The following is a 120,536-nucleotide window of genomic DNA, read 5'->3' on the forward strand; positions in this document are numbered from 1 at the left end:
GGCTGAACGAGCAGACGGGCCGTTAAGGCTAAATCATGGACACCTGCAACGCCTGGAGGCAAGTGCCTTTAATCATGTGTTACACTTGAAGGCTCGAATCAAATACACAGCTGGTTGTGCGAAGCGTACTGTCGTGATAAGCCAGGCGAATTTCGCATTTTATGGGACAAAATTAAAAAGAGGACCGCACTGTCACCGATGCCTGCGACACCAAGTTGCAAGTGCTTTGCCAGAGTTTTAAGTACTTCTTCTTAGAGGTAGGTTCTTCTCTTGAAGGCCACCAAGTCTTAATGTGTAAAGTGGTAGTGCGCGGCAAGGTACATCTTAACCAAGTTAAAGAAATATTATCGTAAACTTTTGTCGCAATCCTTACAAAACTGCTGTTACAATACTACAAACACAATGTCTATCTCTATAGTATATTGTAACTGTTAAAATCTAATTGGTTTAAAGCGAATTTTACAATTTTTGACTTTGACTTTACTTTATTCTGAGCGGAACAGCTGAAAGTTACTGAAATCTTAGAGTTATGAATATGTTTAACATTTATACATTAAACTATATATATATTTATGTAACGAGACCTGAAAATGAATACAAATTTAGTGAATCATTTGTTTTTCTAATACGCAAGTAACAACTGACACACGCCGTCGACTTTTTTGGTTCAAATGCATGCTGGTTTCCTCACTGTGTTCTTTCACCATACGCAATTAATAATAATATAGTGATAATTATAATTATTTAAGAGAGAATATTGACCTAAATATTATGTGGACATAGACAGGAAGTCCATCGGTCCAAAGCCGGGATTCGACATAGGGACCACTAGACCTATCTTTATATATACATTCAAGTTACTTTTGATTGCTACAATGAAAATCTAGAATGCGGATATTTAACGTTACCTATTGTTGAATATATTAAGTGAAAGATAGGAAATAACCAGTAAACCGACAACGACAATTATTTTATTTAATTATAAAAGTTAATAAATAATATACTTTTGCCGGTTTAAAATATCGTAATATCAATATGTACACTAAAAACTAATTATAGAAAATTTTTTGTATCAATTTTACGTTAATGTATATGGGTTATGAAGATCGTATCAGTTTAATTTGTTCGAGGTCGGTACTGTATAGTAAAGTGTTCATCGATTTCGTTAGAATGTTACTCTTTTGAATGTTTTAGATTTTTGAATGTATAGTCGAGTATAGTCGTAAATTTACTTTTGTGTAAGGTTACTGGGATGCTTAAAATAATAGAGGATAATATTTTCTACCTACCCGCTTCCCGCGTAGAACAAAGAATAAATAAATGCTGAATAAAATGTGCAAAGTGCCCGCGTTTGGTTGTACTCTCGGGGCGTAACTCCACCACTTTTATAAAACTAAGGAAGCCTTAGTGAGCAAAATGTACAACCTTGGTTCCTACTTTTTTTTGAACTCAGTTAAAAATATCAAATTTCTTTGTGAGATTCCGCTTGGTTTAATTTAGGTCAATCAAAAGATAAAAAAATATTTTGGATGGTGACTTTGTTAAGTATTAATTAGTTGAATAGCTATATGTACCTAATAGATAAATGTACCTATACTTTTACTTTGGAATTTTTTAGATGTGTCTTTACTAAAACATCATGGAACATTACGATCTAGCCTTACTTAAGACTAATAAGTAATTTAAGTCTAACTTATTTGCTAAAAAGCATTTCTAACTTAAGGAAGTGTCCAATAACATTACGTACAGTTTCTATTAAAGTGAAAACACTCTGTTCTAGTGTTCTATTTTTTTCATTCACTGTTTAGCACTTAATACTAACGTACACTGTCACTAGTTCAAATGGTTTTGTCATATAGTTCCTTAGATACTAACGAATTTTAAATTATAAAACCACAGATGTAAAAAAATTGTTAAATAATTTGAGATTTGGAGTTAACAAGTTCCATAAAAATTAGTTTCCATAGTTACTTGCTATGAGCAATATATATCTTCGTTCGTTCCCATACTCCTCCGAAACGGCTCGACCGATGCTAATGAATATTTTTGTGCATATTTAGTAAGTCTGAGAATCGGCTACAATCTATCTTTCAAACTCCTAATGATAAAGGGTGTCCACCCCAAAAACTTTTCTTTTTGACACATTTTTTTGGTTTTTATTTTTTTATGATACTGCATACAAAAAACCCTTAAATATCACCCTTTACGATCAACCCCTATTTTATTATAGTAGATAGGTTATTTTTATTGAACTAAAAAAATGTTTCCTGGAAATAATATACCTGGCAAAACGAGCCGTCGGGTCAGCTAAAAAAAATAGAAAATCTAAAAATATAAATATCGTGTGTTAAATTCAATTTTTACTTGCCTTGCCTTCATACAGAAACGGCATTTTAGGTATAGACGACATAAATAATGAACGGGCTTTACATTTGTTTACGCAATTGAACCTAACGAATCGAATTGGTAGCCAAATGTTGATGAAGCCTATTCATATGAATACGACAACGTCGGGCGATGACCTCTATTGAAAATTGCCAAGCGGCACTTTTGATAAGCGAAATTAACAAGCGTTCGATTCATGGCGAGCGCAATACATTAACATAGATAAAGATACAAAATGGCGCTCGCGATCAGCTGTTGTTTTTTGTGAGTGTATCATATCATAAACTTATAGTATTTTAAGATTATTCAATTTAGTATATTTTTTATGCAAGAGTCAATCATTTTAATTACTAAATAAAACATAGTGAAACATATTTTAACTCAGTGCAATTTCATAAACGTCACATTTTTTTAGAACCCTCTATTCTGTTCCCCTAGCGCGGGCTGGAGGAGGCTCACCTAATGTTCAGTAATGCCGCCCACGGACACTCAATGCTATAGGGGTCGCGAGTGCGTAGCCGGCCTTTCTCTTTTCTTGAAGGACGCCGACATCGAAACCTGTAATCACTTAAGTTTCTGATTACAGAGTTGCCCTTATGTAGTAGTATTTTACTGACCACTTGACAGACTGAGTTGGCGTTTTATCTGTTTAAAGCTTTATTTAAAAGTCCCGTAAATTTTGACAAAATTTGCATCCAGCTCAAATACTATAAATGTTTGTACCAAAGCTTGTTTTTCATCTAATTCCTTAAAAAATTAAGACAACGTTAGTCAGAGTTCCCCATGACAGCTGCGATAATGGAAGCTGCTTTAAAATTGGAGAGCTACTGTTTGTTACCTGACCTTCAACAATGGAGAACATGGCTGCATAGAGTAATGAATGTAAATTAAAACACTAAATAAATTATTTAATTGAATAAATCTTAAGATATTCAAAAACAGGAAATAACGCAAAAAATTTAATTAAAATATCTAAAAATTCGGTAATGAATGATTTTTAAGGATATTTTTGAGTGTTTTAGATTCCTTGAAATACGTATGACATTTTTAATGGGTTGGGACTCTTCACGTTTATACGTTAACAAATTATAACATACTTTATAAAAAAAAATATTTTATTCTTCAGGTGCCAATACATTACTAACCGGCCGTTAACAACTTGAATTCTTGAAAATCTCCTTGTATGGGATGCCCGACCCGTATGTTACTCACGTACATTCCGTTACAGCGACTTATTCCTCCACCCAGCCCAACTCCAGCCTTGGATTTTGCCAACTATTATAAGCTGCAACAAGTCGTATCAATAATGACAAAACGTTTCCGAGATATGCTACTTTCCGTATTTTAACGGTCTGCAAAGTCTCTTTATGGTTCGTTCAAAGACTTTCATTCGTCACTCATTAGATCCAACTGCTGCATGCGACGGTAACACCACATCTCAAAAAGTTCGAGGCATCATTATTATGATGTCTTACAGTCGTGTAGTGTTACTGTTCAGATGTTGTTACATACATCAGTCTGGTGAGTATGAATGGAACCCTCAATTTTATATTAGTGTAGCCACAACATAGTACTTTTTTCCGTTTATTAAAAAGATGTTAAAAAATTACATGATTCCAAATTGACATTTATAAAAAAAAACAGTGGCACTACGACATTTTTAGGTCTGGAGAGGTGCTGGACAGAAACCAGTGGAAACAGATAGTCCACTCTAGACGCTTCCTTGCTGACCACGACGCTTAGACATGAGCTGCCAATTACAGAGAGAGAAAATAAGCACAAAAATATGAATAAAATGGTCGAAATGAAGTAGATGTAGAGAGGCCCAATCTAAACATAAACAAACAAAACAGGGAATAGGAAGTAGAATATCAATAATGTTATCAGGATTATACGCCTTAGGGCTTACGTAGTTTGAATAAATTACTATGTCCGAATGTATGAATATAATATGCATTTATATTAATTTAAATAATGATATGGATCATAGAATCGACGCAAGTGCATATCCTGATTAATATTAATTATAGTATAATAAACTCCTTCGTGGTTCAACGATTTGTGTTGAACCTGAAGTTTTCATTATTAAATTGTAAGTTTTATTGCTTAACTATATGTGTATTGTTACGCCATTTTAATCAGAGTTTAGAGTATTTTCTTCCATTCTTTACAGCGCAGTGTCATCTCTCAGGTCATGTCTATGCACTTATTAACTTGATTTCTACGTGCACATTTAACATTCGCTCGATGAAGAGAAATATCGTGACGAAACCGGCATGCCTTTGATCCAAAAAGTCGGCGGCGTGCGTCCGGCACAGGACGCTGAGTGCCTAAGTGCCTATTACATTGAGATCATGAAACATATTCAGACATCTGAGGCCCAACCTAAAAAGTTTGTAGCACCACGGATATATATTTTTTTTTATCTTTACATAGAACTTCTTTCTACAACAATAAATAATAATAATATATCAGAATCGTGTACTTCGTCATCGTTTAAAGCAACATACCGGTTGTAATGACTAAGATAGAAGGTCCCGGCTGAATTCTATGTTTTTTTTTTTTTTTATAAAATAGGGGGCAAACGGGCAGGAGGCTCACCTGATGTTAAGTGATACCTTATAGGCGATAGTCGTAACAACGTAACCGGCTGTTACGACAATCGGTTTTTACGACCAAATATGAGTAGTCCTTTCGATGTTGTTATAACAAATTTTAACCGTAATAATAAAGCCCGTTTATTTCCAATCTTTAAATGTTGATCAGTTTAGATTTGTTTTTTTTTTTTTATAAAATAGGGGGCAAACGGGCAGGAGGCTCACCTGATGTTAAGTGATACCTTATAGGCGATAGTCGTAACAACGTAATCGGCTGTTACGACAATCGGTTTTTACGACCAAATATGAGTAGTCCTTTCGATGTTGTTATAACAGATTTTAACCGTAATAATAAAGCCCGTTTATTTCCAATCTTTAAATGTTGATCAGTTTAGATTTGTTATATATTTTTTTCTTGTTACTTGTACCTTCAGTACCACTGATCGGAACCCCTTCACGAGTAAAAGCCTACTCCAGCTTTCTCCAAATGTATATATACATGGCTTTCTTTCTCCATTCGCTGCCTGCTAACACTTTTATATTTTCTATCCACCTGTTTAGGGCGCCGTCTTGTTCTTTTTTCCCTTGGTCCTTTACGACACATAACAATAATAAAAAGAATGTAACCAATGTAATTTAAATGTTTAGTTATTCGTTTGAATTCTCTAGATTCTAGAACGTTATTAACGTTAATACTCAGTTAATGTGTAGTTGACGATACGCAAAGCGATGTTAGCAGTCATGGTTTGACGATTCTTTATAAGCCCTCTAGATAATATAGATAGCCCTCTAGAAGATATCTACTTAAGTAGGCATATATGAACTAAAGTATAAAAAAAATTGCGCCCCGATCGCGAATCGAATCTTTCGTTGTCTCTAAGCACCTAAGGAAACGCTGACATCAACGAAGAGAATAATTTTCTGATTCTATGTAGAAGACTGAAAATATATGAGCTTCGAAATAACTTTCGTTGTGTAATGTCTGAATTACAGGAGAGTTTTCTTTAATTTAAATATATAACTATGGGTATATTTAAATATGATTTTTTGGATTAAAATGGCGTTTTGTGACCTCTAGCTCGTAAGTTACTCCTCTCATTATGTGTTCAAGGTATGCATGAATCACCAACAATATAACGATCATTATCTAACTGTTACATCAAATAATTTACGCAATTTTTTATAATAAACCAACTATTATTATACAGTTTGTTTAAACAGTACAGTACAGTGTGAAATGTATGTAACAAAATGTATTGCGGTTCGTTCGTCTCGCTAAAACTCGAGAATGGCTGGCCCGAGTAGAATAATTTTGATACTGAAAGATTTGTGGAAGTTCAGGGAAGGTTTAAAAGGAAACATGCATATTAAGTAAAGAAAAATACAATTGAATTTGATTTTATTTAATAAAGTCTCTTTTAAATTTTTATATGTTTTGACCTAAATATATGTACTGACTCGAAGTTTACTGTTCTGATAATATTATATTTTCAGTAAAAAAACATGCCAATTTTGTTTTGTGTCAAGTGAACTGTGCACTTGACACAAAACTCGCAATAAGGATATAATTAAAAAATCTTTACTTTTACCGGTTTGAATTTTATTCACAAAATAATATATAGATTCTTTTGACAGAATACCTTTTATGCATACAGGTTTTCTTTGCTAATTACCTCCGTTTCCGTACCACTTAGTAATGTGTAGGTTGTTATGTCTGACTCCCGTAGGCCAAAAAAAAAGTGTGCGAGTACTAGTGTACACACGTTAGAAGTGAAGTGAACTTCTTTGTGACCTTATTTAACGAAAAAAATTATAGAAATTGGTTAAATAAAGTTAAATAAGATAAAGTTTAACAAAAGACTTTTAATATCATAGACATGAATACAAATAATACAATTATTTAATTTTACCTTATTAGTGCCAAGATTATTACAGAATTTCATTAATTGTAATAGAATTAGAACCGTCATTAATACCTATTATTATATATTTTTGTTATTAATGGCTTCGAATCTCTTCGAATCAAAAACATGGCATGTAACGAAAAAATGTGACGCGTAACCGAAAAACGTCACGGTAATTTTTTTTACAACACCGCTAAAGAAGTTTCACTTCAAAAACGTCATAGTTCTTAGTCTTTGTGCTAAGTCTTACTTCTGAATCTTGGGGAAAAATTAAATTAAGCTGATGCTTTGTTAAGTCTGGAGTAAGGACCCAACTGCCGCTGAGGTAAAACTTAAATATAAAACTAAATATAAATAATCAAAATTCAAAATATCTTTCATTACTATAAGTTAGTAGACTATACGGTCTACTTGTGCATTATTAAAGTGTTGTTACGATCAAGTTCAATCGGTAGCTCCCGCACGCCCGCGGTCAAGGCGAGCCACGAAGCTGGTTACTGCAATTTTTCTTATTTTAATATCTAAATGTTTCTTTATACTGTGACCATAACATGACCAGGGGCGATACAGCCTTTAGATCTTGACATCAGAGTTATATGTCCTTGTGTCTAGTCTTGGAAGGTCTATGTACATTATGTGTTATATAATGTTTTAAGCAAATCAATATTTGTAGTTGTAGTTTATAAGAATAAAATAATTAGTTATTATCCAACTACTGATTTATATTAATTAAAGTACCTATAGCTATAACTTATAAATTATCTTAATTTTCACAGACTAGTCGATTATTTAAACCTGAAAGGTAAGGTTTATTGAGAAGGAAGATGTTATCAACGCGCTAAAAGGCTTTATAACGTTTATAACATTATACATGTCAGATTATAAAGAACTTCTTCTTGACATTGTTACTGTCAAACTGTAATGATAGACTGTCAACATTGAAAAGGCGAATGCTTTGAGCCCAAAAATCGACGAGCGATATCACCTCCTTATTAAAAAAACACAAACAGTTATCTATGGCCAAGAACCATCGCTGATTTTTCTGGTCTGTGTAAAAAAGGAATTATTATCTAGATGGATTCTAGATACATTTATATTTACGCTAAATGTTACTAGGTTCTTCGAGCCACCTTTGAAAGGTTTTCCATCATCATGTCTACTTTAACTTCGCCGCGCTTCCAAACATTGATGTAGTGCAAACCAATTCGAAGCCGAAGACTTCTTTAACCTAGATACCAGCAGACCTGCCATTTTGTCGTGATTAGTTGAAGAAACCTATTTTTGGTGTCAATTAAGATGTTTACCAAATATACAAATTTCTTTTTAACTATTATAAGCACTTAATAGTTCTTCTGCATTCTGTCCAGCACGGCTGTATTTCGTCTGTAAAACCAGAGCTCCAACGCTATATGAATATAATCTCTGTCAAAAAGAACTAAAAAATAATTTAATATTATTGCCAAATTTATTATTACCAAATCCCCACCATAGGTCTGTATGGGTTTGTTATAACAAGAAAAACTTTATGCGCACTAGTAATCTGCATTGTATGAATATTGAAATAAATCAATTATAGTATATATTTAAATCATTTGAATTTATTGATTTTTAATGAGCATAGAATATATTACAATTAATTGCATATTTGCAAATTGATCGGGAAACGGAACATTATCTTATTATCTACCGGTTCACTACATTATTCCTATGTACATATTGCTCAAATTAACATCGTGTTCTGGCTGGCGGTAGAATTCCAGTGAAAACAACAATAAAAAGCTTTAAAGTTACTGATTAAACAATCCGGGAATTGGACTAAGTAATTTTACCTAATGGCATCATAGATTCATTGTCATTGTCGCTTAGATGAACTCGTACATGAAAACGTATCTAGTTCCAAATATCGTTAGTTTTACCAAAAACAATAGAAGCATAAGAGAAAATTACAACGTTTATGTCTACAAAAATAAGAATAAAAACACAACATTTTACAGATAATAAATATAATATTTAGATAATGGTGAGAGCATGTAAATTCCTAGCGTAAAATTCAGTAATGTGACATTGCGCTACAATTGACGTGCGTCAAAAATGATTTTATCACACGGGAGTCAGTCCAAGTTTCATTTCTGAATTTTGGTAGCCTGGTTCCATTGCACCTCAGCAGCTTGTCCAATAACTTAGCGATTAAAAAGAGTGGGACAAATCTTACGCCGAAGATATACGAGGACTCTCTCACCCTGTAAGAAAATATACTATGTTAACTTAAGGAAACTAGATGACAGGTAGAAGGTTATCTAAAATGTCAAATATAACATCAAAGGCCCAGTCAAGGTTTCTCGCGAATGGTGGTGAAAGTCAGGGCCACAAATGTACAACGTGTGTGTAGTTACATAATAGTGTAGGAACTAAGATACTATCTAATTGCGTTACTGAGCTCTGTATTACTTCACTATATATAGCTAGAATTAAAATTTGGCCTAGCCCTAGGCCTAGTAATTTGGTGAATTTATCAACTAAAACAATGTTTTAAATTAATTTTTTCATATAATTGTCAAATATGTCAGATGAATAGCACAAGTGGTAACGTGACTCAGACATAAATATTATGAGGATATTTCCGGAGTAGTTGTCACTCGGCCCAGGTGGGAGACGCCAAGCCCACCAGACCTATTAAGCTTGAGCAAATAAAGTCCCTATTTAGGAAAGGGGAAATTTTAGACCTGTAGCCTAGCTTCTCGGCCACAGATCTGCCTGATCGCGTGTCTGATAGGCTATGTAGGGTCCTTTGTTTTTTTTTTGTTTCGGATAATTCATTTATCAAAAGTTGTCGTATATAAAAATAATTCGTCGAGTTGTATGCAACCTTGAAATAATTAAGAGATAAATTAACTATAAAAATAATAGCATAGCTATACATATTTACTATTTGAAAAACTTTGATTAATAAAGAGGTTATTCACTCGTGAATTCATTAAAATTCAAAGACAACAAAATCATAGTGTACAAATTATAGCGAAATTAATTTCATTCTAGCTTAAAACGAGTAAAATTATTTGCAATCCTTATTTAGTAATAAAGTTCTATTTTTAAAATATGGAATTCCTCTATAAGCCCGAGGGAAATGCATTTTCCGACGTAGGGAAATTCATATGGCTTATTCTTAATGCGACTTTTAATATTCTTAGATGTCGGAACTCCACTTGGGCTATCGTAGAATAGAGTTTAAAATTAAACACTTAACGCCATCTAGTAGGTTTTGGCGTAAATATAAATGTATTTAGTAATTTAGAAATTTACAGTAATCAACTCAATATACACACACTATCAACACGAAAACAAGTTTTACTAGCGCTCCCTCTCTATCTTAAGTATTTAAAGTTTAAACTTTTGGCAGTGAAATTGGTTTAAAAGCGTTTCTAGTAGAAAAAACTACCAGTGTCTGGTATTTAAAATGTCATATTTTCTCAAAAGAATCTTTTGCCAGTATTCAGTCATTTCGATTTTCCCATGTTATTCATTTCTAAATTATCAGTTAAGAAATGACCAGTGCCTCTCTTATAGGCTACAAGTCCTAAGTCACCTTTTAATATACACGACATATGTCTAGCTGCTAACTTCATCTCCCGAGATAAAATCTTTTGCTTTCGGACAGGATTTCTTCGAATTCTTTCCCTTACTGCTTTGACCACCCTTTCGTACAAACAGTACGTGGACGGCCAGATCTCTTTCTGTCACAGAGGAGATCTCGTTGTACCTATTAATTGCCCGGTACACAAATATTATTCTAATACCAAGCGTATGGAGATTTTAAAAAAGGCATTTGGCTCCATACCTACTTTATGTAATGCAATCACAGCGATTCGGTTCTCTTTATCACCCCACTCCAATTTTAATATCGCAAAATATTGGACAATGTATTGGCGCCAAAATCATAAATCTAAATTAACAACCATATAAAAATGAGAGATTCCAAATTGAAAAGTATTATTTTTTAATTGTAAAAGTATTTCTGCCCAGACTATGTATATGAAACTCAAAATTCTGCTTTGTCTCAATTAATATTTCTATGAATGAATTAATAATTTTCATTAAAGCAATATCATTAATATTTAATTACTTATAGGAAAAGCATCAATGAATATTCTATCAACAAGGTGAAGTGCAATTTCTATTGTAAATATTTTTCTTTGGCATTTTCCTTGAAAGAATGAGAACATTTTTTTTTAGTTTCATGTTTATTCACACATATGCCCAAATCCACATTTTATTTTAGTACCAATAAAGATTTTATACAAAAATGTCTGCTACTAGATATTTTCTATCCGGGGGGCTGGTGACCCGTTACCACGGCTTTTCTTGACCTCGTCTAATCAAATATACAGAATCGTAGGAACGCGCAACAGAAATTCACACGAATAATTTAAGTGATTTTATTGAATATGACTGAGTTTATAGGTTTTACGCTGTATATAGATTACTAAGATCTGTATTACTTGGTACCTTTTATTTCAAATACTTTACATTGAAATACATTTACATATTTACCACCTGCTTCTTTCGTAGAAGCCCTGCTTTGGCCTCCTCCAAATCCCGTCATTTCTGTGTGAACTTAGCCACTCCCCGCCATGTAACTGCTGTTTCCTTAATGTGGTGCTTCTAAATTGTCTCCCTCTTTTGCATTTATCGTACCTTGGGCACCAGTTTAACACTTTGTGGCACTGCTTTTCTGTTCCTCTTGCACATACCTGGGTACATGACCCCAAGTTGTCCATCATAGGATATTAAATAAATAACTCTATTTATAATACTCTCTCTTTAATTGGCATGTCTGAGAGTCATGGTCAGCAACAAAGCATTTAGAGCAGACTATCTGTTTCCACCCATTTCTGTCCAGTGCTACTCTTATGACAGTGTACAGTTTTGAGGATGATGTCTTTCACTTGATCGGTACATCTGGTTGGTTGTTGAACGGCTACTTTTGCCTTCTGTGTTACCAACTACGATCATTTTCTTCAAGTTCTCATTGAATCTGCGCATTGCCGAAATAAGATACAATTCGCTATACGCATATGGTAGACAGGCAAGTTGTGTGAAGCCGCCAGCACCACATCACAAAGATATCGAACCTTTACCTTTCTGGAGCCAATATACAGGTTTCTACTCCATACAGGAAGATCGGAACATCTATGAATGAACATCATACTCTAATTATAAGAGAAATTTAATATCATTATTTTGTACTTTGATTAAAATATGTATATGTTATCTGTGTGTTTTAAAACAAATATAGTCTGTTAGGACACGAAAGTAATGCATGTCAGAATCTTACCACATACTATCAATAGCGATTTTCGTACCATGTAATTAAATATTAGGTTTTGATGTTAGATTAGATTCGTTCTTCGACTTGCCCATACCATCCAGCTATTAACTTATTATCGGGCCAATAATCACTGTCGTTATTGGTATTGCAGTGAATCGATGCTGATAGAGTGGTAGGAATCGAATCTGAATGTAAGAAGTATTGGAATTGTTACAAATATTAAATAATATTATCGCAAACAAAATAATGTAATATAATCATAATGTTGTGTTAAATAATTAATCTTACACCTCTAAGGTCATCGAAGAATCTAAAACTAGGGCTACCACCGCATCAAATAATTGAAATAGTCAAAATAGGCTTTATTTCGGAAAAAGTTTTTTGTTTCTTACATACAATAAAATTAGATATTTTTATTTTCCGATCTCGACAAAGGCCTCCAGACTTGCCCTGCCCTTTTGCTCCCCACCATTATCCAAGCCTCGCCTGCATGCAGTTTTACATCATATTCTTCTCAATTCCTAGACCATACTTAAATCGGAATTTGGGTTTTATTTGTATGGCATTCAAATGGCATGAACCACTAATTTTGTGTCCACTAATGTCAAGTCTGAATATTTGACATTTGACATATCTCATCATTCCATTTGCATTGACGTTTTGTGATAGAAATGAGTTAAAAGTGTTTAATATAAAGATATTTTGACAAAGCGACTTCTAAGCCTCAACGGAACTAATCTCAAAACAATTACGGGCCATTGTCTTCTTAATAAACATCTTTTTGTTCTAGGCGCGACAGGCAGCCCCATGTGCAGAGGCTGTTTCAGTGCAGAGGAATCAGTCATGTAGCCTTTGAATGTGTGGCTGTGGCTAATCAACACACAGAAATCCTCAGAGAAGTGAGGTCGCTCCGTGAAGCCTGCGAAGTGCCCAGAAAACTTCTGTGCTTCTGGAAGGAGCCAGGCTGGCTTAGTTAGCTAGGACTTTACGCTCAACGGACCTAGGGAGAGTCTACTAACATTTAACCTTGTAAAATATTAAAAATTAAATACTACTTAAATATAAAAGTATTTTTTTGCTCTGGGCTGTTCAAGAAGTTTGTTGGTCCTTTTTTCGCTCAATGAACATGCATCCTAATGCAGCGGCGAAATGCTGCCAGCATCAAAGGATGTCTGCAACCAATATTTTAGATTTATTTTAGTATTTTAATTATTATCATTATGCTCTAGCTTAGTTTAGGATAAAGGAATCAATTATACCTGCTTGTCCCTCAACGGCCCACGAAGATGGGCTTCAATGGGCTTCAAGGATATAGACTCGTTTGCACCCCAATGCTAAGACAAAAATAGATGTATATAGAATCAAGGAGGAACTAGGCCCTAGAGTGAAACTGAGGTGTATCCTCCTATTATTTCGAAATGGTACCTCGACGTGCGACAAACTTAAATTGCCAACCCTAATTTGATAACAATAAAATCACTGCCAAGAACGTTGTCAGTTGCGTGACGTTGCTTCTAGAGGACACCTCCTTACTGGGGCAAGGAAAACTTAAATGTCTATTAAGAACTAAATAAATTTTGAAACCCATATTTTTAATATGCCTTTATTCACTGATAAATAATATCTTGATTAGTGCTGTTTGAATCAAATAAAATCGCTTTGCCTTACCCTTCGCCTCTAACTGCCCTCCATGAAATCTTTCCAAAGTGTTTCCAAATTGATCATTCGTAACAAATACAACTGTTATACGAACCTGGAATAAATAAACTGCTTATTTCGATCGTGGACGATACACTTATATGATATTAACTATTTGTGGTTTAAAAATAGGCCGTGATAAAAATATCATAAATCAGGAACCCAAAACGGTTATACCCAATTTTGCTTAAATTGATGGTAACCGATTTAAACAGTATTTTTTCAAATGAATACTTATCATTTGAGTGCTTATAAACACACTCAACTTAATGAATTTGTGATGTACCAATACTAAATCCTTTCTAGGCAAGTAAATTTGGATCTGTACCTTAAAGTCAAATCCAAAATGACTGATGACTGTTTCCATAGAATACGCTCCCCGATTCCGTACGATTAGCTTTGTAACGACTTTTAAAAGACTTCTACATAAAAAAACCCCTAAACCATATTCTTTCCATCTATTCAGTTGTGACTTTAGTATTTATATGTTTTTATATAGGTGATAAGGGCGCCCGTTGCCTCCTTAATAATTTATGTTACATTATTGTATATTTAGTAAAAAAGTACATTTTTTTCAGAAGCTCAAAATTGTATCTCATGAATATTTTAGAAATTTCCTTATTTTTAAGTCAACGAGAATGGACCACTGTCAAAGGAGACATGGGAAGAAATTGGCTATGACAAAAATTAATCTGGAATTGTATAGGAAAAGCGGCCTTTGTATGGTAATCAAGGTTTAAAATAATTTACCAAAAACATTCAAAGATTTTCCTACTAGAATCTATTTAAAAATCGACTTAATGTACTGGAACTACTTTAGTAAAAAAATATTATTCCATTAATGATTTTTTTGCGTGAAACCTTATAATTAATATTAATTTGATAACGCAATAATATATTTTAATAATTTATTAATGTAGTGGTATAATAAAATTCGAATTGACTACAATGATATGTTCTCTATAACTTCTATGTAAAATTCCTTTTAAGACAAATTTGTACGCAATTATGTGTTGCAGAATATGCGAACTTAAGATTGTACCACCATAACATTTTTGTACCATATAAATTATTATTATTAAAATATTTTTTTTATAAAATAATAGGTTTTTCTCATTGAGATTTGATTTGTTCATCTGTGCCACTTCACTGGCCCCAGAAGACTCGAATGTTTCGAAATGTTCTTTTCAAATCTAACAACTACTGTCTAAACTTAGAGACAAAGCGTATATAACTTCCTTAAGTCAAAAGCTAAAACCTTTTTACCCAGTACGTTCATCCATAATTAGGTACGCAACCCATTTCTGAATAAAAAACGTGATATTTCAGTCAATGTCAATCCATTGTTTTCCAGTCGTTGATTAGGACACTTTTTTATCAACTGTCTACGTGATCTTAAGCAGGAACAACGTAAATGTTGAAGGTTAACCGTTGGTGCAGTCTCACGCAATAAATAAAGACAATTTCGATAGATAAGGAACTTAACTAATGACCTTTGGTAAGTCAAGGACGTAAAAGCTTTATCAGAATATTCTGGTATCCTGGTGACACTAACGTATACAGCATTTAACGTCTCTTAAACATGTCCCGAACTACATATCCTTAGGGAAACAAATATCGTTTAATCATAACCGTATGGATGTAACAATCAGAAGAGCAAACCAAGTATTACAAATTTTAGGCTTTTAAGGTCTGAAATCCGACCTTAACTTGAATATAAAAAGAACATTTGCAAACTTCGTCTATCATATGAATGTCAATATGTATTTTTTTATTCGCTTATAAAGAACATTTGTGTATGTCAAAGGGCTATGGGCCATAGTTAAAAACTGTGTAATACGAAGAATTAAAGTGGAGATGGATCGGTCACATGGGTCAAAAGAAGCCTTACATGAAATAGCAGAGCGTGTTAATATTATTGTGTCATGAACTTAATGAATGTGATGAATGTTATCCTGATTATGTAGTAATATGCTATACAGTACTGTACTATTTTGTATTATTTTACATCCTCCAACAGCAGGATTGTGGTGTCAAGCGTGTTTTTGTGAGGTCTGGTCTTAATCCAAATAATTACAAACAGGCTTATAAGAGACGTGACGTTATACGAAATATAATTATTAGGACATATTGAATCAGGTAATATAAATGCAACAAGCCAACCTAGAAAGGAAAATGAAAAACTAAAAGAAAGTGCAAGAAGTACATAACTAAGTAACTACAGCGTTGGACTGAGTACACATTGAGCGCTCGGCGTTGCGTTTTACGCACGTTGGTAGCATATATACACCGCGCATAGCAGACGCTCCATAGCTCGTTAGTAGGACGAGTATACTGTCCACATCTTAAATAGGTGGTCGCTTTTGGATTTCATTGATTATGAAATGCGTATCAATATTATTCATTTTTGTCAACGTACGAAAACGAGCGTTCAAATCTACAACAAAATGGCTGCTCATGCATCTACGCGCGCTTGGCTCGTAGTTCTTACAAGGTTCGTTACCAAAGCACGCGCTTCAACATGCCTAATGTATACTTACTCTAAAATTACAAAAATAACATAGTATGAACAACAAAAATCACGTATAAACTGATATGGAGACGTTAACTTTAGTATTATTAATATAACGATATAATTCATGTACAAATTGAGAGACATTAGTCGAAAATTAATAGGGATTTTGAAGTATCCAAAGTCCTTAATTAGCACACTAATTGAAGGACTTTGAGTACGGTACATTCTGAATTGTGTTCTTTATTGATAGCGCGTTGGACGTGATGAATCTGTCACAGAACCTGACATGGCACTTAGCGATAATCCATTAAAGCCTCTTCTTAAAATGGGGAAAATACAGAAAACTGTTGCAACAGCATATGTTTATATACTTAGTTCTACTTGGCTATCTCGACTTTTATTTACTCTTTGTAACGACTTTTAAAAGACTTCTACATAAACCCCTTAACCATATTATTTAAATCTATTCAATTGATAATATATTAATATACATAGAATAGTTAATATAGAATATTTTGAAAACACTCAGGAATAGAGACGACCATTGTTTTGTATTTATTCGTAACAAATATCAAATTCCTCTTCAAAAAATATTAATCATATAATTTATTTTTGTTCTTTAAACCCCAGTCTTACTGCACCATTGTTATTGAAGTACTTTTTTATCTCTTTCTGTCAAATTGTGCTTTCGGTGTGCTGAAAAGAGACAGTACTTAATTGAAACGGTGCTAGAACACTCATTGATATTGTATGAACAATTATGGGGTGAATTTTTTTTGTATTGTTTTGATTCTAAAATAAAAATACGTAATATATACGTATAATAAATAAAATATTTTTTTTCTATTATTAAATAGTAAATTGCGAAAAATTTTAATATTTTATAAATTTCTTATTTAATGAGAGAATTGGAGCGAGACTGTATAATCAGTCAGTTGAGGTAATTTTGTTCTAGATAGGACTGGAACCTGCTTTGTTTTTATTAAGATATTGATACTGTTAATACAACAATAACTCTATACTTAAGAATTCCCAAGGAGCCATCAAGATTTTGGGTACGACAAGTGTCGCTTAACTTTTGGCCGGTCAATTACAAACTTACTATAGAAAAAAAAAAGATTTATCCTCTTATAAGGAGGGATGTAATTAATGAATTAAACTTAAATTGTTTTATAAGTTTTGACGGATGTGTTATTGAATTGCCTACAGTTTAGATAATTTCGTAACACAGAGATCCTACTTTAGTTTCAAACAGTTTCTTTATTAGAAAACAAGCTGACACTAATACTAAAGAAATCTAATTTGTTTCTCTGTGTAGGCTGTGAAATCAAGAACAACAACAAAAATCTTCTTAATTTTGTTTGAAATTCTTGTTGCGTATTGATCTTGAGCCATGACAGACATCTGGCGAGAGAATGCATAATTAAAACATTGTAAACGTATATTTATCCTTTTTAGTACAGTAATTAAATAAGAGATGTCGCTAATACAAGTCTCAATTATGACCAACTAATTTCAGAAAATATAATTTTCGTAGTTATAAAGACACACGCTAGATAGCGCTTATTTAATAAGTTATATCAAGTACTTTTTTACAATTTTAATATTAAATTGTTTCATATCGTATAAATATTTTATGATAAAATATTTTTTACTTAACTGATAATATTATTTTTATGATCCGTGACCAGTAGTGCAAAACTAATACACAAGATGGCGCTAATGAGTTTCAGCCATTCAGTATTTGGTAGCAGGCTAACATTTCATATTATCCAATATAAAAAAAAAACATATGTCTTAGCAAAAAACCAGTAAAATTCAACCCAAACGGAAAATATCGCACTTAAAACTTCAAGGTGTGTCCGTGAGATATCTCCTCTTATCATCAGAAACACTATATGTTGAGTAACCCTGACTTCAGAGATACCATACAGTCATCTGAGTAACAGCTAACATTTTCCACCGTTCCCAGTCCCGCCATGTGTTGAGTTGCTCTTCCTCCGCTCTGTCGAACTGTCGGTACCTGGGCTCCCTACTGACCTCCAGCCACAAATTAACTATAATAACAAAACCTTTCTAAATCATACAACCATGATGAGGATAGTTCCTGTGTAGTTGTAGCCCGGGTCGGTTTGGCCCGGTTGACGGGAGACGCCAAGCGCATCAGACCTAGCTTAAGCAAGTAAAGTGAGGAAACGTGAGACTTGACACTCCCCTGACGCCCATAGATTTGCCTGATCGCATGCCTGATAGAATAGGGGCTCTATGTAAACAAAAAATAAAATGCAGAAACTCCGGGGCTTATTATAAAACTCAGCTTTATAAATCTGTCTAATACACATCGTGAGGTCACCGAGACGGCCTAATGGCTGATTCTGAAGAAAAATCTTTAAGAATTCGGAAGTATTATGAAACTAAAGTACTTTTGATCAAGGGCGAGCCAGGTCATAATTATAATGCCTGGACGAGCAGATGTTAATCATGTAAGTATTATAATATACACTTTATTCATAAAACATACGGTGGTGACAAAATATAGCTAGTGCCTACACTAGGTAGCCCGTGTTGTGGATGACCAAACTCCAGTTCTTCCATGGTAATTGGTGCATGTTTAAAACAAAAGAAAAGAGGGATTTTTTAAAGAAAAGGTAGACCTTGTTTTAAATCTATTGCAACAAAATATCGTGTAAGACCTTTGTATTTGAGCGTGGCTAAGAAGTGTTATCAGTGTGCTCTGTGTTTAACACCAGGCTCATTCCAAAACATGTAGTAACGCTTCTGTAGAATCGAAATCCAAATCGGCTAGCATAATTTGAATGTAGTTGTTATGTCTAACTCTACACTAGTTTGACTTGCAGCGTAGATCAGGAGATTTTTGAAGATAAACTTCTTTATCGGCGTTGAAAAAAATTGTACCACGGTTGATTCGAAGAGATTTGAAGCTATTAATAAGAAAAACACTTTTTGAACGAATTAAAGCTATGTATTATTATTAAAACTTAATGTTATTTATATAATTCTAAATTATATTCATAATTCCGACGTTTCGCGTACTTTTCAGCGTGCGTGGTCACGGTGACTCAAGACGAAAGTTGTTAAATGCCAAAAGTATCACAGCTGCAGAGAAAGTTTTTTTTATCTGTATTTATTGCCCCGAAGTTTGTATCGACTATAAAAGATGAAAGGGTTTTGCAAAAATGACTCACGATGTCCTCTGTTTTCGCGGATTGTTGTCTTCGGGTTTTAATTGGGATATTATTGGATACCAGGTGTTGATAATTTTAGGCAGTCTTTTGAAATTGGGCTATGGCTATTATTTCAATGGCTTCGCGTAGCAATCTTGGGAAGAAATTTTTTTTCTTTCGCAAGTACTTTCGGTTGGTCAAAGCGTATGTAATGATTAGTCCTAGTGTGTGTTCACAGACTGCTGATTTTGTGTGTCGTCTATGTCTTAAGTCTGCTGGACATATTGCGTTTAGTTTGTAAGACAGGCCACAGTCGCAATCCAGTTTGTATATACCTGCATCTTGCAAGCTGTAGTTCCTCCTCAAGGTGGACAGCATCACAAAGACGTTGGGCTCTCTGGAACTATTACAATTAATGAAATTCTGTTAATAATCTTAGTGTAATAAGGTAAAATAAAACAATTGTTTTATTTGTATTCATGTCTAAATGTAAATGTCTGTAATAAAAGCCTTTTGTTAAACTTTATCTAATTTAACTTTATTTAACCAATTTCGGTAAAGTTGCATATAAGAGATCATTTTTCGAAAAATAAGGTCATAAAGAAGTTTCACTTCTTACGTGTGTACACTAGTACACACACACCTTTTTTTTATAGAACAGGGCGCAAACTTGCAAGCGGCTCACCTGATGTTAAGTAATTCACTCAATGTTGTGTCCATTGCCAGAGGGCTCGCGACTGCGTTTAAGAATTGGTACGCTCTAAATGTATTATAAAGCAAGGGTACAATATTTAACTTAAGTTCTACAAACTCATGATAAGTGAATTAAACAGTTGAACCATATTACTGCAGTATCTAAATCGCATATTTCCTATTCAGTCTAATAGTCAACAGGATTGCGATCGTGCGCGTATTACGCCTACCACAATTTTTATAGTTTTTATCTCTCTATTGAAGTATTTTACAATTAACAATAGATTATGTCAAATCAAAGATATGCGTAGAAATCATCAGATAGTAAGTGTACTGTTGCTGGGTCACCAGGGTGATCAACAGGGGATCAACAGGGGATCTTTATATAATAGATTTTACTTTTACTATATTTTAATCACTCGCGTACAAGATCGCTTTACATAGATAAGCGAAATAATGAAATGTTAATTGCTATGTAACGAATGAATGCAATGTAACAGTCGAAGAGAGTGCCTACGCCTTACCTATACTTTCGGGGCTTAAGTCCGACGATTTAGAAAACAGCCTAATAAATCTAAGAAAGCCTGAGTGAACAAAATCTACAGCTTTAGCTCGTACAGTAAGCAAACATGCAACTTAGTAATTGAAAGTCAATATGCCGTAGTTTATCGAAACCCTAATACCATAGCCATTCAATACTATTGATTCCGGTACTGGTGTTGCCTTTCAAGAGAACGAGTGTAATGTTTTAGGGCTTTACAGGCAAACATTGTAAAATGAGGCTTCTGAAATTTTATTGGTATTTGATTAAATTATTATATTACTTAGAACTAGTCTAAACCCCTATTTATATCTTGGACCCCAAATCTCTAGACGGCAGCAATGTCCTCGACATAAAAAGGACACAAAATCGGAATGTCTTAATATCATCATCATGTTAATTATCTGATGTTAAGTAATGGATGGATGGATGGTCCATGGACAAGGTTAAAAGTGCGTTGCCGGTCTTTTAGGAATTGGTACGTTCTTTTCTTGAAGGACCCTAAGGCAAATCGGTTCGGAAATACTTTAGTGGCAGCTGGTTCCGCATAGTGGTGATGCGCGGCAAAAACTGTCCTAAGAAATGCTCAGCGGTAATGTGGAGGTGATATGGATGGTATGTTATCAAAACCAAAATCAGATTAATACACGCTCTATTTACTTTATATGGAGGTGAAACGTCGACTATCCTGGCTCCAGAAAGCCAAAGAAAGCCTTTGAGATGTGGTGCTTGAGGCGAAGGTTCAGAATACCGTGGACCGCAGAGTCTCAATATCTACCATATGACAAAAGGAATCACATATGTCAACCATACAATGCGAAGAGATGATGAGAACTTGGAAAAGCTGAAGCCACAGAAGGCAAAAGATCACCTCGCCGTTCCCCAATCAGATGGACCGATCAAGAAAAAGACAAGTAATAAGAGAGACGCTAAGTTTTGACTGGTGAAAACTTTTTATCCGCTCCAGATGCTTCCTTGCTAACCAGGACGCTCAGACATCAGGTATCGAGAAGAGCTTTAAATAAAAATGGATAGACTATGTTCTAAGTGTTTTCGGAGCATCGTAAACTCTTATGTCATTGCTTCATAGTAAATTTATGTGAGGAATATCGATTAATATTGAATGATCTAAATGACAAGGTAAGATATTTCATACATACTCTACACTTTGCTTTGTAATTGTATAATCGTCTAATCTCAGACAATAGAGTCTAAAGACAATTTTCCTAACAACAGATGTGTGTAAATACCTATTTCCTAGTGACATTAAACATCTTTATTAGATAATGTTTCATTTTTAATCTAAATCAAAGATAAAAAGGGTAAATTATTAAAATACAAACATTTTATTTCCGTAGTTTTTATTCAGTAGTTTGTAGTTCCTACTGAACCGAAACGACGGTTGTCTCAATGTAACAGGTCCCCGATTTGGTAAATACAGCCCTGGTCTTTGTTATAATTCTAGAAATACAGATTACAAGAACATTCAAGTATTATTTTTCGTAAACAATATAATGATTAGTCACGCGACTTAATAAACGCCAGACTCTTTTGAGACTGGACTGTTTACAGGAGAAGTGCACAAGTATGTGCGCAGAGACACAAATGCACACTTTATTTCATAACTGTTAAGCTGGCGCTGGACCTACAGCTCTAAGGATTCGATATCTCTATATAGCTTGTGAATAATCTCAACTCTGAATTTCCAGTCCATTTTTAAATACAGGAGTCATAATTAGCGCTCAGTTTCAACATTGTAATTACTCGTCATAATGCCTACACATTGGTTGGATATATATTCCCTATACTCGTAGAAAAATATTCAGTATTTTATCCCACTTGAGACACCGTTATCTGCAGTCCATGCAAACAACGAAACCAACAAGCTTTTGGCATTCTAAGTAGTCCATGTCTAGTCTGAGCCTAAACCCCAATCCAGCACAGAGCACATTTTGCGTCTCCTTATAATATTATTAAATCTAGACTAAGTATTACGTATTACATTGGGTGATTATTGATTTAGTGATTTTATTTCAAGTTGTTTCCTTTTTTCATGGCAACGAACCTACGGGACGCCCAAAAGGGGTCGCAGCTCATTTTGTAGATGATTCATTCATTCCTTGAAAAACCTTTTTATTTGGTACCTTTGAAAAAAGGTTTTTATTAAGACAAAAAAAAAATGTTTTATTTAAGTAATTAAGTTTTATTCCGAAAAAGCGAACAATCTCTATGGTGTAGCATAGGAAAATGTACCATATGTTGGTGTGTAGCTAATAACCACGGTAAGTAAAAAGCGTGTAATAAATAGACTTTATTCATTTTAATTGCTAAATAAAATTAGATTGAGTCAAAGTGTTGACGAAAGTTCTACCACAGGCTTCAACAACTATGCCGCGATCCGAAGCGCGGTTAAGGATCGTAATTTCGATTCTACAAAAAAAAACCAACGGCACTACAATCAGACACGTATTTCTGGAGGACTCTTGCGCCTCACACGCGACGTTTTAGATTAAAGGCACGCCGGTTTCCTCAACATATTTTTCTTCTTCGTCCGACACAACCTTACGACCTCAGATGAGAGCCGCACGTTTAAGCAACATTACCGATTAAATTAAAAAATAAAATAAATATAATAATAGGCAAGGAGTTGATCAGTCTCCTGCGACACACGCCGTCGACTTCTTAAATCTAAAGCGAACCGGTTTCCTTACGATGCTTTCCACCACCGTTCGGGAATGTTAAATGTGCTCTATGAAAGCCCATTAGTGCACAGCCGAGGATCGAACGTACGACCTGAGGGATGACATTTCCTATTGAATTAACTGATTTAATATTTTTTAATGGAATTCGAATTTATATGGTATTTCGTGTTATTAAATGCACCTAGTCATTTCTGCAAATGCAATATTTATAATACAAGCGTACGATATAAGATGATTGATACATACTATAAAGGACTTGTTTATAAATTAATGCGGATTAGCGACCGGAGAGTCTAGCTGCTAACATCAGTGCGCGCACGTTGCGACCGCTGATGCACGCTTGCAACGCATTCTAAAATGGCGGATTGGTCGCATTTTGACCGCGAAATCGGGTGTTTTGAATTCCCATACGTAAACCAAATTGCAACTACATCACAGGAGTATCCATCGCGAAATTTCACCGTGCTCCTCACGCCGCCAGGGAAACCTTCAGACTGTTATGGAAGGGGGTAAGTTTTTCCATTCGAATTTCAAAATTCAATTTTGAATTGTGCTAATTTGTGTTATGACATTTAAAATTTAGTCTCTATGTAATATTTATACTGTTTACAACTTGTAATACGTTTCTAGTCAATCTCTATTTATGTATTGTATATGACAAGTGTATGCAGTTTTGTTTGTGCAATGCAACCAATTTAAAGACGTGTCGCGCTATAAACATCTGTTCATATTTCTTGCACATAAGAGATATAGATTATCAATAAATTAAGAATCTAATTACCTTAGCAATAGAATGATATGTGATGCTTGTGCTGACTCGCTGTTATCACATTAAATGTAAGGTTACTTTGAAATGTCAACTTGGCGCATTTATCGCGATAACAAAAATGAGAACCATTAGCTCGAGCAATTAATATGAAAATTGTTTTGATGATTATTATTACCCAAGTCAATAGGAAGTGTTGATACAAATTTCCATTTATTTGTATTAAGAAAATTCTTAAGTAACCTTATATAGTTTCTGCAACAAAGTTATCTTATACGGTAAATTATTTTTTATTTCCTTCTCATATTTAATGAAATATAAATTTTGGGATATAGATTAACTTCAAAATATGTCCAACTTAAACCGCATTAACATTATTAGACATTTAGTTTCCGGGAGCCATAAGTCACTTCCTATTCCTACGATACAGAAATCACATACTACTTTGCATTATTTTTTATAAAAGCATTGTCTGGAACAAATTTACATATTATGTATACTTTTTAAGAATATAAACTTGAAAATATAAAGGTAATAATTGGTATCTTCGTGTCGGATCTGTCTACGTATACCTCCTAAAAGACCGGGCACTACCTTTTGGTCTATCGCGATTATAATAAGATACTTATAGAGTTGGAAGCGCTCGGGTCCCGGAGTTGTTTATCATCTATAACAAGTACGTACGTACATAACGAATCCACGTGCAACAGATCGTAGTATTTATGCTGCAATTATAAAGTATTTTTATTAAACACTCACTTTGTTGCTTGACTAATTGAAAAATCAACTGGCGCCCTTATCGATAACAAGCGATCTCATCCTGGCATTTGTCAAGTAAAAATTGATAATTGACTGTACCATATTTTTAAACGGATAAAAACAATATTTCAATCGTAATTGATTGACTTTTTAAGAGCGAAACGTTAACAAAAATAGACAACAACAAATGTCTGTTGAAATCCGGTTGTCGCCATCTATAATTTTTTATATTCGTTAAAGTACTATATTCCCAAGTGTGAAGTTGCGCGCAAAATTAAACAATTGCGTGCGAAAGAGGTCATTCTCATTAAAAGGGCAGGTTTTAATAAAAACATCGAGAGGAAAACGACACGAACACAAGCGAAAACACCGTCAATAATGGTGGTATGGTAATGGTCAGGCACAGATGACTGACCTACTTACCTACAAGAAAAAAACAAATGATCAGGAAACAGTTAAAGAAATCTGAGAGAACTAAAAGTTTATATGTGGCCATGGGTTTATATTATTCGTAATTGTTGCTATCCGTGAATTGTTTAATGTGATTATAATTTTAAACCCAAGGAAATTTTGGGTTAATTTATGTCTTGGGTCAGTTTTCCAAAATCTGAACTTCGGTCCGTGTTTCGTTCAATGTAAGCGTTTTGTTAGGCACTGCGGCTTTGTTTACAATAATATTATGCAAATAAATTGCGCGTGAGTGGAATTCAAATTATTGTTTACGTATTAAAAATATATAGTTTTCAACGTATCTGATGCATACCGTTGGATTTAGATGTATTTATGCATTTCTATATACTTTTATATAGTATTTCTGTTGCATGTGTTACTGTCCTGTGTTACTCAGTGATAATACTTGTTAATAGTGGAACACATTTTTTAAAGATACAGTATTTGTAAATTAATTTTTAAGATACTTTTCTCTTTAATAGAGTTGAGTTTAATTTTTATTATGGCTTTTCATTATAAAATTATAAAAATCGTAAAATAAGAGTACAAAAACCTCAAACACTAAGGGCTTTAACAATGGTGCCTGAAAGGCCACACCACAAAACCAATTTTACTCATAGCAATATACAATCAATACAAAAACAGAGAAACTGACGACACCACAGTAGTACACAGACAATATAAAAATAAATTTTTATACCATCTAAAATTTATGGAGCAAATCACACGCCAGGTTGTCCAAAAAATACCTTTCAAGTATGCTTCCAATTTTATAATGTATGTAAACTATATAATGATGGCTTAAAGGACAAATAGAGAAATGATATACATATAAATGTATATACACGATTGATAAATAGTTAAAATATGCACTTGACTCAATATCATTAGTTCGTTCGTGTGGAATAGATCGATACACGCACTGAAGACTGTGACTGGGTAAGACCTGGGATCTGGGATTATAATAAGCAAATTTAAAATAACTCTGCAACTTGGCGATAATACATGTCAGATACATTTTAAGAGTTTGAATGAATTGATTAATAAAATGATTTGGGAATGCTACAAAAACAAGCCAAAAATAAATTTCGAACCTCGTTTAACTTAAGTATCTTAAAAATGTTGGCCGAGTGGCTAAACACTCACTTCTGAGGGTGGATATTCCACAGCTGTGCACTAACTTTTTGTCTACGTGCGTACACTCGTACGAGTAGTAAAAGTCGTGAGAAAAACCGACATTTATAAAAGAAAATTAAATTAATTTTCAACCTTTACACATTATAGATATATCACTAAAAATGCTGCAAAGGTGACAAATTGTGTGCAATTTATTTGTCTGAACTGATCACTACTTGCCTATTAGAAAAATCAAATGTCAAACAGACACAGCAATCTGAAGCTAAGACTAACTGACATTATATAAAACAGTATTACACCTCATCATTAGGTATTAGTTGACGGTATAAAGACAGTTAAATGTATCTGCATTCAGTTAAATGAAGGGGTACGAAGGGGAACGCTTAAAGTACAGCACACATATATACAAAATATACTGGGTGAGCAGGTTGACACCTGAGAATTCACACAATAGCCCTGCGCTTAAACACCAATCACAGCTTAGAAATAACATACAAATTAATATTACGCGACGCGAAGTTAACTACGATCCAGAAACACAGGAAATATACACGAGTGTTTTATCTAATAGGAATGTCATAGGTACCCGTGGCGCATTGATAGCAAACAGTCTCGAACAAACATGACATAGAAACAAATATGGTTGAAGTAAGCAATCACATACGAGTTATCAGTTACTCAGTGTTTAGCTCCTTTAGAAGACTATGTACGATAAGGTTCTATGTTTTTTTTTATAATTTCGATTTCCGTAATATTCAAATGTCTTGCACGGTTAATTGCGATTGACCCTGAATTTTATTTATAATAAAACAAAATAAATAGTTGATATAATCTCGCTTGTTTCCCTGTTTAAAATGTCATACAAATATGTTTATAATACACTCAGAAAGTAACGTCAAATTTAAATTTTAGAAGACTACACTGAGCAAATTAAAAATTCAGTGGTCAGCTACAACTGTATTATTTCTTAATAATTTGATTTTTAATAGGCGAAACCTTCCCATAAAAGACAATTGCAAAAGAAGTGCATAGGTGCGAAATCATTATTCGAACGTACGAAGATTTGGCGCCGAGTAGAACGCACACAGTCCTCAACTCTGGTCAACGAATGTCTGTCAATGAACGGTCAATGAATGGCAAAAACTTCTTTCGTATGTATAAAGAAACATACATAAAATTAGTAAAGCATCTATATTGAAAATATAAACATACGTATTAGCGCAAATATTAAAATATACAACTTTGAAGAATGACTCAAACCTGTATGACGCCTGTTTCGTAGCGCTATCGTAATAATCAGTTCGTAACGGCTTGTTTCAGAATTGTTGTCGCCACATAAAATCAATTAATTTGATTTCGTTGGCTCTTCTGACTTGCGGAATACTTTAATAATATTTCATTATAGGCAAGTACATCGAAACAAATTGCATCCATTTTTTTTATAGAACTGGGGGCAATCGGGCAGGAGTTGATGTTAAGTGATGTCCGCCGCCCATGGACACTCTTAATAACAGAGTGCGTTGCATTGCCGGCCTTTTAATAATCTTGAAGGACCCTAAGTCAAATTGGTTTGTTTGAAAATTCATCGTACAGGAATGCCATTATTGCCACCTCTATGAATTGTCTTCTATATGTCGGTCAGCTGTTTTAATTTGTTTTCTATATACATGTATTATTAAATTTGCTGTTGCATGCTTTTCGTTTTAAGATACTGATTGAAATGCTCTCGATATTTTCCTTATTCTCTCGGATGAAAATCTCATAGGAGAAAGATTTAAGGATGCATAGACTTAAATTCAGAGACAAGTCAAAGAGTAACATACAGTGTTAGATGTCAAAATTCAATACGTTGTTTGTCTCTAAAGCTCTCTGATATGTCAACGTCAAATGTCAAAGTGTATGAACTTGTCAAAAAGGACTGAATTTCCGAATTCATTTGGGGAAATCCGACCATTAGACCGATGTGTGATTGTTATTGTCCCTAAATACTTACATTGAAACTAAATCAAGTTAATTATTTGTTGAACGTGTCTAGAATTAGCAGGGTATGATTTCGATATGATCACGTACTGTTTGCTGGTGCCGGTGTGGAACAATACTGGATCGGGAAACATTAAACAAGGATTAATGTTAAATTGATTAAATAAAACAATGAAATTCTAGACTAGAGTTTCATAGTAGATGAAAAACTAGAATTAAATTAGTAGGTTAGAAAGCAAAACCAGATATCGCGTAAAGTTCATCTTAAGAGCACGGCAACATACTCCGTGACGTAAAATAAGAGAATGGACGGAATGACCATGATTTGACACTCTTGGCATTATCAAATGAATGGAAAAAATTAAAAGTACCTTAATTCGTTAATAATATTACAGGTGTGACTACAATAACACATGTACATACATTCTCCAGAAATATATAAATATTAAATAAATAAACTATTAAATAGTTTAACTTAATTAATGTCATTGGTTGGAATCTCCAATCACAAGAATTTTGCTTAAATGCCCATTTAAATGGAGAGAGTTTCTCGCAGGTTTTGGTACGCGACTATCACCAGCAATCATCGCCATAGCATTATCGTATCAAAACGTTTACATACAGGCAAGAATTAAATTCTCACCTACGATTATATCATACGAGAATCGCTAGGCGATAATTTCCTGCGTCTGTTTACACATTGACAGTTTAGTAAGAAGATCCTTACTTACGAGAATCTCGACTAGTATAAACACGATCTCGTATGACATTTTTTTTATGTTCATACGAGTATCGTACAAATCTGTTTGAACCATTTTGAGTGCGAGATGTTGCTTTCGAGTTTACTGTTTAGTGAGTACTAGTGATCTCAAAAATGACACAAAATCCTTTAAATTTGGCGCTGCGATAATATTAAGTTCATTTAACTTAATAGTAAGAAAAGCGTGCCAGGTCACGGTGACCATGCACGCTGTAAAGCATGCGAAACGTCGAGAAAATTTAAATTTAAAATTATATAAAATCATAAAAACCGTGATGCGGGAAATGCAGCTCTTAATGTTTTTACGAGAGAACTTTTACTTTTGTGTGTTGATGCATTTGGTCCCAAAGAAATTAGTGCAAAAATTAAAAATATGTATGCCAAGCCAGTAGTTCGACAAGAAAGAAAGGAAGTAAAACCATCTTTGGGGACTGGAGACTGGACTGGACTTTTTTCCGTTTCCGCTTAATTCTTCTCTTATAAGAGCAGATATAATTAAAACACTCTCACGCACTGCACTCATGGTAGCAACTGGCACAAAATCTCGAAATACGATTATTCCTTTTGAAATTCTGTTTACACGTACACAATAAATTTTCCATTGCAATTGTCGCCAAAGTGGTTGAGCGAGAGGTATGAATGTTTAAAAGAAGAAACTTTTTTATATTCTTTCGATAATGGTGCCTTCGAGACGAGAAATTCTCCATCGAAATGGGCCTTGAGAGATGTCTCATCAACTGGGTACATTAAGTAATATTGGTATACTTAGAAAAATTAAAATAAGAAAATATTGGAGACTGAGAAACAAATGAAAAATATTTGATAATTATACACTTAATTAAAATAACATTAGTAATTCAAAGTAAATCTTCATTTGCTTTTTTTCAAAGTCCTATTCAGTCGTTATAAGGTTATAAGGGATCTAAAAATCAACTATTTTCTAGGTCATAGGTTTCATAATTTTCCTATACCCTATACATTAATTTATTTGTATCTTCGGTCTGACATCATGTTATACAATGTAAGGAGATTACCGCTTCGCATATTCAATATCATAGCATTACATATCAAGATAAATTCCTCTCAATAATATAATAAATACATTGAGACAAATTTAATTTACAGCAAATACCTTAGGCTACCTTAACAACGCTAAATATGTACTAAATATAATGGCGTAAAAAATGAAAGCGGAAACGGAAATGAAGATTTGAAAACTGCTAAATTAGAAAAAAATCGGGCTAGGTACACTTTCAACAGTAAAATAAAATCAAAATTAAGTCAGTTTACTGATCCCGACCCTTCACTTTTAGACTTTTATTCTCACTCTTCACCAGGCCTTTTGAACTGGTAAGACATACTTAAATGTGATTCATATGATAACAATAACATAATTCCATATTTATTAATTAAACAACTTATTTTACTATAACTGTAATAAACGCAACCTCCTAAAGGTTGCGTTTATTGGAAATTGGTGAACCGTCACAAATTATTACACACACTTTACAGACAGAATACATAATGAAAATAAAATTTGCATATATTAATATTAAAATACTTCTCAACCTGTTTATATCGTGAAAGCATCGAATTGACAGATCTTCAGACGCCATTATATTTAGTATCGTGACCCATTTCGGCAAACAATCGCAAATATTTTAAAAATGTCCCAGACAGCGCGTGCGCATCTATCGTCTAGAATCTAGACGTTCCATATTATTACAAAAGATTAAACGGTAAAGAACGGTAAGAAACGGCATTTAATAATCTAAATCTTTAGGTACACTTTTAAGAAATATAGTATAATATGTACTCTTGCAGTTCACAATGATTTTATCACATGTCCATTATTCAACAAAGCTATATACGCTTATACTACGTTACTAGTAAGTAGCAATTTATTAACAACTTTGGACCATCAGCGTGTGATCACTCAGTGGTAAATATTGAGGGTAGTTGGTGAACACCAGCACGGCATAGTGTTCTAGTAAAAAGGAATAACCATTGAACAGTCTTGGCCGTAAGGTGCGACTCTCAGCCTTTGGATCATGCGTTTGAATCCTGCGCGTGTACGCATGGATATTTAGTTCTATCCAATTAGCACTTGCTTGTACGATGAGCCACCTAGGACGACTACATAAGATGAGTACTGTTGTCAAGCACTGGCTGACACCTACATGTCTATAAAAAAATATTGCTTAATCCTTGCTATACAAGTATCCTGTAAAAACAAGGCAATAAAACTGTTGGCGGAAAGTGTTTCCACTTTTTCAAGTTCTACGCCCTGAAAATGGCAATTTCGTAATATTTTTGCTGTTCATATATGTTATATAAGATAAAATATTTAAAAAACGTATATGCGTGTGTGAATTAATTATTCAGCAGTTTAATATGCACAATTTTCAGCACGAATGCCCACGGCTATCTCGTTGGATTATAAATAACAATCCATTTCAGAATAGATACTAAAAGGATTTTCCAGGAGCCGTGTTGACCTAGTTGCTTCAGCGTCTCTGTGCACCAATAATTGACTTTCTGTCAATGTGCGCGTGAAATACTCTACGGTGAAGGAAAATATCGCGACAATGCTGTTACGTCTTACACTTAAAAAGTGGGCGTGTCAGACACAGAAGGTTTTGCCTTTTAGTAAAAACAAATGATGAGTAAATGGGATTTAAAAGACCTTCTAACCTATGTTCTCGTTCGTGCTGTGAACAAAATCAAAATTATATTTATCACGATGATAACAAAAGTATATTTATAACTAAGACAATATACATTTTGATATTACGTAAAAGAGCTGTACTAGTAATCTTATATATTAAAAAGTTTTGATTACACACAATTTGATTACCACTTTTATGAAGTACGTGAATCCACAGGGGAATTGACAACATCTCATTGGTAAGAGTGTTGTAACAACAATCAAGTGAGTGAGGTAAAAATGATGGAAAAATACAAGGAATAATCGAGGGCGGAAAAGTGAAGTGTATGTGTCTATAAACAATACTTGAATGGAACCTTTTTTTGCAATTGTTGTGCAAGACTGACGTGGATGCCATACCACCTGAAATTAAAAATTTTCACGAAACAGATACGGAAATCGGACCAAGATCTCTTGACCAACATCTAAGGTTGTAACGAATGGATAATCTTTGTATTGTAATATGTATACAATTCGCCCTACAATTCAACAAATTGCAGACGTGTCGTAAGCGAATCCATGACTACAAATGGCATACCTTTGACAGTTCATATATGCATACCGCATGACTTTTGAATCACATGGTAGCACATAAACTCTCAGTAAAAAAAAGTAAAAGATGGCGCACCAGCTACATTCGTTATTGTCAACTTTATTTTTCTCCTGTTTTGTGTTTGTAATGTAAATAAATTGGTATTGTTACAGACAGAATTGCCGCCTCCCGTTACTTGGTAACGTATACAGTCACAGAATTAAATAGCGCGAAAAAATATGATATCGAAAAAAACTTTATTCATTTATAGCCCCCAGTCATAATAACATCTTGCCAAGGTACGAACTGATGCCAATAAAACAGATACAGAAACATGCCTGCAACCCATAAACATTTTTTTCGTCAAATATTGAAGGGTTTATACGTAGTTACAAACTACTGTTGTGGCTTAATTTGAAACATATTTTTATGTCCAGCTAAAACCCATGTAGAACACAGATAATTATCGAACCAAAGATTTTCCAAATTCAAATTCTTTGTGAAGGTTAAATTAAAAATATAGTACAGTAGTCACATGGCAAAGACATAACACACAATATAATCTATTGCTGATTGAATTTTCTAGAATAAATCTTTCTGCAACATAAATTATATAGACGATTTTTACGTCACGCATATTTATGTTGTTTACACGAGAGTGAATTAACTATTTCATAAGCTATAAATTATTTAAATTGGCGTTTCATTATGACCCTTAATATATATACGCATTTGTCAATATTTCGTATACACATAAATGTGATCTACAAACTTTTGATGCGTAGATGGCATATCGCTTTGACATTGGGCCTTTTTGAAGGACACGATCGTAAAAAATGTTAGAACAGATGATTCAAAATACAGATAAATTAAGAAAACTGCGGCCATCCAATATGTGTTACCTTATACCATACCTTATGTACACTGGAATCAGATAGAAACAAAAGAATACAGTGATTTATAAAGGGAACATAATTGATTTTATTATTTAATTAATTATTCACACTTTATTGCACATTAAAATTTTCAAACAACTTAAATAAAAGAAGAGAAAATTGAAATAATTTTAAAAATGTGCAAGACTGTCTTAATCAAAACTATTACTATATAATATTCAATTTGATGTTCTGTGTAGTCGGAAATAATTTTTTCTTTTATAAATGTTAAGATCTCGACATATATGTAATAGATATTACATAAAATGCTGTAAAGACTTGTTTCACTTAATAATACAAAAATGGACGCTTTTTTAAAGTCTTATGCAGCCTACACCAGTGCAGTGTATTTTAATCTGTTCGTTCGAATTATATATTATAAAATATACGGAAGTAAATATTCTTTTTCACTAAGAAAAAATAAATTGTTTTCATATTTAATCTTGCACCCACGCGGAGACAGCAAAAGCTAGAAAATTGAATATCTGAATTGGATATCTGATTGGCTCAGATACCTTGCAGGCTTTTACCCATAGGAGGTGCTTACGATTATTTTAACCTTGATTTATTATCGTCAAGTATTTTCAAAAATTATATTAATAAAATATTAGAATCAATAATTTGAATAATAAGAAAAGCACCATTCAAATTTGTCGTTTCGATAAACACAGGTACCTACGTGTAGGTTCTGTCATGAATCAAGCGATCATTGCAACCAGCCGAACAACTTCACGTAAAATCTTAAAAAATAACAAGTACTAGTTTTAATTAAACCCGATTGATAATGCGACTATTTAACAGAATATAGTAACTTGTTATTGAATGAATCACGCGAAATATATGTCTCGTTAATATGTATAAGCATTGAGACTTATGTATAATTGTTATGTAGGAGAAAATGTACACAATAACAGTAGAAATTTGCTATTATTACAAGCTAAAGTTAATACGGGGTAATGTTTTTGAATTTCCTAATTCAATAGCCTTATTATCTATGTACATGGGGAGTCCGCCTATCTAAGATTTTTTCGTTGATAGCTTTTAGACTTTAAAAAAGGAGGAGTATATATTTTGGGTGTTCGCGGTTAACATTATCGTTTATGAACCGATTTTGATGATTTTTTTGTTGGAACGGATATATAACCGATATCTCGGATCTGATGGCGCCTAGTGTGTTCGTTCATCTTTTTCATTAAGTATTTTAAAACACTACTAATCAATAGAGATATGGAGTCGATTTGTTGATGGAGCATATGGATGGTCAAAAGTATCACAGCTGACATTTAACACCTTTCGTCTTCAGTCACCGTGACCACGCACACAGAAAAGTCCGCGAAACGTCGGAAAAAAAAATTAAAAATTTAGAATTATGTAAATAACTATAAGTTTTAAAAACAATACATAGCTTTAATCAAAGTGTTTTTCTTAATGTGTAAAAGCTATTTTAAGAAAAGACAATACGATTTATAGATATTATCCGAGGTTAGAGCTTTATTTTTATTGATTGACCTATACACCTAGATGGCTTAAGACTCATTAGTTTTTTTTGTCGTTTTCTATTTAATGTCGGACACAAATATACGAGTTCTGAGATTAAAATGTACCACAATATTATTTAGATTAATATAATGAACTTGCACTTTTATTTTGCGTCAGAATGTGAATAAATTATGATGTACTGCCTCTCATTATAATAATAAAGACGACGTTTTTGGCGATAAAAATTCGGTACACAATGCAATGTCCTCGAACCATCGGCACATGTTTCACTTTAAAGGGTGTTTGTAGTGTTTGACCATTTCCTTTAAAAGTCTGTTACTTGACAGTATCTAGGTCTAGATACATCTGGGAACACATCTAAGTTAGAAAGGTGTAAAATTCCTTTTATTTCCGGTAAAATGTATAATATTGGTAGAATATAATATATACCACCAAATATATATATATGTACCTGTCTCATTTATATACTTCTATCTCTCTTTACAACTGGAACCAGTAGCCCACTGAAGTATTTCCGAACCAATATGACTTAGGGTCCTTCAAGAAAAGAACGAAGAATTAGTACAATTCTTAAAATGCCTCTAGCATTGAGAGTATCCTTGGACGGCAGTATCACTTAACATCAGGTGAGCCTCCTGCCCGTTTGCCCACTGTTTTATATAAAAAACAGAACGGAATTAGACTTGGTAGCTATTCATATATTTCTCCGCGAACTTTGATTCGTCATATGTTTTTTTTACTTAGCCTACCGTTATACTATAACATAACAATATATGAACATTTTGCTGTGCTATGCCTTAGAGACTGTTCGCTTTACCGAATTAAAAACTTTTTTTTAAAATATTGCCAATTTTCTTTTGATTTTGAGCTTAGTAACATATCTTGCATTTTAATTATATAGATACATATAACTAACTTTTACTATGAATGTATTGTCTATATTTATAACCACATACCGTAATCGTTGTGATGCCTATTGGAAAGGTCTTGGAGTGAGATTCAGATGAGACATACCGCGAATGTAATATGACTTTTTATCGGTTGACAGATGGAACTCAAACTCAAAATAATTTATTCATATAGGTAACCCAGTACACCTATAAACTTCAACAGGAGAGATGTTAAATTGATTCTAAATTTATATTTACTACCAATTCGCAAGTCAAGGGCGTAGAGCGGGCAAGAAGAACTGGCAAGAAACTCTCCGTCACTATTTTTAATCGCCCAGTTTTGAGTCATACAAATTGTTTGAACTGAAACAAATCAATCCCAAGGATTAGGATCATTTAAATAATCATCAAATTGTAAAAAGCTTTATTGATTAATTTGTATTATAAAATGTATTCTAATTCACCTATATAAACAATATCACTCAAAGAAAAAACATACTAGACTATTAAATGACGTTTGAAAATACGTTAATTTTATGTTTATAAAATACAAGGCTACAAGTTTTTATAATATTCTTAACCAACATAAAATAATTAAAAATTGACAAATTTTAAAAAAAGTTAGTCAGCCTTTAGTCGCTGTATTAGAATTGATTTATAAGATAAACATTAAATAGATAAGCGTAATTGTTCATGACTAGAAGTGATAATAAAGAAATTTGAAATGTGATTAATAATAATTTATATTGGAACTCTAAATAATTAATATTTCTGTAAAATTATTAGCATTAGTAATGTTACCTAATGGTTAAGCGCGCGTGAACTTTTCAGTCGTACATTCAATCTTTGGCCGCGCTTGTTTATGTATCCTTATACGGTATGAACGAACGAAATTATTATATTTTTTAAAATTATAATTGCTTAATATATGTATAAACTAAATGTACTGAAAACACCACAAATCCACTAAAAGGACCTTGGTGCATACAAAATATAATTAATACAAAAAACGAATCCGTTAAACATTACGGTATGGTTAGTTATAAACAGAAAATGTCGTCCCCAAGCAAACAATATTTGTTCACTAATATTTGTAAAATATTAAAATTGTGTTTTAGCGTTTTCAGTTAAAGTACAAATTAATTAATATATTTTCAAAAGAAAAATGGAGTCATTATTGATTTACCACATTTTTAACTGGTATCACAATAGTAATTAATGGTAACAGCGGTGTTTTACATACAAGAAAATGCTGTACCACGAATCATGGCACTATCCAAAAATCACAATATCTTTTAATTAAAAATTTATTATTGTTTTGTTTAGTGTTAATAAGTAAGCGGATTTATTATTTCAAAAAACTATATCTACCAATTTAATACATTTATTGAATGATCCATGATTATTCAAGATTATGTTCCACGATCGTTGTAATAAAAGTCGCACGTTTTTGTTACCATGTAAATTAGACAAATACTAAGAGAATGCGCTACAGTTCGTTAACAACAGTTGGGTCTTAATGTGTACTGTTGCTTCGACTCTTCACGAGGCAGGTGGGAAATCGGGTACGCAAATCTGTCATCTATTAGATACAGTGTGTGTGTCGTTGATTCTGTGTTAAACAACGAACTGAGAAAAAAAGCATTTTTATTACATCTATATTCAATTTAAAATAAAAGTCTGTACAAAGAACTAATATAAGATCCGCGTTTATAAATTTTATTTGGTTAGGAAATCTAATTTTAAACCAGAAAAATAGTTGTATGCTTTCTTGAAGTCGTCATATTAATAGTTACACAGAGAAAGTAAAATGACACACCTCATTTTCTAAAACGACTTGGCGATCACTCGCTGTAATAGATTTTAATGGAGAATGAAATGCTATGTTTAGAATTGGCATCGCGTCCACTCTACCGATGTACTAAGTAATATAAAATGATTTTATTGTACTAATTATGTTGTGAAAAAATCATAATTCACCCACGTGTAAGATCTGTTGACGTTGATTTTTTTTTACAAAAGTGAAACACTAAAATATAACTAAATATTATCGTGTTAGGATTTCAACTGCAAATTTAATTATTAATTATGAACTTGGCATCTGCCTTTGAGCACGTAAATCTATCTGCCTTCACTCTGATGATACTCGGTCCGTGTCAAGCATAAACTCTATTCTATAACTAAACACTAAATTTTATTAAAATTTAAGGTAATAATTTATAGTATACGTATAATAGTATAAAGTTTATTAGATTAAGTAATAATAAATACACAGGCATACACACACACTTACACATACCCCATGTGGCTTCCTTATATATGTTTATATATATTTTTTGTTAATGTTGCAACCTATTAAAATAATAATCGTTTATTCAACATGAATTTTCATTACTTTTTAAGATCCGGAGATCCGAAGTGGTAGAGGCTTGAGACCTGTAACACAGGTACTAACAGGCATCAGTCTCACACAAACAAGTATTTCCCTTAATAGAAGAAAAAAATATATTTATAAAAATAACTGTTACTTGTTTATTTTGTGATGCAGTATAAAGTTTTTGAGAGTAAGTGAGTTAAGAGTGAGTGCCCTTGTGTGATACATTTCTGAACTACTCCAGTAAACAGCCAGTCTATTGAAAAATGTTATTCTGTATATGTTCTGGTATATTTGTTCCAGAGATAGTCCTCGTGAACTCCGGAATAAGGCAGAAAAGCAAAGAAGAGATAAGATGAACAAATCAATTTCACATTTGGCAAGTTTGGTACCACCAGTGGCGATCCCTGCTCGAAAAATTGACAAGACTAGCGTATTGCGACTTACTGCACATTACTTACGCTCACATCAATATGGTAAGTTAGTAGGTAGTAGTTGTAAAATGCTCAAATACATCACCAATAGGCACACTTAATATTCGGTAAGATCACAGTTCTCAAGTTACGTCCACAAGCTTTGGTGGTGTACACTACATCACTTCCTTATTAAAATAAATAAAAGCTTATCAAATGATTCGAAAATAAATTTAATGTTGCATTTACCATTAAAACTCATTAGGAATACCTAGTGTCAGTCAAGTAATTAATCTTCATTCTTTATATCATTTACCTCAGCATCAGCCTGGTGCGTGGTGGTTAAGGATTTGCCACTAACCATTTTCAATCCTCTTAAGGTGGACAACACTTCTCCGATATTCTTTTACCGTTTAATTATTTCTTACCCTAATGTCTCTACCGTTTACATGCGTGAGACTCTGGGCTGAAATTAAGAGCCAATTTATTTTCTCTAATCATATTTTTTACGTATATCCAATTGCCAAATGACTATCCGCCGCTTTTCTCCTGTCAGCATATTCCTTTCTTTTTTTTGTTCTCCCTATCTCTATCTATAAAATTTGAATCTATAATTTTATGATAAATGGCTATAGCAATGAGAATTTTATCTTGAAACTGTCTACGAAAGAAGAGTTTAGCCGGTGTTTTTCCTGTTACTGTATGAGGGGTGCTTTTTAACATACTTCCTATTAAGAGCTTCTAGAAGGTCCTCTTTCTTCTTCTTCTTTTGATCTTCTTACCTGAATGACTAACTTTAAGTACGTCCATATTCTGCCTTTCTACTTGCCTTTCATCTGTGGCCATTAGGTTGTGTTTGGAGTAAACTGCAAGACATGCAAGCAACGGACCTGTCCGAAAGCTTTTTACAGAAACAACTAATCCTTACTAAATTAGATGGACATGAAATACATGGACATCTAAAAAATTAATGGCTTTAGTTAACAAACTGGCAGACATGGATATAATTATCAACGAAGACCTTTAGATAATATTAATGCTATACAGCCTCTCGCAAGAATACGAGAACTTCAGAGTCGTAATGAAAACACGAAATGTTCTTCATAAGCCTGAAGAGCTGACCAAACCTGAATCCTCTATTCAAGAAGAACCTATGTGCATCGTGTAAATTTTAAAAGAAGGGATAATATCTTTAAACTCAGACATGCTAAGAAAATTGATTCTTGTCATAATAAGAATAATTACAAAATGCAGTGCCTATTAAGAAATAATCAGAAAAATAAAAACAACATATCAGTTTTAGATAGAGGTTGCACGTCTCATTTAATTTTTAAAACAATTGATAGTACATCCAGAAAACTTAACTTTATGACGAAAGAGTACACTGCTGAGATAAAAGGTAAAGAAATAGTAAAACTAAAAATGCCAACAGCAAGCCAATAACAGGCTTACAAGACACCTTTTTCGTACCGAACCTTTACACCAACTTACTGTCTGTAAGTCCGATGACTGATGCTGGTTGCTCTGTACTATTTACTAACAATAAAGCAACTGTAAAAATTCCTAAAAATTGAATAACCTTAACGGCATATAAACAAATGCACGGTCGTTACTATTTGAACCAGATCAACGTGAAAGAAACTATTTAGTCACTTATGATAAGGTCACAAGTTCTCCTCCGAAGAAATCAATGACTTTATCAAGTATTAATGACTGGCATAGAAATCTGGGTCACATGAACGTAAAATATCTGAAATATGCATGTAGACATGAAAACTTAATTGACTTAAAATTGGAATGCAAGCCCAACCAACGTGTAATAAAGAAGCTCGCTTTTTAATGATTTAATTAATATTAGCGGTTAAAAGTATATTTCTATTTTTCCCGACGGACTCGTACTGAGACTGAGTCGCCTTCGCACTCGAAATGATCTAGGCCTGGAAGCGGTAATGTTATCTGAGTAATATCGGAGCGATCTGTAACAATCGCAACCAGACTGTAAAATTATGTCCAGAAGTAAAACCAATGAACAGGTTTATGCCAGTATAAATATATATTCTTTGTTTACGATAAATACAAAACGTATATTTCGCACATTAATCTCAATGATTATTGTCTCTTGTCACTATACTAAATACGGTCTCAAATTGACCTTACTAATAAAAGTAATCTATCACATTGAATTTGAATACATTTACTCAGCATTAGTCTATCTTATTGACTTTCAGAATGTTTTGGCCTCTCATTTTGATCTCAACACCATTATCGAGGCATTTCATATTTGCCGTGATAATTAATTTTTTTTCTCTAATATGGGAACTACTAATGGGAAAGACATGTCTTATTGGCCGTTACAGGAAAACATGGGTCTCTCAAATTGACATTCGCACATTCGGAAATTCAGTATACTACAGTAGTAAAGTTTTAATTTAAAAAAAAAACAATTAAAAGTGTAACTGCTACTTATAACTACACTTCAAATTCAGCCTGTATTTACAGTCATTTTACGATCAGCTTACCTACAGTGTTTGTAAAATAATTATGTCAAATTAGCAAATCTAGCAGCTCTCTGCGTCATACTTGATCATTTTCTAGCAGTAGCTGTCGGTATTCATAATAAAGTGTTATTATTATGTTATTATATTATTTTTATCAGAAATATTGATAATACGTGACACAAAGATTAGCCAATCGACGTTAGCATAGAATGCTTATAAATAATATGTTAACTAATCGTAAAACTGTCTTGGAATGCTCGATTTGTACAATTTAAGGATGAATGTAGGTAGACGCGTAAAAAATTTGACGTTTGGTAACGTTTTTACAGGCCCGGTACGTCATAGGGACTGATGCGACGCCATTTTGCCGGAAGCGTTTTGGCGGGTTTTTTCAAATTATAAACATTAAAGTTAATTTATTTTAATTTATGTATTTGTAAACTATAGTGATTTATAAATGATGTATTTTTTTAATTCTTGTCTAATGCCTATTATTGGCTTTTGTTCTCACTTTATTTCAGTTCTATGTTTTACTATCTTAATTTTTTTGTTTTGTTTCAGTCTTTGGAGACAGTTTAGACAGGGCGAGAAACCGTAAGGAATTCAGCTGTGATTTCACAAAAACTCTACTAAAAACGTTAAAAGGATTTCTCATAACGGTCACCTATAAAGGGCTCTTTGTGGTCATATCTCCAAATGTAGAGGAATACTTGGGTTACTCCGAGGTAAGTGTTTTATATAATTTCCATGAGTGAAAAGAAATGGAGAACGAGGCGGTGACACTGGTGAAGATTCGACCAAATGCACTTCTAACATGATAACTTTTTAACAGTTATTTTATATTTATTAGTATTTGTATTTAACCATACTAAGGAGTTTATTGATATTTGTAGATTAAGAATTATATACATGAATGAAAACCGACGCTCGAATAATTAGCGATTTTTTAGCGAGCTTTCTGTTTTCGAATTTTAAACATAAGTTATCTTTAACTTTTAGTACGGCTGTTTATTATTGTATGCATTGCGAAGATGTAACCAGCTATGCGAAATGTGCAATTGCAAATGTTTTCGTTTCTCCTCTGTTTTTTATAACATCCCGTATTTTTTTTAATTTTCGTGGAGTTGTGGTTAATCTGTTAATCGAATTAAACACATTGTTATAGAAATTAAATTAATAAATGCATTGAAGTGTTTAATTACTTCGCATTTTTAGACAAATGATAAGTCCCATTTTGTTATGCTAATGATCAATGGTTCTGAGTTTAATTGCTTAATAGCTTTTCTCACACGTAATATATAGTTTATAATGCCTAATAATTGCGAATGATTTCTGTATATTTTTGATAGAGGCTGGTTAGTATAAAGTGTATTCTTTAATTTTTAACAGTTAGACTTGCTTGGTCACAGCATATATAATTACGTACACGAAAGTGACCAGGCTGTATTGAGGGAGCAATTGACACCACCAATTTATATGTTGGGTTCAAATGGCCAATTACTGATACCCGACGATCCAGATGGAAAGAAGAAGATCACTGACGAACTCGTCAATGAAAAACGGAGTTTTATTGTTCGGTAATATTCTATTGGCGACTATCATGAACATTCCCGTTATAATCAAGAGCGGATCTAGTATTCACTCAACTCATAGTCAAAGTTGTTTTTTATAGGACCGTATACTCACATTTGTTTGTTTTTAACAGAATCTGTCCACCAGATAAAGAAGTTTTGTAACAGATATCAATATTTTTTTTGATAAAGCCTGGCCTAACCAAGTGGTGAATTTCATGGTAAACTCTGGATCCGCCCTTGTAGGTAATACACCTCATGAGCTGTCTATAACCGTGGATTAATAGGGGTTAAATTTCCGGAGTAAAAATTATTGTCGGTTTAAAAGTACAGAAGGCTGATGATGTATTCAAAAACAATTAAGTTCTTATAGCGATAGTTACATATGTTTCAATATCCTTAGTACTGGTAGTTGCAACTTATTGATCGCGCGGTAAATCTTATTAATATTAAAATTGGATCGCTATTGCAATCATAAATTACAGAATACCGTCGTTGAAACTCAATCAGCCAATTTGTCAAAGCGTTTTATCATCAATTCGTTAGATTTTGAAAGCATATGTAAAAACAATTTTACGTAAGGCTATAAATACGGCATTAGAATCCACGAAGTAATAATGTAAAAAAAAAATAGTTTTCGCTGTACCTTATTTACTGAACTACATAAAAATGGTTTTATTTTTGACGTTAATTTGACCGTCGTATCGTCATATCGTAATTTTATCAAATTGTATTTATTTATATTTTTTAGGTTTAAGAGACTTAATCAGCAAAAATCAGGACAAATACATTTCTTGTCGTGCCATATAGAAGGAACCTTCAGAAAAGCAGATAGGGCCTGCCCGAATTACAATAAACACTGTCACATTGTTCGCCGAGCAAGATATAGAGGTGAAAAGCCAACTTCGAGTGGAAATGACATTGTAAGTATCATTTCAGATGGCTCGTGGTGGTGAGAATGTAAAACGAAAGACGATCGTCCTGCCATTGCCATAACAGAACGACATATCATATGTACTATAGTACTTTCGACATTAGTATTTACACAGAAAAATAATGAATCAATTAAATATATTTCGTATTACAATAATATATATTCCTGCACCTGAAGAATCATGGTTGTTTAATGTTGTGTACACTTATGACAGTTTTATTATGTATACTATGATGGTTAAAACTCGTAGCAAACACACTACCCTAAAAATATTTAACCTTGTAGCTACATCCACAAATTGTTTTCAAAATTCTTTAATTAAAACTTAGAATAGAGGCGCCGAACATAATATTCATAACCCAAGCCCACGTTCGACACGCAAGTATAATTATTTTAATCTGCTTGTCACTATACATTTTCATTGTTATTTGGTCTTGTGCAACGAATTCGTTAAATTTTAAGCAATTCCCTCTAGTCCGCGCAAAGCTCTCGCCTGCGTCAGGTTCGATAGTGTATGGTCCATGATAGATTATGTATTATTTAAAATGACGGAAGAATACTTTTCTAACTAGTATTGTCTTTTGTTAATATAACTTTTACACATTAAGAAAACACTTTTTAAACGGATTGAAGCTAGTTTACAGCATGCGTGGTCACAGTGACCACGTCAAACGTCGGAAGAAATTAAATTATAATATTGTTATCAGGTTTTTATTGGGATCGCCCGACCGGCAACAGAGACATTTATGACTGAGAGATTCCTGGAGTCTTTTAAAATGGAATATCGCACCCGTCACTCAATAGATGGACAAATCATTCAATGTGAGCAACGCATAGCCTTAGTAACGGGGTACATGACACACGAAGTTAGTGGAGTGAATGCGATGAACTTTATGCACCGAGACGACGTGCGATGGGTCATAATCGCCCTACGTGAAAGTAAGTATTTTCTACCTTGTCTGACTCTAAGAGATTTAGAGTCGAGATTTAGCTTAAAGTATGACACCCGTACGCCAGATCATTAAATGGGTTATGCTCTATTCCTGCCATGTTAAACGATATTACGAATACTAGGAGAGACACGTGATGAATAAAACCAAGGCAAATCAAATGAGCTCCCTCTCTATCTTAGGCCATTGACGGCATCGGGGCTAAGCCAAGAAAAAATGTGGAACACTGTAACTAGCCTGGCCATAAATACTGTTACATAAAAACTTTTCCTTTTTTTTCAACTTTTTAATTATTTTGAAATTGGAATACGTATATTATTTTAAAAACTTCTTTCGATTTTGCGCCATTTCACATATTTTTTCGTGTTTATTATCATATTACAATATGAAATGGGGTGTTAAAGAAAATAGGATTGCAGTGATCGCCTTGCAGAATGTGGATATGGAGGCGTCGGTCGCATTCCAGACACATTTAAAAAGATTGGTAGCCGTATGTTCGTATATCGTACTATCAGCAGATACAACAACACTCCTTGAGTCGAAGACCAGAAAAGATCGGGGCGCCTGCGTGCTTCTAGAACTACAACTACAAAGGCTGTTAATGCTGTTGAAGCCAGAATTCATTGGAACCCCATTAGGAGTTCTAAAGAAGCTGTTCAAGTGGTCGAAAAGGTACAACGTCGTCATCCTACGTCAGTGATTGTTTGGTGGGGCGTGTTATCAAGGAGCCATTAGATTTTTGTGAAAAAGGAGTGAAAACTTCAGCCAAAGTGTATTAAGATATAGTCTTGGATCATGTTGTGAAACCTCTCAGCAATACACTTTTCAAAAATAATCCGTGGACTTTCCTGTAGGATTCTGCACCTGGTCAAGGACAAGGCACCAACTAGCCAAGCCTGGCTTGTTCTGGACTTTATAAGAGTCGAGGACTGGCCCTCATCCAGCCCAGACCTCAGCCCTTTCGACACGGCGACATTGAGTCTCATTCAAAATCTTTGGAGCAAGCGCTGGCGATATTTCCCATGGAAGCAGTGTGTAAATCCATAGATTCATGGCCAAACATTAAAGGCTTGTATAAACAAAGGTGGCCATTTCGAATAGAACATTTTTTTATTCTTTGCTGAGACTTTAATATATATGTAGGTATAAATTTAATCATATTACATTATTTCATTTTAAAAAATGCATTATTTATTTGTAACAGAACTTATGGCTGGAATAGTTATATAAAGTATGAGTCGTTTTGGGTCTTAGGCATGCCGATTTCCTATTATATCCTCCCGTACAAGCCAGTGTTAGCACATAGAAAGTAAAGACCATTGGTTCACAGCCGTATTCAACCGCGCTGACGTTTAAATTATTTTATTTCCAGTGTACGATGAAAATCGGCTCTATGGGGAGTCTTGTTACCGACTGATGACCAAAAACGGACAATTTATTTATATGCGAACCCGGGGACATTTGGACGTTGACAAAAATACGAATGCCGTCACCAGCTTCGTCTGTACTAATACGGTAGTTAACGAACGGGAAGGCAAAGAATTAATCCGTTTGATGAAGAAGAAGTTTATGCTACTCGTGAACAATGGGGACACTAAGGAATTAGATGACATCAATGTTTCAGAGGTAAGAGCTTTGTAAGATACTTTGTAAGTGAGCGAAGTTTGAAAACTATCGGTCTTCACTTCACGACACAATATATTCAGTTTTGATATAAGTAACGCCATCTTGTGTCAAAGTGAAGAAATATCTTTAACGTTTGTAACTATATATTTGATAATTCATTAGTTTTAACGTTTAATCCATTCCAATTATCCATTATAAATTCCAAAGCACAAATTAAAACATATTTCGCGTTCATGAAAAATAAATTATATCAATTTACAGGAAAATTGTTCAAGCCTACCCGTCGAAGATCCCGAACAACTGCAAGAAGTAATTCTTCATTTAGTTACCAATTTGCCCTCCAAAGATAATACGGACAATGTACTAGATACACCCAATGATATCAACTATACTCGCTTATCAATAATACCACCACAGAGGGATAGGATCCTTAACGCTATTCTAAGGAGCAGTTTTGTTATAGGTAATACTTTAGTAATATACTAATAATACTTTAATTATTATGGGCACACCTTGCCGTGCGGGATTAATATTTGACGGGCTTTGATTCTAAAGTCCCACATTGAGTCCGTTACTCGTGCATCTAGTACTTAGAACGCGCCAGGATTGGTGGAACATTGAGTAACAAATGTCAAGATGCTGTACCATCACCGAGGGTCATTCTCCTGAATGGAGTAAACTTATACTTTATAAATACGAATGGGTTATTGCATAAAGACGGTTGTGATAATCTTTTTTAGGCTATAATACTTGGGATATATATGCGTGATAACTTCATATAGGCCTAAATGTTGAGACAAATGAACTTTAGCATACTGTATATATCGCAGGACAGTATAGAGGTTTAGAAAATAAAATATCGTAACTTGTAAATACGTCCTTATAATTATAATAATACTTTTAGGAAACGTCAACCATGTGTCCGATGCCATATCTGAAGCTGGCTGCAGTGGTAATTCCCAAATAACATATAACAACCACGATGAATACACCGAACCTAGTAATTATGATGACATATCTGATGAAAGCCTTATGGAAGTCTTGAAATTGGATCCCAATGATCAACTAAAAATTACGGAGATTGGTGAGTCTGTTCAAAGAATGTATTAATAAAAGTGTTAATTGTAATATTGCGCAATGCTAAGCGAACAATTTTTGCAGGATTTGGGAGGCTCAGGTGCTAAGAGAAATCGCCGTCCATGTACATGCACAGTGCCAGAAGGCGAAAGCGTTACATCACGTTTAAGAATTCGTACTTAAAAAAAGAAATACTTCAAGGAGGCTGCATAAAAATCATATGCCTTGTTTGTGTGGACGGGCTGTTATCGAGCGGGAAAAGCTATTTACCTTAAAAATAACTGCCTATTTTTATATACAATAGCCGTATAAAACTTACAATATATATTCAAGTATGCATTTACAGCTATATATTGGTATAATGAGCCAGCTTGCCATATCCTAAATGCTAAGTTATATTATGTATTTATTAGCTAATGTCGCTTGCTTGTGCTATCGCTCTGCGAGTTAAATATGCGCTAAAATGTTTTTCTATTGGCTTTGCTCTTCTAACATCTTCGGCAATTTAAACAGCCTTCGTCAAGATTCTAAATAATAGTCCATTCTTTCATTTGGTCAATATATTAACTCCACTTCAATACTATGGACAACACCTTTCTTAGTACACTCCCCGAAAGATGTCGCTCCACACCATACTAAGTAGGGCTATAACAATAACAAGAAACACTTTTACACTTACACTTAAAGCCATTGATATCATTATTTAAGTACTAATTTTTTTTTCAGACACACACGACATTAACTACAAGGACGTTCTGGAGGAAGCCTATCACAATAAAAAAATGTATTTCAACAATATTAACAATTAGTGTTATGTGATAATGATATATACTCAATAGATTTTATTAAATTCGCTTTAAATAAATATATCGTTTATTTGCAAAAGTACAAGGTACATTTAGATCGGTAAATTATAAAAATCCGCACAATTTCGACCTGTGATGTACTGTGTCACTTTGTATATTATTGTATAGTTGTGATGTTTATGATTTAAGACTGGCATAAAATAAATTATGAATACCTTCGTGTTTCTATTCGGTTTTACTGCAAATTAATTAATACATAAGTATTAGATAAAAAGTTATGTAATTATAGTTATATGTATGCAAGCTTTAAAAGCTGCCTTTTAATTAATTGTTAATTATTTTCATAATGTTCAAGGCTATCGTAAATTGTCAAAACCTAGTCAAAATATATCACATGTAAATTTATTATTTTTGTCAAGCCATCTTCTTGTTTAATATATAATTAAGACTCTCTAAGTACGTTTATTAAACACACTCTACTCATAACGCGAACACCCGAGAAAACAATTACGCTGCAAAAAAAGCGAAGAGGGAAAAATGTTCACCAGGCAACAATGTTATGTATTCGTCAGCGGTAATAATTGTCCGGAACGTATAGTCTCAAATCACTTCTAGAAATTATATTGTAATTAAAAAAAATAACAACACGGTCATACATGAAATGTCTTGTGTCCCAGCCGTTTGGCCGGAACAATCGCTTTGCAATCAAAAATACTGCAATATGTCTCGCTTTACGGCCTAATTGCGTCCCTTTTTAATGGGACGTGATAGGAGGTAAGTATAGTTTTTCTCATGTTAGTATCTTTTCTTTGTATCAGTGGTCTAATCTTTGGAATAATTTGTTCATTTGAGTCTTATTTCCAGGCTTAAAATATCTAATGTATCACGCCTATTGATATTAGGTCAAATCCACATTTTTCTTCCTTTTCTACTCAACGCGTATGAGTTTGTCCGCCATTGCAGCCATAGGTACTGGCCATGCCATGTATGCAGACCGAGATATACAATTACTTTCTTAGCCATGTGCTGCCTTAAAATGTTTTTATTGTTGTATTTTCGGGATATAGTCGGCAATGACGTAGCCACATATTTCATTAAAAGTGTAGCCCGTGTAGGCCTCGTTACAACGTTGCATAACATTGAGGACGTGTATTTGACTTGTTGAGTCCATCACGTAGGCAAACGTCCACGCGATCTTTAGTCTACGGTGTTGCCAATCACGCGCGATCTCGGCGTTGTTGATGAACGGCTTTTAGAAAACCGATGCATGGCCTCCATCAGAGGCTACTTCTCCATACAAGAAGATAGAAAATACAAGATGATCCAATTTGCTTATGGAAAATAGGTACGTATGTCAAATATAATATAAAATAAGGCAACATTTTTGTAAATCCTGAAATTACCAAACTGAAATTAAGTTTGTGTTAACGACATTCCAGTATTGTCATAATTTCCTTTACGGTATAAAGCAAGTGAAAGCGCACAAAGAAAAAAGCTACTATAAGATTCGCACGTTGAACCACAAGGACTACAAAGCTACACGCCGGGTATATATTATTCGATCTTGACCTTTATATTGGGTAAATCATATCGCCTGACCTAAGACCGCGTGACGTTCGTCATAAAATTCGGTATATGAAGAAAAACAATTAATTGCGTATCGTGTGAGTTTCTGCGATATATAAACAAAATTCGAGTGATGTAGCCATGATATGTACCTATCAGTCCAGGAAATATTTTTGTTATTTATACTTTCGGACCTTGAGTTGTTATTGAGGCCGGATATGGGAGAGACGTTTATATGACGCATTTTAGATAGTATTTTAAATATAGTATATTCTTTATTAAAACAAAAACAGTTTTACAACTCTTCATCTCTTTCGAACAGGGCTTCTGGTCAAACGGTTTTTTTTAAACATTTAAACAAATATTTTTATTTAAGCAAACGTGCTCGTGACACGGGGGGCTCGTGAGTGCGTTGCCTGCTTTTCAAGAATTCCTTATATTTCCTTGAAGTGACCTAAGTTTAATTGGTTTGGAAATACTGCCTTTTACCTGATGAAGTAAACTATTTGGTATTTGAAAAATAAAGTATTAATAATATTAATCCATATAAAACGTAGTAAAATAACTTGTACATAATCATTTATACGTCACGTGACCAAAAAAAGTCATTGCTGGCTAGCATTTAAGTATATGATTTGCTCGTATTTCGTATTGATAGGTATTAAATGTTCGGATTAATATGACAAAAATGTCGTACGTTGCTGCAGCTAAGTAAGCTACAGGGGTTTAAATGTGTAAAAGAAAATTGATACTGAATCATTTAGCTCGTGTCTCTGGAGTTAGTGGTCAATGTTATTTACAGACAGACAGACATTCAAGTCACTGCGGTATCACAGGAGGTAGATGCAGTAAAAGAAAAACTCAACTACATCATTTTCTAGTAGCTGTTTTTTGACCTGCGACTTTGATATGAATTTCAATCCGAAAAAAAATTAAAACGTCAATAAAACGACAAATTCAAATGGAATATCAGTTGCCTGGGTGTCTGCCTCATGAATATTGTTTTATAAGCAATATAAACAAATGCATAGAGGTATACACGGGAAAACAATATAGCACATTTTTTTTGTTGACAATGCGGTCTTGCGAATGAACGTTCTTTAAAGGAACACTGCATTTCTGCCAAGCGTGCACGTCATATTTTTTTTTATATAATACAAAAAACAATAACTTGATAAGTCAGTGTCCTTGTTGTCCAAATGTCTGCCTTTTTGATTGTATTTCATTTAGCCAGGTTTCTAAATATAAACTTTAAACGCAGACATGAGCAAATGATAGTATACCTGGTTTTGTTACATTTTTAAGGAGCTGTCAATTGACAACGCAGTGCAACCATCATGGCGAACGTGGTCCCTAATATTCCTCATAGTATAATTATCGCTAATAAATAGCCTGCCGCATGAAAAAAATCACAGATTAGCCGAACAGCCGACGATGATGTAGAATCGTAAATAATATATCTTCGCCTGGCTAACTCTATCGGCATATAGTATATGTGTATTTGTGTAATTTAAGAATGACAATTGACACGACCTCTTGGCGAGATACATGATCTGTCATAGGGACAGGTGAGACGCCATCTTGCCATCGCCCACTGGTGTAATAACCTGAGACAGAGGTTATTTCACCAGCACCATCAGTCAATTCCCTTCGACCTTTGATTTCGGGCTTCAGGCAAATCGACAAACGCGACCGGGACAGTACCACTGTCTCACAGAAAACCGGCGAGAAGTGATACAATAGTTCATCTTATTGAACTCGCATTTCGTGCAGAGAGAAAGACACCTGGAGCCCAACCCTAAATTACCCCTAAGGGAGTACCACACGCACCCGCTGTGGAGAATTCCCCTCTGGGCGTTCTCAACCGGATCATTCAGCATAGCCTTCGTATTCTGAGAGGGGCAACTCTGAACTCAAAAACTTAAAAAAATGAGAGTACCAATACTTAAAAGGCCGACAACGCGTGAACTCTCTGGCGTAGAGAGTATCCATTTGTGGCGGTATCTTTTAACATCAGGTTGGCCTTATGCTCGTTTACCCCTGTTCTATAAATAGAAGAATTTTGGTGGGATATTCATTGGTAATGTTTAATTCGAATTAAAGCGAACATTAAACAGAATTAAAAATAACAATTTGTGTAGGTTCTATATTCAGTAATAATCTGAAATGGGGGTTTAAAATCTTATCAAATAGTCAATTGAAGTGGTTTAGGTTTTATGAATAAGGGTAGGTGAATAAAATGGTCTTAACCATGACATATGATATCTCATTGTAGTTTGACCTTATGCTCGTCGTAAAATTTTGAAAAACAATACATTTCCTATCTCGTACTATATGTGATAAGGACGCAGCTAGTTTTAACCGACTTTAAGACTCGAACGAAGTTCATATTTATCTGTTAACAGAAAATAATTATTACGAGAGACAAATAAATTTAGTCTAAACATATTTGCGTGACAAAATTATTCTTTACGTATAAGTTGTTTTGGTAATAGCCGGATAAAGTGATTCCCGTCGGCAAAATAAACATTTTTTTAATTCATTAAAATATTCTTTAAATATAAAACGTTAATTGAATGCACAGTTACAACATACATATATAAAAACCAGCGGCACTACAACCTTTTTGGTCTTGTCCTCAGATTTCAATTATCTATTTCGTGAACGCTTGCTTTTTTAATAAGCAAGGTGCCTGACAATCGTCGTCACCATTTTTAAATATAATATATATCGAGTTCCTCACGATGTTTTCCTTCGCTGTCTGTAAAATAGGCACATAGATAGTCCATTGTCCTGTGTTGATAGTCCTGTGCACTACAGGCGGGGATCAGTAAATTAGCTATACGTTATTCCTATAAGCCATAGACAAAAGACAAAACTTCTATACAAATCTATTTTTATATTCAATAAATAGTTGACATTCGAGCTTCATACTTAGCGCTAAATTTACCCTTTAATATACACTTTCAATATCTGTTAACTAAATGTTGATTGAACATACATAACATCCACATTATACCTACGCAATAGTTAATGAAGAGAGTAAAATTCTTCTACAATTTGAATGGTTTCTCTACATAGTAAAATGAAAATATTTTAAGTCTATCTTAATGAAACGATTTATATAAAATATAACACATATACAATTCGTACGTACATATATCTACATAATACAATAACAAAACTCGATTTCTCGTGCTATTATATAAAAGCGTTGTTTATCAACGTATAAATAGTCTGAAACGGTCGTCTTCAGCTCAGATGTTACTTGTATTTGACCCAGTGAACCAGTGATACAAATCATGCTTAAGTTAGTGATAATCTTCACATTTTTTATGAGCCTGGGAGCCAATCCAGCGATGAAAAGAGCGTCATCCCCAGTACAGTGTAAGTAGAAGAGTTACACGCCTTGCGAATTAGGTACATTATGAGCGAACGTTTTACTCTTAAATATTCAACGAAATTACTAATAACAATTTGTATAGTCACACATTGATTATAAAACAGATACAGATCTGAGGCCCAGATCTAAAAAGGTTGTAGCGCCATTGGTGTATTTTGTAGTCACACAATAATGTGAAATGGATTTTAAAATCTTATCAAATCGTCTATTTGTGACAATAGAACGTTGTTATATTCTAAAACTAAAAATATTACAATATTTTATTATATTAACCAGTACGCCTTTAGTTTTTAAAAAAGTTAAATATTAAGCAGTAAATTTGCCTAAGCGGTTTGTTGCATCCTTGGTGTTGGAGTAATAATAATTTTCCGTTAATAGGCAACTAAACCTCATCGCTTTAAATGAAAAATTGAAAATAATTCAAGTTGAAACATATATTTTAAATTTTGAAAAACGACACTGCTCTAGAGCATACAGATACTTGTATCTATCACATCTTTTATATATGATTTATTTATGTTTAATTTTTTTACATTTTTCTGCCAAAACACAGAACATATTATGTCAATTGCTAGAGTGGAAGTAGCATAAGTACGTTTTATTTTTAAATGATGTAGCTTCCTTTGTCAATATTCGATTTTTGTAAATAGAAAATGCCTAGTATATTTTTTATATTTCTTGCTCTGTAGATGTTTAGTCGGTGATCACAATGTTTTTTTAAATGGGGAATAGTTGTAAAAATTCATAGGAGGACCATTAAGATCCGTGACATGACATGTGCCACAAATGATTGCGCTAACACGGCATTAGTTGACGATTATTAGAAAGATATTTTTTTAATTTGTTTTTTACCAACTATAAGTAATAAGTAAGCTTCTTTTTAGAGCTTTCTGTCAAGAGGTAAACGTTACATTTCAAGATTGACTTCATGAAATATGGGTCTACGAGCACGCTGTACATTTGTTTCATAGAAATTAACCTTTAATTATTTCGCGTATATTCTACTGTTGTACGTGAGTGGTTTGTATAGTGTTACACTAGAATCTTCTATAATTAAAAGCACCCCAATGACCCAGGGATGCTAATTCAATTATACTGAGTCAATCTATTGAGGAAAACTATATCAATTTGAATTAAACTGTTAATAAATATTAATTATCTACTTATAAACATTATAGTATTCTAATGTCATTGCGATATTGCTTATCTAGCATGACCTAAATGCGAAAGCCTTGATTAAACGTAAATACGAACTTTTTGCTACTTACAATAGTACTTTAAAAGACAGACTTCCTTTGCTATTTTCTTCTATTAGAAATATTCAGTGAAATTCTTGGTATTTTTCGTATCTGTGGCGTTGAATGAGTGTCACCTCATTTCAATTTCAAAACATTATCTATATATTTCTTTCGTTGTACCCTCAACACATACGTTTTTCTCCCTTAACGTAAAATTTTTCATTCAATGCTTCTTATGACAAAAAACTTTTGCTTTAATAAATAATAGAACTAAAACTTTTGAGTTAATAAGCCTAGTGTAGTGAATATGCAAGTGCGGTATCTCGGACACACGAAAATAGTGTCAAAACATTTTAATACACTAATAATGTTAATGAACGTTACCTCAGTTTAAGCTATTCACTAGTATTGAAGAAAATTCAATTTAACGTCAACATATTATTACTTATTAGCCATAATTATTGTATAGGCTACTTTGTAATTCATGTAAACTCACACTTTCCTTTAAGCACTTTATTGTAGGAAAACAAAATCGCAATTTGTGAATCAAGTTTTATATTACTCAAGACTAGTATGTATGTAGCCTAAGTTAATTGTAAAATTTTATCTCAATGCCCTTGAAAAACAATTCATATAATCAGTTCATATGTCAAGGCCAATTTCGGTACATCGAAGCAGTAAACAATTTATCAGATTTATTTAATAAGAATATTAATTAAATGAATTGTTATGTTTCCAATAGTGATTGAATTAGAGGAGGCGTGCGTACGGCAAGGTGGCGTCTGTTTACCAATTCAGGACTGTGACCCAAGGGATTTAAGTCAATTCCGAGGCGTACTTTGTCCAGCCCAGAAACATTTGGGCGTTGAATGTTGTTATACGGTGAGTTTATACTATTCCGTTGCTATGTGAGCACCCAGCTTGAAGCTTTAGAGTATATTGTTGCCTATTTTTACTGAGCAGGATATATTCATTTGATTTACGCAAATAAACAAATTACTTTACATAACCCAATGCCAGAGAAAGACAATTTAATATAAGTGACTATAGAATGTTACTGAGATTTTGCATCTGTGTCATTGGTTGCCTGTAGTTTCTGTCTATTTTTTATCAAACGATTTATATAAATGTTTGATTAAATATACACCGGTTACTGGACTATATAGTCCAGTACTTGAACTTAAATGTTTTTAACTTAGTCAAAACCAATTATCTTTTGTTACAGTAGCAGTAGGTGCCGTTGCTGAGTTTTATTAAGACATAACTTAGTTTAATTTATTATAATACTAGTTTTAAGTTTAACCATAAATCCCTATTTAATAAATATTTAAGTACTTAATGTATTTTTATTTGAAATCTTGATTTAGATGAAATAATGTTTCTTAATCCCAGCGACGCATAGTGACAGAAATATTTTGAAAATACCAGCCGTCTGAAAGACCTTAGCACTGAAATGCACTGTTGCTTTAATAAATATGGCTGGAATAACTGAATCGAATTTAAAGAACGTACATACATTACATGGATAAATTAAGAAGCCGGTGTTTCATTTTGACTAAGATTGTAAACTAAAAAAATAGAATAATGTCTATTTTGATTCAATAAAAAATAATATTATTAAAAATAATTTATTCTATTGATTGAAATATACTTTTTTTATAAAAAAATATAAACTTACAAGAGAAAAGTCACTCACACTCTATGGATATAATACATATTTGCGCAAATCCTATTAGTTTGTCTTCGTCCATTTTATTAGTGGGAGTGGAGATCTGTAAATACAAATTTTAATATATATTAATTTATTACACATGTAAATTATATATTTATGTCTGAAAGTTTATTTTATTAACTTACGGAAAATGGGTATTTTTAACAATATCTGATTGTATCAATCAATAGATATCAATATCTCATATATGTCTGTAATCTATAAAAATATGACAAGATGTGGTCTTAGGAAGGTCTTTGTTTACTTTACAATTATATTAATAATTGATTTGCAAGAATATGGTAAAAAAGCAATCTAAACTACTCGCATTCTGCATCATATAATGGGGTGAAAATTTGTATAATTAAAACGTTGTTACATTCCATTCTGATATTACTCATCTACATAATGACATTATTACAATACATCATATCACACATCATACATTATCAAATTAATATTAATTCCAAAGTTAAAAAATATTTTTTTTTCCAAAATTATTATCTTAAGTAAATTTTAAAAACTTTAGTGGGAAGATCTTTAAAACGTCTAATCAATGTATTCTTCGGCAGTCCATTCCCATTTTTTATGGTTTTGTGATTGAATGCATTTTTGTAATAAATGTACAGGGAAGAGATAATTTTGCATTTATAATAAACTTATGTAAATATATGTGTATTCTGGGTAGAATTGGACGTATGAAGCTAACAGTTTCGTTTGGAAAGTTCCAGAGGAGTTTTCCTAACAAAACTAACAAGCATTTGATATCTATGTTTCTGAATAGTATAGAATTAACGTGCCTTTGTTATTATGTGTATATAGCATTTTAACGCCACATATTTTAGAAAACCAATCTTTTGGATAGGATTCGCGTCAGCGATATCTGATATATATTAATCATTATCTGCTTTGATTCACCTTGTACAACACCTTGTTCAACACGTAGTTGTCCGCACAGAAACGTGCTATCTTGCTGATAGAGACGTTCGGTTTTCTTATTTATTAATTAATGTTTTAATTCATTACAAGTACACAGCTACTACAACTGCTTTATCATGTGATGAGAAGCATGATGTAATGGTGGCAGGTGCATACATTTCGTAGAAAAACAGTTTAAGAATGACGGAATATTTGTTCCAGTTCTTATCGTTTACGACCTTGATTTATGAACTGACAGTAAATGTAAATTTGGAACCATTTTTTTTTACTAATGTTCATAACTTACCAATATAAATAAATCATATTTTAATTTGACCGAGCCATAGTTTTTATACGAAATCTGTAAATCTACTAAAATCTGTAAAAAGAACTTACCAAATTGAATGTGATTGAATCGGACTCCGGCAGAAGAAGCAATTGTGCCAAGTTCTTTGCTATAGGAGCCCAATCTATTGGACTCAGTAGACCAGCTTCCACCAACTCAGTCGCTATACTACGACTCGTGTCCTTTCCAGTTATAAATGCAAATTTTATTTCATTAAGTTCCAGTCTATCATTTCTGAAATGTTATGGAAAGATATATATGAATCTTGATTGCTGGAGTCGCCCTAACCCGATGGCTTATGCGTCCTGTTTCTTAAATCAGGATTTTCAGGTTCCATTATATTTTAAATATGATCCATGATATTTTCAGGTTTCATAACGATTTTCATTGTTCAAAAAAGTATATTGCGTAAGTATAAAGGAAAATTTGAATATTATGCTTAATCGTCTGTTTTCCAGCGTTAACAATAATTAATCACGAATGAGAGACTCAAACCCAATAATTTACATGTGTCGGACACTGAAGGCTGATTACATATATAAAATAAAATGTATTAATGAAACTGATGCAGTCTGAGGCCAATATCTATTTAGGGTTGTGGCGCCACTGGATTATTATTTATATAAATATTAAAGCAGCATTTTTATTAGTCCGTTGTAATAGTCAAAATGAATACCTCAGTCTTAATACGAGGTTATATATCTTTGGAGAATTTGAAGTCGCATTTTGTTCTTCGCCTGGCTCCTGAAAATATTTATAAACATGACACTTATAAAGAACAAATTCAAAACTTAAAATGTTCTAGCAATTACTGTTGGCGCTTTAGACTTACATACAATTTTATTTATTCTCCTACATTTATACATTAGTTGGATATTCAACTTTTTAACACAACGGGCTAAGTTTAGGTTAGCTTTTAAAAGGACAAAACTATTCGAATAAATCAAATACGTGAGTTCACGTTAGTTTTACGTGCTAAACTGTGGTAAATGTTTTCCCTTAATAGAGACTGTAAGTAGTGTTATTGGTCACTTTCTATTTTATATTACGTTAGTTTTAATTACTTATAAGTGTTAAGTTAGGTTATATTGTGTTCGTTTGTTTTTTTTCATGAATTGTCTCTGCACAAGACAATTTAGAAAAACAAACTATAACTGTAAAATCAAAGGAGAAGTAAAAAAATTCGAGTTAAAGAGTTGTCGACTTAGGCGGATTTTGATTCGATCCGCAAAGATTTAATCTTACTAATTTTGAGTTACAATATCCTTAAAGTCCTTAACTTATAATTCTTTGAACTAAAGACGTAATAATTAATTTCGATTAATAGAATTTTGAGACTTGGGGAGACTTGGCGTTGGTGCTTGCAAGTAAGGGCCACACACACATTATTTTTGGCCACAACCCCACCGGCCTATTGGAGGGCACCCCTGCCCAGGAGATGACTATTTAACAGCCGCTTTGGAGTTTTTTGACTTATCGAGGTTCTACAACTTTTTATATATTGACGTATTACTTACATCCTCATCGCTACTGCTAGACTCGTTTTGTATTTCATTCATAGGTTTATTATTATCATCATCAGAATCATCATCGTCGTCATCATTCCACACCCATTGACCAGTCGCTGTACGGTGCAAACCGCCCGAAGCACCTGAATGTCGTTTAGCCTGATTCCATAAAACAATAGATCTTATTGTAAAGAAATTTAGAATTTCAGCATTTATTATTATCTCTTAATGGCAAATCAGTAATATTTATTTTTTATAAAACAGGGGGCAAACGGGCAGGAGGCTCACCTGATGTTAAGTGATACCGCCGCCCATGGACACCTTCTTGGCCAGAGGGCTCGCGAGTGCGTGCCGGCCTTTTAAGAATTGGTACGCTCTTTTCTTAAAGGACCCTAAGTGGAGTTGGTTCGGACATACTTCAGTGGGCAGCTGGTTCCACATAGCAGTGGTGCGCGGCTATAATTGCCTTGAAAAGCTCAGTCGCGGAACGTCGGACGTCGAGGTGATACGGGTGGAATTTTGTATTCTGCCTCGGCGTCCGATGCTGAAACTCAGCTGCAGGTATTAATCCGAACAACTGCTCTGAACACTCTTCATGGTAAATGCGGTAGAGGATGCAGAGTGACCCCACATCTCTACGCAATGCCAAAGGATCGCAGAGGGATTGGCCATCGACGATTTCGTCCGAGAACCGCTCTTCGTTGGATACGGTCAAGTGGAAGGACCTGGTACTGGGGAGAACAGTATTCATGTGGGGCCGTATTTACGCTTTATAGAGTTGCAAGCGGTGGAACGTAGTGAAGTACCGTCTCGCCTTACTGAATACACCAAGATTTTTGGAGGCAAATCAAATCAAATTTCGAAAATAAATTTATTATATTTATACTTAATTAAACTTCGTTTCATTACAAAAACGCAAATAAAATTATGGTTACGGATGCAACAGGCGGCCTTTTCGCTAAACACACAACCCTAGTAAGGAATAAACTAAAAAAAGAATTACCTAAGGGTAAAGTGCAAGAAAAAATATCTATTACGGACCTAAAGTACAAACTTAAGTTATTCTAAAAGACATTCTTTGGAAGTCATAAAATAATTTTAAGTAGTAATACTTTTTGCCTGAGTGCGCATTTAACATTCCTTCGAACGGAAACCGGCTTGGTTTAGACCAAAAAAGTCGACAGTGTGTGTCAGGTAGAGAAGGCATAACACCTCCTTGCATATTAGATTAATAAAATTATCATGAAACAGATATGAAATCTGAGGGCCATACCTGAAAAGGTTGTAGCGCCACTGATTTATTATTTCGATTTCAGAAGGAAGCGCTTTGATCATTTTTATACCTTCAATTCCACACTGAGCCCAATATCGACAAATTTTTGACTTAGATATTTTTTGTCTTGGGCTTTCTTGAAGAATGGATGTTTTAATAGTTCCGTAGCAGTTGGCCGTTTCGTTGGATTCTTTTGCAAACAATCGTTTATCATCTTTCTAAATGTTTTACCGTATATCTTGTATTGGGTTTTGTCATCAGCACCTGTAAAAGAAAATAATTTTACAGACGATATACAAACAATTATACAACGCCATCTCTGATATAAATAACAAAACAGCTTCTGGAGCACTGGCTTCTATGCACTTAGGTAACTTCATAATAAATAGGTTTTGTTATTCAATTGAAATACGAATTAAGATTTATGTTGTACACAACAATTGTGTTTTTTTTAACATGTGTTGTAACTTTACAATTTCTTACGGTTCTTACGGTCTGTAAAGTAAAAAAATATATATGAATATTTTAAAATTCTTGCCACTCTAAAGTTAGTCGTAGAATGCGGTGCGGTATGGTAATGTAGACTGTCAACGTTGACAATTGACAATACCTAGTCTGTGTGATCTACCAAATGTCAGTGGCGCGACTGTTTCGTGGCAGTAAGTGAATTCTTTAGTCACTTGAGTTTCGAACGTCGCCTGCGCCGGACGTGCGCACTGACTGTGTTATAATGTCGGACGACGGTAGTAACACCAATTTTGCAATTATTAATCGCGTTGAATCTGCGACATTAGAAGTGGGATCGCTCCCAAACTCATCCTCCGTGACTGCAGCAACGGCCAGTACGTTGAGTAATGGATGTTTCACGCCTAATGCAACTCCGGACCAAGTGGCTAACGATCCGTCCACGTCAAGCCGCGATGAACGTGGCACGCTATCATCAGCCATCTACATCTGCCGCAGCTGCTAGGAAACTGCGATCGAGTGAAATATTTCTGCCTATTATCTTTTGATCCGGATGAGTGGCAATTCACTGCGTCACAATGGTGTGAAGAGATTGAACATCACATGAAAATAATTCCTGGAGCGACTACGCAACAAGAAAGGTGCGTCCACGCACCTACAAGGCCGCTCTAAATGGTGGGCTACGCGTTCATATCCACTGTGCAAAACTTGGACTGAACTGAATGATCGGCTGACTAGCCAGTTTGTTACGACGAGAAGATTTCACGATTTGTTTCGTGATATGGTGGAGTACACGAGTGACCAGGCCGTGACGTACGTCAAGTATTCTACAAACAAATTGGCGCTTATAGACCGACTAGATACTGGATGGGGTGAGTCCAACAAAATTGAAGTTGTGATCTATGGCATTACTGATGTCCAGGTAGAGAAATATTTAAGACGCCAGGTTTGATTTTTGCTCTTGGTAGTCAAGGTGCTGGAATTACTCGCGTAAAATAATAGCTGATTTAGAACGTGAAGGTATAATTCGTGAGAGTTCCTCACCTTTTTCTGGTCCGGCTTTGCTTGTCAAGAAGAAGGATGGGTCTGACCGTCTTTGCGTGGACTTTAGGGAACTCAATTCTAACACTGTGCGCGATAGTTACCCATTACCACTAATATCCGAACAGATGGACACCCAAACATACCAAAGCTCATTCTACTGTAATAGGTTACCTCACTTCTGCACCTTTTTTAACCATATTTAATCCCAGTAAACCAATTGAATTGCACACAGATGCAAGTTCAATCGGATATGGTGCAATTTTGTTTCAAAAATTTGATAATCAACTAAAGGTTATTGGATACTTTAGTCATAGAACAACTGATGTAGAAAGTAGGTATCATAGTTACGAGCTCGAAACTGCGGAAGGGTTTCTATAGAGTACGTTATCGTTATTGCTGACGGTTTTACGAAATTCTGTTACTTGACCATTGTTAAAGATTTGACGTCGCTGTCTGCATGCTCGGCCCTTAGCGAATTTGTCCATATATTCGGAATGCCTAAGCGTATCATCTCTGATCAGTGCACTTCGTTCACCGGAAGTAATTTCCGGAACTTGTGTAATGAATGGTCTATTGAGTTTCATGAGGTGGCGAGTGGTGTTAGTCGAGGCAATGGGCGGGTAGAGCGAGTAGTGTCGGTTCTCACAGACTGCTAGTATAGTATCCATAGTGCATAGTATCCATAAATTTTTAATTTTCTATCATTGTAAAACTGATTTCAATAGGTAATTTGTTTTGTAAATTTGGGGGTGCTGATTAATAATTTGAACTGAATTATTGTATTAAGCCGTGATCAACTTTGTTGATCTCGATCGTGAAAGTGTTTTAATCAATATACAATTTATGATAATTATTCATTGTAAAGAGGGTTTATTTGTTCTCTAAATGATGAGTGACAATGTTAGATTGAAAGCCTCCTCGCTTTGTCCTAAGGATCTGCCTATGTGGTCCTAATGCTGAAAGTTTAGACGCTTTGCAGTAATTTGTCCTTGTATTGATGCTGAAAGCTTAGATGCTTTGCAATCATTTGTCCTTGTATTGATGCTGAAAGCTTAGACGCTTTGCGGTAATATGGCCTAGTATCGATGCTGAAAGGTGGACGCTTTGCAATGTGTTCGATGTGCTGCTTGTAAGAAGTGTTGAAAGCTTCTGAATACTTTGAAAGCTACTAGGCTTTAAGATATAATCGGGCTGAATAATATGTCGCTTTGTCTGAATACTTTGAAAGCTTCTACGCTTTAAGTCGCTGGAGGATTGAAAGCTAAGTCGCTTTGTCCGAGCTCTTTGAAACCTACCATGCTTCGACATGATTGGACTGAAAGCTGTATCGCTTTGTCTGAATACTTTGAAAGCTACTACGCTTTAAGGGGCTGGAGGATTGAAAGCTCAGTCACTTTGTCCCGGAAAAAGACAACACCAATCAGTTCGTTGAAAGCTGCTACGCTTTACGCTGATCAAATGTTGTAGACTATCGAATGGCACCGATAGCTGTGACACTGAGATATTGTAGTATCGACATACCGACTGTCCGAGTGACAAAGATACAACGCGAGAGCACGTTGGCTGTCAGAATGGCCGTGTCGGAGAATGAATATTTTAAAATTCCCGCCACTCTGAAGTTAGTCGTAGAATTCGGTGTGGTATGGTAAGGTAGACTGTCAACGTTGACAATTGACAATACCTAGTCTGTGTGATCTACCAAATGTCAGTGGCGCGACTGTTTCGTGGCAGTAAGTGAATTCTTTAGTCACTTGAGTTTCGAACGTCGCCTGCGCCGGACGTGCGCACTGACTGTGTTATAATGTCGGACGACGGTAGTAACACCAATTTTGCAATTGCACAACGGCATGGGGAAGACAAATACAACAATAAAGAAAACCAGTCACGCTACAACCTTTTAGGCGTAGGCTCAGATTATGTCTATGTTTCATGATCATTGGTGACCAGCCTCCTGTACCTGACACACACTATCGACTTTTTGAGTCGAATGTCAATCTTTTATGTTTATAACAATTATTGTTCCGCAGACTATTTAGGCATATACAGAAGGAATATATGCCAATAAACGTTTTTATACCCAATTTAGGGCTCTTACACGTTTAATCCACTAGGACGACACTTTTATGACACAAAACACGCCGCAAATACGTGTGTAACACTGAAAATGTTTAGAACTGGAGTGGACGTAACAATCTCTATGATTATCCGCGTGAGGGACGTCCTTTAACTACTAAAGCTCAGTGCTTTGCGACACATGATAGCGGAAGATAAGAGTGACCTATCAGCAGATACGGGTAAGCCTAGGCATTCGTAAAATTCCAAAAATATTACACGAACATTAAGGCGTCAGAAAGCTTTGTACCAGATGGATTCCCCATACTTTAACCAACGACCAGAAACACCTTCGCATTTTCGGACTGGTGTCGCCAAATGTTAGAGAAGTTCAACGGCGGCGACTCATATGCTGTATTTGACATCGTCACAGGTGATGAAAGCTGGATATATTGCTTCGAACCCGAAACCAAAAGACAATCAGCTCAGTGGGTATTTCCTTTCGAGGATAGGCCAACTTAGGTAAAGAAAGGAAGAAGTCAAGCAAAAAAGATGATTGGCTCATTCTTTGGTTGGAATGATTTCGCGAAAGTTCAGCTAGAAGATAGAAAGACAGTTACTGCAGACTGGTATGTCAATCGCTGTTTGACTGTTATCTTGGAAAGGACCCTCCTTTACCACGACAATGTTCCAGCGCACTCCGCAAAACAGACTGTTGAATATTTGACTATGTTAGGTGCTGAGATTACGATGCGCCATACAGTCCTGACCTGGCGCTCTGCGACTTTCATTTATTCCCAAGAACTAAAGATAAAATTCGAGGTATTCGCTACTACACGTATATATATATATATATATATATATTCGGTAATACGAGCCTTGAAGATGCGATGAAAGCGTACGTAAATGCCATAAAAGAGAGAAGAATGAGTCCACTGCTTTTCTTAGTGGTTCCATCGAATGCGACGATGGGTAGAGTGCAACGGAGATAACTTAGAAAAACCATAAAAGCATTAGCAATTTTTTACATTAAGCCGTTTTTCATTTTCTAAACATTTTCAATGTTACCTAGGTTAAGGTCACATGGAAAACATCTAACTGAATGATGTTTGGATTATCAGGTACAGTCATCCCAATAATATTTATTAATTCCCTATAGCTAGGCAGAAGCTTCATCATGTCGACGTTGGCTGTTCCAAAACTGAGCGTTGTTTCCACACCACCACTATATGGGACCAGCTACCTACTGAATTATTTCCTAACCAATTCGATGGGTCCTTCGAGAAAATAGCGTACCAATTCTTAAAACGCCGGCAACGCACTCGCGAGCCCCCTGGCATTAAGAGTGTCCTGTTCTATAAAACAAAAGTACATGTACTTACATGTATCCAAATCTGGGGCATCATTTTGTAATGTAAGCATAAGAACTTTCATCGGAGGGTATTTACAGTAAGGTGCAGTGCCAGTTGCCAATTCAATCGCCGTTATTCCAAACGACCATATATCCGCTTTGAAGTCATAACCCTGGTCCTGAAAGATTAAATTACAAGTGTGGTAAATAGAAAAATCTAATATGTAACTTTCATTTATTCAAGGAACTAAGAAGGTATCCAATAGCCACATCTTCCTTGCGTCTTTATACTTATTAGCTCATCCAAAACGTGAACGCCACTTTGCATCACAGAAAAAAATCTTCATTATAAGTTGCATTACTAGCTGACTCAGCAAATCCCTTGTAAAAATGACTGTACTAATATCGCTATTAAATAGAAATGGTTGCCGGTTTAAGGGTTATATGAATTTTTAATGCGAGATCGTATAAGGCAAAAAGTCGTTTGTCAAAATTTTCAAAGCTGGTTGGAGTTTGGCTACCAACACTGGGACACGAGATTTTTGTATATGTATATATACAGAACAAATTTGAATCTATTATTTGAATTGAATTGGAGGAGATTAAATAAATTAGTTTATCTGTATGAAAATTATTATTAAATATTGATAAAGTTAGTCATTTGCGCGCGTATATATAATATATACGGGTATAAAGAAGATAATAAAGATGCGTTTATAGTTATGGGTTCAGTGTCTCGCCTGCCATATAAACTTGTATTAAAACAATCTAAGCAATAATAATAATAATTTATTTTTCTCCCAAAAACTTATATACATGGTGTACAAAATAAAGCAGAAGTTGTTTATAATAGAAGGATTTAAATAGTTTCGATTTTTAAATAGTTTACCTACAAACTTACATTAGTCGACTTAAAGTCTATATATTACTCATTAATTGCATTTACTTGATAAAATATACTAAATAATATAGTATAAATCAATTGTGTGTTACTAATAAAATAAGAACAATAGCTAGAAATAGATTTGTACACTATATTCGGAGACGTGACGTTATTGTTAAAAAAATTACGATGCGCAAACAGTATCTTATCGCCTGTAACGCGACCAATATTTTGCAGAATAAGTAGATGTGCATACAAAAGAAATATAGTTGCTATAAACTTGTGTGCAAAGTTACAAGATTATTTAGGTCACGCTTGTAATATGAGAACGTGTACTATATATATGTATGTATGTTGATGTTGTACATTATATAAAATGTATAATATAATAGCTTTATTTTTATTACAATGTTTTCGAAATGAACGCCTGGTAATCTTCATCGTTCTGTTCTGCTGATCACTGAACGTATATCAAGATATAATGTAATTCGAACACCCAGGTTTTTTTTAATTTATAAAACAGGGGGCAAACGGACGTTCTGTAATACCGCCTTTGATGTTAAGGAATACCACCGCCCATGGACATGGCTCGCGAGTTTGATGCTGGCCTATTAAGATGTGGTACGCTCTTATATTGAAGGACCGTCGAAGTCAAAGTGGTTTGAAATTACTTCAGTGGGCAGCAGTTCGAGGTAGAGGTGGTGAGCGGCTGATACTGCCATAAAGAACGCGCACTTGTGGAATGGCGGACGTTGAAAAAAATATTTTTTTAACGGATTAAATATTTAGGTTACGAAATGTGTGAAGATTATACCTGTTCCATAACTTCTGGAGCCATCCAACATGGCGTGCCCACAAATGTATGTCTTAGCTTCTGCCTTGATAGGTCCTTGTCTGACCCGAGCCAGGCTGACACACCAAAATCCGCAATTTGGACTGTTCCATCTTTGCCCAATAGGATATTTCCAGCTTTTATGTCTCTGAAAGCGATATAAATGTTTCTTAATAATAAACTTTGATATGTATTATTAAAAAAAACTTTAAGAATTAAGCGGATAATAACATTTGAAATAATCGCTTTATTTAACCATTAGAATTAATTTGTTAAAAATTGTTAGACGATTTTATCTGCGCGACATTTCCACTAGAAGACGATTTTTCTGTAGTTGGTACTCGCTTATATCGCTTGCCTATATATATATGATACTATATATATATAATATAAAGGAATATAAGTTTTTTAGTGTTGTAATCTATCTAGAGATTTTAATTAATAACTGTTCATCATACACGTCTCGTGCACATCATAAAGGGTGTCTCAGCGCCGATTTTAATCTTTAAACATAACAACACACATAACATCATCATTGAACATACATCGGTAGCCCGCGGAGTTAGCAAGAAGGAAGTGGTACGTTAGATAGGTGTAGAGTGCGATTTTTTAAACTCTAAGTACGCAGTGGAGGCGTACTTTTGCAATGAGTTTTCGATTTGCCGAAACTGACCGACTCATTGAGTACATCCAAATGGATACAGATTCCCTGCTCGAAAAGGTCCCATCCTCCGAAATCGTGATACTTGGCGATTTTAACGACCACCATGCTGACTGGCTCGGCTCTGATACCATCTAACAAGCGGGTAGGTCTTTTCATGACTTTGCCTTAGCATATGAGCTCACACAATTGGTTCCTGCAATTACGAATACCAGATGAGGATGGTCACAAATCATCTTTGTTGGATCTCCTGTTTACCTCGCATCTAGAGAACTACCAAAACTCCGTCCACCCTCCTCTGGGTTCGTCGAATCACTGTGTGGTCAGGGAGGTTGACTCGCTGACCCACACCGCATAAGAGAAGGCCGACTTTTTGGGCTGGCATCCAAACTGGGGATCCTGGGGGGGGGCAATTATGCTGCGTAATGATCCATCCAACTATCACCCAATAGCTATAACCTCCTTGTTCTCCATACAAATGGAATCCATTATTAATGGCCAGCTCCTGAGGTATCTAGAGAGCCACCAGCTGATTAACGATTATCAGTACGGCTTTCGTCGTGGTCGTTCAGCTGGAGACCTTGCTGAGACTCTTGTATACCTTACACATTGATGGACAATTAGTTTGAGTATAGCGAAAGCCTTCGATCGGGTCTATCGGATAAAGCGCTTCTTTCGAAGCCTATGAGGCTTCCAAAGAAATGGATTTCCAGCTTTCTGACCGATCGGAGCATCTAGGTCTGACTTTTGTGATGGGGTTATTAAAGTTTAAAGCAAGAGCTTATGATACCCCTCTTATGAATTTTGAGAAGTTGAAGACTAAAACAACGACAGAATTGAGAGCCATATCAGTTGATGTCCTGCGGCATTCAACATGATGGAAGACATCTCGACGGTGTAATAATCCGTACATAAAATCCGCACTAATACATTATAATTTACTGGAATTATACAAATACAATTTGTTTTTTTAATAAATATTCAAAGCTTAAAATCGACGCTGAGACACCCTATATATGCGCGAATACCTCATTTAGAGTAATTTAAATGAGTAAAGTTAACAATATCTACATATATTGAAATTATATAATGTAATTTATTCAAAAATTAATTGTTCTGAATGTTAAGATGGACAAGGACATGATGTTTAAAATAAAACCATCGCAAATAAAGCATTACTTTAGAAATGTTTCCCATTAACTTTTGTATATAATCTTTTAATTATATTCTCGTATAGTCTTACACAACCATACAGTTTAAAATATATAACTTTATACTAGTATTTTTTTTAAATACAATGCATATAAAAAAATCATTTGGCATATATAGCATAACTTATTTCGCAGTGTTAAAATATAATTTACAATTAAAATAATATTTGCAAAAAAGTTGCCACGGCCGCAGAGCAGGCGGAAAATAATAAAAGGCAAAATATAAGTCTTCCGTCCAACTTCGATTTTGTTCCCTTTGAAGAATTTAGAGACTATTTGACCGTGGGGTTCAAGTGCAAAGGCCCTAATTAAAGATGGCGCCTGGTAGATAGTACCGATGGCCCCAGAGCTTCTTTCTTCGCTCAACGAATGAGTATCGCAATACAACGAGGAAATGCTGCCAGCGTTAAAGGTACACTGCCACAGGGACTTATTCCACATGGTTATTTAAGAATAAATTACAAATTATTGTATCTTAGTTAATATGTACAATCTATATTATTTCTTTTTTAATAAACGTGAAATGTTATTGAACAAATTCTCGTTATTTTTTTATTAAGAATGAGTGTGTCAACATTGTGATCATACGTTCGAACATCGGCTGTGCATTGCTTTGCCTTCCATAACCGGGTAAGTTTCTGTGCGTTATTAACAATTGCCAATACCATAAAGATCTCAAGCCACGGAGAGCTTTTAAGATAAAAACCCGATAATGAAGAATAATATTCATGCAAAGGTTCGCAAAGCAGCGTACAATTTTTGATATAGATTGATGTTGGCCTAGTGGCTAAAGCGTCAGCTCTTGAGGCCATGCGTTGGAATCACGGTGTTTTATTAGAAGTTTCATTATATGTACGCTAATACGGTGGTAATAAATCTCGCTCGTAAGGTGAAGGAAAACGTCGTGAGGAAACCGGAATGTCTTCCAAATCTACGACATGTGTTTGACAGAAGGCTGATCACGTACTTCTCTATGAAATAAAAACTATAATGAAACGTGAAATTAAATGTTGCAATCTGAGGTCAATATATAGTCAATGACTTCCAGGTTTCGCCATTTGCATTTACCTTAATCGCTTAGCCTGAATTAAAATTCGTTCGCTACTAATAGTACGCAAAAGCAAAAATTTTAACCTAGTCGCAAGCTGCCGTGGCTTATAATATTTCGCATATTGCATGTATTTTGTTACACGGGAATAATACTTTTTTTTAATGAACTAGTCTCAAACGCAAAAGCACACACAAAACATAAAATATATTATAATCGCAATGGATATAGCTCCAATATTAAAACGATAAATCGTCCATTAAAGTGTTCCTGAAGATGTTATAAGATAGTATATGTTAAATCAAGAAATCGAAATGTTATATCTTGCAGTTCAGTCATTTTATAATCCCTACATTATACTCCCTTTTCTACAGTCCATGTGTTAAAGTGAATAACTACCGATACAGATACCAAAAGTAAATCTTCTATTTTATATGATTTAAAGGGAACTAATTCATTTAACTGTTATTTAAAAATACGAAAAGCATTTTTTTTTATTGTTGGTTGGTACATTTGTGCGACAGTAAAACATAGACAATAATAAAAAAACACAATTTGCCAGTTATTTCGACTTACAATGTCAAGGTTAGGTTAGGTTTTGGATGGCCCAACAGGGGCTGTTGGGTTTTAGTGGTTAGATGTCCATTGGACCATACAGACTGACCCCACACTCCCCGCATCACTTTTAATACGTTGCCCCGGCGTCAGGAAATTTATTTCCCAACAATAAAAAAAGAAAAAAAAAGATTTTGGATGGATCTTAAGCTTTATTTAGCTCATTTTGGTTTACTTTACTACTAAGTTTTAACGGCCAAACTAAATATGTATTTTGTAAATTTCAACATACCAAAACATACACATACAACTGCCGTTAAATAACTTAGGACTCACCTATGTATTTTTCCATTGTTATGGAAGTATTCTAACCCCTTCAGAACTTCTTTAAGTACAGTTGCTATTGTCACTTCATCGAATACACCATGCCTGCAGTTTGATACTTTCATTTTATGTTTGATTACGTCTCGTAAACTTCCACCTGTAATTTCGTACCATGTTGAGCAAGCAGAGCCTATGTGGCTAGTTCTCAGTCAAATCGAGAGATCACCATCTTATATGCTCTGTTAAGGCTTGCTTGTTTAGTGAAGGTGAACGTCGTGAGGAAAATATCAAGACTTAACACTAAGTATAACTTCAGTATGTCATTAATTGCATTTGGCATACGTAAATCATACTTAGCGCTATGTCACGAATGTGAATATTACTCTAAGACTAATCTACAGTTAATAAATTGTTCAAACATTGAAATTAATAAGGAAATATAAGTCTTTATTTAATTGCCAATAACTATTAAATTCAATAAAAACATGAAATTGTTCATATCGAAAGCTTAATTTAAAAAAAAGTTAAAGCTTTTAAACTGACTATTTAACATAAGCTTCATATATCTAAGTAATAAGTAGATCGACACAAGGCATTTGCTTAAGAGCCACATTCAAAGATTTGTAATCTAACGAGTTGCATGAACGGAGTAAATGAAATTATGTCTATAACTCACGATATACAAAATCAAATTAAAATAAAATTTATTAACAAAATGTATACCCAAAATGTATGCTTCTAAATTTACTGTCAGTTCTCAAATCTTTGTAATACCATTGCACTATGCTAGTTCAAGTTAGTTATGATAATGAAAACAATAATAAAAGCAAATGTTGACCTCTCAGCAATAGGCATTTGAAATAGGAGAAAGCTTGGAATACAGTAATTTAATAATAAAAAAAATGATGCGCTTGCAAAGTAATTAAATATATACCTAGATATTAGATAAATATATAACATTATTGTTTAATTTCTTAAACAATGTAGTACTTCACATAGTATAAAATATACCGCTTCTAATGAAACATCATAAAAAAATTTAACTCTAAGGACTGAAGGTTCGTCAGGACTTAACTCCGAGGACTTTGGTAATAAAAACCAAGCCTGCTTGAATCTTGGTTCGTACAAATATAGTTCCTACCTTCCAGAAGTCTTATAACCAGCCATAACTCTTCCTTTACGACGAAACTTGTATAGTACGTGACCACATTTTCATGATTACAGCTCGAGATGACCTAAAAAAGCCTTGTTATAATTGATAATTAGCAGGAATATGTTCTTAACCTTGACACGACTTAGTTTTCAATTATCTTAAGTAGGATGTAGAAGGCATGGATTTGAAGGCAAGTCGGAAGATAATATGAATAAGTGATTTCTTATTTACAATAAATATATACAATAATGTCAAAACCTAATTTAATCACAATTTCTAAGGCATGTTCCTATGCCACATTGGTGTGCGTCGAATGAGAACGTAAAGCGTCATGGGATAGAGAGACCTGCACGCACACATTTTACATAACCTGTGTACAAGTCAATAAATAAGCAACTGCAGCCTACTGACGAAAAACTTATGAAAAGAATTCGCGGTCGGCAGCACTGAGAAACTTCGCTACATAAAATTCGCTACTTGTAGAGTAATAAAGAAAAATCGAGCGCTAGCAACTATAGGACAGAGACGAATATTAAAACGGCTTCATAACGCATTGCTTTTATGAGCATTATGTTATAGCTGTATAGCTTGCTAAAGAAAATCTCGTTTATAATTCAAACCAGATTTTTTTTTTATAAATAGCAAACACTACGGTTTTGTTGGTATCAGTTACACGTATAATGAATATATGTACGACCTTCCGGAATAGTCAGATGTAAATTTGATAAATACCTGTATCTCTTTGAGTAATTCGTCCAGAGAGGATTTCCATTTATCGAGGCTTATTCTTTTTATAGCACATTTCTGGTTACGCGGCTTACACAGCGCAGAATGTACGACCGCTGTGGCGCCGACTCCTTGAATCATTTTCGAATATTTTTTGGTTTATTGTACACATTTTAAAAATTACATTTTTGGGTATACCTCCTAATTATAATATTTTTATAATTAACATTTAAATACTTTAAAAACAAGGGAACAAATGTATCAGACCATTAATATGAATTTGATTTATTGTTTGGTCTATACTAATAATATAAAGAGAAATGATTTGTATAATTGTTTGTAATGTATACTATAAAATTTAAGGACCAATTTCAAAATTAGTTTCGACATTGGAATGCTATATTTTACCTAAGTAATATATATTTCTTTAAAAAATGTTTAAAAAATAAATAACACAACATACATTTTACCAAACGATATAAAACTTTGTTATCTTGAACAAGTAACAATATTTCAAATAGCAAGTTCCAATTTCATAATATACTCCGAAAGGTATGTGGTTATAGTTTCGCTCTCCTGCAGCCAAACGTTGTCCGTCTCTCTCGCTCACATAGAGTGTATGTTCTCGTCGTATTACAACATAATAGAACCAATATTCGTTCGTGTTTACATTGTTTAACACGTCTAAGAGCAATAATAAATATATATAGGTTAATTACAATAATACTTACCAATAAGATCTCCAATTTCGTAATCATCTTCATTATTCGGCCAAGGTACGCCCTGCGTCACTGTATCACTGTTACTAGTTGACAAGGCCGCCATTCTGACTTTGCGTTTCAGTAATATGCTTGACACTGACAATGACATCTGACAGTTTGTCAATTTCGTTATATTGTGAGTTGCCTGTTTAGTAGGCGCGTGGTGAACGCTTGCGTTCATCAAAGTAAATGATCACAAAACGTATTAAAATCGTATGTAAGCGTTTTCTGACGTGTCAGCGAATTTTTGCCGACAAAACGACAATTCTGTTTTATTAATATTAGTATCACATTACATTATAATAATTATTTCCCTACACTACTGGCTCGCCCGGCTTACTTACTTACATTACTAAAGTAATGTTAATATTTATTCATAACACATATTAAGAATAAATAATTCAGAAAAATGTGTTTTGATTTTCATTATTAATTTCGTTTATATTATTCATAGGGTTTTAGAGGCCACATACACGTGTGAGTATGTATTAAGGATGTTTACATTACAAAACACTTACGAACATGGGCTTGACTCAGTGTCCTATTGGTGCCCTTAATGGGGCAGAGGGCGTCCGCAGAGTTCTTCTATCGCGCTCGGCTCTCACTCCAAGATCTTCCGGATCTCTTTGCCTTATCTGTAACTGAACGTCACCAGCTTTTATTTCGTACAGCCACATTCGTGCTTTCCTTGAGGATCCCAGTCAAGCGTCTTTTTCGGAATATGGTTAGAATCTCTTCGAGTGTGTGGCCTATAAAGTTCCACTTGTGACGCTTGGTTTCAAAGAAACCAGTAATCAAACCCATATTTGACGTTAGATCTTAAGACTGACGCCACGTGGCCGAAGTTGCTCGAGGGTTACCCCGGAAATGCAAGAGAAGTGAAGTGACGTGAAGTCCTCTTTAATAACTATAGTTTCAGACCCGAGGTACGTGGTCATCATGAGCAACTTTATCCGAATAAATCCTATAAATGCCCTCTATTACGTTCACCATCTTCGACAGTATACCAATGTCAGAAAGTCGCGACCATATACTGTATCCTTCATCTCAATGTATCAAAAGCTCTGTGGCTCGTAAAGGAAGTATATAAGCATCGGGTCTATTTCAATAGGTCTAAATTATATTTAAATTTGTACTCTACCTCAGGTTGTGAAGACTGAGCAGAATATTAAAATATTGTTAGTTAAATACAAGAAATGCACTTTTTTCTCGAGTGACATTTATAAATGTACAAGAAAGGGTTTTAATTTGTTTCTTTAATTTTTTTTTAACATATTGTTTAGAATCGTTATTTTATTAATGTTAAAATAAAATTATATATAATAAAAAAAAACAAATCATTTTTATTAGTTCCTTGAGTAACGCAATGATGCGCAGTCTTTGTTTAACACTATATAATGAATGTTTGTTTAGCTATGTCAGTGTTTAGCCTCTTAGCACATAAGAACCTTTTCTCTTACTACTTTGTTACCCGCTGTCAGTGACGGCAACCACGTCTGATCTGGCAATAAGGTTTGTTTATTCAAAATACCACATTTAATAATCAATTATTAAAATATATTCAAACTAACCCCGCATAAAATGAAAATCGCAGGGCTTGATATTTATTGTATGTAACAGTTATAATCATAGAAATTATTAAAAACTAGCTGACGCGGCAATCGTCGTATTGCCATATATATTATTAATAGGATTTTTTTTAGTTCAATAAATATAACAATCTACTATATTAAAAAATAGGGGTTGAACGTAGAGTGGTGACAACTAAGTTTTGTATGTATTTTTCTAAGTTGTATCATAAAAAATAAAATCAATAAATTTTGTCTAAAAAAATAAAATTTGGCGTGGACACCCCTTATCAGTTAGGGGTTTGAATTATAGATGGTAGCCGATTCTCAGACTTACTGAAAATGCATTAAAAATTTCATAAGAATCAGTCGAGCCGTTTCGGAGGAGTATGGGAACGAACATTAAACACACATTTTATATATATAGATATAAAATAAAAACCAATTTAAAAAGTTTATAACCTGTGGCAGTGTACCTTTAACGTTGGCAGCATTTCCTTGCTGTATTGCGATACTTATTCGTTGAGCCAGGAAAGCACCAGCCTTGAGGTCACCGGTACTATCTACCAGGAGCCAACATAAATCTTTAATAAGCACCTGAGTTCTTGAACCTGAGAAAAAGACTACATTAAAATGTTTAACATAACTTTTCTACTTACTATATTTATTATCAATAAAGGCCAAAACAAGAAGACCAGATATTCGAAAAGGAACAAAGATCACTAATGCACTCTCCCTTCAAAGAAAGGCATGGACACAAATACTGGACCATGGAATTCGAACCACTAAATGCTTCTGAATTGATTGAATTGATGGGGGGGGCATATAATTCCACGAGACGCCCCAGTGCCCCAGACATGGACATTTGACCCCTGGCACCCACTTTCGTGTGTGCGTTGCCGACCCTTAAAGGAGGAGTATACTCTTTCTTTAAACAATTGGAAGTGGTTTCGCCATTTTGGGAAAACCCCCACACGCAAGGCGATCAGTAATACGTTTTCTCTTAACTCTAAGTAATATCGAAAACGTATTGATTGTCATTCGGGTGACACACTTCATGATTTGGACTTTGAACCTAACCACAATTGAGTTTTATATAAGACTAGATATCGTCTCTTGGTCTTACCGTAAACAGCTTGATATTACAACGTGATTTTTTGCATTTAAAACGTGTCCTTATGTTAAAAATACTTTACCGAGCTTACTAAGCAATATTTGATTATATCAAATAATCATTCGAAGAAAATTAATATAATATGATATGACATTTGATTACTAAAATAGCTGACAAAGATGTGTATATTACGTGCAAGTCGGTCAGGTTATTGTATTTTTGTTTCTTAAAATAGTATAATTCTCTATGTTAATTGTTATTACGTAATTTTAATACAATAAAACTTGTTTCACAAGGCGCAATCGGGCTCATCTGATGTAAAGTCATGGTACCCATGGACACTCTCTATGTCAGAGGATTTGTCTGTGCCTTGCCGGCCTTTAATAATTGGTACGCTCTTATCTTGAAGGACCCTCTTAAAACACAACCTTGAAAAATTATTAAATTAAAATAACTCAATCGAAATATCGAATTTAAAGTAATTAGATTGTTCTTAAAAGAATATTTAATTATTAATATTATTTAAAATCCTAATGACTTCAAAATAAAACACAAAAAACAAAACAAAAACACATGTTTAAGGTATAGATCTGCCGTCCGAGGACTTCTATGGACTGAGGTGTCAAATGATGTGACTTCAAACCCTTTTTAACGATTAATTACTGCTCAATGTACAGTCAAACCTGGATAAGTGAAAACTAAGGAACCGCTATCTCATTTTCTCTTATAGAGGTTTCTCACTAAGCGGAGTGACTGGTTTTGATGATGTCCTGCCGCATGGCCGTTAACATATTGCACATCACCTCTCCCGGGAAGTTATCCGGATCGCCAGGTTTACTTTTATTAGACCTTTCAATTTGACTGTCTTGAGACAGAAATTTTTGAAGTTGTTTATACTTCAAGGCCGCTGCTGCATGTTATTGTTTTCCATAGTTCAATCGACCTTTATAAAACTAATGAAAACAATAACAGACGCACATTTGGTTTGAATGAAATAAGACTCGAAATGTAAGAATGAGTAAGAATATAAACAGCAAAAGTTAAATGCGTTTAACTGTCGAATATAGAGGTATAAGCAAGTATCAAATACTCTCATTAATAGAGCTGTAATGCTTACCCAGTTGTCACTTACTCAGGTTTCATGTTTCTCACTTAGAGGTTTTAGCAGGACAAAATGACGGGACCCGGTGAAAAAGCTCATTAATAGAGTTTTCTCTCTTACACCGTTGTCACTTACTCAGGTTTCATGTTTCTCACTTAGAGGTTTTAGCAGGACAAAATGACGGGACCCGGTGAAAAAGCTCATTAATAGAGTTTTCTCTCTTACCCCGTTGTCACTTACGCAGCTTTCATGTATCTCACTTAGAGGTTTTAGGAAGGCAAAATGGCGGGACCCGGATAATACTCTCATTAATAGAGGTTTAATACTTACCCAATTGTCATTTACTCAGGTTTGACTGTATTGTTATTTAAAAGTTTATTAGTGCAGCTAAAAAAAATTAAATATATTAAGATCGGGATCGCTAGATCTGGAATCGATTAAGATAACGTGACCCTTAAAGTGTTTCTTGTTAGGACAGAAGACAAACAAGTAGATAGCCGCGCAATAGCACCTGCAATACTTGGAGGCTTGCAAGATCGTTGTTTTAAGACTGTTCTTCTCTTGAAGGCCCTAAGTCGCAACTGTCCGGAAATAACTTGAACAGCTGCTAGTTTCATTAAGGGGTGGTCCGAGAAGTGTCTTGAGGTCCGATGATGAAATTTTATGTCCGAAAAGTTCTTCAGAATCAGATCTAGTGGATCGCAAAGAACAATATCGACGAATCGAATATGCAATAATTATTTATGTGTTTACTCATATTTTTCATTAACAGGTAGCCATTTTTAATTATATATCTACGTCATTATGTCATTAAAATCTTGCAAAGGCAGTCAAATATAGACTTATAAAGCGGACATCGACCTAGCTGACGGTGATGTGAATTGACACAAATTTGGGTGCATGTCCAGAAGCTTAATTCTAAGAAATACACTCACATTGCCAGTGCTTGCAAGTGCGTTGCCGACCTTTTAGCGAATTGGTACGCTTAATTATAGCTTAAGCAGTCTGAGTTATACACTATCATATAATATTTCAGTTATTTTTCATACATGCCAAAAAAAATCTACAATATCTTCAAAAAAATTCTCCGGTATTCAAACCTACGGGATTAAAATGGCTTGGGTTGGAGCGCGCTAAAGATTATCCTCTCTAAATATAGCAAGGCTTTAATTAAACAAATTGTTCCTTTCTGTGACGTCGGTCTTTTTTAATTTTGGTAACAAATCAAATGCTGACTGATATAACTTATCTTTGTTATAATCTCTTGACTAATATAACAAATTAGCAGGATGTTTTGATTCATGTGGACATTTCATTTTCACTTTTTAACTGTGTCTAAAAACTCAGAGTTGTTAATAGACCTCTTTAAATCAGTCATTAGCTAACTGATGATTACGTGTGTACAAAAAATGAGTTGCAAGGTTCTGTACATATAATTCAATTAGTTAAACTACCATTAGATATGATTAAATGGACGTTTGAGGAGTGTGGCATTGTCGGTGATTGTCAAAGGCGACTAAGAGGCTGGGTGGTTCCTCCTAGAGTTTCGGGTTATTAATTTCTGGATAATTAAGTAAATTCACATGTCCAGCCTTCCCTTGAAAATAACCCTAGTTACGACAAGGCTCTGCGTGCAATTGAAAGAAAGAAATTTATTTAACAAAATCAGCTACCATTACAGATTACTCCAATGTGGTAGGTATATACACATACCTACATTAACGTCCCATATAAATACATACACATAAAAAAACAACACAATATCAAAGTGATATATAAAAAAAGACAAACTTTTTCTAACAGTATAGGAACTGACATGAAGCAATGTCCATCAACGTATTAAAAAGTGTGTTAATCTCTGCATTTAATTAATTAATTTCATATATTGTCTCATATGTGCCTTTTTCGAGAGATTAGTTTCCGCCAGCTAATGCAATCTGAGATCCCAGACACTGGAAAATATATTTGATTAAAGCTACTAACACATAAACAATCTCAACCACTGGTTTTCAGTGGCCCATACTGGAGTGAGTTTCACCCATACACGCTAAACATGTAAACAATTAAAGCGATAATAAAATTTTAATAAAAAAACAAAACTAAACCCAGTTTTTAATGTAAAAATAGAGTATACAAATAGTTTGTATGTACAAACAGAGAAAATCCTTGACATTATAAAAGGTAGGTAATATGGCTTGTTTATATATCAGAACTAATCAAAATTGCTTTACCTACAAAGCCACTTCACGTATGAAATTTGCTCAAAATACCTTGCGCTATGCTCAACTCAGAACTTACCCCATAATATTACTAGAAAATTAAAAATATTGGAAATATCACACTACAGAGCTTATGTTTAAAAGCATAAAAAGGAGGTTGTTTTTAATTCCAGGTGTCTCTACCGTATACACCCGAATCCAGGCTAATTTGGCTGGCAGACTGGTAAAGAGAGACACTGGATACCATAGAGCTCTAGACTTTTTGCAGACACAGTAGCACCGAGCAAGAACGTGTTGTTCTCAATGTAACGTAAAAGCGTGTTCCCATTTCTATATGTCTATTGCTGATAGAAGCTAAACGATATTATATATTTCATGTCACGTGCAGGTTGCAGCTCGTGTATACTGTAAAACTTAGTTAATAGTTTGGAAACCTACTTTCTTATAGGCCGTTGAAAACCTTAATTTGAGATTTGGCCCTCACAATAATCTTAATCCGAACCCAAGGCTGCAAGGGATATTCCATCCATATTGGAAGTTTCAAATGATGGGCGTTGTTAAATTTAAATTTAGTGTCTACATAAATTTTGATACGAAATATTTAATCTGGGATGGGAAGGAAGTCCAGCAAAAGACCATTAGCTGGAAATCGAACCTACCACCTCAGGGATGACAATGACTAGGCCAACACTGTTATTATTCCTGAGCAAAAATTATGGAGGTTTTGTGCCAATTATAACCCGATCTTCATTCCAACATACTATGAGGGCATGAGGGCTTCTTCTTCAACTTCTTTCGATGCCTCTCCATTACGGAAGTTCGCTATCAGTCTCGTGAAGCGTATCTTGATCTGCGTCAGACGCAGCAACTCTTCAATACGAACATGACTTTCTTCTTCTACCAACATCCAGTTTACCTTGGATTATACCCATTATAATTCATTGAATTCAACCAGTGTGACCCAGGTACGCAACCAAATACAAACAAAATATTAGAATCTGAATAAAAGAGCGTATCGCTGTTATGAACAACGGATAAATGTTAAACATCTAATTGTATTGATAATTTTGAATATAAAAAGAGGTTCCTGCGGGATATTGTCCAGTATTAGTTGAACTTTTAGAAATGCCTCCATCAAGTGTTATTCTTAAGGTAAGTTTGTTTAATATATCTTAAAGCGCGGGCCCTAGACGAACAGCGGTCATACAATCGATACATTTCAACTGCGATAATTTTGAATTATTATTATTAAGCTTACCCGCAAAGTATTTTTAACATAAGTATTATATAAAAAAACTTCAAATAGGCAAGATTACAGTATAATTTAAAAACCATGTATTTTCATTAATAAACGCTGCAATGATAAGGAAATAAAATACGCTTCAGGAGATTACTCTTAACAAGAGTAGCGTTGGTTTAATTAATTTAATTGATGTTTTGTATTTTTAGTAATAATAAAAAATTATTGATAGTAAATTTTACATGAACAGGGAATTAAGAAATTGCTATTCACGAGAAATTAAAGTAATAAATAAACAGACATGATAACGTTAGGGCTCGTGAGGTTTCGAAGTCAAGAAAAATCCATAATAAATGCGAGAAAAAGCTGTATATAAAGCTGGAGGGATAAGGATTCTAACTTTTTAAACTGACTTCGAAAACCGAGGGAGATGTACCATAATAGTAACTTTTGTAGTATTTTAATAGATTAATATACAACGCGCCTGCCTATATTGATTTCACGTTCAAGATCAAGCCACTACCATAGTATATAAAGTGAAATGTATTTTTTTAATATTAGGATAATTTAATAGAATTTATGTGTATAAATGAAATAAAACAAATTATGCATTGAATACTAGCGACACACCCCGGCACGCACGGGGTTTGCACGGGTAACCCTTAAACCTTGAAAAATAATTCTTGGAACCTTCCTCGTGAATTATTCTAGATATTGCTGAAAAGTGCAATAAACTACGTGTAGTAGTTTTTGTGTTTATCGCGAAAAATCTGACTTGTTTTTATATACTTGAGTATGCATTATCACTTTGCGTAAGGAACGTATTCAACCGTTTTTTCTCCGGGTCACTTGCATATCTGACTACCACGAAAAGCATTTTTCCGGGTTAATATACTACATGATGTTGATTTGGTAAACATCAAAAAAATTAATTAAGTATCATGTTTGTTAAGGAAGAGCTGGGAACAACACGGGTATTTTTTGTTTAAAAGTATTCCCAAACCATACTCATGTATTGAATAAACATAGTTTTATTTTAATTATATCTTAAAGCTATGTATTAAGAATTCTAAAAAAAATTTCAAAATCGGTTTAGTTCACAAATGTTACCTCTTTTCTTAACAAGAGTTTAGATTTCTATTCTTTTGTGTTAACTATTTTATATGATAGCGAAATAAATAAATAATTTAAACTAACTAAAAAAAATAAAAATAATATGATTTTTAATACTCTAGAAATTTGTGGACAAACTTACGAACTTTTGAAAGCGCTGGAATCATTAATAATAATTAGGCGCCTTATGTTTGATGTATTTTTAATTACTATTGTAAAATTTCTGATATTCATTAAAAAGATGTAAGATTAAAAAGCTAGACCTAGCGGGATCTATTTGGCATATCCAATACGTTTTTGAGCTATTGGAAGTCCCGAATTCTTATACTAAATAAGCAAAGATAATTATTACATTAAGTAATTACGAGGTATGCCAGTCATGCGAAATGTGAATGATTCCCGGACATTGTAGTACGGATTGAATTCGGAAATCGAAATAAAATACTATTTTTTAGGTCATATATGTTACGATATGTATAACAAGTATTCTCGCTATAAAAAGAGACGAGGTATCAGATTATTCTGAGCATGAGGTGGAAAGGATACCAAACTCTAATGAGGTCATAAACGCAATACTGGGTCGACTTGAACGAAACCGGCATTCGGCGGGCAGATTTAAGCAGAGGAATACGGACGAAGACTGCGATGATTCATCTGAGGTATTAAACATTTATTTGGTAACTGGAAGGCTGACCAATACGAAAAAATACGCAAAATAATTACGTGGTAACTCAGTATAAATAAGATCGCTGCATCCAAAGGCATATTGCTGATAATTCATATAATACTTTTGGTGGCCTTTAAAATCTGTATTTGTGCTTCTTGCGAATTGTGATGACTGGTTGGACTAGAATTCTTGGGTGTATTATGTCATTCATAGTTGTACTATATATTTGCGTGTTGTTCATAGTATGATGTAAGTGCGTGCTCCTATTTCAATCCTTACTTGGGATGGAGGCTAACTCTAATGAATTCCTTGCCGACAAATGAGGCATAGTGAAACGTTTGCCATAAAATTTGTAAAAGAAAAAGATTTTAACTGTAGCATAGAGGTTAGTGCCTGTTCTAGTCCGTTGTACGCTTTATTTGAGAACTGTCTGTGAATGTTTTAGACACCTTTAATTAATTTCTACATAATTTATTTATGAATTATTTGATTTAATTTGAATAATAACACAAATATACAATATTTACAACATTCTTAACCTATAGTAATAATAATAAACAAAAGTTTGGCTCTTGTTATTGGCAAAAAAAATTTAATGCTGATATTTCGTCTTATTAGTTATGCGAAAAAAACTGCACGTCGGCGACCTCCTACTACTCCTTTTTGTTGATGTTGGTTGAATTAAATTAAGCCTTGGTTATGGTTGGGGACTCCAAGAGATGACCCCAACACTGGTATTATGGACATAGATATTTTAACTAGAACACATAACCTTGATTTACAATTACGATAAAAATTATAAAATCCTATATTTATGTTTTAAATTCCGTTAATTAAAACAAGACGTATAATTACAAATATCTGAACATATACGTTCGGATTTTCGGTTGTGTTTTTGTGCATATGGAAAAATAACAGGAAGTTTCCCAAGATCGTATTTGTTTAATACTTAAAGATAAGTGTATCAAGCTTTTTGAAAGCTCAATCATTAAATAATTCATATTCATAGTTTTTATCTACGTCCATGCGAAGTTAAAATCTTGTCACAAACGTTTGCAGCTTTAAGCTCTTAAAGCCAGGGAATAATTCTAATACATGTGATATAAAAGGCGTCTGAAATTTCTGACAGGCGCCTCAATTCTTAAAATCCGAAGTTACAAGCTGAGCTTTGAGCTTCGCTCTTCGTAATTTTTACGTTTGTATTGCAAAGACTTTTTTGGAGTATTTTTTTTTAATGTTGCAAAACTTCGTTTTAAATATTCTCAGATAAAATAACATACGTAGGTAATAAAACTATGCTGGTCTAGTATATAGGGGAAATAAAATTCATTCAAAAAATCTAATATATCTTATATCCTAAATGTAAAGAGAGTATCGAATCGTAAAAAAGCCGGCAAAGACCCCGCAAACTGCTGGCAATGTGTCCATAGAAGGGAAGGTCACTCAATGTCTCACGAAAGCTCTCCAATTTACACCACACGTAAAGTCTTTAAAGTACTGGGCAATTTTGGCAGTATATTATATATTATTACTATTATATATTATTATTATTTATTAAAGCAGACAATCATAAGTGCATTTGTATACCTTATAATAGTTACAATATTATACAACACTCCCAGTTCAAAAATTATAATAATTTAATGGCTTATCAACATTTGCTACAAACACTAAAGAAAACTTTATAAAATTTTAGATTCTGCCAGAATACACAGAAACATTGCCAAGTCAGGAACGAAATATGCGTCAACTTAACGCTAAGGTAAAGTCCAAAATCCTTTTTTTAACCCTTGGAAAAGCGAACCCCATTAATAAGACATACTAAAAATATATTATAAGGTAACAAATTACTTTTCAGAAACACTATCCAATTTGTCATTTCGACAGGAAGATTCAGAGATTAAACACTTTCGAATATGAGTATAGGCCAGCATATTACGAAGAAATCCGGTGTATCAACACTGACTTTGAGGATATAAGAGATTCTAATGAGGTTGTACACAATCATTCTTGTTTTTAATAATGGGAAGGAATCAACAATCAAAAATATTGTTACTTTTAGTACAATAAATTTATTACGCCTGGCAAAATAGATATAGCAAATTAGTAAGCGGTACATTGATATATTTAAACAGGTGCAATCATTTGTGTTTAAAGTGTTTAAGAATTTAAATTTACGAGTTTTTTCAGATCTGTTCAAGCATTGGGTTTTCTTGTGTTCAATGGAATAAAACTATACATTTGACGCGAAAACGTTATAATAGGTATGCGGTAACTATATCTCATCCTACTTAAACTCACCTTACTTCCTTGATTCTATAATATAATTATAATAATATTCAAAATACCAACACTGTAAAGTTATTTTTATGCGATTGATGCCGACATTGCATTTTTTTTCGAAAAATCTAAATGATATTGTACATATTATAACGATTTCATCCCACCTGGGATTTGAACCCTTGACCTAATTAACGCGGTTTTTAATAACATCAAGTGCGGACATTTTATAATCGTAAATAATGCCGCATTGTGATCCAATATATAAATTAACATAAAAATAAGCCTGCCAGGTACGAGACTCCATAAAAAGGAGTATAAAGTAGGTACCTACTTTCAAATTGATATTTTTTTCCGCTAAACATAAAACGAGATATGTAAGCCTTACTGCTACGTTATATATCTAAAAGATTATAGCTTCGAAATGAGTTGCAATTATAGGAAGAGGCTGTGTTGAGATGACAATATTCGTCTCTTTCTATTAAGTTTCTTTATTAACATTTCTGCTATGATAAAAAGAAATAACCAATTAAGTAATGATGATAAATAATTATTTTTCTAGCCACTGTTGGGAAGCGTTAACGATGGTAATACCAGCAGGCTGCGAATGTATGTGGCCGGCTCACAAGTTGGGAGACATCACCGCACACGCGTAAAGGCAGACGACATCGATTCAACTAAATAAATTGTTATTCAGCTGTGGTCCCTTTCACAATTAAACAGATATAATTAAATATTTCTTTTATAGTAAAATACCCGCTTTATAAATAACATGCTTTCGAAATTTAGCCTCTCTAAGAGTCGAGCGCTAAACAAGGGCCAGGAAGGAGGAGCAACGGAATTGAGTATTGAATTTATTATAAATTAATATTTTTTTTTACTTCATTACTTTTTATTATTTTTCATAGTATTTATTGTACACTCAAGGCCAATTTAATATTCAGTTATCTGTATATCATAGTCCAGCCATAAGTTCTAAATGTAAATGAATATTTTTTAAAGAAATGTAATGTTTTTAAATTTTATACGACATTGGTAAACGTTTCTAATTATTAACTAATATATATATGTGTGTTACTTAACTAATATTAGCTTATATAATGTACTGTATTATACTACTGTATTCGGAAAAAATAACTCTGTCAGCGCTAGATAATCTTCTAGCGACTCCTACAATCTTCGATATAAATTTCATGACGTGATACTCTGAAAAGCACTTAGACAGTTTTTCCACTAGCTAAACCTCACAACTTCTTGAGTGGAGAGTGCTCAGAGGAGTTGTTCGGATTAATACCTAGAGCTGAGTTTCATCATCGGACGTCGAGGCAGAATACGAAATTCCAGCAGTATATTCCTCGACATCCATCGTTCCACAAATGAGAATCCCACCGGTGAAACCAGCTGCTCACTGAAGTATTTCCGAACCAATTCGAGGATCCTTCGAAAAAGATCGAACCAATTCTTGAAAGGCCGGTAACGCACTCGCGAGCCCTCCGGCATTGAGAGTGTCCATAAGCGGCGGTATCACTTAACATCAGATGAGCTTACTGCCTTCCTGCCTTTAAAAAAGCTTCTTAACCTTGGGCTTTCTGGCCAGGCAGTAGTAAAACTGGCCGAGTATCCTTTTAGGTCGAAGGAAGAGTACCTTCCGTCACACAATCCTTGAGCAGTTTTACCGCAGCGCTGAAGCTCTCGTCATAGAGAATCAAAGATTTGAGTGTTTCAATACGATGTAACCAGCGACATTATCGGCGCTTACAAATCACTGCAATGTCGTCATACCTTGAAAAGCTAACAATATTCAAAGTCATTCCAGCATAAGATATATACAACTTCTCAACCTTCGGATCGACCAGTCAGTGGTTACTGGTCGACGATCGTCTCTTTAGGTTCGCAACTGATCACCATCCTTTCTCCACACTACCTAAGTTTTTTTCTGCCTGAGGCACATAATTATTTGTGTAAGCAATAAATAAAACAGCGGAAATGCCCGAGGATGCTATTATAAATCGGGAGGTTTTATAAATTACGAATATAAAAAAAAAATATTTATGCGTATATGGCTAAGGCTATTCCTAAACAATTATTGTTTGTATGAACCGCTTTAAATAAATATATAAATCGATAACGCTACAACCTTTTTAGATTACATGACCATTTGTTAATCGAATAGGCAAGTAGACAGCCTTCTGTGCCTGTCATCAACCTCTTTACCGTAGTAAAAATACTAAGCGCTCAACAGAGGTGTTGAGAACAATACAGAATATTTAAACTATCATAATGTATACTTACCAAGGGTCAATGACCGTACCAAATCCTAGGAAGCTATAGTGTAAACTCTATATAACGACACCGGAGGGACAAGCATTTTATGGCGATATAGCGAGTTTTCAATAAATGGAGAGAAGAATAACGTATAGATAATGTATAACTCCTATTTATTAGTCACGGTCAACGACAGTCTACACGGGCAAGCAATCCCAATTTCTTAGAAAGTTCGTATGCATGATGCCGACAGTAGAGTTTATTGCGGGGTACGGTAGTAATGCTACAAAATAACGTACACAGCTGCGCAGTTTTTTACTTATAGCAACTTAAAAAAGTGTATTAATTGTTGTCGTTATTGAGAGTGGGTGTAATGCTATGTAGAATGTATAATTTTATGGAACACAAGCTAAACAAACCAAAGCCAATTGATTGCGTCGTTTTAGGGAGTTTTTTTGTTAAATCTAGGGACGTGGTGGACAGTGGTGCAACCCTTTGCTCTTGGTCTCCGAAAGAAATCAAAATTCTATATCTGTTATTTTTTCTTCGTCTAGACGCTCCGCTGATATTCTTCTACTAATATTTTAAATCATTAGCATATAACGATTTACATATATATCAGTGATAATACATATAATTTAGTTTTAAGTTAAGTGTATCCAAATTTACAGACATCTCTAATTTTGCTAATATTTTTATATACGTACCAGGAAACTTAGAATGGAATCTGTAATAAAATACATAAATTATCTTTGTTTGATTTTCTCATTTATCAACATTGATTTTTTTATGTTATGTTTAATATTCATTAGAATATTACTCGCTGTTTTGGCGGGGATTAGGAAGATGCGTTTGTGGATTAGATTTATGTGAAGAACGTTCGGTGATCGTACCAGTTTCAAGTTGTGCCTAAGAGAGCGCGCGCGCCTTTCCGCCGAAGCCTTCAACCAAGTGAGTACGACGCAAATTTTCCAAGTCTCGCATAACACTAATTTTTTGGCTTAATAACTATCCAACATTTTTTATTAATGTAAAATTACGTCTATTACTACTAATTACTATTATATCTAAAACTCAAAGAATGTTATTTTTATTGAAATAAATCGCTTGACTAAACACATTATGAAGATTAGTTCTTATAATTTTTTTTGATGATGTAGCATTAGGTTTAATTATGATTATTATATTCATATTTTTTTTACATAATTTTACCATGTAAACAAACGAAGTTGATAAACTACAATATTTTGCTTTCTTTGCCTTCTTGCGAAGTTGTTATCAATGTTTTTCTATAAAATAGCAAACAGCTAAAGCGAATCTTCGCGAAATTTATTAAGAAACATTAAAATTATTGTCGTTAATTTTTATTATATCTGTGTTTTAGAGATCGTTTTAAATAAAACAATGGAGCAGGGCAAGCTTAGAGACTAGAGCGTGCGCCTCTCCATCCTGAGAGGCGACGCACGGCATTTTGAATCACGTAATCAGACCTTAAGGGTTGTAAGTTGTAGGTTGTATACTTGAAAAATACTTTCCACAACAAATGACGTCACACGAGACTTTTATATATAGGTTTTCGATTATATTTTTTTATATAAATTTTAATATAATTTTGATTCGATGATGTGCATAAATTCCAGTACGATGTTTAGTCTCTGATTGAATGATAAATTAAAGATAAACTGACTATGAGATCGTTATTCAAATTAATATATAATTTTCAACTTATAAAGATCCAGTTCATTAAGTTCTTATTAACCTGTTGACATTAAAATGGCAGACTTCAAATTAACTTTAAAATTTGTTAAATAGAGTCTGTACCGCAAATTTGTACATTGAATTTAGAAAATAGAGCACTTCCTGTATTTGAGTTCGCTTTCCGGCGCACCGGAAAATCATATTTTTGGTTAGGTTACTTGCCTTAATAAAGTATTTATTAAAACTATCGGATAAATATGCCTAGGGTTACATTATACACTTTTATACTATTAAAATAATTATAAAATCAAATCACATTAGTAAACTTTGTTATTTAATTACGCGTCGGTAAATCACAAGATTGGCATATGACTTTCTTGTCCACGTAGCTCCATCCACATCCAATTCTTAATTATTCGGTATTGGAACATAATAAGAGATTTACAGACACCTATTAAACTATTAACGTCAAATTGTATTAGATCGGTTGATAAGTTTTTTGCACGGCATGGCTCCGTCGAACGATTTTCATCTTTATCTAGAAATAAAATTTCTTCAAATGAAATAGTTACACAAAATCACATATTGATAACATAAATTTTACTATAAGCGGCATCATTCATGTACATTTACCACCTTATAAGTCAGTTTATCAATTCCGAGTGAAGAGCGAATAACAAGTGGCGAAGAGACCTTTTACGCGCCTAAAAGTATAACGGATTTGAATTAAGTTTATAATAAATATTATCCTTTGTTGCTTTCTCGAGGCTTATAGTATTACGAAACATACGTTATTATTTGATAAAAGAAGTTTTCTTACAACGTCCAATAGCCGTCCAATATAATATGTAAGGGCTGAAAGCTCGCTACTCTAACCTCATAAGTTTAAGTTCATATTCCTGCTTCTACTTTGCTTTTACAGGTAAGCACGGTTGAAAATTCAATGTACTCTAACTTTAATTCCACTGGCTTAGCGATCGCTTTGATCCATCAATGCGTACGCATGTTCCGCTGAAAGAACCGTGAAGAGAAAACATTTTTTTGGGTAACAAAAACCACCCACACATATAGAAATGTCAGCGTATATTTAATAAAACTTCGATTTTATTGTTCATCTAGATAGATTGGAAATATTCTCAATAAAAGAAATGCTTATGAGTGATCGAATTAATATATCTATGACTAGGTATTAATGACTTGTTTAATAAAGCAACAATTATAGTTTAAAAAACTTGGAGTAAGGTGCATGCGTTCGCCAGGTAAACTTTGTCACAATTAGTTAAATATAGTAGATTAAAGGATGATTTAATTTTGTTTTACTATTTTCTATTACTTTTGGTACAGACTGGATTTAAATTCGTTAGTTCTTTTCATTATATATTAAATATCTATTTTTTTACTCTATACAGAATCTATATGTAAACAAAAACAGAGTCACTATGTCACTTTAGAATTAAAATATAACTTAAAATTACGATATATGATGCTGTGCTCATTAGATATACAAAGTATGGTAGGTATGAAGAAATATTATTTGGTAATTTAAAATATTTCATTCTCTGGATGTATCGTTGCATATGTATTCTGTTGTTAATTATAATTTTAAACTAAGCTTGGTATAGATATAATAAATATAATAAAATTTATAGATAATCCTATTTACAATATATAGCATAATATTATAAATAATTAATATTTATTGTGTATATTAAGAAACATTACAATGCAATATTTATCAAATTCAAAAATATTTATTCATTTAGGTAACACAATGTACACATAAGAACTTAAATAAAGAGAGGAGCTGTGACGACGTAAACTAAAAATTGACTTATGACAATCTTTTGAGCTGTAGTGAGGCCGGTTATTGGCTTCATCATTTCTTGAGTCTGACCCGTTCCGAATCGCAACCTATCTACGATTGGGATTATGGTCTGTTCATCCTAAACGGCCCTGTGGAAGTGATACCGACAAACTAGGACATCGGACATCGACAAGGACGAACTGTCATGCCAAAAAAGTGCAGGCCGCTTCTCGAGACGAGCCGCAATTAACGATATCATACGCCGGTATTTGCCACCGTCAACGTTACAAGTAAACTTGAGCCGACTGGTATTGCAAGAAACCAGACGTATGAGTTTGATTCCATGAACATTGAGTTAAGGGATGCAAGCTATTCAGACACGCTGACCCCTTCTCACCTATATGGAACCAACAACAGAGCTGGTGCGGCTGAAAATGCATGCAAATACTATTCGGTGTCGTGAAGAAAGAAGAAAAGAGAAGCGTTTCACACCCCAAATGGCGCAAATTCTTACTGGGCACGGTGCCTTTGCACGTTACCTGCATAGGTTTAAAATTAGGACTAGCCCAACATGTGCCTGCAGTAATGAAGAACAAACAGTGGAACATGTGCTTCTACACTGCCCTATATTCGCATCGTCCAGGAACGTATTTCGCGACGCGTAGCCCGCCATTCGCGAACTAGTGAAATTAATTAAATGTATCTTGTTTTTATTTTAGAAAAAATGTGAGATAAAAAGTCCCTGGACGCTGTGGCAGGGAAGTTGTGTTAAAAATTTAAAAAAAAATAATAGGCTCCGAATATCATTTTGTCCTATTCGATGTCGAGACCCTTGGTCCGTGGGGACCTAGCGCTATAAGGCTTTTAAGGATATAGCTAAAAGGTTTGTCAATATCACAGGAGATCGAAGAGCTGGCAGCTACCTCGAACAAAAAATTAGTCTTGCTGTTCAAATATTGTTTTATTATTGTATTATACTTTTGTATTGTCTGAATACCTAATATATACCTATATCTAATTAATAATTTATGGTAAAGTATATAATAATTCGTTAAAATAAATATTTCGTTAAGCAGTCAACTTGACAAGTAGAATTTCTAGTAATTATTATCCACCATTCTGAATATTTTGGTTGTTACCTTCGCGTTTTTTACAAAGAAGTTCAAATTACATGCTTCTAATTTAACATTAACTGCCAGTTCTCAAATCAAGGCCGTAAAACGGGCGAGAAGAATAGCAATAATCCACTTTTTTAACTGCCAAGTTTTTTATTTTACAAAATGTTTTTAAGGAGCTGCATTCATTATATCGTGTTCTATCTGACATCTTGAAGTAATTTACTATAATAAACTAACATATATAAACTATCGTTATTATAGCTATATGTTCGAGGGCGACAAGACAAACTTCCGGAGTATATGACGTAACATTAATAATAAAGCATCATTACCTTTAACCAATAATTAGTTCTCTTAATTGTCACTAACCATTGTTTTAATGTCTACCTTGGAAGATACGTTTCTTATATGATTTTTATTTTGCATTTTAAAAACGGACCATTTTTAATTTGTCTGGCACAGATCTCCGCTTTCCATTTTTAATTTCAAATTTATTCAAATTGTCTATGAGATCTTGAGACACATACTAAATGGACAAGCGTACTTCACACCGCCTAAGAGACAATGTCGTGTTACAGATGAGCTAAACTTTATTTATGATTTTATGAAAGACAATTAGTAATACAAAGTTCACTAGGTACTTTTTAAAGAAAAGAACTCAAGGTAAATAGGCGTCTGCACGCTTAAATATATCACTGGTTAAAATGAGGGGAGAGTTACTGTATCGATGGGAAGACCATTAAATGTTTGAAAGTTACGAACCCATACGCATTTCGTATTAGATTTTATTTTCTAAATTTTTTGTTATTCGTCCATTTTTCAATGCTTTTTCAAAAGCCATTCTGCTGGACGCTATTGAAAAAACATTGGTAAGCTTCAGCACGCAGGCAAATATAATAAATAAAAAGATGTAAAAACCCGACATTGTTTAATATTATAAAGACAACACATACAATATTTAGATATATTTCTATTAATAAAAAGCTTACAAATTTTATAACGATGTAAATATATACGTGCTATCTTTTTATATTAAAAATAATAATTTTGCATTGGCGCTACGACTATATGGGTCTTAGCCTCAATTTGCATCCGTTTTATTTCATAGACTGTAGCTAATTACCTTTCTCTCTGCCACATGTCGTCGATTTATGGGTTTGCACCACCGGGCATCAAACCTATGACCACAGGGATTAGAGACACACGGTGAAGCCACTGGGCCAACACTGCTTTTAATTATGTCCGTTTATTAGTATGTATTCATCAACCACTTTATTCAAATTATTCATTAAAGTTTTATACCTGCCAAAGAAAACAAATGGGAATAGAACAGTCCGTATTGCCAAGGAAAATACCTGAATCATGAGGGAAGTGCTCCTTCGGGTCGATTGCATACACTAATCGATGGGATGTGTGTGTTTGTGTGTAAGGAAGTACTCCCGCACTAAAATCAACAAGGATATGTCGGATTCACTCCAGGCACTCAGTGTATCAGATAGTGTACCACTGAAGCCTCCTCTGGTGGCTCCGATGCGATCGCATTAAAAAGGCTTTCACATACTTCTGGGACATCGACTTTAAAAACATATGGCTACTTCTCTTAATTCTAAACCTGAAGTCCCTTGGTCATCACTTATGTACAGAGCGGGTGAGAGCGAAGCCTCTTTAATAACGTTAAAGGAAACAAGCTGTAAGTATATTTACAAAAGTTAACTTGTCTCATCTAATCAGGATGTTGCTAATGATGAAATCATGCTACAGTTCACACGTTTAGAAGTCTGGGATTCGAATTTGGGTATGACAAAAATACTATGCAAACATCCGCGAACGTCACGATTCCGAAACCAATAATGAATTTTAAAAGAACTTATTGATTATTTGTCATTCTATCCATATATGTTGTTTAAATATTAGCCACCCTATAACTCATTGTTCTTATTCTTCGTAGTCTGCATTACTGAAGGTCATGCCAAACGTCGACTTGCTGTCCTTAAACTCAGCTTGTCTCGGTGCATAAGGGATGTTGACTCATAATTGTCTTTATTTGGTCTGACCACACCAGACTCCTCACTACCATTACCATCTTGTCGAGACTATTCGGTTTTATTCTGGCAATATGGACAAAGTAGCTAAACACTTGTTTGTAAACTATAGTCGACAGTGTCGTGGTGACCTTCGGTAGGTTGAGAATTGACTTATTAGTTCTTTTGCAGTCCATGGTATTCGAAACATTCTCATACATTCCTCTCCTCTGTGACCCGAAAAGTGTCTTGGCCTCCAAAAGGAGTAACTTCCGGCGCTCTGTTACATCCCTAATGTCAGGTGATAATGCTGACAAAGTCATATTAATAGTCATAAATTAGCACTAAGAATTAGCAATTAGGACGATCGTCAGTCAACAACAGTTAGTCTGCGGTGAACATTGTTAGTGAGCCTGTAGCCTGACATTACTCGACTAAAACTAATCCTTAAAATTACCTATTTCTTAAAGCTATTTTCCGGCCTAACAGTTCCCTGTTGTTGGCCCACCTTCCCGCCAATTGCTGGATTTTCCAACAACATTTAAAAATTGATCTTAATGAAATTCATATTTTTCTCAAATATATGAATTTGATTTGTTTGAATACATTAAATCCTTCGAAATATGACCTTAATATCAAGAGACTATCTTTGCGCAATATTTACACGCTTAAACGTTTCTCATGTAATTTACATAAAAATTAGCAATTGCAAAACATGTTGTACACTTGTCAACTCATATTGTTGTTTATCACACGAATAACTTTAAACTTTAAACAGGCAGAGCCCCTAATTAGACAGACAGTTGTATTTTTATATTTATTTAAAAAAGGTCTGCCAACCGCCAATTTGCTGTTGATCACATTTTTAAGAGGCAAATTTTGTATGCGGTAAATGTACTAAGTATGTATTCCTATCAAACAAGATAGCAACTAATTACAACATGGAACTGCTAAACTATGGATGGTGGATGGCAGCCAACTATATCGGAAAATGTATTGTCTGTAGGCATATCCTGGAATTGTAGAGTACAACGTATACGAAAGGGAAATATTTTTTTAAATACAATAAGGTTCTAATTTAATATGTATAATTCATATTGAATGAATAAAATCTTTTGGTTTTAGTTTAGGCCTTCAAGAAAATAGCGTATCAATTCTTTGAGAACTGGCAGTTAATGTAAAATTAGAAGCGTTTAATATGGTTTTGTTTACGTTTAAGTGTACATTGTGTTACCTATATGAATATATGATATTGATTTGATTTGTTTTAAAAAAGTCGGGCCCCCACTTGCGAGGCTTCTGGTGTAAGTGTCCATAGGCGATGGCATCATTTAGCATCAGGTAAGCCTCCTGCCTATTTGCCTTCTATTACATTAAAAAAAGTTTGTGACTCTTTTCTTAAAGATAATAAAAAGTTGGCCACGTAAAATGTAAATAACAGGGGTCTCAAACGAACGTCTACATTCACAATTCAGAGCGTTATATAAAAATGTTAGACAACTTCTCCTGTCTGAACTTCAAAACTTTCCTGGCTATAACCAAAGAACATGGTTCCAACAGGACGGAACAACGTCACACACGTACCAATACGCTTCTGCCACGCGTTCGTAAAATTTTCCCAGGCAAATTGATCTCCAAGAGAGGTGACATAAATTGGCCCCCACGCAGTCCTGATTTAACCCCTATGGATTTTTTCTTATGGGGTTATCTTAAGTCTTAAGTCCACGCCAATAAACGGACTTCTCTGACGCAATTGAAAGAAAATATCCGCCTCGAAATGGGTCACTGAGTCCACCTGCCGAGCTGTCATATGTAATTTTATTGTTTGATTAACGACACGACTTACTTTATTTTAATCGATCAAGTAAATATGAACTTTCTTTTGAGGTACCTTGTTTATGTAAACAATAAACTTATAAAAGGAATCGTTATTAGGTAAATTGAATACAATTTAATTAGAACCATTTGGCATTTTTTAGATTCTACACACTAAAGTTTATTGACAAAACTGAATGTATGTAAATTTAATTCATAACTCATATAAAACAGCACCATTATTGATGAAATGATGCGACCATCGAAAACTGCCACAGGGACCAAACATTTAGATTTAATTAAGTTTTCTATGTATCCAATTTTAATTATATAACAATAAATCGATTCATTAATTCTGTTATAATTCATTAATCACTTAATTTTTGATATTTTATATCAATAGAATAAGACTTTTGTTTGCTAAATATATATAGATTTTTTATTAGGACACGGAGGTTTCCTTTTCTGTTGGAGTTCAATATTAGCCAGCCAGGTTTGATTACACGAGCTCAGGTACCATAACCAGGCATAAAGACATTTATCAACTGGATATATATGATATACATGTACCGCAAAAAGGAAGTTCAAGGTCTTTACTAAGTCGACATTTGATGGACTTCAATAAATAATTTATCACGTAATTGTCAACCACCGTGAGAATGCTTGCAGCCGATTCATATCATGGCTAACCTGAATAACTTAAATGATAATTACTTTCGCCTAGGGCACGTGCGTAATTCCTGGTTGGGCCAATGATTTTTCCTATGTATGCTATTAACGCTTACTCGAGCAATGAGACTGGTCTGAATAATATTAATTGTATAGTTAGTTATGATATGATTTAGTCACCTGAAACTGTAAATATAAATAATTAATGTGTATGTAATTTTATCATATGACTGTCAGGCAAATTAGTAACGACATTTGTAAACAATTTAGTTGGGTGGACATAAAATAAATATAACTTAAACTGTATTAGATATGTGTCGTTATAATTAACGTAGAGCTTTAATACTAGTTACAAATAATGATTCTCTAACAATGGGCGGGGTGATATGCAAAGTAATATCTTAGTATGATGATTCAATATATGTTATTTTGCAAAATTCCGTACTCATGTCGCCTATATAGCAGCTTCTCATTATGTAGTATGACAATTAATAATAATAAAAAAATCAATAGCACTACAAACTTATTTAGGTCTGGGCTTTCTGTATCTCTTTCATGATGGTTTTTCAATTGAATAGGCAAGCCGGTTTCATCACGATGTTTTCCTTCACCGTTCGAGCTAATGTTAAATGCGCACATAGAAAGAAAATCTATCGGTGCAGCCGGGGTTCTAACCTACGACCTCAGGGATTAGAGTCGCACGCTGAAGCCACTAGGCCAATACTGCACTCTATATATAACAAACTTTACTACAGTATTCTTTGATACAGTATATCTTATAAGATATCAAGTATTATTTTATTAGTTTTCAGTCTAAACTACTATAATTTATTATAATTTATTGTTGACCTCATCTCTTGATTCTTAGACTTTCAAGGGCTTTTTGTTAACGCAATTTAAGTGCGACGTCAGTTGTTACGAAATTGGCCTCTATCGCATGATATCACCTTGTGTTAATAACAAAAACAATGAAAAGTTGTTGTGTGTGTATATTGTCTTTGATAATATTTAAAAGTTATTACGCAAAGTTTATGTGTGACTTTCAAAAATTTAAGCGTGGTCAATAGACAAAATATTACAGATAGAATTCACTGGCTATACTGCAGAGGAAAATATGGTCCCAGCGGGAACTATACGTAAAATCGAATAGTATATACAATCTTACAAGCGTAAAAATATATTCTTGAACGTAAAACTTTCAGTATTTGTAACTAAATGATTTGAATACGCGTAATAAAGTATGTAAAATGATATTATCGGACAGTCGAATTAAATTATCGATGTATATGTTATAATGTAACCCTTAACGCATTGAAGAATTAATATTATTTAAAACGGCAATTACTATTTAATTATTAATATTGCATATATGTAACAAAATACGATGAGTAAATCAGTTTCCGCCCGCGGGATTTCGTATAATTTGGCGTCGTCATATATCAGTAAATTTAAATCATAATAAACACAGCCCTTGTAAAAACTACACTATTTGTAAAATCCGTGCAAAAATATGGACTTAACTGGAAGCGCTTGAGATCTGGGTTTATCGACGTATACTTAAAATATCTTAGACAGACCGCATACAAAATACAACCGTTAGACAGAATGCTGATTAAAAAATAAGTGATGACGATTAAGAAAAGGAAACTTGAGTCGGACACGTTTTACGTAACACCAAAAATTATGAGCTCGTTCAACTACTCATACAAGGCAAAGTGGCAGGTAGAAGGAACCTGGCCGCAGACGCACGTCTTGGTTGAAAACCCTATGACCCCCTGGTTTGGTCAAAGCCCCAAGGCATTGTTTAGAAGTGCGGCAGCCAAATTGAACTAGCCATGATGCTCGCCTTCGCAAGGAGATTCAAAAATTTTAATATTACTATTTGAGGATTTTGATTAATCATTTTCATTTCTCTCTTTATTGCGATTCCTGTTGTGATACTGCTGTTCGTATGTGAGAGTTTTTTCTACAGTTCTGTTCTGCCTACAGATGTTACATTACTATAATTTAACTTCTTAAATTTAAACCACATTGGTCACTTGTACTTTTGATATCCAAGGGACTAATTATTATTCAATGTCAATATGATTAAGAAATATTAAATATACGTATATTTTTTGAGTCTTCGCCATAATATGTTTATTTCGCTTTCATGTCTATATTAACGTGAATAAGTTCAGTGCCGTCGACCTTTTAGAAAAGCTCGTAAATGGTTGGCGGTATGATAACGAATGATGAATTGCCACACTGTGAGATTTGTTCAGTTATATCGTTACATTCATTATCATGAATTTCTGATGTGTTACAGTTATTAAGGTTATTTTTTGGATTCTGATATAAAAAAAATTACGATCGATAGTGAGATACTGCTGCTGGTGGAACAGCCCCTAGCATATACAATGACACTTTAACCAGTATCGTGCCTTACACCCTGGTAAGGCAAAAAGCCTGGGTAAGATGTATATGAAACTGGTTCAATGTGTACTTTATATAGAATTCATTCTTATCTGTATAATAAATTAGTTACTTACGTTTTTAAAAGTTTCGTCTTATTTTTTCGCTTTTTTGAACAAAAGTTTTAATTGGCCTAAAATGAAAGTGGCAATGGACAGGGTACATGTGTGGGCAAATGTAGATAAAAGGTGGGTTTTAAAAACTATATATATATATACTTCATATGGAAAGTACCAACAGGAAGTAGGACAAGAGGGCACTTCCAAAAAATGGTGGATAGAAGATAAAGAAATGTCAGCAGAAAGCGAAAGGAGAAAGAAAGCCATGGTTATTTGGAAAAATCTGGAAAGCCTTTACCCATATAGGGTTACAATCAATGGTACTGAATGAAGTTAGGATCTATCTAAACTGTTTATTTGAAAAGATTGGAAAGAGCCGGCTTCATTATTATTTAAAAGTACAAAGGCTATGTTTATATAGCAATAAAATAAGTGTGTTCGACTCACAACCCGGGAATTATTGCACGCTGATAGTAAGCGGCGAAGAAACTTTAATAACTTTGACAAAATCTACGACATGCCTCGAGCACAGCAATACACTAAAGTCTTAAAGAAATTAATCAAAGAAACAGATGCCAGACCTCAGGTCTTATATAAAATGATACATTAAATAAAAAATCTATGTAACTTAAACGGTGCGCACAAGTCAAGTAAGCAGCTTATATTCCCAACATTTGCTCAAACGAAGCTCGTTTTTATGTAAAGTTAAAGGACTATTTTAGAATTTATAAAGCAATACTCGTTGAACAAGATATACTGGATACAACGCATGGAAAGTTATGGTGACCTCTGAACTTCTAAGACTGTTGAGAATATGTTTTCAAGCAATATTACATTATAGTCGGCAGACCGTGTCAGGCACAGAAAGCTGAGCTGACCGAGCTTTTTAAAAATATATAATATTTACGATATTTTAATTAAAGATATAGCCAAAACGGATTAAACAATAAAACGAATAATATGCTTGTTAAGGTGTGTAAAAATATTGGGATTGGGATTGTTGGGATATAATAGAATAAGTCGAGACTCGCGTGCTCCTTATTATAAATATACACAATACATAATTTGAGAATGACGAAAGATACACAACCTAAAATTAACATTCGTAATGACTCGTGTTAAGTCTTAAGTAACGCTTAAAAACAATTTTGATCAAAGAATGTGGTGAGCGGTGTAATTCACTAAAACTAGTTAAACTAGGTAAACGTCCATTCCAACTGCGATTTATACAGCATACTTTTTACAACTAATGTTCGAATTGTAAATCTAGTACTGTATTATAAAATAACAGTCCACTTGCACCTTCTTAATTTTATTATTATTATTGAAGATATTTAAAATACAAATCAACTGAATGTAAACTATAATATTTCAGTATCTAAAGTAGTCAGTTAAACATTTGGTTGGGTGTCTAGTTCAGGGTAGGAATACCTTTATAGGCATGCTCCACCCGCCAGTCAGCATGACTACGCGTTTTTTTACACAGAACTGGAACTGTCCGTTTGGCCATCATGCCATCTGGTATTGGTTAGTTGATTGGGGGGATCACATGTCCAGGACATGTGTCCTTTATCGCCGCTTAAATGAACACATATTAAAACGTCTTGGGAAGATGGAAGGAGGCGAGGAGATCCACTCCTTTGCTGTTACAGCTAGAGCTATGAGCTAGCGGTTTTTGTCTAGCTGTATGTAGTATGTTTGTCCATAAAGACGGAAACCAAGAGTCATATGAAGATTGTGCTAAAATTTGAATGATGATAATTAATAATAATAAGCTGCTACAACCCTAAATGGTACTTGACGGGACTCTTTGATTTTATTTAAGAGACAAGTACGTCATCGATGTTTAGGTCCAAGGAATGTCGGTTTCATCACGATATTTTCCTCTCTATGTTAGATGCGCACAGCCGAAGATCGTACCTACGACCTCAGGGATGAGAGTCGTAGGCTGAAGGTAGGCTAACATGTCACCTACTTGTTTAAGATTGTAGTTTTCAGTGCATTTATCCTGTATTGGATATGTAAAATAATTTCTTATGATTGTTCTAAAAACAATTCCTTAACAAGTTATCTATCTTTTGTAAAACATTAATTTGCATAATATTCTATTGAGCTGTCATATAATATGTAATATACACGTACGTAATCTATAATGAGTTTTTGAGCAAAAAGTAAAGACGGCAATACAGTTTATAGGTCAATATAATAATCAGATAAGGACATGTTTTTGTAGTCTGTGATCACGCTTATGGCACAGAGAATATAAGTTACGAAAGCAATAGTTGTTATTGGAATAAATAGCGGTCTTTATAACGGCGTCGCTTGTCGATTTTGGAATATTCTAGAAAAGAATACATATAAGCCTGAGGTGATTAATAAAAAAGCGAAAGCAATCATCACACAATTGAAGACAAAATGTGCCCTTAAGTTTGTTCTACACTCATAAATTGTAATACAATATTCTTGTTTCCGATAATGTCCAAAGAGGTCGACTGCAATTATATTGAAGTGTCACAGAGATGAATAAACCCTTAAATAAGCCTAGTTAGTTGTTGTTAGCGTCGCAACCCCACTATTCCTAATTTTATGTTAGTTATAAGCTTATATTTTAAAAGATTAAAGTCATTTGACACCCGGTTTCCAACAAAGTGTTTCATATAACATATATTTGAAAATATTTACAACAACCGCCACCGAACTTAACCAATTTTACTTACAGATATATGTTGCTATATTAAACAGATGCTTTATTGTATGATTTTACCATTATACTAAAAATATTTTAATTAATTTATACGTAAACAAAATCAAATCTGGAAATCTACTCAATTGAAAATTCTTGATTAAAAATTGGTTCGACCAACATTATTAAGTTTTATTGGACTGCTCCAGAACTAAAGGTCAATAGCACTGACAAAACGGATGAATCATTACAGCGTCTCGATGTTATTTTACCTGCTTTGGGTAATGCGATGTTGCCAAAATTTAATCTGACTGTGTCCAATATGCGCAATATATATATGGAATTAAAACCTAATTTATTTATTAGTTCTTAAAAAACATACCTGCTTAGGTACAAATAAATTAATTTTACGAATTTTACACACATACACATCAATTACAACTAGGCATATACAAAGTAATCCTACAGATAACACAAAAACCAATAACTAACCTTAAAATATGATAACTAAAATATATATTTAAAAGGAGTTCCTTGAGGCAAGGTTCCGAAGATACTGGCAGCTTACTTGAATAGCTAGACTTATTCATTGACCGAGGTAGCTGCCAGCTCTCCGATCTCCTGTGATGTCGACTAACCTTTTTGTTATTTCCTTAAAAAGCCTTTTTGTGCTAGGGCCTCACGGACCATTTGTAGCCTAGACCTATAATTGCATGATTTAGGGTTTTGAGCCGCTTCACAAGCCGCGCCAGCTCTGTTGTTGTTCCATGTAGATGGGAAGGGGCCAGCGTGTCTAAACAGGTTGCATCTCATACCAGCCCGGCCCATCTTGCATACCGTCCGGTCTCTTGCCATCGTGTCATGAAATTCGGAGACGGTTCAGTTGCCATCCTCATGCGTATCCACGGCCAAAAGCCTAGCACGCGTCGAACCTGTACATCAGTGAATTGAAACTGCTCTGTGAGTTTAAAGAAAATGGATAATTTTGACCTGGGCCTGCAATTAAGAAAGCGTTTATAGATTCTTCCAAGGCAGCAATCTCAAAGTTTGAAGTGGATGCCCTTAAAATTTTACTTATGATATATTTTGCGTGCATTTCGAAATGAAATCGAAACAGCAAGACAGCCAGAATCTTTATATATACAATTAAGAAGCCCCCTTATACATTGTATGTATAAGTTATTCACTTCCCAAATAAATAAACGAAGAAAATTTTATCAGCAAATTTTTGCTTTTAAATTAAAAAACACAACAACTCATAAAAAATCATGATAACTTAAACATTATAAAGATAATATTATATGTTCATTATCATCGAATGGTTCAAGGCATTTGACATTCATTATTGTGCAGAATATAATTATAATATAGTCATAACAATAGACAGCAAAAAAGATATATTACATATACGACTTAGTTCGCTTAGTAGGTCGTAGGTTCAATCCTTTGCATCAATGGGCTTACTGTCTAAAAAGGACATCGCGAGGATACCGGCGTGCCTTAGACCTTTGATCTCTGATCTGATCATGATGATACAGAAAACTGAAAACCTAAAAGGTTACAGTGCCACAGATTTATAATATTCCATTTTTGTTTGTAATTTCAAAAATACATTTAATTTTTTGCTTTAAGATGTTGAAAAATTAATTCGTTTCTGAAATAAATTTTAACCGAGTTTTGTTTTGTGGAATACATTGGCTTGTTCTGCATTTAAGCTGCTTTGTGTTGTTATTGTGAATAATTATTTAATAAATTTATCCTTTATTTGCCTTTAAGTGTCACATAATATTATGATGGATGACTTAAAATAACCACACAAGCAGCCATGTCAAACTGGCATTGAAAATTTATTTTTGCATTAGTATTAAACCTAAAATAATTTGTGTGTATCTTTTTTTAGAAATATATGAATATTTTTTTTAATTATTTCATAACTTCACTAATCCAATATTAATTACATATATTCAAATAAATTATTTAATTGCATGATACGACTTTTTTCAACACTAAACAAACTAAATTCCTCTCGCAACTCTTTCAAAAATTATATCGTTAAGTCATGTCACTAGATCAAACCAATTTAAGCTTCTGTTACATACAAATGTTGTATTATAGTTAAGTAAGTAATTAATCTTGGAAAAATTAAGTCAACATATACATTTTTCATCCTTCCTTTCATTATTATAAAATACAATATTTTTGCATTGTTAATTTAATAATTTAACAAATCTATAAAACGCTTTTGGACTAAGACCGAATCAAATATAGAATATCTTTGGTAACTAAAACAACTGGGTTTTAAAAAGATCTCAAACTTTGCGAAAACATTAACAAAAAAACTTTGACGTTACTCCAACGAAACAAGAAATTAATTATGCATTTATTTCTTAATTATTCAAGAAATTAAGTTATGTTTAATTGTTGTTCATTACCAGCGCGGCGCTCGCGCGAATGTAGGTCAAAATCTCGTCTAGTTCCAAATTTTTCCAGAAGCTTAAGTAACGGAGACTAGCTATAATCACACCGACCTCTCACTTAAAATGCTCAGCAATATCTTTTATGACGCAACCGTACCCATGGCATAGCTGGACACACTTTTTAACGGACAGTAAAAAATATATTTTTTTAGCTATGTAATTGTACCTAAACTTCGGTTACGTATATATCTATATATACTAGTTATGTGTATTTATTAAAAACTTACAATATATATCTGATTGCGTTTATGTAGAATGATAATTAAATTTATGTATTATTTATTAGTAGCGACATTTTTGTAGCGTTGTAAATAATATATTAAAATATGTAGTAGTATCAGTTGAATTTAATGTTAATATGATTATTAAACTGTTTGTTACATTGTGTTTACAGTGAGTTGAAAAGAGATCATCATCAGATCAGATCTGATTCTCAGATCATCGTAAGGCTTTTGATTGTTGTCCCAAAGGGCATTGTACAAATAGTCCAACGTATGACGCTACATTTAGACGGAGTCGTAAGCTTTTTAATTACTTTAAATGTATTGTATTAAAAAATATTAATTACTAATTTATAAACAATTGTTTTTCTGTCTCTTCCATTTTAGAAATATTTATATCTCTATATATTATTTGTAATTACAACCGCGGCAGGTATTCTTTGTCTAAAGATTATAGAGCCTTAATCCCTTTAAGCCTAACCAAATCATAAATCAATAGCTACGTATCAAATAACAAAACCTACTATTGAGATAGTCATGATATATATGTGATTAACTTGGTCCATTATAGCTCTCTTACCAATAAACAATGCTTATATTAGAAACTTTCACCCTCAACATCAAAAAAATTAAAAACCCATTTAAATTTTCTTACAAAGTAATTTTCTCAGAGATCCATTACATTTTATGTACGTCTAATTAAAGATAACTAAAGTAATCTTAAACTTAACGAATAAAACTAATCCGCTCTTGGTCTTTCATTGAGGTTCTAAATTGTTTTAATTTCAAAATATGTTGTTTTCAATGGCAAAATGTCAAAATTTGATTTATCTGTGAAAACAAATATTTAGATATTGTGTAATTTGTAAAGGGGTGAGTTGAATATCAATAAATATTAAAACAAATAAGAAAGTTCTCGAAAGTTGACTTGTAGTACAAGAACTAAATTCAAGCTTCGATATTTAAATCTTTTTAGTTTTTAGTGGTACTCATGACTCGTAACGGAGTCATGGACGGTCAAACATGGGTGATCACGTGCTTTCAACTAAGTTATTTCAAATGCATTAAAGGCACCATCAAACTGCGCGTCAAGTGATAATTATATATTTTTTTTAATTTTCTAGTCCTCCAAATTAGATATTTATATTATGTTTAGAATTACAGACTTATTATAACATAAACAAGTTTACAACATATACATTATACAACCAAAAAGTAAATAAATATTAAAGAAACACATTTACATACATAATTGCTAATAGAACAGTTTTTTTTATATACATGTATTATGTATGTATTAGTATGTTCCCATTATAGCGACAGGATTTCGGGTTCAGGATATTAGAAAAAAATCCCCCAGAACAACCTTTTTAACAAATAGGGAATGGCGCTAGTGATAAACACTAGCGGCATTCTCTCAATTCATATTTTTAAAATATTTAATTTTAGGATAACGACAACGGTTATAGTACCAAACATTAAAAGATTAAATTTAATTAAATATCGAAGAGTAACCTAAACTTATAATATTGTATGTCACGTAAGAAAAAAAATACAACACTTTCGTCTTAAATACAGATAAGTAAGACACGCACGCATTCACTATAACGCACATGTAGCTACACATACAGGCTACATTCATGACCGTTTAAAATTGTTATTGTGTTTCATTTCCATAATTTTTTTCCTAAATTACCTTTCGTGGAAGCTTTGTTAGAACTGTCTTTAACGTGCCAGCCTTTCGATTTTTATTTTGTACTCGTAGTACCGTATAACAATTATCTTCGAACAAGTCTTTGCTTTAAAAAGCTATTACTGCCCAATGTAATATATCGATAACAGTACCTTTTTTAACTTGTTTATTATACGTAGAACGTACGAGAAAAGGCAACAAACCCGCTGTTATAATCGCCAAGTTTTTGGTTGTATAATTATTGTAAGCATCTCCCGTAACATTTTGGAGTACTTATCATAATAGAATTAAAGTTGGTCGTCAATCCTCTTTCAGGTAGTGAATATAGACAGAGGAAGAATACATATTCTATAGGCGTTGATTAGCGATACTGATTCCGACGTTTTCGTATGCAAGTTCAATGTTTTTATTTCAATACCCGTAGGGCTGATGTCGCAACTTGGAATCGTGCAGAACATAAAATCATAATTGAGATCGGTATCGCTATTGGAAGTTACAGAGTAAGGGCCCAAGTTTGCCATCAAAGATTCAGTCTTTTGGCCTTATAAAATAATATTGTAAAGTTTTGCTGTTCGTTTGTTTTAGCAGTTTCGTTTGTTTAACAGTTTGTTCTCCCCCAATAAAGTTAATTATGTATGTATTAAGCCGGTGCATAGTAAGATTTTTTTTAATTATTCTTGTATATCACAAAAATGTCGCATATCTCGGATACATGTTGCGTCATCATCGATACGACTACTTACAGCTCATAATGATGGGCAAAATCAAGGCAATAGACGGGCTGATAAAAGGGAAGTATTGTGGTTGTGGAACCTTATGGAGTGGATTGGATTCAGGGACTGTTTAGACTAGCGCAGGATCCCCGGCAATTCAAATTGTTTAGCCAACCTTTAGTAGAAGAAGATATCACAGTAAAAGATACCCACCAACTCGATCGACACTGATCGATAGACTGTATATTATCATAGTCTAAATTTACCTTAACATTAAAAAAATTGCGTCTATAAAGAAATCAGAAAAACAAATGTGATCCTGGTGGCTTTCCTCGAGATTTAACATTTTTTTCAGGTTTTAACAGGTTTTCTCAATTTCAGGCATGTCCGCTGGAATGTCAATAAATGATTACTACAGGGGCAAGGGTGTCCTACTAACGGGTGGTTCTGGTTTTATGGGCAAAGTGTTAGTTGAGAAACTCCTGTACAGTGTTCCCGACATTGGCAACATTTATATTCTCATGCGTCCGAAGAGGGGAAAGTCTGTCTATCAACGACTAGAGGAACTGCAACGATTACCTGTGAGTTCTGGTGCCTAATTTAATATAAATAATTAGAATCTATTAAATACTACAAACTATGCAGGGATACAATATAATGCGTAGACATTGTTAGAACCGATATGCAGTTGACTTCGAAGACGACTTGTGAGGCTAAGACATTCCATTTCCTTGCCATATAAACATATCACATATATACATATACAAAACACCTATTGGCTCGACCTGACCAGAGCTGGGTTAAGAATCGTAGCCTAGTCAGGGTTCCCACCAAAATCAATATAGTTTGTCTAAAATACTCTTTATCCACGTCCAATTTACTGAACTAAATATAATAAAATTTCGAAAAGCAGGTAAAAGTAATCATTGTGAAGGGATGTAATCATTCCGCTTGGCAAGCAGAAACGTTATTGAAAATTCACCTACCAGTGAAAGGGTCCGTTTACTTCAACTGCCGCCTCATAAACCCACTTCAGAGTCTAACCTCTTGTAACCTAAAACTTTTTGCTTCTTAAAAATACAGTTTTTACGGTGTAAATGAAAATAATATCTACATATAACTAATTGTTCAATTTTTTAAGTGGGGACGAAATTACAGCAGACGGCCCTCTTATCTCTTTGAATCATGCTTTATAAAATTAAATTATTTTAATTGTCATGATTTACGCTATCGAAATAAAGGCAAATCCGTCCGTGGTTGGCTGGAAATCTTGAGCAGTTACGTTTGCAAGGTCAAAAAAAGGTTAAAATTTGCGTACTCCCTCAAATGCCGACTTCGGAATCATTGGTACAATGGGTGTCCATGTCCTAGTAATTATTTACCTGTTACAGTTGACATAGTCCATTGTAAAAGAATTCAATTCAGGTATAGTGGATAACGAAACTTCATGTGTTTTCAGCTCTTTGACCGCATCAGGAATGAACGTCCATCGGCTTTCAAGAAGATTAAGGTCCTACAAGGCGATGTATTGTTCGAGAACTTCGGTCTGTCTGATATGGATGTAGAGAAATTGTCTGAAGAAATATCTTTGGTATTCCATTTTGCCGCAACTCTCAGACTGGAGGCGCCACTAAAAGACAACGTCAACATGAACACATGCGGGACCCAAAGGACCCTTAATGTCGCGAAAAGACTTAAAAAATTAGAAGTGTTTGTTCATCTTTCGACAGCTTTCTGCTACCCGGATTACAAAATTCTCGAGGAAAAGGTTAGTTTGAAGATGGTTTCCTAGAATTAGAGTTATACATTCCACAACTGAATAATTATACTGACACTTCGACACTCAAAATTCTTCAGGTAGTCAATACAATACGTCTTTAGGCTTTGGCTTCCCTCGTGGCATTAGGTTTAGAAGATCGATTACCAACTAGCCAGTACAGTTACAATTTACCTCTAAAAATATGCTATTCACCAACAAGGACCCATCTTCTTTTCTGATATGATGAATAGACAGACTAAGGAAGTTCTATTTCTTATTCCAGATACATCCGCCTACAGTGTTGCCATCAGATATAATGCGGCTTATAGAATGGTTGGACGACAAGCAGCTAGCCCTACTTACGCCGTCGTTGCTGGGAGCACATCCTAACTGTTATACCTATTCCAAGAGATTAGCTGAATCCATAGTTGCAAATGCATTTGAAACAATGCCCGTAGTCATTGCTCGCCCTAGTATAGGTATGACGTAAATGAGTTGGAGAGTAGTTTGGATAATTTTCCTTCAGAGGTCACGAACAAAACCTAAAATCAATTTCTATAGCTTTCACAGTAGAATAGTGATAAGCGCTCCAAAGGCATGTGTTGAGTTTAAATGAGAGCACAGGCTACATCCAAGCGTGTATTGGCTTGGATATCGACTTAAAATGAGATTCCTATACATTGCAGTTTAGTAAATAAAAAGTTTTCAAAACCCATTTTTTATATGGATATTTTAAAAAAAAACTCTTTGTTTGAAGCTGGATAACAACTAACTTCAATAGTTTAAAACATTAGCTGATATCTAACATAAAATTAAGGATAGTAGACGCTACCAAAAACTAATTTCGCTCTTCTAAGGGTAATAAATCTAAGTGACATTTGGTTTGCGCTTCTAATTATTCACGAAAATATATATTATATATAACTTAAGTAATGTAAGGATACATAACTACTGTCAGAGATTATTTCCTTTGTACTGTAAGCTATAAGTCGCCAGTAGCGTGCAAGGTACTTTGCGATGAGCCGAGTCACGTGAAAGCGTGAATAATTTGTAGAAGAGGTATTGAACTTTCCTAAGAAATGGAAAGACCTTATATTTATTTGTGACACAAGTCAATAACAAAACATTCCATAGCTATTTGAGGCTTTTGTACGAATATGAGTAATAACATAAATGAAAAAATAAATAGACCAGTCGATGCTATTAAAACTTCTACACAATATAATATATAAACAATAAAAAGGGCCAAGTATATATTGCCGCTACAAGAGAGACAGTATGGGTCTTTGGATTTATTCATAATTTTTCTTGATAGCTTTTGTATAAGATAAGCAGATTTTGCTGTCAAAGCATTTCACAGAATAATATATCCAACCTTATTCCAGTTTGTCCTGCTTTATCGGAGCCACTTCCCGGATGGGTGGATAATCTAAATGGCCCAGTAGGACTCATGCTGGGTGCTGGGAAAGGCGCGATCCGAAGTATGCTCTGCGATGGATCCCTTTTCGCTCAAGTAATCCCTGTGGATACGGCGATAAATGCAATCATAGCGATTGGTATGATTGAAGGACTACGGAAGGAGAAGTACGATAATTATCATTTATATTTTTTGTATTTTAGCTAAAAAAATTGCGGCCTCAATTGTAATATACACCTAAATCTTCAAAAGCTCCCACAAATTTGGGATTTTATTTTATTTGTCAGGATTTATACGTTGTTGCATATAGAGCAGTATAGTTGAGTCAATAAAGCGTGCATCTAAAGTATCTTATATCAACTAAACGCCAATGATGAATAGAACATACTTGAATCAGTTATCATAAAAATAGAAATATCTGGGTCTTACAATAAATACATATTTAAAGTGGAACTTTCATATATCACACATAATTACCAAACTAAAATCCCTTATAGGCAGATTTTGGTCAATATCAAAATGTATTCCGCAATCGGTACGTCATTTAATTTATAATTGTTTAGTCAAGCCCCATTTCATATATTTAATTGAAATATGGGGTACACCATGCAAAAAAATAATTTCAAACTTACAAACACTACAAAATAAATTAATAAAGGCACTGTTTAGATAATTTTTAACACAGACTAACAAAATTTACCAAGACACCAAAATTATGACGTTTAAAGAATTGTATGTTTACAGCACTTGTATCTTAATTAGAAAAAAATTAAATGGCGCTCTCCATAGTGGCTTATCATTTAAAAAGATCAAGGACACAACCACACGCAACATTCGTTAAGCGAGTTTGCTTATCTTGCCGAAGCCGCGCACAAATTATTTGAAGAGGTTGATTGGGAATGAGGATGTGCAACTGTTTAATCAGTTGCCATCTAAAATTCGCAATATTAGCGTGTTTGACAGATTCACCCTTGAATTAAAAGCCATTAAAAATGCATGTCAGAGTGAATGTAGTGGACTAAAATTAGGACGTGTATATCGCTCGTTTCTCATGTAAATAAAACATAATTTTGATATGAGAAATAAAGTTCTTTAAACATAAAAAGCTTGAATAAAAATACCTTTAAGTTATAAGTTTTCTTGTGAGCTTTTTACACAATTTATTTACATACACTTGTGGATGTAAGAACGAATAGAAGATGTAAGGTAGTAATGAAGATGTAAGGTAGTAATGAAGATGTAAGGACAATAAAAAAAACATTCTCGACCTCGTTTGAGAATTTGTATTCTCCTCGAGACGCATCACGTGTTTTTATTCATTAAAATATTTTCAGGTCAGATGTAATACCAATCTATAACATTAATACTGGACACCAAAAGCCAACCACCTGGGGCGATGTTTTAAAGATAGGAAAGGACTACGGCCGAAAGTTCCCTCTAGCGTGGCCTCTCTGGTACCCAAATGGTGACATAACGACAAACTATGCGTTACACGAATTCAAGAGGATATTTTACCACTTACTTCCTGCATATTGCATAGACTTTTTGCTGTTGATCACTGGACAAAAACGATTGTATGTATAGTTCATTAATTATATGAGTTACAGATTCGATTCGGAATAAGAGTATATCGTGGCATTTGGCATTATTGAATTCATCTGGTCGTAGCTTTTGCCAATAAAGAAACAAATCCACCGATAAATGAAAGTTTTGTAGATTTTTTTTAGAACAGCGGGAAAACGGGCAGGGGGCTCGCCTGATGAGTGATACCGCCGCCCATGGACACTCTCAATGCCAGAGGGTTCGCGAGTGCGTTGCCGGCCTTTTATGAATTGGAACGCTCTTTTCTTGAAGAACCCTAAGTCGAATTGGTTCGGAAATACTTCAGTGGGCAGCAGTACTTGCGGTCAATAAACATGAGTTGAAATGAATTAAAATAAACAATAAACATAAATAAATTTGTCATGCTTAATAAATTTAACGTGTCTTTATGAAAAAAATGTTTGTTATAATTAATCTCTTCCGTTTCTCACTAACCGGGAGTCTAGCTTACATAGTTACAGAAGGGGTCTCACATATAGAGGTCAAAAACACACATTTGGTTTGAATTAAATAAGACCCACGAAATTTAAGAATGAGTCATAAGTATCAAAAGTTAAATGCGTCTGTCGCAAGTATCAATCTCACTTATAGAGGTTCACGCGTGAAAAACGACTTATAGATGGCAAAATCGTCATTTTCATTTCATCCGTCGATGAGGACGGACTCGATTAACGCTTATTAGTAGAGTTTTCTCGTTTACCCAAATGTCACTTTCTCAGGTTTGAGTGTATATAAACGAGCGGATTCATAAAAATATATGTTTATTTTGAAATATAAAACACAGGTATAACTTATTTCACGTCATTAAATTTGAATCGCAGACTCATCGGCAAAGATGAGGGTGTAGGCCGAGAGAAAAAGCCGGCGTAAAAAACTCTCGGTACTCTTTTAAAATAGCAAATCACTATACAAAATGGCAAACATCACTTACTGTAAAACAAATATCACAAATTTATTAGAAGTAGCCTGTGTAGCACAAGTTCCAGGCCCTTTAATCAACTAGATAATCGTTAACTTTATAGTTAGCCTTTTTACACAGCATTTCTTAAATTTCTTAAATTCATTAAATTTACTAAAAGTGATAAAAGGGCCTCTGGGATTTTACTTAAGAAAATTATACCTTTTTACAAAAAATAATTACAATTAATTAAGAATTATAATGAGATAGTCTAGTATGTGGAAATTGTAGGCTGGATTTGTTCCGAGTATTAACATTATGCGTATGTTCTATTATAGTAAATTTATCACTATTTTTGTATAAATACATAATATTTTCATAAATATATTGCGAGAGAAAGGTGAGTATATAATTTCCTTGAATTTATTTCTCAGCGATTTTCTACATTTTAAATTATAGATTCAAAATCAAACTCAAAATTTCTTTACTCATATATGTAAACAAGTATACTTATGAACGTCAAAAGAAGTGAAATTAATAGTAAATTTACATTTACTACCAGTTCGCAAGTCAAGATTGCACGATTAGCTCTCTTCTGCAGGATGAAAATAATTTCTACACCAGCAGCATGACCCCATAATAATAACCCATAAGTCATTAAGCTGTGAAAGTAACTAAAATAAACATGTCTAGCTGTATCGACACCAGTTAGTGAGCGAATCTTTTTGACCGCGTAAGCTGCAGTAACTAAAGTCTCTTCGTCAATCCGTTAATATAAGGGAATCACTGAAGTTTTGAATCCATAGTGATTCCAAGAAATACAGTTGTATCATCCAGATACAATTCCTCATCATTTATAATTGGTCTAGAATCCATATCCCCTTGTATTTTTACACAAATTTTAATGCATTTTTGCATTAATGGACAATCGAAGAGAGAGCATTGTTCATGTCGTCATGACTCAATAATCAATATTGTAGCGTGTTCATCTCAAGGTGCTACGGTTACCCGCTGTCGCGTTTTGATTCAACGGAGATACGGTCCATCCTATTAATTTATTGCAATATAATTACACTGAATGAAATGACCCTTACAATGAAGTATATACAAAAAGGCGTAAATAACTATAAATGAATCCCTCTGTGACACGAATTTTAGACTAGGCGCTATTATTTCTGCTAATTAACTTTTAAAAATCAGTATACAAGTATTTATTTCACGATCCTTAAAAGCCCAACAGGTGGTATCCACTCCGATAGGACGCATCTTCCGCCTAAATTAATTTTTGATCCCTTTTCAGTATGCTCCGAGTCCAAGAAAGGATAAGCCAAGGTCTACAAGTACTACAATATTTCACAATGAGGCCATGGACCTTCCCATGCCCGAATTTTGATGCGATTGAGTCGAAACTTCATGGCAACGACAAAACAACCTTTAGTACCGACCTTAGCAATGTTGAGAAAGAGAAATACATCCAGAATTGTGTGGAAGGCGGTCGTTTGTATTGTTTGAAGGAGGATCCCACTAAAATACATTTGAATAAAATGTATCATAATTTGTAAGTAAACTTAACCGTATTTTTGTTGTATATAATTTAAAATTGATGACTTTGTGATGACCTTTGTCTCGTTTTATGGTAAGAGGAAAGAAGAGAGTAAGTGATGTATGGTCATTTTAGATAGATATCAATATTATGTGGTTTTATTCATTCATATTGGGGGTATCTCAACTTATACAAAAACAAATGTGTTCCGTAATAAAGTAAATGCATATATATTGTTTTAAATAAGAACTTCGATGTTTCTTTACTCTTTACAACAAATTCTTCTTCCAATTATAACAGCATACTCGATTTGAAACACTCCTGACTTTGCTTAAGTGAGTGGGTGTTTGTGTGAGTGTGACAAAATAGTAAGTGTGTGGGTGTAAGCAAGTGTGTGCGTCCATGTAAGTGAAATAGTGAGCGTATGAATAAATACATGTTACGTCTCTCCAACTCTGCGTAAGGTGTATTCAGGAGCCGTTCTTCTTTTGTTTGTTTTAGTTTAAAGTTGCAAGTACATTTAAGAGTATAAATAAGATCTAAGATTATATAAATAAAAGTGTGGCAGTAACAATAACAATTGGTTTAAACTAATATTTCTCTTACAATAATACGTTTTACTAACACTCTTATCTAGGAGTACTTTTTTCAGTTTTAAAATAAAACATAAATCCTCGGAGATCCATAATATATTTAGTTCTCAGTTTTTCACACCACCAACAACATTGCTCTCCGCATTTACAGATGTTTTATTATCACATTTTAAGAAATACTTCTTTCAAATTTTAACTTATGTATGTATTATATTGTATATTTTCAGCCTCTACGTTTTGGATTGGATAGTGAAGATTCTCTTTTCGTTACTGATTTTCTCGTTTTTGGCAAAATGGTTCGAGCCTGTCAAAGATGTGTTGAGCTTGGGGGAACCTGTAGTAAAACTTTTACCATTCTTGGGGCCTGCAGTATTTGATAAATCATCATAGTATAACCTGCTACCCTGTAAAACCAATTTACGTTAATATAACTCAATAATCCGCGGGGTTTTTATTAGACAGCATGATATCGTTATTGACGATACCGGGTAATCCTGCAGGTTGGTGGTCAGTTGACAAATGAAACGTTCGTGTTGCTTGTTTGTTGGCGATAGTTTTTATCGTTCCCTTTTCCAGAAGTGTATTTGACCATTATAAACTGAATGTTGTTGATGTTAATTGAAGGTATTTTTTTATTAATTCAGTACTTTAATGTAGACCTACAACTGCGGGAGTTTACATTTCTCCTTTAATTCTTAAATCCTTGCCTTATATTATCTGACTGTTTATAAAGCGCGAAGGCGGAATCCCATTCCAAATGCCTTTATTTTTGTCTATATATAAATTACACAGTAATAGTAACAGTAAACTATTTAAGATATTTTATCACAACCAAAAGTATATATGCGGGTTTTCGCTATATTTTAAAAACCAGTGTAAACGGTGCTATTTTTTGTATAGGTTTGTAGTAAACGCTTAGAAATAATCAGTATACATAATTACATTCTGTAATAAACTCAAAAACCTCATTTAGGTCATACTGCTTTTCTAGATTTTACAAGACAATTATATTACTATGTTATTTTATTATATATATTTAACATTGTGTGTGTTTGTTTTACGAATACCCAGGGTAACATTCAATGTCGAGAATTAGAGGGATCTATGACTCCAGTGCCTCATCTGGTTTTTACCATTATACCTAACAGGCTTGATACAAGGTGCTTCGGGAGTTGTGTACTGCGATATTGCGGGCTACTCGATTGTGTGGAACTTGCATGAATCATGGTTCTCAAGTTCTCATGTCATTTTCACACGTGTATATATCTAGCGACTAGCGAGCTTAGATCAGTGTTGGCCTAGTGGCTTCAGCGTGCGACTCTCATCCCCGAGTTCATAGCTTCGAACTCCGGCTGTGCACCAATGGACTTTCTCTCTATGTGCGCATTTAACATGCGCTCGAACGGTGAAGTAAAACATCGTGAGGAAGCCGGCTTGCCTTAGAGTCGACGGCGTGCGTCAGGCGCAGAAGGCTGATCACCTACTTGACTTACTATTAACAAACGATCATGGAACAGATACAGAAATCTGAGGCCCAGACCTAAAAAAGGTTGTAGCGCCATTGATTTTTTTTAAATATTACTAGCGAAACTAAAGTAATAATAAAAAGCCTTTCAGCCCCTATCATATATTTCGGTCAAACTGGAGCTAGTGACAGCTGTACCTTGTTTTCAGGCCCTTGTTAGTTTAAACTTAATTTAAAATCTTCATAGAAAAAATTGCCGTCTCGATTTTATACATCGGTTTTATGAAATAGGATATGCAAATCATATATTGAAACGTCTATACGTTCGTAATAATTACATACTACCAATTCATGCTCGAAGACTCCATTGATAAGGCAGGATGTAATTCTTTGGAAGTCCCAAGGTAAGACGACGGTATTATATAATTATGATTTGCTTGGGAGGAAAGCTAATGAGTTACTTATAAACATTTTAGTGAAACAGATTCACCTAACTGCACCATATTTAGGTTTGTTGGTGTATACTATATAACAGTAGAAACAAATATTTGGAACAGAACATTTATTAAAGATATAACATCTATTTTGGTTTCGCTTAATAACTTAAAACTAAACTTAATAATAAATCAACAACACACACACATAGGCACAAATTCAAGTTTTCAAAGAGTTCGTCAATATTCAGTTTCATAACTTAAACAAGCCTGGTAATGACATCTTCAAAATCATTTAAAACTTTTAATAAAATTAAGTTATTTTTAATGTTTAATGTATGGTTTTGTCCTATGAACAAAAGTCTTATACGTAACATAAAGTTGAATAAAACTTCCACATGTATATCGTTGGGCCCTCGAGCTTTTGATTTTTATATCTACGTTTTGGCACCGCAAGAACATCGCATTGCATCATATATATACAGTTCGCCACGCAAATAAATACAGACGTTAAATTAGTTACCTATTTGCGACGCTTGATGCAATGGCTCCCTGACTTCAGGATCTACCTCCAGTATGGCAAATATCCAATAGTTAATTATAATGCGATTTTAGCATATGCAACATTATTTTGGAAATTTCCACAAAGTTGAAATAGGTGACGGCGGTGTAGTGACTGGTGTACCAGTTTGTTCGGTTCCGGATGTGACATCCTTTCGATCCCAACCGTGAGATTCGTGGTCATGATGATGGTCGTGGTGATCGGGCGAAGGGAACCACTCTGAAATCCAAACGGGCTTCCAAATCTTTTTGATTCCGGGAACAACGATATCCTTCCAGTAAGGTATCCATATCTGCTTGTATGACTCTTGCCACTCCAATTTTTTGTCCCACACGTGGACCAGCTTTTTCGATGGCTTCCAGTACTTTTGCCAAGCCTCTTTCCAAACAAGTTTCTTGTCGTCAATCCAGATCTCTTTGGTACCGGGACGCCAGATTTTGACCCAATTATCTTTCCATACCAGTTTCTTGTCTGGAATCCAAATTTTGGTCTTGGCTGGTTTTAAGTACTTTTGCCAATAAGGTTCCCAGACCAGCTTCTTCTTCCAAAGGTCATGTGAAGTGTACTCCCAGCCATCGTGGTCTTTGCCTAAGTATTTTTCGCCAGGTACACCCACCTTAACCCATTTGGGTTTCCAAAGCTTTTTGTACGCGGGAACCTGTAAATAATTTATAATTTCAATAAGAATGCAGTGTAATTAACTGTAAATTTTGTATAACATCAACTAATCATTAAAAAATGACAATTAGTTTTAAATTAGATTTAACAAAACATTTTAAAAAATTACAAAATTTAATATTATTTAATTGTGTTTACACAAACAATGAGATGTATTACCCTAGTCGCCTAAGCCTATGAATTCTATACCAGTACCGTGAGGACATGCGTTTGAATCACAGCCGTCCACCAATGGGTTTTTATTTCGGCGTGTGTATCTAACACTGGTTCATTCGGTGAAAGCGAACATCATGATGACATAACTTAGACCCAAAAATGGACGACACGTCTCTCACACACCAATGAAATGCAATCTGAGGCCATTTGGAATTTTAGCGTCTGGATAATTATATAAAATAACAACGTCCTTGTATCCACTTATGAATATTATAAAAACAGTAAATACCTGGATATCCTTCCACCCTGGCACAACAATGTCCTTCCAAACTGGTACCGTCACTTTCTTGTAATCAGGGATTTTTATCTCCTTCAACGCTTTGACTTTAATAGGTTTCCATTCTGGTTTATAAATTTTCTTGTAATCGACCACCTTTGTTTCCTGCCAAACGGGAACTTTAATGTCATGCCAAACAGGCTTATAAATTTTCTTCCATCCTGGTTTATAAGCGAGCTTCTTAGAGTTTTTCCAAATCTTTTTAACACCCTCTTTCCAGATAAGTTTCTTTTTCCAGTAACCCGGATCGTGGTGGTCGTGGTGATCGTGATGTTCGTCTGGAATATGTTCCTCAATGTGATGTTCGTGATCAGTGGGCTCGGGGTGATGTAGATCCCCGTCTGTATCTACATCGTCACTAGGTGCTGGATACTCGTAACCAGCTCGGTTTTCCGCGACATTCTTAAGGTTTTGCTTAAGCTGCTGTTGTGGTTGTTGTTCTTGTGGTATCAACGCCTTCCCAAATACCGAAGACACCAGAATGATTACCACTAGGGTAACCTGTAAATTTAAGGAATTATATAAGTGAAAAAAAATGGAAAGAACTAGTAAGAAAGTTTTGCGAGTCTCACTTGCTTTCAGGCTGTTCAATGTGCTCAACTAACGCTTAATCGTACGGAAAAAGACCAGTCACAAGATCTCAAGGTAATAAAATAAAAATTGCATATTAAATTGTCACTGAAACAGATGCATACCTGAGCCCCATTAAGAACGTACTTTAATCGGAGCGTAATTTAATATAAATATAAATGCATCTTTTTCAATATTTCAATTTTATAGAGTAATATCTATATGAAATTGACGTTACGTTTAACTTGCAAAATCTTTCTCAGAGAGGTTTCACTTACACGTTTGTTGATAAATTCGAAAGATTTTTATCGTTATGTAACAATAACAAAAGGAAAGTAAGAAATAAGAACCAGTTCACTTCACAGTAGGAAGTTATGTTCGCACACGTTTGTACCGTTAAGGTAACCATGGCGAAAGTCGTCGGTTTAATTAACTTATTATCATAAACAAAACATTGTCATGGGCGAGTTATTCAATGTTGTATAATCGGATGTATATCTGATGCCGGTTCATCAGAGTTGTGAGTGGTATTCTCATAAGGCAATCTATAAAATTTGATTTGATTAAACATGATGTAGAGAACGAATATTATAATAATCATATCACAGTGCTTGTTATGATTGGCTCCTCCAATTTTAAGAGCAGTAAAATATTTAATCTGTGAAAGTGATTAGAATGTACTTATCATGTTTATATGCATTGTTTAATTTATTATGTATAATTAATAATCTTTTTATTTCATTTTTACATAAATAAAATCATTAATATACATTTGTATATATTAGTTATTAACTGTTTTAAAGTTTGTTTGAAGTTTATCTAGTGACCCACGGCACGGGGATGTCCTACTAGTTTGGGGACTAGACCCTGTATTTTGTAATTTCAAATGAAGTGTAAAGTCATCTTAGGTAACGTTGAGGAACACTCTTCTTGAGAAGTAGACCCAGTGGAGTGAGTAAAATTATGGCAGTTGGCGATTCCAACGGAAACATATTAATTGTTTGTTTGTGTCAATAAGACCCGAGACCCGCACTTCCTGTCTCTCCCATATTTTCGTCCACATTATATTTGTGTAAAACTAAACATTTCCAGTTTACGATTTACGAAACTAATCGTAATTACTTAACTTTATTTAATATATTTTTTCTCTGAAGTAGTATTATGCTAGTTTGTTAGTCTATAGAAGTTGCATGGTATGCAGAAGGAGCTTTAAGATTTTATGTTTTTTCTTACAAGTCACACGAATAAAATACATAATTTAGAGTTTTAGCCGCCGCAGACTAACAAATAAATTCTCGCTGATCTACTGCCTAATTGATGTGTGATTGAAACGAAATACAGAAAAACGAAACTCGAGAGAGAATAATGAACAAAATACGTACTCTCTGACCGGCAGTGAAATAAATTTGACCATTATTACAATGTTATATAAAGTGGAAAATTAGAAAGTGTGTGTACATTTATTAGCGCCGTTTGCATATTACGAATGCTATAATATTACCTGTAACTGTGAACCCAAGTCCTCCGCTAAACGTATTATATAAACAGGCTTACGTGATCGATTATAATATACACCTTGGCTAATAAAACTGTGTACGTTGGAACTCTGTAACTTCCAGATACAGAACCCGACGTTTTGTATGCAATACTAATGTAGTTCATTATAGCCTTGGGATCGCGGTACAAAAACTCAACATTAATATCAAATAGGTAGGTTGAAAAGTTCGTAGGCTGGCACATAGATGGCGCTACTAGTATTTATACGCATGATTTTTAGTTAGCGCTAACCTTTAAAAGACATGTATATAAATTTGACAACTGTCGTACTAATAGTTTGTGAGATATTATTTTGAGTGACGGCACTTTTGTCTGTTTAAGAAAAATCATCAAAAGGAATTTCGCGTATTAATAAAGCATTGCTTTTTGGCGAAAAAGAAAAATACTATTGAAGCTATGGCTTGGCTTGGTAAACGTTTTACAAATACATGCATCAAGCCCACTAGTCATGTCAATCAAAATTTATAATAAACTACCGGAGACACTAAGAAATGAAAAAAAGATACATATATTTACAAACAAACTAAAAAAACTTCTTATACGTAAATGTTATTATAGCGTTAATGAGTACCTAGAAGATAAAAATATAGCTTAATTTCATGATTATTAATCCCTAAATATACAAAATTCAATAAATAAAAAAATGTTATTCTATGTAATTGGTACTAGCCTGGAGTGTGAAGTATTATGTGCTATTTTTTATTGTGTTGCTATTAGCTATGTTATATAGGT

The 120,536-nt window shown here is 34.0% G+C and overlaps 5 protein-coding genes and 1 long non-coding RNA gene across 8 annotated transcripts; 3 read left to right on the top strand and 3 right to left on the bottom strand.

Moving 5' to 3' along the window:
- Positions 1 to 13,296: 13,296 nt before the first annotated feature.
- LOC123718963 lies at positions 13,297 to 14,319 on the bottom strand. The gene is made up of 4 exons (XR_006755078.1): positions 14,239 to 14,319; positions 13,881 to 13,965; positions 13,472 to 13,546; positions 13,297 to 13,384 (listed from the first exon to the last, which is right to left on the bottom strand). It is a non-coding gene; the product is annotated as an uncharacterized LOC123718963 (long non-coding RNA).
- A 9,518-nt stretch (positions 14,320 to 23,837) lies between these two features.
- LOC123718787 (aryl hydrocarbon receptor nuclear translocator-like protein 1) lies at positions 23,838 to 48,435 on the top strand. Of its 2 annotated transcripts, none has more exons than XM_045675575.1 (10): positions 23,838 to 24,055; positions 38,640 to 38,812; positions 41,809 to 41,972; positions 42,637 to 42,824; positions 43,570 to 43,741; positions 44,460 to 44,691; positions 46,075 to 46,328; positions 46,590 to 46,791; positions 47,233 to 47,412; positions 48,132 to 48,435. In XM_045675575.1, the coding sequence occupies exons 1-10, from the start codon at positions 23,904 to 23,906 to the stop codon at positions 48,212 to 48,214; spliced, it is 1,800 nt and encodes a 599-aa protein (XP_045531531.1). In that variant the 5' UTR covers positions 23,838 to 23,903; the 3' UTR covers positions 48,215 to 48,435. The 2 variants fall into 2 exon arrangements, with proteins under 2 accessions (XP_045531531.1, XP_045531532.1); XM_045675576.1 differs by lacking the exon at positions 48,132 to 48,435 and adding an exon at positions 47,490 to 48,121.
- Positions 48,436 to 56,064: 7,629 nt separating this feature from the next.
- On the bottom strand, positions 56,065 to 73,410 carry LOC123718510 (serine/threonine-protein kinase OSR1-like). Its single transcript, XM_045675094.1, has 11 exons — positions 73,211 to 73,410; positions 72,486 to 72,610; positions 71,742 to 71,835; positions 70,613 to 70,757; positions 66,784 to 66,949; positions 65,118 to 65,265; positions 60,245 to 60,438; positions 58,911 to 59,060; positions 58,070 to 58,137; positions 57,444 to 57,627; positions 56,065 to 56,190 (listed from the first exon to the last, which is right to left on the bottom strand). The coding sequence occupies exons 1-11, from the start codon at positions 73,347 to 73,349 to the stop codon at positions 56,107 to 56,109; spliced, it is 1,497 nt and encodes a 498-aa protein (XP_045531050.1). The 5' UTR covers positions 73,350 to 73,410; the 3' UTR covers positions 56,065 to 56,106.
- A 6,955-nt stretch (positions 73,411 to 80,365) lies between these two features.
- LOC123718813 lies at positions 80,366 to 85,229 on the top strand. The gene is made up of 6 exons (XM_045675717.1): positions 80,366 to 80,395; positions 82,052 to 82,255; positions 83,960 to 84,025; positions 84,122 to 84,256; positions 84,454 to 84,527; positions 85,106 to 85,229. Exons 1-6 carry the CDS (start codon positions 80,369 to 80,371, stop codon positions 85,197 to 85,199), a joined length of 600 nt encoding a protein of 199 aa, XP_045531673.1. The 5' UTR covers positions 80,366 to 80,368; the 3' UTR covers positions 85,200 to 85,229.
- Positions 85,230 to 87,723: 2,494 nt separating this feature from the next.
- Positions 87,724 to 115,047, top strand: LOC123718563 (putative fatty acyl-CoA reductase CG5065). 2 transcript variants are annotated; one of them, XM_045675183.1, is made up of 8 exons: positions 87,724 to 87,759; positions 106,615 to 106,814; positions 107,693 to 108,001; positions 108,276 to 108,471; positions 109,378 to 109,576; positions 110,744 to 110,983; positions 113,210 to 113,467; positions 114,273 to 115,047. In XM_045675183.1, exons 2-8 carry the CDS (start codon positions 106,617 to 106,619, stop codon positions 114,433 to 114,435), a joined length of 1,563 nt encoding a protein of 520 aa, XP_045531139.1. In that variant the 5' UTR covers positions 87,724 to 87,759; positions 106,615 to 106,616; the 3' UTR covers positions 114,436 to 115,047. The 2 variants fall into 2 exon arrangements, with proteins under 2 accessions (XP_045531139.1, XP_045531138.1); XM_045675182.1 differs by lacking the exon at positions 87,724 to 87,759 and adding an exon at positions 105,979 to 106,020.
- Positions 115,048 to 116,508: 1,461 nt separating this feature from the next.
- LOC123718841 lies at positions 116,509 to 118,656 on the bottom strand. The gene is made up of 3 exons (XM_045675757.1): positions 118,642 to 118,656; positions 117,630 to 118,178; positions 116,509 to 117,164 (listed from the first exon to the last, which is right to left on the bottom strand). The coding sequence occupies exons 1-3, from the start codon at positions 118,654 to 118,656 to the stop codon at positions 116,571 to 116,573; spliced, it is 1,158 nt and encodes a 385-aa protein (XP_045531713.1). The 3' UTR covers positions 116,509 to 116,570.
- Between the last annotated feature and the right edge of the window lie 1,880 nt (positions 118,657 to 120,536).

The sequence above is a fragment of the Pieris brassicae genome, chromosome Z (genome assembly GCF_905147105.1).
Source record: "Pieris brassicae chromosome Z, ilPieBrab1.1, whole genome shotgun sequence".
Lineage (NCBI taxonomy): Eukaryota > Metazoa > Arthropoda > Insecta > Lepidoptera > Pieridae > Pieris > Pieris brassicae.

Excerpts from the sequence above, each read along its gene's own strand:
- LOC123718787 (XM_045675575.1), top strand. The coding sequence starts at position 23,904 with ATGGCGGATTGGTCGCATTTTGACCGCGAAATCGGGTGTTTTGAATTC. Across the intron at positions 44,692-46,074 it reads CATAATCGCCCTACGTGAAA|TGTACGATGAAAATCGGCTC; the intron begins GTAAGTATTTTC and ends TTTTATTTCCAG. Across the intron at positions 46,792-47,232 it reads AAGGAGCAGTTTTGTTATAG|GAAACGTCAACCATGTGTCC; the intron begins GTAATACTTTAG and ends TAATACTTTTAG.
- LOC123718510 (XM_045675094.1), bottom strand. The coding sequence starts at position 73,349 with ATGTCATTGTCAGTGTCAAGCATATTACTGAAACGCAAAGTCAGAATG. Across the intron at positions 72,611-73,210 it reads CGAAATTGGAGATCTTATTG|GAGTCGGCGCCACAGCGGTC; the intron begins GTAAGTATTATT and ends AAATGATTCAAG. Across the intron at positions 56,191-57,443 it reads ATTCAATCACATTCAATTTG|ATCTCCACTCCCACTAATAA; the intron begins GTAAGTTCTTTT and ends TTGTATTTACAG.
- LOC123718813 (XM_045675717.1), top strand. The coding sequence starts at position 80,369 with ATGCCTCCATCAAGTGTTATTCTTAAG. Across the intron at positions 80,396-82,051 it reads CATCAAGTGTTATTCTTAAG|GTCATATATGTTACGATATG; the intron begins GTAAGTTTGTTT and ends ACTATTTTTTAG. Across the intron at positions 84,528-85,105 it reads ACGCGAAAACGTTATAATAG|CCACTGTTGGGAAGCGTTAA; the intron begins GTATGCGGTAAC and ends TTATTTTTCTAG.
- LOC123718563 (XM_045675183.1), top strand. The coding sequence starts at position 106,617 with ATGTCCGCTGGAATGTCAATAAATGATTACTACAGGGGCAAGGGTGTC. Across the intron at positions 106,815-107,692 it reads AGGAACTGCAACGATTACCT|CTCTTTGACCGCATCAGGAA; the intron begins GTGAGTTCTGGT and ends ATGTGTTTTCAG. Across the intron at positions 108,002-108,275 it reads ACAAAATTCTCGAGGAAAAG|ATACATCCGCCTACAGTGTT; the intron begins GTTAGTTTGAAG and ends TTCTTATTCCAG.
- LOC123718841 (XM_045675757.1), bottom strand. Across the intron at positions 117,165-117,629 it reads CAGGGTGGAAGGATATCCAG|GTTCCCGCGTACAAAAAGCT; the intron begins GTATTTACTGTT and ends AATTATTTACAG.